We start from the raw sequence: 144,179 nt of genomic DNA, 5'->3' as shown, positions 1-144,179 counted from the left end.
TCTACTCTTATCTGCTCTGCTCTACTTTTATCTGATTTACTCTGCTCTTATCTGCTCTGCTCTACTTTTATCTGCTCTGCTCTACTCTTATCTGCTATACTCTACTCTGCTCTATCTACTCTTATCTGCTCTGCTCTGCTCTACTCTGCTCTGCTCTACTTTTATCTGCTCTGCTCTACTCTACTCTTATCTGCTCTGCTCTACTTTTATCTGCTCTACTCTACTCTTATCTGCTCTGCTCTACTCATATCTGCTCTGCTCTGCTCTACTCTGCTCTGCTCTACTCTTATCTGCGCTGCTCTACTCTTATCTGCTCTACTCTACTCTTATCTGCTCTACTCTGCTCTGCTCTACTCTTATCTGCTCTGCTCTACTCTACTCTTATCTGCTATACTCTACTCTGCTCTATCTACTCTTATCTGCTCTGCTCTACTCTGCTCTACTTTTATCTGCTCTGCTCTACTCTACTCTTATCTGCTCTGCTCTACTTTTATCTGATCTACTCTACTCTTATCTGCTCTGCTCTACTTTTATCTGCTCTGCTCTACTCTGCTCTGCTCTACTCTGCTCTGCTCTGCTCTACTCTGCTCTACTCTTATCTGCTCTACTCTTATCTGCTCTACTCTTATCTGCTCTGCTCTACTCTGCTCTGTTCTACTCTGATCTGCTCTGCTCTACTCTGCTCTGCTCTACTCTTATCTGCTCTGCTCTACTTTTATCTGCTCTGCACTACTCCTATCTGCTCTGCTCTACTCTTATCTGCTCTGCTCTACTCTTATCTGCTCTGCTCTGCTCTACTCTGCTCTGCTCTACTCTTATCTGCTCTGCTCTACTCTGCTCTGCTTTACTTTTATCTGCTCTGCTCTACTTTTATCTGCTCTGTTATACTCTTATCTGCTCTACTCTGCTCTGCTCTACTCTTATCTGCTCTGTTCTACTCTTATCTGCTCTACTCTACTCTGCTCTGCTCTACTTTTATCTGCTCTGCTCTACTCTTATCTGCTCTACTCTACTCTGCTCTGCTCTACTCTTATCTGCTCTGTTCTACTCGTATCTGCTCTGCTCTGCTCTACTCTGCTCTGCTCTACTCTTATCTGCTCTGCTCTGCTCTACTCTGCTCTACTGTTAACTGCTCTGCTCTACTCTACTCCAGGTTTCCCATGCCCTGATGCGTTCCATGCACTCCCTGCTCCCCTCCAACTGTCCTACTAGTCCGGGTAACCCCGGGTCAGACCCACCCCCTGCATCCCCTCTAGTTTGCAGCCCGGAGGAGCCCGACCCGGCCCAGAACACCCCCCTCTCCCCTGGCCCCGACAGCAATGAGAATAGCTTCTCTGTCAGGTAAAAACTCTCTGAAAATATCAACATACAGCGTATACCAGGGTTGGGGTCAATTCCATTAAAATTCAATCAATTCAGGAAGTAAAAGGAAGTTAGTATTCCAGTTTTTCTCAATGCTTCTCTGTGAGAAGAATTTCAAATTGGAATTTCAGTTTACTTCCTAAATGGATGTAATTGAAATGGAATTGACCCTTACCCTGGTATATACAGCATATTCTCTGTTCCAATGATTGATACCAGACAGGCATACACATACTACCTCTCAGGTGATTGGATGAAAAGGTATAAATATACACTGATTTCACAAGAGCTGATAATAGTCTAGTATGTCTATAGACCTACACTGTAGTAGTGCTTGCTATGAAAAAAGTAAGATAGCACTGCTCCCTGGAAGTCAGATACTGTAAAGTAGAGATGGCATTATATATTATCAGATGGAACAGGCATATTTTAGATCAAATCTTTTCTGTATTTTGTCCCTGCTTCACAGGGCTTAATGCAATCGTGGCAGTATCATCTTTAGTAAGAGGAAGTATGAACACAGGAAGTGAACAAATAGGAAGTCACACGTGTTATTCCTGTTCTAAGATGTGACATTATGTCTAAAGTGTTAATCTGACTGAAATCCTCTCAGAGTTTAGTCTGTAACAGATTGACCAACCTAAAACATAACTCTCTATTTAGTTTTCATACAGTGAAATGCATGATTATGAGAGTAGCTACGATGAACCTGTAATACAGAAGGTGTGTCTGTGTGTGTGTTCTGTATGTGACCAGTGTCAGTGCGTGAGTTGAACTCTGTTTGCTTCCCTATTCCTCTCAGCCTCTCTGATCTGAGGCAGTGTACCATTGAGTGGGGGGAGGAGGGAGGGGACCTGGTCTCACGCCCATCTCCGTCAGCATGTGCCCACTCTGTTATCTCAGCCATCCCTCCACAGGAAATACAGACCATGATCCAGGAAGTGAAAGCTCTGGATGAGGAAACACTGAAGGTGAAACTTTCTCATTCTGTCTGTCAGTCTTTCTGTCCGTCTGTCCGGCCTGTCTGTTTCATTGTTTTAAATTTATTTGGAGGTCCATCCACCTCTTCCTCACTAGAAGGGCCTCGCTGACTGTATTAGGGTGTCAAATAATGATGTTCCCCACATCAACACCACATCAACACCACAGTAACACCACATTAACACCACATCAACACCACATTAACACCACATTAACACCACATTAACACCACATCAACACCACATTGACACCACATCAACATCACATTGACACCACATTAACACCACATCAACACCACATTGACACCACATCAACACCACATTGACACCACATTAACACCACATTAACACCACATCAACACCACATTGACACCACATCAACACCACATTGACACCACATTAACACCAGTACAAAAAAATTATAAAATGTGTGAAATGAAATGTATGCATTCACTACTGTAAGTCGCTCTGGATAAGAATGTCTGCTAAATGACTAAAATGTAAAATGTAAATTAACACCACATCAACACCACAGTAACACCACATCAACACCACAGTAACACCACATCAACACCACATCAACACCACATCAACACCACAGTAACACCACAGTAACACCACATCAACACCACATCAACACCACAGTAACACCATCGTAACACCACATCAACACCACATTAACACACCAGTAACACCACATCAACACCACATCAACACCACATCAACACCACAGTAACACCACATTAACACCACAGTAACACAACATCAACACCACATCAACACCACAGTAACACCACATCAACACCACATGAACACCACATGAACACCACATGAACACCACATCAACACCACATCAGCACCACATGAACACCACTTGGACACCACATGAACACCACATGAACACCACTTGAACACCATATGAATACCACATGAATACCACATTAACACCACATCAACACCGAACGTGAACACCACATGAACACTACATTAACATCCAGTCATGACAGATTGTCCACTCTTACTGTTGGGAATCTCTCATCTCTGGTCTACTCTCTAAGTGGTTGAGGTAATCTATACCCCTGAGTCCAAGGCTGCATCCCAAATGACATGCTATTCCCTCTAAAGTGCACTACTTTTGACCAGGGCCCATAAGGCTCTGGATAATAGGGTGCTGTGTGGGAAGCATGGTAAGAGCTGCTCTCTCATGCAGTACTCAACACTGGCTTCTGCAAAACAACAAGCCTGTAGGAATGAGCTCCACTACAGGACTGGAGGGACCATTAAGGATTACGTTAGTGCTCAGCTGCAGGTGTGTGTGTGTGTGTGTGTGTGTGTGTGTGTGTGTGTGTGTGTGTGTGCGTGTGTGTGTGTGTGTGTGTGTGTGTGTGTGTGTGTGTGTGTGTGTGTGTGTGTGTGTGTGTGTGTGTGTGTGTGTGTGTGTGTGTGTGTGTGTGTGTGTGTGTGTGTGTGTGTGTGTGTGAGAGAGAGTCTGTGTGTGTGAGTCTGTCTGTGTTTGTGTGTGTGTATTAAGTGGCTTTCAGGGAGGACAGAGTATCACAGTGTGTATTGAAAGGCTTTCAGGGAGGACAGAATATCACAGTGTGTATTAAGAGGCTTTCAGGGAGGACAGAGTATCACAGTGTGTATTGAAAGGCTTTCAGGGAGGACAGAGTATCACAGTGTGTATTGAAAGGCTTTCAGGGAGGACAGAGTATCACAGTGTGTATTAAGTGGCTTTCAGGGAGGACAGAGTATCACAGTGTGTATTAAGTGGCTTTCAGGGAGGACAGAGTATCACAGTGTGTATTAAGTGGCTTTCAGGGAGGACAGAGTATCACAGTGTGTATTGAAAGGCTTTCAGGGAGGACAGAGTATCACAGTGTGTATTAAGAGGCTTTCAGGAAGGACAGAGTATCACAGTGTGTATTGAAAGGCTTTCAGGGAGGACAGAGTATCACAGTGTGTATTGAAAGGCTTTCAGGGAGGACAGAGTATCACGGTGTGTATTAAGTGGCTTTCAGGGAGGACAGAGTATCACGGTGTGTATTAAGTGGCTTTCATGGAGGGCAGAGTATGACAGTTTGTATTGCGTTTCTGTTCTCTATTTCCATTCTGTGAGCCAATCAAAGCTTTTGTCTACACAGACACACACACACACACACACACACACACACACACACACACACACGCACACACACACACGCACACACACACACACACACACACACACACACACACACACACACACACACACACACACACACACACACACACACACACACACACACACACACACACACACACACACACACACACACACACACCTCTCTTGAAGGACCACTTGGCTCTGTGCTCAGGAGAACATCTGTATGTATTTCCTTTCTCGATATGTCATTACCGCACTCTTACTACAATGTGTGCCTTTGTGGCTGTTTGTGTGTGTGTGTGTGTGTCTGGTGTGTGTGCGTATGTGTGTTTGTCTGTTTGTGTGTGTGTGTCTCGTGTGTGTTTGTGTGTGTCTGGTGTAAAGCCCGGAGGTGAGGGCGAGACACTTGGTCCCCCTCGGCTCTCTCACAGACATAGAATCATCTGGAAACTGTCAACAACAGCTGGGGTTTAATAATCAAACTGAGATATCTCTGTGAATGGCCATGAATCGTCTGACTCACGTCATCAAAGTATTTATCGTCTCAGAGTAACAGGGCTACTGATCTAGGATCAAGTTTGTCTTTTAGATCACATTGAATAAGATTAAATGGACGGGGGGACCTGATCCTAGATCAGCACTCCTACTCTTAATAGATAAGAACAAGAACCAGCAGTAACATTGTAAAGTGAGCGAAAAACATGAAAATATGATTTTGAATGTTAGAATGAAAGAGATTACTTCTTTTCTTCCCTCTTTCTAGCAATTTGAGCACATCCAAGTGGTGATTCTGCACAAGGAGGAAGGAGCAGGTCTGGGTTTCAGCATTGCAGGTGGGATAGACCTGGAGAGCAAGGCCACCACAGTGAGTATACTGAAAGGTCATGCTAGAGCAGATGAAAAGTGATGACATCCTCAGAATTTATGTTAAAGATTGTATTTCTGTGTGATGTGTGCTATCTGGGGGAGTTGAGAATTCGGCAGAAGACACATTTCTGTTGTTCACTGTAACATATTGTATGGACAATAAAGTTGTATTGTACAAAATACAGTGTCTGTATTAGTTAGGAGCGTGATTTTGGACTTAAAAATTAAAGATAGTACAGGGCTATAAAGCCCTGGTACTGTCCTTTCTATCATGGCCAGATAGTAGCAACTCTACAAAATGTCTGTCAGCTGCTCCACCAATCAAGGCGAATTGCTTAGAATGGGAATGTCAATTGTAAATGTTCTGATATTTCTCCCTCCCTCCCCCCAGGTGCATCGTGTTTTCCCCCACGGCCTGGCGGCTCAAGAGGGGACCGTGGAGAAGGGTGACGAAGTGCTCTCCATCAACGGCCAGACACTAAGGGGTGCGACACACGCGGACGCCACCGCCACGCTGCGCCAGGCCCGCACCATGAGACTGGCCGTGGTGGTGGTGAGCAAGGGGAGAGAGGGAGGAGGAGGAGGAGGGAACAAGACTGATAATTCCTCTGTCAGCAGTAGCAGTACAGACCTCAACCCCACAGGTGAGTACAAGGTTGTCAGACAAGTTCACCTAGTAAGACAGCACACACAACACTGTGTGTGTGTGTGTGTGTGTGTGTGTGTGTGTGTGTGTGTGTGTGTGTGTGTGTGTGTGTGTGTGTGTGTGTGTGTGTGTGTGTGTGTGTGTGTGTGTGTGAGCGTACATCAAATCAAATCCCATTTTATTGGTTGCGTACACATTATTTAGCAGATGTTGTTGCAGGTGTAGCGAAATGCTTGCATTTGTGGCTGTGTCATACAGTGTATGTACTGTATGTAAACGTTGGTTGTTCATCTCTCTCTCTCTCTCTCTCGGTCTGTCTGTCTGTCTGTAGTGGAGGATGGGGGAGCCTTGCTGACTGTGGAGCTGGAGACAGGAGGAGGGGGCGTGGGCTTCAGTTTGGATGGAGGGAAAGGCTCTATCCATGGAGACAGGCCACTGGTCATCAACAGGATATTTAAAGGTACAGTAATATCCATGGAGACAGGCCACTGGTCATCAACAGGATATTTAAAGGTACAGTAATATCCATGGAGACAGGCCTCTGGTCATCAACAGGATATTTAAAGGTACAGTAATATCCATGGAGACAGGCCTCTGGTCATCAACAGGATATTTAAAGGTACAGTAATATCCATGGAGACAGGCCTCTGGTCATCAACAGGATATTTAAAGGTACAGTAATATCCATGGAGACAGGCCTCTGGTCATCAACAGGATATTTAAATGTACAGTAATATCCATGGAGACAGGCCACTGGTCATCAACAGGATATTTAAAGGTACAGTAATATCCATGGAGACAGGCCTCTGGTCATCAACAGGATATTTAAAGGTACAGTAATATCCATGGAGACAGGCCTCTGGTCATCAACAGGATATTTAAAGGTACAGTAATATCCATGGAGACAGGCCTCTGGTCATCAACAGGATATTTAAAGGTACAGTAATATCCATGGAGACAGGCCACTGGTCATCAACAGGATATTTAAAGGTACAGTAATATCCATGGAGACAGGCCTCTGGTCATCAACAGGATATTTAAAGGTACAGTAATATCCATGGAGACAGGCCTCTGGTCATCAACAGGATATTTAAAGGTACAGTAATATCCATGGAGACAGGCCTCTGGTCATCAACAGGATATTTAAAGGTACAGTAATATCCATGGAGACAGGCCTCTGGTCATCAACAGGATATTTAAAGGTACAGTAATATCCATGGAGACAGGCCTCTGGTCATCAACAGGATATTTAAAGGTACAGTAATATCCATGGAGACAGGCCTCTGGTCATCAACAGGATATTTAAACGTACAGTAATATCCATGGAGACAGGCCTCTGGTCATCAACAGGATATTTAAAGGTACAGTAATATCCATGGAGACAGGCCTCTGGTCATCAACAGGATATTTAAAGGTACAGTAGCAGCACAGGATTAAAAGGGATAGTTCACAAAAAAGGGAATATTTGGAGACAGTGGCCAAGTAAAGAAAACCAAAGCACGGATTGCTGCCTTACTATGTCCCTAAACTCTAACAGGGTCAGGAAATCAATATATCAGTTTGTCATTTGGGTGAACTTTAGGTGCCATTTAGCAGACACTGTTATCCAAGTGACTTACAGTAAGTAGTGTGTGTATACATTTTTAGTAAGGGTGACCCCAGCAGGAATCAAACCAACGATCTTGACGTTACAAGTGCCATGCTCTACCAGCTGAGCCACACAGGACCTTTTCTTAACACTTTTAACAATGTATTTTATTGTTAGAAGTGTTGTGGTGTCACGGAAAGTAGGAAACCATGCAAACAACGCAGAGAAGCACAGTTTTATAAACTTTAACTTTTATAAGTTGGGGGAGGCGAAAGCTGATCCCAGATCTGCACCTAGGGGAAACTTCACGACAGACCAATGTGTGACAGTGTGTTCTCCTGCACCCCAATAGGTGGTGCTGCGGAGCAGAGCGGGTTGCAGTCTGGCGATGAGCTGCTGCAGGTCCAGAGCACCTCCCTCCAGGAGCTGAGCCGCTTCGAGGCCTGGAACATCGTCAAGGCTCTGCCTGAGGGGCATATCACTCTAGTCATCCGGAGAAGGAAGGAGGATGAGGCAGAAGGGTCTGCCTGAGGGACATCTCACTGTAGTTAACAGGAGGAGGAAGGAGGATGAGGCAGAACGGTCTGCCTGAGGGACATCTCACTGTAGTTAACAGGAGGGGGAAGGAGGATGAGGCAGAAGGGTCTGCCTGAGGGACATCTCACTGTAGTTAACAGGAGGGGGAAGGAGGATGAGGCAGAACGGTCTGCCTGAGGGACATCTCACTGTAGTTAACAGGAGGGGGAAGGAGGAGGAGACTGAGGAGTTACCCCTAGACACTGATTTCAGGTCAGTTTATACTGTTTACACTTAATTGATCTCCAGATACCATAGGTCCCTGACTACCTACGGAGGTAGTCAGAAAGATCTGATCACAATTACACTTCCTTAAAAATGTGGGCACAATCAGAATGTTGACAAGATCAGGACAAATGACTCATGTTAGCACCAGCTATAAACGGGGCTATTGATTCTCAAGATTTGACCACATATTGATTGTGGCCACATTTATAGACAGGTGTCCGCAATTAAAATACCTATTGTGATTACATTGTGATCAGATCTTCCTGATCACCACCGGAGGTAGTCAGGCACACATGTTGTCTGGATATCTTCCAAGTGTAGACGGATGTGGACAGGGAAACCATTTAAATCATCATTATCCCTCTAAAATCATTGACAGGTGGCGCCATCGTCTTATGGCATCTATATGTGTCTTTAAATAAAGAAAATACATATTATTTTGAAATAATATCTGTCGAATAATTTGCATAAAGGGAGGGACCAGTAAATCTTGGTCACAATGCGGACACAGAGGACGGATAAGATACACATTTTAATACAATGTGTAGATGCAATGGCAAAAATGTGGCCGCAATCAGAATGTGGACAACAGCCTTGATTCAATTCGTATCGCTGAAGTTTAGCATTATAGCGTGATTGAAAATTAAAGGTAATTTCCGATTGAGCCGACATGAATTTACTGTGAATGCAGTCTCCACGAACACAGGAACGTTGCCTTTATATTTCAATCACACTGAAATGCAGGTCTTCAGCGCTACTGATTGAATAGAGCCCGAGATCAGAGTTAGCACCAGGTATAAACAGGGCCAACTAGAACACAAATCAACCACAAGCCATCATATAATTTCATATGAGCACTATTAACATACTGTAGTTATGAATATAATATCTATATTCTACATCAAATCATATTGCAATGACAATCAGGGACTGTTACTGTAGAGAGAGGTGAGTTTACAGGTGCTTTGCTCTGACTACCTTCCTACACCCAGAACTTCTAGACCAGGGACCACAGTGAGTTTGAGATTTGCACAGATATACAGTATTTACATGAAGGAAGAGAGAGACATTCCATTGCTTTTGACTGTTAGAAATAGTGTACAATACTGTAATGTAGTCCAAAAGAGTATGATACTGATACAAAATATTTAAAATGGGATCTGCATTTTTCATGGAATTGTGGTATTGTGCTTGATGTTGGAATCATTATTTAGACCAAAGACTATGAGTTGGATTCAATTCATATCGCGGAAGATCAGCATCAAAAGGTAAAGTTAATTTCCGTTTACCATGAATGCAGTCTCCGCGACCGCGGGAACATTGTCTTTAATTGTCAATCGCCCTATAAAGCGGATCTTCAGAGCTACGGATTTAATAGAGCCCTTAGTTCATTTATTAGATGACAATGGGAGAATCTCAATTGCAAACTCCTCGCGTCCTCTCTCCTTTTCAAAACCCATTGGATGAGAAAGCCAGAGGTCCCGCCCCTCTGACCCTTCTCCTCCAATTGGTTTTGAGGAGGCCAGGCGAGAGGACGCGAGGAGTGTCTAATTGAGATTCTCCTTCTGGGTGAAACCAAAGATATAACTAAACCGGAGCACATTTTCACCTTGTTTTCTCTCCTAGTTTGATATTAAGGAAAACACAGGGTGTGAACATTTTGTACTAAAATCTATTAGAATATAGATATTTAAAACTCTGTATATTGGTACTAAAGCTTTATCATAATATACATTATACTAATAAAACAATTTAACCCAATCTGTATGTGTATGTTTCAAAAGTTTATTCACAAGACTGTTGTGCCAATAACCATTCATGTTTTGAAACCTATGTAGTTATTTGACTTACATCTACATTTAAATCATTTAGCAGACGCTCTTATCCAGAGCGACTTACAAATTGGTGCATTCACCTTATGATATCCAGTGGAACAATCACTTTACAATAGTGCATCTAAATCTTTTAAGGGGGGGGGTTAGAAGGATTACTTTATCCTATCTTAGGTATTCCTTAAAGAGGTGGGGTTTCAGGTGTCTCCGGAAGGTGGTGATTGACTCCGCTGTCCTGGCGTCGTGAGGGAGCTTGTTCCACCATTGGGGTGCCAGGGCAGCGAACAGTTTTGACTGGGCTGAGCGGGAACTGTGCTTCCTCAGAGGTAGGGAGGCGAGCAGGCCAGAGGTGGATGAACGCAGTGCCCTTGTTTGGGTGTAGGGCCTGATCAGAGCCTGAAGGTACGGAGGTGCCGTTCCCCTCACAGCTCCGTAGGCAAGCACCATGGTCTTGTAGCGGATGCGAGCTTCAACTGGAAGCCAGTGGAGAGAGCGGAGGAGCGGGGTGACGTGAGAGAACTTGGGAATGTTGAACACCAGACGGGCTGCGGCGTTCTGGATGAGTTGTAGGGGTTTAATGGCACAGGCAGGGAGCCCAGCCAACAGCGAGTTGCAGTAATCCAGACGGGAGATGACATGTGCCTGGATTAGGACCTGCGCCGCTTCCTGTGTGAGGCAGGTCGTACTCTGCGAATGTTGTAGAGCATGCACCTACAAGATCGGGTCACCGCCTTGATGTTAGTGGAGAACGACAGGGTGTTGTCCAGGGTCACGCCAAGGTTCTTAGCACTCTGGGAGGAGGACACAAGGGAGTTGTCAACCATGATGGCGAGATCATGGAACGGGCAGTCCTTCCCCGGGAGGAGGAGCAGCTCCGTCTTGCCGAGGTTCAGCTTGCGGTGGTGATCCGTCATCCACACTGATATGTCTGCCAGACATCCAGAGATGCGATTCGCCACCTGGTTATCAGAAGGGGGAAAGGAGAAGATTAACCTCTCTAGGGTCGGCGGGACGAAATCGTCCCACCTACTCAACAGCCAGTTGAATCCCGTGGCGCGTTATTCAAATACCTTAGAAATGCTATTACTTCAATTTCTCAAACATACGACTATTTTACACAATTTTAAAGACAAGACTCTCGTTAATCTAACCACACTGTCTGATTTCAAAAAGGCTTTACAACGAAAGCAAAACATTAGATTATGTCAGCAGAGTACCCAGCCAGAAATAATCAGACACCAATTTTTCAAGCTAGCATATAATGTCACATAAACCCAAACCACAGCTAAATGCAGCACAAACCTTTGATGATCTTCATCAGATGACAACCCTAGGACATTATGTTATACAATACATGCATGTTTTGTTCAATCAAGTTCATATTTATATCAAAAACCAGCTTTTTACATTAGCATGTGACGTTCAGAACTAGCATACCCCCCGCAAACTTCCGGTGAATTTACTAAATTACTCACGATAAACGTTCACAAAAAACATAACAATTATTTTAAGAATTATAGATACAGAACTCCTCTATCTACTCGCTATGTCCGATTTTAAAATAGCTTTTCGGTGAAAGCACATTTTGCAATATTCTAAGTAGATAGCCCGGCATCACAGGGCTAGCTATTTAGACACCCACCAAGTTTAGCCCTCACCAAAGTCAGATTTACTATAAGAAAAATGTTATTACCTTTGCTGTTCTTCCTCAGAATGCACTCCCAGGACTTCTACTTCAATAACAAATGTTGGTTTGGTTCAAAATAATCCATAGTTATGTTCAAATATCCTTTGTTTTGTTCGTGCGTTCAAGACACTATCCGAATGGTAAAGAAGGGTGACGCGCACGACGCATTTCGTGACAAAAAAATTCTAAATATTCCTTTACCGTACTTCGAAGCATGTCAACCGCTGTTTAAAATCAATTTTTATGCCATTTTTCTCGTAAAAAAGCGATAATATTCCGACCGGGAAAGCGTGTTTAGGTTCAAAGAGAGAGAAAATAAAAACATGGGGTCGACTCGTGCACGCGTCTCTGTCCCATTGTCCTCTGATAGAGCACTTACCAAAAGCGCTAATGTTTTTCAGCCAGTGGCTGGAATTACATCATTCAGCTTTTTCCCGCCTTCTGAGAGCCTATGGGAGCCGTAGGAAGTGTCACGTTACAGCAAAGATCCTCAGTTTTCATTAAAGAGAGCCAAGAAGATCAAGAACTTGTCAGACAGGTCACTTCCTGTAAGGAATCTTCTCAGGTTTTTGCATGCCATATGAGTTCTGTTATACTCACAGACACCATTCAAACAGTTTTAGAAACTTTAGGGTGTTTTCAATCCAAAGCCAATAATTATATGCATATTCTAGTTTCTGGGCAGTAGTAATAACCAGATTAAATCGGGTACGTTTTTTATCCGGCAGTACAAATACTGCCCCCTACCCCCAACAGGTTAATTGTGTGTCGTCTGCACAGCAATGATAGGAGAGACCATGTGAGGATATGACAGAGCCAAGTGACTTGGTGTATAGCGAGAATAGGAGAGGGCCTAGAACAGAGCCCTGGGGGACACCAGTGGTGAGAGCACGTGGTGCGGAGACAGATTCTCGCCACGCCACCTGGTAGGAGCGACCTGTCAGGTAGGACACAATCCAAGCGTGGGCTGCGCCGGAGATGCCCAACTCGGAGAGGGTGGAGAGGAGGATCTGATGGTTCACAGTATCAAAGGCAGCAGATAGGTCTAGAAGGATGAGAGCAGAGGAGAGAGAGTTAGCTTTAGCAGTGCGGAGAGCCTCCGTGACACAGAGAAGAGCAGTCTCAGTTGAATGACCAGTCTTGAAACCTGACTGATTTGGATCAAGAAGGTCATTCTGAGAGAGATAGCAGGAGAGCTGGCCAAGGACGGCACGCTCAAGAGTTTTGGAGAGAAAAGAAAGAAGGGATACTGGTCTGTAGTTGTTGACATCGGAGGGATCGAGTGTAGGTTTTTTGAGAAGGGGTGCAACTCTCGCTCTCTTGAAGACGGAAGGGACGTAGCCAGCGGTCAAGGATGAGTTGATGAGCGAGGTGAGGTAAGGGAGAAGGTCTCCGGAAATGGTCTGGAGAAGAGAGGAGGGGATAGGGTCAAGCGGGCAGGTTGTTGGGCAGGTTGTTGGGCGGCTGGCCGTCACTTCATATGGAACAAACAGATGCATTTACTGCTAGGAAACACTGTTACCACCAATAAATCCACTATAATTGAGAATTTCAATAAGCATTTCTCTACGGCTGGCCATGCTTTCCACCTGGTTACCCCTACCCCGGTCAACTGCCCGGCACCCTCCACAGCAACCCGCCAAAGCCCCCACCATTTCTCCTTCACCCAAATCCAGATAGCTGATGTTCTGAAAGAGCTGCAAAATCTGGACCCATACAAATCAGCCGGGCTAGACAATCTGGACCCTCTCTTTCTAAAATTATCTGCCGAAATTGTTGCAACCCCTATTACCCCTGTTGCAACCCCTATTAGCCTGTTCAACCTCTCTTTCGTATCATCTGAGATTCCCAAAGATTGGAAAGCTGCCACGGTCATCCCCCTCTTCAAAGGGGGTGACACTCTAGACCCAAACTGCTACAGACCTATATCTATCCTACCCTGTCTTTCTAAGGTCTTCGAAAGCCAAGTTAACAAACAGATTACCGACCATTTCGAATCCCACCGTACCTTCTCCGCTATGCAATCTGGTTTCAGAGCTGGTCATGGGTGCACCTCAGCCACGCTCAAGGTCCTAAACGACATCATAACCGCCATCGATAAGAGACAATACTGTAAAACAGCCGTATTCATCGACCTGGCCAAGGCTTTCGACTCTGTCAATCACCACATTCTTATTGGCAGACTCGACAGCCTTGGTTTCCCAAATGATTGCCTCGCCTGGTTTACCAACTACTTCTCTGATAGAGTTCAGTATGTCAAATCGAAGGGCCTGTTGTCCGGACCTCTGGCAGTCTCTATGGGGGTGCCACAGGGTTCAATTCTCGGGCCGACTCTCTTCTCTGTATACATCAATGATGTTGCTCTTGCTGCCGGTGATTCTCTGATCCACAAATATCTGGGTGTCTGGTTAGACTGTAAACTCTCCTTCCAGACTCACATTAAGCATCTCCAATCCAAAATTAAATCTAGAATCGGCTTCCTATATCGCAACAAAGCATCCTTCACTCATGCTGCCAAACACACCCTTGTAAAACTGACCATCCTACCGATCCTCGACTTCGGTGATGTCATCTATAAAATAGCCTCCAACACTCTACTCAACAACTGGATGCAGTCTATCACAGTGCCATCTGTTTTGTCACCAAAGCCCCATACACTACCCACCATTGCGACCTGTACGCTCTCGTTGGTTGGCCCTCGTTTCATACTCGTCGCCAAACCCACTGGCTACAGGTTATCTACAAGTCTCCCGCCTTATCTCAGCTCACTGGTCACCATAGCAGCACCCACTCGTAGCACGCGCTCCAGCAGGTATATCTCACTGGTAACCCCCAAAGCCAATTCCTCCTTTGGTCGTCTTTCCTTCCAGTTCTCTGCTGCCAATGACTGGAACGAACTGCAAAAATCTCGGAAGCTGGAGACTCATATCTCCCTCACTAGTTTTAAGCACCAGCTGTTAGAGCAGCTCACAGATCACTGCACCTGTACATAGCCCATCTGTAAACAGCCCATCTATCTACCTACCTCATCCCCATACTGTATTTATTTATCTTGCTCCTTTGCACCCCAGTATCTCTACTTGTACACATTCATCTTCTGCACATCTACCATTCCAGTGTTTAATTGCTATATTGTAATTACTTTGCCACCATGGCCTATTTATTGCCTTAACTTACCTCATTTGCACTCACTGTAGAGACCTTTTTTGTTCTGCTATATTATTGACTGTATGTTTTGTTTATTCCATGTGTAACTCTGTGTTGTTGTATGTGTCAAATTGCTACGCTCTATCTTGGCCAGGTCGCAGTTGCAAATGAGAACTTGTTCTCAACTAGCCTACCTGGTTAAATAAAGGTGAAATATATATAGATTTTTTAAATGTGCCACTCAGTTAATGAGACTATGCGAGTTGTAGGCAAAACTCCTTTAATTTTCCCCAAAATTCCCAGAAATCCTTGTTGGAGGATTCTCTATTCCCTGCTTATTCCCTTCTGGTTTTGGGAACTTCCAAGAAAGTTGAGTAACCATTATTCATCCATCATCGTAATCCTTAATTTCTCTTCTCTGGTGTTTGAAAAACAGCCGGTGAATTTGTGTAGTGGGTATAGCCCTTTTCCTACCTGTGGTGATGGTAATATAATGCGACAAGAGAGGACGACAACATTGGATGTAACAGTCAGTAGTTTTTAATGCAGATGCTGGTGAAACACAAAACCTGCTGGGTGGAACATACAGTATACAGTACAGTCCTACGGTACAGTAGAGTGCAGGTCAGGATTAGGGTCGCAAAATTGTGGTAACTTTCCCCAATTTCCCAGAAATCCTGGTTGGAGGATATCCAGATTCCCTGCGTATTCCCTACTGATTCCAGGAATCTTCCAACTGGGATTTCAGGAAAATGTGAAATTCTGGTAATTTTTCAAAAATGTTCATAACCCTAATCCTGACCTAAAAAAAACATGTTATTTTCCTGTGTTGCTTTTATTGACAACTGAACTAATAGTATATTTCAATAGCAGCCATTTTCCATAGCAGCTGTGCTTTCCAATCAGGAGCTGAGGACAAACAAACAGCATTCAACACGTACCCTAAAACATACACATCTGTCCCAAAACGCATGATGGAGTACATTTTAAAAACAAGCCACCAATAGACAACGTGTGTACTCTGACATTAAGACAGCAATACACTGTAGGTAGGTATGATCTTCAGGCTCCACGTACAGTACAATAACACACATCAAAACAATGCCTTCATAGTATTACACCAACAAAAGGCAAACAATGATAAAAAAAAGCAAGCATATTGGACTTGGTTGTGGATGAGGTGGAATGCAATGCACTTGTAAAGGTTTGTCAGTTAAGGTTATTATCCACTCGGGATAAGAAAATTACGTTAAGTAGTGTTTTCATTTCAAAAGGAAACTTAACCACAAGGCTTCTAAAAAGATTGATCTAAAACATCATTAATATAATGGCTTATCATCATACATGTAGAGGACTCAGCAGGCATGCAGATGGTTGACTGTACAGCACTGTGAAGACACCTTCTAGGGCTATATCTCAATACTCTGAGGAGGCTTCCTCCACCTAAAAGGGCTGTATCTCAATACTATTGATGCTTGCTCTCATTATTTCCCTTCACCGATGATTTAAAAAAAGCTATGGAGACGCACCCTGGCCTAGACGGATGACCATGCCCTCTTGTGTCATATCAAAGACAGTGGTTTTCTCAACTCTATGCTGGTAATAAGTTTCTTTACGGTGTAAAATGACACTAGTCACAATTGATGCCAGAATATGGCAGTCTGCTGCTGCTGTGCTTTAAAATAGGTTGGAATCCATGGCTGTCCCAAATGGCATCCTACTCCCTTTATAGTGCACTACTTTGGACCAGAGGCTTATGGGACGCATACCATGTTGTACCCCACTGAATAAAACCCAAGATCCTTCAGAAGCTCTCCTACTCCAGCGGATGTCCCTTTGTCCATTCTTCATTAGATGAAGCTGTTCATATTGCCATTTGCCCATACATACTGCAAATAACTTTGCTTAAGAATAATGCAGTGTTCTTACTTTGACATCTACATACTACATAGAGAAAAGTAACTGAGGCAGGAATCCTTGCTTGGAGGTTAGACGTCTATAAATCCGGCAGATGTTAAGGTTAGGAATAGGATAGAGTTGGGGGGGCCGGTATATACACCCTCTAAAGGTTACTGGTTAAAGCTGGAATCCTCAACGGTAAAACAACCATGTCCATAACACTTTCCAGTCACTGAAAACAACAAACACTGTTATTTCCATCTCTGACATCATCGCACGCACAATATGTACTGCATTTTATTACCATGCTGCACGACGCTCCTCAGCTCAGTAACAACAATAACAATGCTGGTGGAGCGGCCAGTGGCACCGTTTCCCCCTACTGCGGATTCCATCTTTAGGTATTGGTTAAAGGGCTGTGGAGACAGGTTAAACCAGAACATTTCAAGTACAGTACTACCGTATACAAAGGACAACAAAAAATGAGGTATGACTCGTCCCAATGGAATCCGATTCCATTCTGGGGTTCCTGTAAGGTCCATGCAACATGCATGTTACTGTAGGTAGGATGCAGCCAGTGTAACAGAATGGACTGTATTCAACAGCAACAGTACAAAAGGGAAGGAGGACATATCCTATGTGTGTTTAGGACACTGAATACAAAATATAGATTTCAAATCTATTCTCATTCTTTTGGGGTGGGAAGTAGGGGGGGGAATGCATCACTAAATAGGAAATGTACAGGAAATATTTATTGTTTTGGAAGTAGAGTTTGGCAAAATTGACCTCTCTAGATCTATTCTTAAAGGTGCGGCCCAGAGTGCTTAAAAGTGCGGTCTGTAAGTTGGATTTCCGGTTCGAGGACTAAGAGGCAGGGTGTTTACTAGTGTACCTGCATGAAGAAAAAAAATAATAATTGAAAAACAGGAACTACATTATGTCCAATAATGTAACGTGTGTTTTTTTGGGTGGGTTCATGATGATTGTTTTTGTACTCTTTCTTGCTACAATAGGGGGAAAAATAACTTACAAATTGCAACTTTAACATCAGGGCTAAGGTCAATTCCATTTCAATCGCTTCAACTCAAGAAAATTGCACAAGAAGCTCTATGAGAAATTCATATTCAATCTTCTTCCAGAGTTGAATGAAATTAGAGCAGACCCTCAACCTTTTTGTAAGACTACACTAGTGGCCACCATACCTGGTCCTAGAAAGGAACAGTACCAGGGGTGCAGGCTTTTTACTCCAGCACTAACACACCATTATTACACAAATGAACCAAGACCTCAACGACCTGAAATCAGCTGTGTTAATGCTGGGACAAACAAGCTGCACTCCTTCCTTCCCTCATATCATCCCCCTTTAAGCTCAGATACAGTTTGCTCCAAGCCAAGGCCAGGTGACCACTCTTTTAAAGAGGCTGTACAGAAGTTGAGTTGCTAATTGTATATCTACATTTTTGGCTTGAGTGTTGCCTGTATGGTTGATATAACAATATTTATTTACTCATGAAACACAATCCTTATTTTTAATCTCGAAAGACACGGCCTGGGGAGGTGTGCCCCATGCTCTCTAATAAGGATTATTAAAATCCATTTACATCAATCAATCCCTTTCAGTTAAAAAGCCCCCTGAGGTGAAAAGTTCCATAAAGCCTCTTTAAAACTAAGCCATTCACATAGCTAATCATTGCTGGTCCCAGATCTGAGTACCACCTGGTGCCAGGAGTTGGTTATGCAGCACAAACAGATCTGGGACCACGGCTAAGGGAAGGTAAAGTATGAGTGTATCAGTGGTCCTTGAGGGACTTGATGGCCTTGGCCAGGTTGCTGTAGAACTCCACCATGCTGGATGGGAAGAAGGAGTCGACCACGGAGCGAGGCAGGAAGCCCCCCAGGTCCGTCTGGAAGAAACTGAACAGCTGTGTTTTGTTTGGCTCCCTTGGAGAGAGAGAGAGAGAGGGGTTGAATTTACACTATACTGTATGAACAATATTAGACAGTGCTTCTTCAGCTACATAGCTATCAAGACAGGTGGTCATGTTAGATAATGTTATTGAGAGAGAGAATGCTCAAACCAAACCTATTGCTGTGCACATTATAGATACCTCAATTAGTATACCTGAGTGCACTGAAGTTTAGCTCTCTACTGCCCTCCTGTGGTGGACCATTGTCTCTACAAAAGCTTCCTTGGTTCTGACAGAACTGAACACAATGTTCAGAATGTTGCAGATGGGTTTGTAAACTAAAGCATGTGTACTGTATGTAAAGTCGCTGTCTGATGAAAACCGTAACTCAATTTTTTGTCATTTATATTTTTGAAAGAAATGTACTCTGAACATTGTACGGCTCTACGACCAATAAAATGTATTCAAAATAGCTTTAGAAGTTCAATAACTTGATTATTAATGGGAAAATATGGACATTTTTTCCATTTCCTGAAAAGTTTGTTTTGGAGATGAGGTTATCAGACAACGCCAATATTATGAAACAGAAGTGTGTGTCAGCACGTGACTCACCCAGAGATGGGGACACAGATGCAGCCACAGGGGTGGTTGAAGCCCCTCACATACCCTGACTGGGGAGGGCAGCTCGGGTGGCTCACGTGGGTGGCTAACGGACAGAACACAGGGAGAGAACTTATGAGGATACAAATATGTGTAGATATAATTCAGTCTATTTTCATTCAATCAATCACATAAAGTTACTTAGTATACTGATAGTGAAGGTAAAACGCAAATCTCATCTTGGGCACACCGTTGCAAAATGTTTTGCAACGGAATACATAACCAAGCCTTTCTTATTGGACAAGAACATATAGGCTAGGCCTAGTACATCACAGTTTGAGTGTTTTCTTCCTTTTCGTGCCTACTGAACACAACCCATATTTTGACATGGATGATTATGCCTAGGCCTCAGTCCCTGCCAGTGGGTAAGACAGTTGTCTGTCCCAGAGATTCCCACCCAGCCAGCCTCTCTGAGGGTTAGGGCTGATGATTAGGCTACATCATCCACACACTAGCACTGCATTAGTGACAAGTGACGATAGTTCCTCTTGTACTCTACTGATTTCAGCCTACTGCCGATGGGGTGGTATGTCTGTGCATCCCAGTGCTTGATTTGTATATCATTGATTATGTTTTTTGCTGTTGTTAGAATACCTATTTATTCCTTTATATTTCTTAATGTCTGTGCTGTTATGTCCTCCGTAAATGCCTCAACGTTCAATAAAAATAGCCTAACATTTAATAAAAAAAACAGGTGTGCGCAGTCGTCCAAGGAGTCCTAGACAGACAAAGAACAAAAAGAGCTACACTCCAATAGAAACGTGAATTGAGTCAGTAGAGAAATTTAGTTAAATTATACATTGTTATAGAAATGTTCCAAGATGTTATTTTAATCATAAAGCTCTAGATCTACCGTTCGCTCTAGATCTACCGTTCGCTCTAGATCTACCGTTTGCTCTAGATCTACCGTTCGCTCTAGATCTACCGTTCGCTCTAGATCTACCGTTCGCTCTAGATCTACCGTTCGCTCTAGATCTACCGTTTGCTCTAGATCTACCGTTTCTTGTTGTTGTTAGAACTCCTATTTATCATAAAGTGAAGAGAGAGAGAAAAGACAAAAGGAGGAGAGATAGAGGCGTTACGCACCATTGGATGTAATGGTGCCGTCTTCGTATTGCTTCACTAGAATAACGTCGACAAAGTCTCTGGGAGCTATGATGCCCATGGCTGCTGACGGAGTGACTGTTCTGCAGACAGTGATGTTCTGTGTGAGGAGGGGAGAGACTAGGCAGGTAAACACTGGGCCTCGCTCAGCAGGACACGGCGTTGTGGAATGTTCATATAGAAATATACAAAGTAGAATTAAACAATCCCCTCTGATAAGCAGAATAAGGCATCACGTCAGTTCTATCCATGACATTTCTATCTGCAACGTTCCACAAGATAGGACAGGACACAACAAAAGTACCCCTCTGATCTGCAGAATAAGGTAGGGCATCAGTTCTATCCAAATCAAATCAAATTTATTTGTCACATACACATGGTTAGCAGGTGTTAATGCAAGTGTAGCGAAATGCTTGTGCTTCTAGTTCCGACCATGCAGTAATATCTAACAAGTAATCTACCAATTCCACAACAACTACCTTGTACACACAAGTGTAAAGGAATGAATACGAATATGTACATAAAAATATATAAATGAGTGATGGCCGAACGGCATAGGCAAGATGTAATAGATGGTATGGAGTACAGTATATACATATGAGATGAGTATTGTAGGGTATGAAAACATATAAAGCAGCATTGTTTAAGCTGGCTAGTGATACATTACATCAGGATGGCAAGATGCAGTATATAGTATAGAGTACAGTATATACATATGAGATGAGTAATGTAGGTTATGAAAACATGATATAAAGTGGCATTGTTTAAAGTGGCTAGTGATACATCTAATTACATCAAGATGGCAAGATGCAGTAGATGGTATGGCGTACAGTATATACATATGAGATGAATAATGTAGGTTATGTAAACATGATCTAATATAAATAATATAAAGTGGCAAGTGATAAATTGATTACATCAATTCTCCCATTATTAAAGTGGCTTGAGTTGAGTCAGTATGTTGGCAGCAGCCACTCAATGTTAGTGATGGCTGTTTAACAGTCTGATGGCCTTGAGATAGAAGCTGTTTTTCAGTCTCTTGGTCCCAGCTTTGATGCACCTGTACTGACCTCGCCTTCTGGATGTTAGTGGGGTGAACAGGCAGTGGGTTGGGTGGTTGTTGTCCTTGATTATCTTTTTGGCCTTCCTGTGACATCGGGTGGTCTAGGTGTCCTGGAGGGCAGGTAGTTTGCACCCGGTGATGCGTTGTGCAGACCTCACTACCCTCTGGAGAGCCTTACGGTTGTGGGCGGAGCAGCTGCCGTACCAGGCGGTGATACAGCACGACAGGATGCTCTCTATTGTCCATCTGTAAAAGTTTGTGAGTGTTTTTGGTGACAAGCTAAATTTCTTCAGCCTCCTGAGGTTGAAGAGGCGCTGTTGCGTCTTCTTCACCACGCTGTCTGTGGGGTGGACCATTTCAGTTTGTCCGTGATGTGTACGCCGAGGAACTTAAAACTCTCCACCCTCTCCACTACTATCCCGTCGATGTAGATAGGGGGCTGCTCCCTCTGCTGTTTCCTGAAGTCCACGATCATCTCCTTTGTTTTGTTGACATTGAGTGCGAGGTTATTTTCCTGACACCACACTCCGAGGGCCCTCACCTCCTCCCTGTAGGCCGTCTCGCCGTTGTTGGTAATCAAGCCTACCACTGTAGTGTCGTCTGCAAACTTGATTGAGTTGGATGCGTGCATGGCCACGCAGTCGTGGGTGAACAGGGAGTACAGAAGAGGGCTGAGAACGCACCCTTGTGGGGACCCAGTGTTGAGGATCAGCGGGGTGGAGATGTTACCTACCCTCACCACCACCATAGCATTTATCTACGTTTTCCTACTGAACATGTTCCTGAACTTGTGTTCGTCCCAAAGCAAATAAATATAAACATGACTAATGGAATAGAGAACAAAGGGTAGGAGTGCTGCATTGGTGCTGTGGGTGTGGTGATCGCTGGCAGGTGCCCTTTAGGAAACATGTATCAAAACCATGAAAAAACTGGATGACACACTTTGGTTGCTTGGATAACTTATTTAACCGTCACGTAACCAGGAAGTCCCATAGAGGTCAGGTACAACTCACTTCAATAAAACCCTAAGGCTTATCAACAAAGTTGGGGGAGTAGGACAGAACTATACAGCAAGAATGGATGACAGAGTATCTATTCAGTTGTGATTTGTTTGTGGGTGTGTGAGTGAGTGAGGAATGATAAAGAATCAATGGAGAAACAAATGAATGATATGATCAGTGACAACTCTCTAAAGCAAACTCAGAACATAGATGATGATGATGATGGGGACAAAACAACTGAATTGTGACTGACTGTGACTACAGTACGGTCCATTGGTTTGAAACTTAGCCTACCTCAGTGACTTGCTCTACCAGCTCAAACTTCTTGACATTGTTGTCCCATTTCACCCGCAGTCCATTTGGCACTGGCTTCAGACACTCCCATACCTTCTCTGGACTTCCCTTCACCACCGACTCCCCCTTATATCTGTCAGACACATCACAAAACATGTAGAGAGAAAGAACAGCACTAACCCTAACTTTTATACAGTGCATTCGTAAAGTATTCAGAACTAAAAATGATTAAATAAAAAAATGGTCTCACCAATCTACACACAATACCCCATAATGACAAAGCAAAAACAGGTTTAGAATTTTTTGCAAGTGTATAAAATAAATGAAAATACCTTATTTACATAAGTATTCAGACCCTTTGAGACTCGAAATTGAGCTCAGGTGCATCCTGTTTCCACAGATCATCCTTGAGATGTTTCTACAACTTGACTGGAGTCCACCTGCGGTAAATTCAATTGATTGGACATTACTTGGAAAGGCACACACCTGTATATATAATTTGACAGTTCATGTCAGAGCAAAAACCAAGCCATGAGGTCGAAAGAATTGTCCGTAGAGCTCCGAGATAGGATTGTGTCGAGGCACAGACCCGGGGAAAGTTAACAAAACATTTCTGCAGCATTGAAGGTCCCCAAGAACACAGTAGCCTCCTCATTCTTAAATGGATGAAGTTTGGAACCACCAAGACTCTTCCTACAGTTGGCCGCCCGGCCAAACTGAGCAATCGAGGGAGAAGGGTCTTGGTCAGGGAGGTGACCAAGAGCCCGATGGTAACTGACAGAGCTCCAAAGTTCCTCTGTGAAGATGGGATAACGTTCCAGAAGGACAACCATCTCTGCAGCACCACCAATCAGGCCTTCATGGGGGACTGGCCAGAATTAAGTCAGTCGTCAGAAAAAGGCACATGACAGCCCGCTTGGAGTTTGCCAAAAGGCACCTAAAGGACTCAGACCATGAGAAACAAGATTCTCTGGTCTGATGAAACCAAGATTGAACTCTTTGGCCTGAATGCCAAGCGTTACATCTGGAGGAAACCAGGCAGAGCTCATCACCTGACCAAAACCATCCCTACGGTGAAGCATGGTGGTGGCAGCATCATGCAGTGGTGATGTTTCTCAGCAGCAGGGACTGGGAGACTAGTCAGGATTGAGAGAAAGATTCACAGAATAAAGTACATAGAGATCCTTGATGAAAACCTGCTCCAGAGCGCTCAGGACCTCAGACTGGGGCAAAGGTTCACCTTCCAACAGGATAACGACCCTAAACACACAGCCAAGACAATGCAAGAGTGTATTCGAGACAAGTCTCTGAATGTCCTTGAGTAGCTAAGCCAGAGCCCAGACTTGAACCCGCTCTAACATCTCTGGAGAGACCTGAAAATAGCTGTGCAGCAACGCTACCCATCCAACCTGACAGAGCTTGAGAGGATCTGCAGAGAAGAATGGGAGAAACTCCCCAAATACAGGTGTGCCAAGCTGGTAGCGTCATACCCAAGACGACTCAAGGCTGTAATCGCTGCCAAAGGTGCTTCAACAAAGTACTGAGTAAAGGGTCTGAATACTTATGTAAATGTGATATTTCAGTTTTTTATATTTTGAATACATTTGCAAGAATTTAAAATCCTGATTTTGCTTTGTCATTATGGGGGATTGTGTGTAGATTGATGAGGAAAAAACTAAACAATTAAATCAATTTTTGAATAAGGCTAATGTAACAAAGTAGAACAAGTGAAGGGGTCTGAATACTCTCTGAATGTACTGTACCTGTCAGACACAACACATGTAGAGATAGACAGAACACTAACCCCTAATACACGTCAAATATAACATGTAGAGATAGACAGAAAACTAACCCCTAATACACGTCAAATATAACATGTAGAGGTAGGTCTACTTGGGGGACGGTTTCCGGGTTTCCCAGAGACCGATTAAGCCCAGTCCTAAACTAAAAAGTGTTGTCAATGGAGATTCTCGATTAAGAATGCTTTTTAGTCCAGGACTAGACTTAATCTGGGTCTGGGAAGCCAGCTTGTTATTGGTGCTTTCTTAATTAAAAGTTGAACATGGCTTCATCTCCATGTTCTCTCCATCTGCACTGAACTGAAAACAGCAACAGTAAAAGCAAGATGGTGGATATTTCTTTCTCAGTTTTTTCATATCAATGCAGCTGAAGGAAACTGGTCGAGGAGGGGAAAGTAGCCCTCTTTAGACCGTTATGATACACAGCTGAAGATGACCTTAGTAAAAACTTAAGTCCAACAGTTTCAGATACCGATGCTGTCAGTTCAGTTGGAGATAGCTAGTTCATGTCAAGGTTACCGCTGTTAAGCAGTAACGTTAAAGACTCTCCTGAGATAAGATTGTGAAATGGACATTTAGCTAGTCTAACTTGCTTCTATAGAAAATGTAGAAATGAATGATTTGGCCTAGATAAGGAGAATAGCTTATACTTACACATTCCCAGGGAACTCAGTCGATGGCCGCCAGGACACGATGACGTCATTCTAAAAATGGAAAGACACATCCATGTCAAAAACAAAACATTGGTTGCTGTTGTCAACCCACTGACTGCATTTACCTAGCTATGTTATTTACAATGACACAGCAAAATGGAGCTGTTAACACGGTGCACGGAAAGGCACGTCACCTGTAATTATAAAATATTCATATTGCTACCTAGAACATTACGTACCGATTTCTTGCAGACTTTCCATCCAGACTCGTCCTTGGTGTAGCTCAAAAGACAGTCCCCAACTGCATTCGCTGTGTTCTGGTAATCCATGCTGGTTGAGTCCGCCTGGCAGATGTGATGATGGAGGACTTGCAACCTGTTCAATAGCTAGCCAGCTGTCAGGCTAACTGACTAGTTAGATAGATAACATTAGCCGTGATTCCAAATGGATGGATTTAGACTGACACACAAGATAACTAGCTGAAGTTAGCGTAGAGTATGAAACGTAAAATATTAACTATGAATATGAGACAGTTACCTTTAGTAACAGTTAGCCATACACGCCAATATAAGACAATTTGCAGTAGCTAGCTAACGTTTGTGTAACGTTAGTTAGCTAATGAAAATATTGAATGAAAGACTTGCATTATCGTTAGCCGCGAGATTCCTGAAGTCAGTAAGACTCAGACTTGCTTAAAATAAATATGGATTGTCATAAACATCTAACACGAATTTGTAGTAAAGATTAAGCTTATTTAGCCAGCAGGCTAGCTAGCCGTTTTCCCATCAACTGATGAAAAAAATTCATGTGAAAAAAGTACGCTTTCTGATTCGTTGGAAGCTTGGAACAGTGTTGAAGTGAATGCTGGGAATTGTAGATGGAAATTGATAGTTACGTGTACACCAGATCATGCCCCAGATAGAAGGGTGAAAACAATTGGTACTTTCAATGTTGTTACTGCAACGACAATCAGTTATCGAAACACATATGTTAATATGTCAAGTTTTTTTTCTCCACGAACAGAGCAGACTCAGGCCACTTTTAGTCTAGAAGTTATCGACATGGCATTCCTTTTGTAAATGTACTTTATACATATCCCAAGGTGCCAGGGGCGGTTCTGGGGGGGGGGGCTGTGACAACAATTTTTGACCCCCTTGTGGCCCCCCTAAATGTGGAGTATGAAATAATTTTTACATAACTAATTTTTGCTATCGTTCTTTTTTTACATCTGTTATTAGACAGTGGCAACACGGAACACTAATGATTATGAACATGGTCTTTTTCCTGCTAATGCCTGCAATGCAGTGAAGAAAACGATATGACAACAATAACGTCTAATGTAACTGGCCCCTCTAACAGTACAACTGGCCCCAGCTTGGCCCCCCCAGTTGAAATGGTCTAGAACCGCCACTGCAAGGTGTTATAAACTCAGCAAAAAAAGAAACGTCCTCTCACTGTCAACTATGTTTATTTTCAGAAAATTTAACATGTGTAAATATTTCTATAAACATAACAAGATTCAACAACTGAGACATAAACTGAACAAGTTCCACAGACATGTGACTAACAGAAATTGAATAATGTGTCCCTGAACAAAGGGGGGGTCAAAAGTAACAGTCAGTATCTGGTGTGGCCACCAGCTGCCTTAAGTACTGATGTGCATCTCCTCCTCATGGACTACACCAGATTTGCCAGTTCTTGCTGTGAGATGTTACACCACTCTTCCACCAAGGCAACTGCAAGTTCCCGGACATTTATGGGGGGAATGGCCCTAGTCCTCACCCTCCGATCCAACAGGTCCCAGACGTGCTCAATGGGATTGAGATCCGGGCGCTTCGCGCTGGCCATGGCAGAACACTGACATTCCTGTCTTGCAGGAAATCACGCACAGAACGAGCAGTATGGCTGGTGTCATTGTCATGCTGGAGGGTCATGTCAGGATGAACCTGCAGGAAGGGTACCACATGAGGGAGGAGGATGTCTTCCCTGTAACGCACAGCGTTGGGATTGCTTGCAATGACAACAAGCTCAGTCTGATGATGCTGTGTCACACTGCCCCGGACCATGATGGACCCTCCATCTCCAAATCTGTCTCGCTCCAGAGTACAGGTCTCGGTGTAACGCTCATTCCTTTGACGATAAACACGAATCTGAACATCACCCCTGGTGAGACAAAACCGCAACTCGTCAGTGAAGAGCACTTTTTGCCAGTCCTGTCTGGTCCAGCGACGGTGGGTTTGTGCCCATAGGCAATGTTGTTGCCGGTGATATCTGGTATCTGGCCACATCTGCAGTCCTCATGCCTCCTTGCAGCATGCCTAAGGCACGTTCACGCAGATGAGCAGGGACCCTGGGCATCTTTCTTTTGGTCTTTTTCAGAGTCAGTAGAAATGCCTCTTTAGTGTCCTAAACTGTGACCTTAATTGCCTACCGTCTGTAAGCTGTTAGTGTCTTAATGACCGTTCCACAGGTGCATGTTAATTAATTGTTTATGGTTCATTGAGCAAGCATGGGAAACAGTGTTTAAACCCTTTACAACGAAGATCTGTGAAGTTATTTGGATTTTCATGAATTATCTTTGAAAGACAGGGTCCTTAAAAAGGGACATTTATTTTTTTGCAGAGTATATTATATATGTTACACATCATACTTTACTACCGTATCATCATTTTACTGAATTGAAGGCCATGTTTGCTTGGTACAATGTACACACACACACAATAGCCAATATAACACCTGTTTGTGACAACCCTAAAACAAACATCAAGGGCCATACACATAACCTTGAGTAGAACAAAATAATCTGATGCTTAGATACACTACTTTGGACCATTGACCATGATATTTATTTGATTGAGAGCAAGCACAGTATCCATGACAATGTGAGCATATAATATATTATGCATATTATGCACATAGAGCTGTTTGTTAACACACACAAAGTATAGCATTGGCCATGAATGGGCTATTCACGTTTTCTGTGGTTTACAATACGACTTTATGTAACCCACTACAAAACAATTAACTCGACAGGTCATTATTGTAAAATACAATTTGCTTTCAATAACCAGTGGTGGAAAAAGTACCTAATTGTCATATTTGAGTAAAAGTAAAGATACCTTAAAAGAAAATGACTCAAGTAAAAGTGAAAGTCACCCAGTAAAATTCTACTTGAGTAAAACTCTAAAAGTATTTGGTTTTAAATATACTTAAGTATCAAAAGCAAATGTGAATTTCTAAAAGATACTTAAGTATAAAAAGTAAAAGTATAAATCATTTCAAATTCCTTATATTAATTTAGGAAAGGGAAAGGGGGATACCAGTCAGTTGTACAACTGAATGCATTCGACTGAAATGTGTCTTCCACATTTAACCACACCCTTCTGAATCAGAGAGGTGCGGTTGGCTGCCTTAATCGATATGCACGTCGTCGGCGCCCGGGGAACAGTCGGTTAACTGCCTTGCTCAGGGGCAGAAGCAACCCAGACGGCCCGATTTTCTTGTTTTTTTAATTTACGGATAGCCAGGGGCACAATTCAACAGTCAGACATAATTTACACGTGAAGAATGTGTTTAGTGAGTCTGCCAGATCAGAGACAGCAGGGATGACCAGGGATGTTCTCTTGATAATTGTGTGAATTAAACAGTTTCTGTCCTGCTAAGCATTCAAAATGTAACAAGTACTTTTGGGTGTCAGGGAAAATGTAAGGAGTAAAAAGCACATTATTTTCTTTAGCCTGTTTAGGATAGGGGGCAGTATTTTCACGGCCGGATAAAAAACGTACCCGATTTAAACTGGTTACTACTCTTGCCCAGAAACGAGAATATGCATATTATTGATAGAAAACACTCTGAAGTTTCTAAAACTGTTTGAATGGTGTCTGTGAGTATAACAGAACTCATATGGCAGGCAAAAACCTGAGAAAATTCCAAGCAGGAAGTGGACTGTCTGAGAATTGTAGTTCTTCTTTTGATTCTCAATCGAAACTACAGTATCTGTGGGGTTACATTGCACTTTCTAAGGCTTCCATTGGCTGTCTAAAGCCTTCAGAAAGTGGATTGAGCCTTCTCCTGTCTCTGGCCAGAGTATAGTAGCTCAGTTTCTCAGTTGGCTGCCTGGGGACAAAGAGATTGGATATGCGCATTCCCGCGAGCTCGCTGTTTTTTCTTTTCCTCCTTGAATGAATACACTATTGTCCGGTTGGAATATTATCGCTATTTTACGAGAAAAATACCATAAAATGTATTTTAAACAGCGTTTGACATGCTTCTAAGTACGGTAATGGAACATTTTGACTTTTGTCTCGAAATGCGCTCGCGCGTTACCCTTTGGATAGTGACCTGAACGCACGAACAAAACGGAGGTATTTGGACATAACTATGGATTATTTGGAACAAAAACAACATTTCTTGTGGAAGTAGCAGTCCTGGGAGTGCATTCTGACGAAGATCAGCAAAGGTAATACAATTTTTCTAATAATAATTCTGAGTTTAGTTTGCCCCGAACTTGGCAGGTGTCAAAATAGCTCACGGTGATGGCTGAGCTATGTAATCAGAGTATTGAAAAAATGTGCTTTCGCCGAAAAGCTATTTTAAAATCTGACAGCGATTGCATAAAGGAGTTCTGTATCTATAATTTTTTTAACAATTGTTATGTATATTGTCAACGTTTATTTTGGCAACGTAATTTAGTAAATTCACCAGAAGTTTTTGGTGGGAATACATGTTCTGAACATCACACGCCAATGTAAAAAGCTGTTTTTGGATATAAATATGAACTTGATTGAACAAAACATACATGTATTGTATAACATAATGTCCTAGGAGTGTCATCTGATGAAGATCAAAGGTTAGTGCTTCATTTAGCTGTGTTTTGGGTTTTATTGACATGTATGCTTGCTTGGAAAATGGCTGTGTGATTATTTTGGTCTATGTACTCTCCTAACATAATCTAATGTTTTGCTTTCGCTGTAAAGCCTTTTTGAAATCGGACAATGTGGTTAGATTAACGAGAGTCTTATCTTTAAAATGGTGTAAAATAGTTGATTGAGAAAATTGAATTGTGGTATTTTAGTAGTTTTTGTATTTCGCGCCATGCGATTCCATTGGCTAGCGGAACGCCTGTCCACAACAGGCTATTAGGAATGTAGTGGAGTAAAAGTAAAGTACAGATACCCCAAAAAACTACTTAAGTAGTACTTTAAAGTATTTTTACTTAAGTACTTTACACTACTGTCAATAACTTACATGGATTAATAAAGGTTAAATAAACCTAGATATATTCACAATACAAATACACCAACTACACGTTGGAGCAGACCAGGTCTTTGGACCCAGACACATTGAGATCTATACTGGCTTTGGACTTCTTCTTAGCCAGCTTGCCTTGCCTTGCCTCAGACTTGAGATACTTCTCCTTGTTGTGAATGACCTGGATGTACTGGTCTGTGCTGCTGTTCTGCTGGTCGCTACTGGAGGCCAGAGAAGCCGAGTCCGACTCAGTCAGGGAAGGCTCCAGCTTGGACCTGGATGTCTTGGGCTTGACCTGGGGCTCCAGGCGTCTTCCAGGGCCCTGGGAGGATGAGTGTACAGGTCTGCTCGGGGAGTGGGGGTGTCTGGCTGGGGACTGTGTGTGCCTGACTGGTGGTGGAAGCTCCGCTCCTCTGATGCTGGTCTGGGAGAGGGAGTGCAAGCACGTCTCCATATCCTCACAGTCCCCTTTTTGGGCTTCACCGCCGTAGCGCCCCCTAGCAGTGTGGCTGTCTTTTGACGCCATAGATAGCTTGGTCTCCAGGCGCTCTCCGATGTAGAAGCGAGCCGGCTGGTGGAGGTCGGAGAGTGAGCGGGGCCGGTGAGTCTGCCCGAACGACCCCCTCCTAGAATCTCTCTTCCCCCCTGCCTCTTCCTCCTCCTCTTCATCACTCAGGTGTGACTGCGGTGGATTCGACCTATGTGGGTGCCCATGCAGATGCGGAGCCCTTGGAGTATACCGCTTGATATTCCGTGGGATCAGCTCCACGATTTCACCCACCGGGTCCTCCGATCGGAAGTGGCGAGGGACGCGTGTGGCTGATCGAAGCAACTTTTTCCTAGCTTCGTGCTCGTTGACGATGACGTAGCGCGTGGTGTAGGGGCGACGGCCCACGTAGCTCTGGGCGGTCACTATCCCAGCTGCCTCTGCGGAGTGCATGGGCCTGATGGTCTTCCTGTAGATTGGGTCGGAGTGGATGTTCTCTGAGGAGTAGCGTGTCGGGGGGTTGTACGCCACATGGTGGTAGGACTTGGACCTGCAGGTACCGCTAGGGCCTCCCAGGTAGGAAGGGTGTCTGTGGTGACAGAGGGAAATACGGATGATAAATGTTACTACTGTATGTGGTCGTAATGAGAAACCACTTCAACTTGAATCATTACAGTAACAAATACTACTGATACTGTGTATCATTGATTCCTTTGGTAGTGACAGTACTCCAGGCCATAGTATGTCCAAACGGGCTTTAGAAGGACTTAAATATTGCACTGCTTATTAGCTACTGTTGTAGAAAACTACACTTTTCCTTTCATGACACCTGATCTGACTTGAGTGAAAGCAGTGAGATGGAATCCCATTCAATTTCTTAGGGGTGAATCCTGACTTCCACTTAAGTGTAATTTTCACTTAGTCATGCATTGATGTTAATGGGAGACTAAGTTTAAACTTTGGGCTAAGTGCTGGAGTCCCCCTTTAGAGGTTTATTTAGGACTAACAACATGGACACCAACCCTTAATCCTCCTGTAGACACACCTGTAGAGGACTGTATAAAAGCATGTGACTGACCAGACAGAATAACACATCATATGTGTGTGTGTGTGACACACCTGTTAGGGATGTTCTCCGGCTTTTGCTTGTGCAGTATGGACACTGTTGGACTTCTAGACGCCCCAGCAGCAAATGTCGCCCTAGCGGTCGCGGCCCTCGATGCCGACTGGGTGATGGTGCGGATGCCGTTGCCGCGACGATCGGGCGACTGGAAGTTTGTGACACTGCCGTTGGATCGTGGCGACGGCGTGCGAATGGACGACTCGCGGCTGGTGATGTCACCATCCTGCTGGTCAGGCTTCCTGTCCCCCCCGGGGACCTCTGGGGCCTGTAGCCTCGCTGTGGGTGGGGGTCAGAGGTCAGGGGTTACAGGTCAGGGATTATAGCTTAGGTGTTCAAAAGTTCAACATTTTATTGGTAAAGGTTAATAGTCAAGTGAGGTGAAGGGTTAAAGGTAAGAGGTTAGGGGATATGTAGATATAGACTACATAGAACCAACCAACCAGGAAGTAGAATGATGAGGTTTACCTGAAGCCAGCTGTAATACCTTCTTCTTGTCTTCTGTTCTCTCCTGACAAATACATTTCTGTTCAGCATACAGTCATGAGACTAAGTGGGCATCCCAAATGGCACCATATTGCCTTCATAGTCCACTACTTTTAACCAGAACCAAAAGTAGTACACTGTCTAAGGAATATTGGGGATGCACTCTAAGTTCATATGTACGTTTGTTTAATGTATAATAGTGACTGACTTCGAGAACTATAACATCTATAACTCACAGTCTGAAGCTGCATCCTCAGCTGGTTATTGGTGAATTTAAGGGATCTGGCAATGGCCTGAAGGTAGTAGATCAACATGCTGAAGGACACAGAGAGAGTTACCCCAAGAGGACTGACACAATGACTGATCAACATGCTGAAGGACAGAGAGAGTTACCCCAAGAGGACTGACACAATGACTTGACCAATCCGAATGCATCAAGCAAGTCAGGCTACATGGAGTGTGTGTGAGTGTGAGTCTGTGTGTGTGTGAGTCTGTGTGTGTGAGAGAGAGAGTCTGCATTCCTGTGTGTGTATATGTGTGTGAGAGTCTGTCTGTGTGTGTGAGTGCACTCACAACAGCAGCAGCAGAGCGGGCAGCGCTACGACAGGGCTGGTGACGTAACTCATCACTTTACTGAACCACAGCGGGAAGTCATTGGCTATCGTCTCTGAGATGATGTCATAAATCTTCTCCTGACCGCTGCAGGGGAACGAGCGCAAACACACACACACACACACAAAATATGACCATTGTATTACAGGAAAGGATGAAGCATAGTGTTACAGCAGAATTAGAGCTACACAGGCTTTTCTTCGTGGCCATATACTGCTTTCAGCAGATTATGATGTGTGATGATAATAAACTAATCATGGATTGATGTTTTATAGCAATTTTCAAGGTTCTCAATAGGAGTTAGCTCGTCCACACACACACACACACACACACACACACACACACACACTCACTTGGGCTACAAACATGCACAGACACAGACACAGACACACACACACAGTATACTGCAACCCTATTGAAAGTGTGGCTTACATTACATTAAATTACAAGGGCTAATATTAAAATGGACACCATGATTCAAGAGCTTCACGGGAACAATCGCTTACCTAAATGGCCCGCAGTGTTGGGAAGGTCTGTATCTCACTATGGCAAAGATGGTGGGCAGCATACACAGAAAAAGCATGAACAACAGCATAGCCAGGTAGAAATTATTTGATCTAGAAACAAATGAGAGAAATAAAATAGTACTTTTATTTCTATGTTGTTTATTTATCTGTGTTATTTCAAGTTATTCTGTCTTTGTAATCCTGATCAAATATGTTTACAAAGACAGATAATCAGAACCCATAATCCATGTTTGGTTAGAGACAATAGGAATGGTGGAATATATTTTTAATATACTATCATACTATTGTTTGGTTATACATTTTCACATTTACATTTTAGTAATTTAACAGACACTCTTATCCAGAGCGACTTACAGTTAGTGCATTCACCTTAAGATAGCTAGGTGGGACAACCACATATCACAGTCATCAAAATAATTTTCCCCCTCAATAACGTAGCTATCAGTAGAACCAGAGCTAGAGGGGGGGGGGGGGACGGACGGACACAACAACAACAAACATACTGGTTTGAAGAGGTAGGGTTTCAGATGTTTTTGGAAGATGGGCAGGGACTGTCCTAGCTTCAGGTAGAAGTTTCTACCATTGGGGTGAGAGGACAGAGAAGAGCTTGGCCTGGGCTGAGCGGGAGCTGTCCTCCCGTAGACGTGGAAGGGCCAAGAGACCTGAGGTGGCAGAATGTAGTGCTCAGGTTGGGGTGTAGGGTTTGAGCATAGCCTGAAGGTATGGAGGGGCAGCTCCTCTTGCTGCTCTGTAGGTAAGCACCATGGTCTTGTAGTGGATGTGAGCTTCAACTGGAAGCCAGTGGAGTGTGCAGAGGAGTGTGGTGACATGAGAGAACTTGGTAAGGTTGAAAACCAGGAGGTTTGATGGCACAAGCGGGGAGCCCAGTCAACAGCGAGTTGCAGTAGTCCAGACGGGAGAGAACAAGTGCGTGGATTAGGACCTGCGTCGCTTCCTGTGTGAGGTATCGTCTTACTCTACTGATGTTGTAAAGCACGAACCTGCAGGAGCGGCAGAGAACGACAGGGTGTCCAGGTTCACGCCAAGGTTTTTAGCACTCTGGGAGGGTGACACTGGAGTTGTGAACTGTGATGGAGAGGTCTTGGTGGAAGATATTTTTCATATGTGACCCGTTTCAGGAAACTAGGCTTATGTCGCAAGTCACGACTTCACAGGAGAGCCATTTTTTGGCAGAAATGCCTTCTGGAACATATATAACAACTTTCATGAGCCTTAATAACAAACTTAAATGCCATCTGTAAATGCAAATAAAATTGTTAAATTATGAGACTTGTTGGCTAAGCCACAGCTACCGTCCCACTAGCCATGACTGGCTGAGATAATGAGTGGGCTGGACATGCCAAGAGAGGAGTTTGGATTGGTCTGCCATATAGAGGGCTTCTGTCTATTTGAGCTTTGTTTACATAGCTAGCTAGATGTCTTAAGCTAAAGTGTACAACACCCGTTGAATATGGGCGGTGTCAGTAAACGTCTGCAAAAAAGCATAATGAAATTGTTGCCAGCAGAGCTGGTTAGGCTGTTTTCATGTTATCCAGAGTTAAACAAATCATCGGCCAGAGTGTCAAGTGTGTGCTCTGAATGCACCAAGAATGAAAGGAGATGGGTGGGGCTGAAGCTTAAGAGGGTGTGAACGGTGCTGAATGGGTGTAGACATAGAAGAGCTCTTCACTAGATATCAAAACATTCAAATGACATTTTCTCAAAAGTAAGTTTCAAAGTTTATCAACTTTCAAATAATTACTTTCCCATTGTTCCTCAAAAATGCAGTGTATGATATACCATTTTGGAAGCTCTCTACTTTTATCCAATGTAAAATACACAATTTCAAATATTGCTACTTAATTAAGACCAAATCCAGGTGGTGAGTCACATATACTATTTATTCATATCATTCTATTTCTTTAATAAACTTATATGCTATTTCTTTATCATGCTGTTTTACATAACCAAGTGAAGTGTATGGTGTGTGTGCGCACGCTTTCATAAGTGTGTATTTTCCTGTACATCTGGGAGTGACTGATAAGGCCTGAAAGAGGCAGCAACAGACTCGTTACATAAATCAGAGTGGGCTGAGTGCCTGCAGGCCGTGTGTGTGTGTCTGTGTGTGTGTGTGTGAGGGAGGGAGGGAGGGAGCAGTGTAGTAGCTCATCACAGAGATGTGCTCATTTTGTTCTCTCTCTCCACAGAGCTGGAAAATAAGATCCGGTGGGAGGGGAGGAGAGGAGTAATGAGACCAGAACCACAGAACCAGAACCACTGAGCCAGAGAATCAGAACCACCGAACCAGGATTATAGGCCCAGAGTGAATCAGACTCACTCACTGTCCAAAAGAGGCAGTGTCGCACTATGCTGTTATGTAATGTTAGTCTTTTGTGGTACTGTTTATTATGGATTCATCAGTACGAGAGAGAGAGAGAGAGAGAGAGAGAGAGAAGTGAATGGTAGAGTGGCTGTGTCTTCTGCACATGCTTGTCCAGTATGATTGTGTGTATATATACAGTGCATTGGGAAAGTATTCAGACCCCTTGACTTTTTCCACATTTTGCTACAGTCGTATTCTAAAATGGATGAAATCGTTTTTTTGTGCTTAGGGTTGTTGTCCTGTTGGAAGGTGAATCTTCGCCCCAGTCTGTGGTCCTGAGCGCTCTGGAGCAGGTTTTCATCAAGGATCTCTGTATAATCTTTTACTGAGGAGTGGCTTCCGTCTGGCCACTCTACCATAAAGACCTGATTGGTGGAGTGCTGCAGAGATGTTTGTCCTTCTGGAAGGTTCTCCCATCTCCACAGAGGAACTCTGGAGTTCTGTCAGAGTGACCATCGGGTTCTTGGTCACCTCCCTAACCAAGGCCCATCTCCTGAGCACCTGAGCACCTGAGCTCAATTTTGAGTCTCAAAGCAAAGGGTCTGAATACTTATGTAAATAAGGTTTATTATTTAAAGTTTATTATTTACATCTATTTATACATTTTTATACATTTGCAAAAATTTCTATAAACCCTTTTTTGCTTTGTCATTATGGGGTATTGTGTGTAGATTGATGAGAATTATTATTTTCTTAATCCATTTTAGAATAAGGCTCTAACGTAACAGAATGTGGAAAAACTCAAGGTCTAAATACTTTCCGAGTACACTATATGTGTGTGTATGTGTGTGTGTGCGTGTGTGTGTGTGTATGTGTGTGTACCTGTGTGTATGTGCATGCCTGTGTGTGCGCCTGTGTGTGTGTGCCTGTGTGTGTGTGTGCCTGTGTATACCTGTATGTGTGTGTGTGTGTGTGTGTGTGTGTGTGTGTGTGTGTGTGTGTGTGTGTGTGAGTGTGTGTGTGTGTGTGTGTGTGTGTGTGCGCTTGCGTGTGTGTGTGTTTGTGTGTGCCAGTGTGTGTGTGTGTGTATGTGCACGCCTGTATGTGTGTGTGCCTGTGGGTGTGTGTGTGCGTGCCTGTGTATGTGTGTGTGTGACTGTGTGTGTGTGTGTGTGCATGCCTGTTTGTGTGCCTGTGTGTGTGTGTGTGCATGCCTGTGTGTGCATGACTGTGTGTGCGCATGCCTCTGCCCCTGACCTGGATGCTCTGAACACCTGTTGGTGAGGGACGTTACAGGTGAGCACAGCCCAACTCCTCAGGTACATCAAGCCTATCAGCTTCAACACGTTGAAGGCAGGCAGACAGGGAGAGAAGAATGAACCCATCCTAGAGAGAGAGAGAGAGAGAGAGAGAGAGAGAGAGAGAGAGAGAGATAGGGGGGGAGAGAGGAGAAGTGGAACTGAATTATCATAATGTATACATGAGCCAACAAGGTTACCTACACAGCAGTTTGTGGGGGGGTTGGAGAAGAATGTCCCCACGCTGTAAAGGAGCCAGAGGACACATAGAGAGGGGTGGGGGTTTGGAGAAGAATGTCCCCACGCTGTAAAGGAGCCAGAGGACACAGAGAGGGACAGATTTACACCCCTGCTAATGGAGCTCCTCCAGTCCCACCCCACACAGGTATGGGCTCACAGCCCATATAAAACACATTACCGGCCGATGGCTCTCGGCTTCGGACCATTGAGTTGATCAGCTCTGAAATGACGGGTGTGAAATGAACAGAGGTACTACTGTCCAGTTAACTGCAGAGGTGTGGAGTGAACAGAGGTAATACTGTCCATTTAACTGCAGAGGTGTGGAATGAACAGAGGTAATACTGTCCATCTAACTGCAGAGGTGTGGAATGAACAGAGGTAATACTGTCCATTTAACTGCAGAGGTGTGGAATGAACAGAGGTAATACTGTCCATCTAACTGCAGAGGTGTGGAATGAACAGAGGTAATACTGTCCATTTAACTGTAGAGGTGTGGAATGAACAGAGGTAATACTGCCCATCTAACTGCAGAGGTGTGGAATGAACAGAGGTACTACTGTCCATCTAACTGCAGAGGTGTGGAATGAACAGAGGTAATACTGTCCATTTAACTGCAGAGGTGTGGAATGAACAGAGGTAATACTGTCCATTTAACTGCAGAGGTGTGGAATGAACAGAGGTAATACTGTCCATTTAACTGCAGAGGTGTGGAATGAACAGAGGTAATACTGTCCATCTAACTGCAGAGGTGTGGAATGAACAGAGGTAATACTGTCCATCTAACTGCAGAGGTGTGGAATGAACAGAGGTAATACTGTCCATTTAACTGCAGAGGTGTGGAATGAACAGAGGTAATACTGTCCATTTAACTGCAGAGGTGTGGAATGAACAGAGGTAATACTGTCCATTTAACTGCAGAGGTGTGGAATGAACAGAGGTAATACTGTCCATTTAACTGCAGAGGTGTGGAATGAACAGAGGTAATACTGTCCATTTAACTGCAGAGGTGTGGAATGAACAGAGGTAATAGTGTCCATCTAACTGCAGAGGTGTGGAATGAACAGAGGTAATACTGTCCATTTAACTGCAGAGGTGTGGAATGAACAGAGGTAATGCTGTCCATCTAACTGCAGAGGTGTGGAATGAACAGAGGTAATACTGTCCATTTAACTGTAGAGGTGTGGAATGAACAGAGGTAATACTGTCCATCTAACTGCAGAGGTGTGGAATGAACAGAGGTAATACTGCCCATCTAACTGCAGAGGTGTGGAATGAACAGAGGTAATACTGTCCATTTAACTGCAGAGGTGTGAAATGAACAGAGGTAATACTGTCCAGTTAACTGCAGAGGTGTGGAATGAACAGAGGTAATACTGTCCATCTAACTGCAGAGGTGTGGAATGGACATATCACACATAGCACAGCATATTACTCTGGGTCAGGGGCTGTCCTGCCCTTAGTAAGGTTGCCTTTTATAGAAGGACTGGGTTATATATTATAGCTAATATGGGCACATTACCTTCTACATTAGAATCAGAATCACCATTAATAGCCAATCACATTTTCACAGTCAGAATGTGACTTGGTGATATGGTGCTGCTAGCAATATACATACTTTATACAGACAGAGGAATTTACACGTTTCCACACATTGTAAACAAATTAGATAAAGTGAACATAGAATTGAAGTGTGTGAGAGAGTGTGTTATATCTCTAACCAGAGTTTTTCCTGGCAATGTGACTTGAGGATGAACTCTGGGCCCTAGTTCCATCTACTGTCTATGTTGTATCTGATGTCTGAAAGCTCAACAGCAAAGACCAATAGCTTATGTCAGAAGAGACAAATACGTTGCGAGCCGTGGTGGAGTGGGTGGGTAACACTCCCAGCAATAAGCACATTTTCCTAGAGTGGCAGGTATCCTAGTGGGTAAGAGTGTTGGGTCAGTAATGTCACGGAGAAGCGGACCAAAGTGCAGCGTATGTGTCATTCCACATTTTATTTACACTGTGAAACTATTCAATACATAAACTAAAGAACAAAACAACAAACCGTGACGCAGAGTTGAAACATACACTACTCAAAAAACAATCTCCCACAAACCCAGGTGGAAAAAAACCCTACTTAAGTATGATCTCCAATTAGAGACAATGAGGACCAGCTGCCTCTAATTGGAGATCATCCCAAACAAAACCCCAACATAGAAATACAAAACTAGACCCTGACAACATAGAAATAGAAAACATAGAGAGAAAAAACCCTGTCACGCCCTGACCTACTCTACCATAGAAAATAACATCTTTCTATGGTCAGGATGTGACAGTACCCCCCCAAAGGTGCGGACTCCAAACGCACCGACAACAAAAGAACCCCCCCAAAAAGGGAGGGTTAGGGAGGGTGCAAATGTCAATGGTGGCTCTGGTGCAGTACTCAGAACCTTCTCATCCCGCAAATCCTCCAGCAGAGGAGGTGGCTCCGGTTCGGGGCGTAACCCCCGCTCTGCCCGCTGATCCCTCTGCTTTTGTGTCACCGGACTGTGGATCATCACCGGAGGTTCTGGACTGCCGACCGCCGCTGGAGGTTCCGGACTGCGGGCCGTCTCAGGAGGTTCCGGACTGCGGGCCGTCTCAGGAGGTTCCATGCCATGGATCATCACTGCAGGCTCCGCACCATGGATCACCACTGGAGGCTTTGTGCCATGGATTATCCCTACAGGCTCCAGGCCATGGATCATCCCTAAAGGCTTCGGGCCATGGATCATCACTGGAGGCTTCGGACCATGGATCATCACTGGAGGCTTCTTACGTGGAGCTGGAACAGGTCTCACCGGATTGGGAAACGTCGCTGGAGGCTCCGGACTGGGGGACGTCGCCGGAAGCTCTGGACTGGGAACTGTTGCCGGAAGCTCTGGACTGGGAACTGTCGCCGGAAGCTCTGGACTGGGAAGCCACACTGGAGGCCTGATGCGTGGGGCTGGCACAGGTGGCGCCAGACTGGTAACACGCACCTCAGGGCGAGTGCGAGGAGCAGGAACAGGACACACCGGACTGGGCAGGCGCACTAGAGACCTGATGCATGTGGCTGGCACAGGTGGCGCCAGACTGGTGACACGCACCTAAAGGGAAAGCACGAGGAGTTGGCTCAGGTCTCCAACCTGACTCTGCCAATCTCCCCGTGTGCCCCCCCACCCAATTTTTGGGGAGGCTGCTTCTCATGCTTCCCTTGTTGCCGTGCTCTCGCTGCCTCCACCTGTTCCCATGGGAGGCACTTTTCTCCTGCCCCTAAATTCTCCAAAGCCCTAGATATTTATTTATTTTTATTTCACCTTTATTTAATTAACCAGGTAGGCAAGTTGAGAACAAGTTCTCATTTACAATTGCGACCTGGCCAAGATAAAGCAAAGCAGTTCGACACATACAACAACACAGAGTTACACATGGAGTAAAACAAACATACAGTCAATAATACAGTCGAAAAATAAGTCTATATACAATGTGAGCAAATGAGGTGAGATAAGGGAGGTAAAGGCAAAAAAGGCCATGGTGGCGAAGTAAATACAATATAGCAAGTAAAACACTGGAATGGTAGATTTGTAGTGGAAGAAAGTGCAAAGTAGAAATAGAAATAATGGGGTGCAAAGGAGCAAAATAAATAAATACAGTAGGGGAAAAGGTAGTGGTTTGGGCTAAATTATAGATGGGCTATGTACAGATGCAGTGATCTGTGAGCTGCTCTGACAGTTGGTGCTTAAAGCTAGTGAGGGAGATAAGTGTTTCCAGTTTCAGAGATTTTTGTAGTTCGTTCCAGTCATTGGCAGCAGAGAACTGGAAGGAGAGACGGCCAAAGGAGGAATTGGCTTTGGGGGTGACCAGAGAGATATACCTGCTGGAGCGCGTGCTACAGGTGGGTGCTGCTACGGTGACCAGTGAGCTGAGATAAGGGGAGACTTTACCTAGCAGGGTCTTGTAGATGACCTGGAGCCAGTGGGTTTGGCGAGTATGAAGCGAGGATATACTCCTCCTTATCTCAATAGTCCACTGGTCCATACCACGCTGCTTGGTCCTTTGGTGGTGGGAGATTCTGTCACGGTTATCGTAAGGAGAAGCGGACCAAAGTGCAGCGTGTGTGTCGTTCCACATTTTATTTACACTGAAACTATGCGATACATAAACTAAAGAACAAAACAACAAACCGTGACGCAGAGTTGAAACATACACTACTCAAAAAACAATCTCCCACAAACCCAGGTGGAAAAAAACCCTACTTAAGTATGATCTCCAATTAGAGACAATGAGGACCAGCTGCCTCTAATTGGAGATCATCCCAAACAAAACCCCAACATAGAAATACAAAACTAGACTCTGACAACATAGAAATAGAAACCATAGAGAGAAAAAACCCTGTCACACCCTGACCTACTCTACCATAGAAAATAACATCTTTCTATGGTCAGGACGTGACAAGTAACTGAAAGGTCAATGGTTCGGATCCCCGAGTCGACTTGGTGAAAAAAACTGTCTGTGTCCCCTTGAGAAGGACACTTGACCCTAATTGCTCCTGTAAGTTGCTCTGGATAAGAGCATCTGATAAATGACAAAAATGTCAATGTAAAATGCACCCCCACTGGAGACCAGGGTTTAAACAATGTGAAAGGTTGATTGGAACTCCACTGTCCTATAAAAATAAAGAATAGATGAAGTGACAAACCCAGTAGAATGTGACATACCAGATCATTCCTTGGTTATATATCAGGTGGAGTACATTCTCAGCTATCTTGAATTCCCCATACTCAGGCTGCCAGGTGAGAAACATAAAGGGTGACATTAATTAAACCTTTAATTACTTCATGAAATATATTGACGACCTAGTCAAATGTCTTAAAATAAAGTTGCCTCCTGATAGATGCAACAGCTTGGGCCTGCCGTGATGGCGTGGACTAAACCAGAACATACAGTTACCAGGAGCAATTAAAAAGCATGTCATCCAACTGTGACTTGCAAACCGTACTGCACTTCAACATAGTTTGCACTTATCGTCTGATTACAATTGACGTCTGGATAACGACACAGTCACAATCACCCTTGGGTTCAAACAGTATTTGTTTTCTTTCAAACCCTTTGAGCTTGCCTGGAGTACCATATGGGCAGTATTTGCACTTTCGGGACTATTCCATTGCACCAAGCAAGCTCAGTTAAGCACAGCTAGACTATTTGAAAGTAAACAAATACTTTTTGAATGGAGGTTGAGTACATACAAACTTGCTCTCCAGGTCCCAGCAGCAGCAGTCACTCAGGTACCTGACCACCAGCCCTCTGATGAAGTCTATCAACAGGATACTGGCCACCGTGAAGATCATATCGATGATAGACAGCTTCAACATCTCCTACAATACAACACATATAAACATATGAGCATAATGAAACGCACTGTTATAGCTACTGTCTGGTAACTATCTGTTATTGGGTCGCCTTTAAGGTCATTCTGGTCATTCTGTAATGACACTAGCTAACACCTACTAGCACTGATGTCACTGTCAGCTTTATTGCGGGGAGTTTTACTTGCAGTGACTGTGGCATGTGGATGTCACATCCTACCTTATTTGAATGTAAGTCGCTCTGGATAAGAGCGCCAGCTAAATGAATAAAATGTATACTTTATGTCTTTCAGAAAAACTCATAACATCTGTCCTAACTGTACATAACTCATGGGAAATGGATCATCAAGCTATACTTATCAGACCTGGGTTCTTGCACTTTTGGGGACTTTACTATTGGTTGAAAGCTCGATCAAGCATTTGAAAATATAAAAACATATAATTTGAACCCAGCTCTGCTAATTATATGATGCCATTTTCTTGTTGAGAATATCCACTCCTGAGACGACGACACACGATATACCCTCCTATTGATCTGCACCAAGAACAAGTCATCCGTTTTGCATCCTTGGCCTAGTGACAGCTTCATTACCTGAATGTCTGCCTGGGTACGTTTCAATCCATACTCAATCTATTGTTTAGGGGGAAACAATCGCCGCAGGACAAGGCATTTTCATTTTTCTTGTCGGGCATAATGCCTTTAAGAGGTATTAAGGATAACTGTCTGAGGGATGAGACTGTTGATTATTAGGTCTGTGTACAGACAGAATGATCTAGAACGGTAATAGTTATTGGTGCTTACCGTACACACAGAGTGCTTAGGCTGACATGGTTGAACTACTCCAGTGTTATGTTTCATAATAGATTACTGTGACAGTAGTAATACACATTTCCTTTGTAGAATAGATAAAGCCTTCCCTGTGGCTCAGTTGGTAGGGCATGGTTTTTGCAACGCCAGCATGGTGTGTGCAACGCCAGGGTTGTGGGTTCAATTCCCACGGGGGGCAAAAAAACAAAACATTTTTTAATTTTTTAAAAGTCCATGAAATGTATGCATTCACTACTGTAAGTCACTCTGGATAAGAGCGTCTGCTAAATGACTAAAATAAATAAAAATAATAAAGATCTATTCTAGGGGACTTTTATTATGAAGACTCCTTGTGAATGTATGTGTTATGGATGTTGTTATAAATTCTACATAAAGGTGTTATGAATGATACCACAGCATTCATAAAGATGTTATCAATGATACCACAGCATTCATAAAGGTGTTATAAATGATACCACAGCGTTGTGAATGATACCACAGCACTCATAAAGGTGTTGTGAATGATACCACAGCACTCATAAAGGTGTTATGAATGATACCACAGCACTCATAAAGGTGTTGTGAATGATACCACAGCACTCATAAAGGTGTTGTGAATGATACCACAGCACTCATAAAGGTGTTGTGAATGATACCACAGCACTCATAAAGGTGTTATGAATGATACCACAGCACTCATAAAGGTGTTGTGAATGATACCACAGCACTCATAAAGGTGTTGTGAATGATACCACAGCACTCATAAAGATGTTATCAATGATACCACAGCATTCATAAAGGTGTTATAAATGATACCACAGCGTTGTGAATGATACCACAGCATTCATAAAGATGTTATCAATGATACCACAGCATTCATAAAGGTGTTATAAATGATACCACAGCGTTGTGAATGATACCACAGCACTCATAAAGGTGTTGTGAATGATACCACAGCACTCATAAAGGTGTTATGAATGATACCACAGCACTCATAAAGGTGTTGTGAATGATACCACAGCACTCATAAAGGTGTTGTGAATGATACCACAGCACTCATAAAGGTGTTGTGAATGATACCACAGCACTCATAAAGGTGTTATGAATGATACCACAGCACTCATAAAGGTGTTGTGAATGATAGCACAGCACTCATAAAGGTGTTGTGAATGATACCACAGCACTCATAAAGGTGTTAGGAATGATACCACAGCACTCATAAAGGTGTTAGGAATGATACCACAGCACTCATAAAGGTGTTAGGAATGATACCCTCATAAAGGTATTAGGAATGATACCACAGCACTCATGAAGGTGTTATGAATGATACCAGAGCACTCATGAAGGTGTTATGAATGATTTCATGAAAATGTTATGAATGCCTTACAGTTAAAGTTGGAAGTTTACATACACCTTAGCCAAATACATTTAAACTCCGTTTTTCACAATTCCTGACATTTAATCCTAGTAAAAATTCCCTGTCTTAAGTCAGTTAGGATCACCACTTTATTTTAAGAATGTGAAATGTCAGAATAATAGTAGAGAGAATGATTTATTTCAGCTTTTATTTCTTTCATCACATTCCCAGTGGGGTCAGAAGTTTACATGCTTGCCTTTAAATTGTTTAACTTGGGTCAAACATTTCGGGTAGCCTTCCACAAGCTTCCCACAATAAATTGGGTGAATTTTGGCCCATTCCTCCTTACAGAGCTGGTGTAACTGAGTCAGGTTTGTTTTCCTCCTTGCTCGCACACACTTTTTCAGTTCTGCCCACAGATTTTCTATAGGATTGAGGTCAGGGCTTTGTGATGCCCACTCCAATACCTTGACTTTGTTGTCCTTAAGCCATTTTGCCACAACTTTGGAAGTATGCTTGGGGTCATTGTCCATTTGGAAGACCCATTTGCGACCAAGCTTTAACTTCCTGACTGATGTCTTGAGATGTTGCTTCAATATATCCACATCATTTTCCTCCCTTATGAAGCCATCTATTTTGTGAAGTGCACCAGTCCCTTCTGGAGCAAAGCACCCCCCACGACATGATGCTGCCACCCCCGTGCTTCACGGTTGGGATGGTGTTCTTCGGCTTTCAAACCTCCCCCTTTTTCCTCCAAACATAACGATGGTCATTATGGCCAAACAGTTCTATTTTTGTTTCATCAGACCAGAGGACATTTCTCCAAAAAGTACGATATTTGTCCCCATGTGCAGTTGCAAACCATAGTCTGGCTTTTTTTATGGCGGTTTTGGAGCAGTGGCTTCTTGCTTGATGAGCGGCCTTTCAGGTTATGTCGATATAGGACTTGTTTTACTGTGTATACAGATACTTTTGTAAAGGTTACCTCCAACATCTCCACAAGGTCGTTTGCTGTTGTTCTGGGATTGATTTGCACTTTTCGCACCAAACAACGTTCATCTCTAGGAGACAGAATGAGTCTCCTTCCTGAGCGGTATGACGGCTGCGTGGTCCCATGGTGTTTATACTTGCGTACTATTGTTTGTACAGATGAACGTGGTACGTTCAGGCGTTTGGAAATTGCTCCCAAGGATGAACCAGACTTGGGAGCAATTTTTCTGGGGTCTTGGCTGATTTCTTTTGATTTTCCCATGATGTCAAGCAAAGAGGCACTAAGTTTGAAGGTAGGCCTTGAAATACATCCACAGGTGCACCGCCAATTGACTCAAATGATGTCAATTAGCCTATCAGAAGCTTCTAAAGCCATGACATAATTTTCTGGAATTTTCCAAGCTGTTTAAAGGCACAGTCAACTTAGTGTATGTAAACGTCTGACCCACGGGAATGGTGATACAGTGAATTATAAGTGAAATAATCTGTCTGTAATCAATTGTTGGAAAAATTAGATGTCCTAACCGACTTGCCAAAACTATAGTTTGTTAACAAGACATTTGTGGAGTGGTTAAAAAACAAGTTCTAATGACTCCAACCTAAGTGAATGTAAACTTCCAACTTCAACTGTATGTATTCATGTAAATTGTCAGGTTGATGATGGAGTGTCCCTGTAACAGTTCTACTCTGGCCTATGCAAAAGGTCTCGACCTTCATGGAACAGTTGTTAGTACACTTGCTCTGTAAAGTGTTGCTCAATTAATGTTAAAAGATGAATGAATGGACAAATGGACAGATTAACAAATTAATTAAGAAATGAATGGACAAATAAATGAAGGAAGAAATGAATGAATTGACAAATTAACAAATGAGCGAATTAACAAATGAACGAATGACAAGGAATTAACTTCTGCACCTGTCCAACGTAGGTCTCCCAGCACTCGTCCGGTTTCTTCTGCTTGTTCTGCTCAAACATCCCAGTGTGGTTGTACATGGTTGCCATGGTGACCTTGCTAGTGCTGATGCTGGTGTTGACATCCAGCACCATGGCAATGGTCGCTATGGTGCTGTTGCGGTTTTCAGAGATGGAGATGTCAGATACGAGGGTGGAGAGGCTCGTCTCCCTCGGCTGGGAGATAGTTGCCATGAATGCCGTGGAGTCAGACAAGTTCCCCGAAACCACAGAGGCCGCCGCCTGGAAATGATCCATCAAAACCATTAATTAATCAATCAACCAATCAACCAGTCAGTCTGTCTATCCATCCATCAGTCAATCAGAGCTTGAAAAATGTATGAACATTTTCATAATTTCATTCCTTTGTTTTCTAAACCTTCCCCACATTGACAGATCAAGATCGCTGTTAACAGTAGCATCCAGGCTGCATCACATCCAGCCGTGATTGGTAGTCCCATAGGGCGCCGTCTGGGGTAGGCCGTCATTGTAAAAAATAATTTGCTCTTAACTGACTTGCCTAGTTAAATAAAGGTTTTAAAAAATCTAATAATAATTTAACTTTTTTTTTTAAAGCATTGACATTAACATCAGCAATAACAGTAACATTTATTTATTGATTGGGGACTGCGGCACAATACGGAAAGAGTTTAGTGACATGGCTTGTATGGTGTCCATATTAGGAAAGCCTCAATCTCAGCAGGACTACTTACAGCTGCAGCAGCTGACGCCATACTCATACTGTTGACCTTGTCCAGAAGGGCAATGATGAGGCTGTACAGGTTACCCAGATACAACACCAGGACTCTGTGGCGAGGAGACATAACATTCACTGCATTACAAAAGAAAGAAAACAAGCTAAAATCAATTTAGTAGCAACATTAACTAACAGTACAGCTACGGTGTAGTTACATGTCAAAATATGAATCCAATTTCTCTGATACTCTACTGTATCTGTGAAACGTAATGTTAAGTGTGGCCAAATGAGATTTGAGGTGCTGTCAGAGTCAGACCTGGCCAGCTGGAAGCGGAGGGAGGTCCTAGGATGGTACATCTCCAGCTGAGCCACCAGCTCAAAGGCAGACGGGGCGATCATGGTGATGAGGGAGACCACCACACTCACCTGGGACAGGAAACAGGATATGACATCAGACACTGGGTATGTTAAGAAATAGACACGTTCATATACGCCTGATGACATCATAAGGAGTCATTGTATCAGGACCTTCTCTTCTCTTTTTCACTAATATATGGAGGCATCGGAGGAGCAAGCAGTTAGGAGCAAGAGGCTGTCCAACTCAGAATTCCAAGTCAGAAACTCTGGCATCTTTCTAGAGCTTTGACTTTCCGACCTGAAGATCACTGACGTCATGATTTGACCAGTTTTTTCTCTCCAGAGTTCCCAGTTGTCTTGAAAACACCATCAGTCCAGGCAGTGACATCAGGGTAGTGGAAACAGTTATCTTATCAAAGCCCTTACAGGCATCCATTATCCTGAACTGAATTAAATGATCAGCTGTCATGCACAGATGGTGATACATGTAGCTGGTGATAGCAGTCTCCCTATTGGTCTCCAGTTTCACATTAACGCCTTTATTACAGCATTCTGAGAGGAAATTATGCGAGAGAAACACAAGGCACGATGTAATTGAAGTCCTGTCACATATGTCTTTGTCATCAGGGAAATCAAGTGCCTAAAATGAGATACAGTAGCTATAATCCATCAACCAAGTTAAACACAATATTGTAAGGTTTCCCGGACTCAGAGTAAGCCTACTTACAAAACATTAAGGACACCTGCTCTTTCCATGACATAGACTGACCTGGTGAATACAGGTTAAAGCTATGATCCCTTACTGATGTCACTTGTAAAATCCACTTAAATCAGTGTAGATGAAGAGGAGGAGACAGATTAAATAAGGATTTTTAAGCACTGAGACAATTGAGACATTGATTGTGTATGTGTGCCATTCAGAGGGTGAATGGGAAAGACAAAACATTTAAGTGCCTTTGAATGGAGTATGGTAGTAGGTGCCAGGTCGCACCGGTTTGTGACAAGAACTGCAACGCCGCTGGGTTTTTCACACTCAACAGTTTCCCATGTGTATCAAGAATGGCCCACCACCCAAAGAACATCCTGTCACAATATCCACAGAAGATGGCGCCCCTCCTCGGTTGGGCGGCGCTCGGCGGTCGTCGTCGCCGGTCTACTAGCTGCCACCGATCTATGTTTCTGTGTTCTTTGTTTTTTGTCTGTCTAGGTCCGCACCTGTTTCTTGTCTGTCATTAGTGGAGGGGGTATTTAGTTTGGTCCTTTGGGTTCGTTTTTTGTGCGGGATTAATTGTATGTCAGCGGGCAGTGCTTGTATACGCTGTTGTTGTGTTTTCCCAACTGTCACGTCCTGACCAGCAGAGGGAGTAATTGTATTAGTTTTGGTCAGGACGTGGCAGAGGGTATTTTGTTTATGTGTTTCGGGGTGATGGTTTATGTAGTAGGGTAGTTGATTTATTATTTCCGGGTTTTGTGGTCACTGCTCTATTTTAGTCTATGTCTATGTTCTTTCTAGTTAGTCTGTGTCTATGTGTAGTTAATTGGGGTGTGGACTCTCAATTGAAGGCAAGGGTTGTGTAGTTGCCTTTGATTGAGAGTCCTATATATTAGGGTGTGTTTGTGTTGGTGATTTGTGGGAGGTTGTCTCTTGTTTAGCTGTTTTTGCCTGACAAGACTGTCGTTCGTCGTTTATCATTGTTATTATTTTTGTATACGTGTTGTTTGGTTTTCCTTCTTTCTCCGATTAAAAGAAGATGAGTATACAACTCACTGCATATTGGTCTGACAGTGATTTCTCCTTATCGTCAGACGACGAGAGTTGTGACACCAGCGGAACACGTTGGATTATTATTACTGCCGGGCTGCGCCCCGTGCGTATTTTTTATTTTGTGGATTACCTGTTTTCCCTTTTAGGTATTGTGCGATCCCTGTGCCTTTTTTGACCACCGAGTGTCAGTGTAAATAAACTTCGGCACTACTGGACATAAGTCTCCTGCGTTTGACTCTGCCCCTTCCTCCTGCCCTTAAGGATCCGTGACAGAATCCCGCACCAAATTTACATGGAGTCAGCAGGAGCAGAAGCACCGTCAGTAGCGGAGCAGGTGTCACAGCACGCCAGCCTCCTCCACCGTCTGGGCTCGGCGATGGACCAGGTGCTGACCCGATTAGAGAGCTGGGAGAGAGGTGCTTCCCCCACCGGACCAGCTCCGGTTCCTCAGCTGGCGCCCCTACCGATACCCCCTGAAGCGGGCTCGAGCGGGATCCGGATTACGCCGCCGAGGGAATTTGATGGGACGGCTGCAGGGTGTAAGGGGTTTTTGCTCCAGATTGAACTGTACCTGGCGACCGTCCGCCCCTCTCCCTCCGACGAAGGAAAAGTGAGCGTCCTCATCTCTTGTCTTATGGGTAGAGCCCTGGAATGGGCCAACGCGGTCTGGGATGGCCCAGACTCGGCTCGGGGCGACTACCCGGAGTTCACCCGTCGCTTCCGGGCGGTATTCGATCATCCCCCGGAGGGCAAGGCGGCGGGTGAGCGGTTGTTTCACTTGAGACAGGGGACGAGGAGCGCTCAGGACTTCGCCCTGGAGTTCCGGACCCTCGCCGTGGGATCGGGGTGGAATGAGCGGGCCCTGATGGATCACTATCGTTGCAGTCTCCGAGAGGATGTCCGCCGGGAGCTGGCTTGTAGGGACCACACCATCACCCTTGACCAGCTGGTGGATTTGTCCATCAGGCTGGACAACCTGCTGGCTACCCGGGGACGTGCTAGTCGGGGCCTGTTCGTTCCACCTCCCAGCCCTCCTGCTCCACTGCCCATGGAGATAGGAGGAGCTGCTTCGAGGAGGACCGGAGGGGAGGGCCTCTCCTGCACCAACTGTGGGCGCAGAGGACACACTGTGGACCAGTGCTGGAGGGGTCCACCCGGGAGTTCGGATGACAGGCAGAGCACTACATCGACCCCCCAGGTGAGTCAGCACCAGCCACACCCAGAGCCCCCTGTCGACCACATGTACACTTCAGTTTGTTTTCCCGATTTTTCCCCTCACTTCCTGTATAAGGCACTAGTCGATTCAGGTGCAGCTGGGAGTTTTATGGACCGTGGGGTCGCTAATAGGTTAGGGATTCCCCTGGTTCAGCTGGACCACCCCTTCCCTGTGCACGCCCTAGATAGTCGACCGCTAGGGTCCGGCCAAGTGGGGGAGGTTACTGTGCCACTGGTTATGGCGACGTGGGGGGGTCATGTGGAATGTATCAGCCTATTCCTCATTGACTCCCCGGATTCCCTGGGAATCCCCTGGCTAGCCACTCACAACCCTCAGATTTCGTGGAGGCAGAGGGCTCTTAAGGGGTGGTCGAGGGAGTGCTCAGGTAGGTGTATAGGAGTTTCCATCGGTGCAACCACGGTGGAGAGCCCAGACCAAGTCTCTACCGTGCACATTCCCTCTGAATATGCTGATTTGGCTATCGCCTTCAGTAAAACGAAGGCGACTCAATTACCACCCCATCGACAGGGGGATTGTGCGATAAACCTCCAGGCTGACGCGGCCCTTCCTAAAAGTCACGTGTATCCTCTGTCTCAGGAGGAGACAGTGGCTATGGAGACATACGTCACTGAGTCCTTGAGACAGGGATACATTCGGCCATCTAAATCACCCGTCTCCTCGAGCTTCTTTTTTGTGAAGAAGAAGGAGGGAGGCCTGCGCCCGTGCATTGACTATAGAGGTCTAAATTCTATCACAGTGGGGTTCAGTTACCCACTACCTCTCATTGCTACGGCAGTGGAGTCATTTCACGGGGCGCGCTTCTTCACCAAACTAGATCTCAGGAGCGCGTATAACCTGGTGCGTATCCGAGATGGAGACGAGTGGAAAACCGCATTTAGTACCACATCTGGCCATTATGAGTACCTCGTCATGCCGTATGGGTTAAAAAATGCTCCCGCTGTCTTCCAATCCTTTGTGGACGAGGTTCTCAGAGACATGCTCGGACAGGGTGTGGTGGTGTACATCGATGACATCCTGATCTACTCTGCCACACGCGCCACGCATGTGGCTCTGGTGCGCAAAATGCTTGGGCGGCTGCTGGAGCATAACCTATACGTCAAGGCTGAGAAATGTGAGTTCTCCAAACGAGCCGTCTCTATTCTGGGATATCGCATTTCCACCACAGGGGTGGTGATGGAATGTGACCGCGTTACGGCTGTGCGTAATTGGCCGTCCCCTACCACGGAGAAGGAGGTGCAGTGGTTCTTGGGGTTCGACAATTATTACCGGAGGTTTATCCGGGGTTTTGGTCAGGTGGCAGCTCCCATTACCTCACTGATGAAGGGGGGTCCGGTGAGACTGCGGTGGTCGGCAGAGGCGGACAGAGCCTTCCGTCGTCTGAAGGTTCTGTTAACCGACGCTCCGGTGCTGGCGCATCCGGATCCCTCTTTGCCATTCATAGTGGAGGTGGACGCATCCGAGGCTGGGGTAGGAGCAGTGCTGTCACAGCGTTCGGGCGCTCCTCCGAAGCTCCGCCCCTGCGCATTCTTTTCCAAGAGGCTGAGCCCGGCGGAGCGCAACTATGATGTGGGGGACAGGGAGTTGTTAGCCGTGGTCAAGGCTTTGACAGTGTGGAGACATTGGCTTGAGGGGGCACGTCACCCTTTTCTCATCTGGACCGACCACCGTAACCTGGAGTACATCCGGACAGCGAGGAGACTTAATCCTCGTCAAGCCAGGTGGGCCATGTTCTTTACAAGGTTCCAATTTACCCTTTCATACATTCCGGGTTCTCGGAACCGGGGGGCCGACGCACTGTCGCGTCTCTACGACCCCGAGGAGCGGACCATCGATCCCACTCCCATACTCCCTGCTTCCTGTCTAGTGGCACCGGTGGTATGGGAGGTGGATGCGGACATCGAGCGGGTGGTTCAGTCAGAACCCACTCCACCTCAATGTCCCGCGGGTCTGAAGTTCGTTCTGCTTGGTGTTCGCGATCGCCTGATCCGATGGGCCCACACTCTACCCTCCTCGGGTCATCCTGGGGTGGAACGGACAGTGCGAGGCCTGAAAGGAAAGTACTGGTGGCCCACCTTGGCTGAGGATGTAAGACACTATGTCTCTTCCTGTTCGGGGTGCGCCCAGTGCAAGGCTCCTAGGCACCTGCCTCGGGGGAAACTACAGCCCCTCCCCGTTCCACAGCGACCTTGGTCTCACCTCTCCGTGGATTTCCTTACGGATCTCCCGCCACCTCAGGGGAACACCACGATCCTGGTCGTTGTGGATCGGTTCTCGAAGTCCTGCCGTCTGTTCCCGTTGCCCGGTCTTCCTACGGCCCTACAGACCGCGGAGGCCCTATTCACCCATATCTTCTGGCACTACGGGGTGCCCGAGGACATCGGATCTGATCGGGGTCCCCAGTTCACTTCCAGGGTGTGGAGGTCGTTTATGGAGAGGCTGGGGGTCTCGGTCAGCCTGACCTCGGGTTTTCACCCCGAGAGTAATGGGCAGGTAGAACGCATTAACCAGGATGTGGGCAGGTTTCTGCGGTCGTATTGCCAGGACCGGCCAGGGGAGTGGGCGAGTTTCGTGCCATGGGCCGAGATGGCCCAGAACTCTCAGCGCCACTCCTCTACTAACCTGTCACCTTTTCAGGTTGTATTAGGTTATCAGCCGGTCCTGGTGTCCTGGCAGACGGAGGCTTCTGCGGTGGAGGAATGGGTACAGCGCTCTCAGGAGACCTGGAGTGCTGTCCAGGAGTGCTTGAAGCGGGCGATAGGTCGTCAGAAGGAGAGCGCTGACCCCCGCCGCAGTGAGGCCCCCGTGTATAATCCGGGGGACAGAGTCTGGCTCTCGACCCGGAACCTGCCCCTCCGCCTGCCCTGCCGGAAGCTGGGTCCGCGATTTGTGGGGCCGTTCAAAGTCCTGAGGAGAATAAACAGGGTGTGTTACAGGTTACAACTCCCTTCATATTACCATATTAACCCCTCGTTTCATGTGTCTCTCCTCAGGCCGGTGGTAGCTGGTCCACTGCAGGACGCTGAGATGCGGGAGGTCCCTCCGCCCCCCCCTGGACATCGGGGGGGCCCCGGCGTACACAGTCCGGGCCATCCTGGACTCCCGACGTCGGGTAGGAGGCCTGCAGTACCTCGTGGACTGGGAGGGGTACGGCCCGGAGGAGAGGTGCTGGGTTCCGGTGGGGGACATTTTGGATCCAGCTATGCTGCAGGAGTTCCATCGTCTCCGTCCGGACCGGCCGGCGCCTCGCCCTCCGGATCGTCCCCGAGGCCGGCGTCGGCGCGCTGCGGGAGCAGCGCGTCAGGGGAGGGGTACTGTCACAATATCCACAGAAGATGGCGCCCCTCCTCGGTCGGGCGGCGCTCGGCGGTCGTCGTCGCGGTCTACTAGCTGCCACCGATCTATGTTTCTGTGTTCTTTGTTTTTTGTCTGTCTAGGTCCGCACCTGTTTCTTGTCTGTCATTAGTGGGGGGGGGGGGGGGGATTTAGTTTGGTCCTTTGGGTTCGTTTTTTGTGCGGGATAAATTGTATGTCTGCGGGCAGTGTTTGTGTACGCTGTTGTTGTGTTTGCCCAGCGGAACACGTTGGATTATTATTGTTGCCGGGCTGCGCCCCGTGCGTATTTTTTCTTTCGTGGATTACCTGTTTTCCCTTTTGGGTATTGTGCTCTCCCTGTGCCTTTTTTGACCACCGAGTGTCAGTGTAAATAAACTTCGGCACTACTGGACATAAGTCTCCTGCGTTTGACTCTGCCCCCTCCTGCCCTTAAGGATCCGTGACACATCCAGCCAACTGTGGGAAGCATTGGAGTCAACATGGGCCAGCATCCCTGTGGAACACTTTCTACACCTTGTAGAGTCCATGCCCAGATGAACTGAGGCTGTACCTTAAAGGGGACACAGGGGAGGTGTTCCTAATGTTTGGTATACTCAGTGTATACTGTAGCTAGCTACCTCATTCTTCTCCCATAGTGTTAGCTCTGGCTTCTCCTGCTCTAGTTTCTGGGAGCGGTCCACCACAAAGTAGATTATATAAATGCTGCCAGCCAGAGAGAGAAGGACCAGGATGTTGGCTAGGATACGCAGACTGATCAGGACTGCTCTGGAAGACAGAGAGAGAAACAGAGAAACAGTAGTTCATGAAATCAAATGTATTTACAGTGCCTTTAGAAAGTATTTATATCTCTTGACTTATTCGACATGTTGTTGCGTTACAGCCTGAATTCAAAATGGTTAAATAAAAACATTCTCTCACCCATCTACACACAATACTCCATAATGACAAAGTGAAAACATGTTTTTAGAAATACAGAGGTATCTCATTTACATAAGAATTCACACCCCTGAGTCAATATTTTGTAGAAACAGTGTCTCAAAGAGTTTTCCACACCTGGATTGTGCAACATTTGCCCATTATTCTTTTCAAAATTATTTGAGCTCAAATTGGTTGTTGATCATTGCTAGACTGTTACGCCTGCTCCCGCTTCCCCTCTCTGGCACTCAAGGGCACCAGGCTGGCCTTCATTACGCACACCTGTCACCATCATTACGCGCATCAGCGCTCAATGGACTCACCTGGACTCCTTCACGTTGTTGATTGCCCCCTCTATATCTGTCTGTTCCTCAGCTTTGTTCCCTGTGTCAGCATTATTGCCGTAATGTCATTTTGTTCCCCCCGTCCAGATGCTGTTCTTGTTTTGTTTGACGTCCATTTTCCATTAAATATTCACTCCATGTACTTATTTCTCGTCTCCAGAGTCGGTCCTTACAGAATGCTGACACCACTATTTGAAACATCAGGGAGTTCTTGTTTTTTGTTTTTGGTGGTGACGTGGGGTTCAGGTGCTGCCGCCGATGGAACTGGGGATGCCTCAGCTGGCTCGACGGGCTACCACGCCTTAGCTGGCTCGAGAGGTTTCCTTGCCTCGGTTGGCTCGGCAGGCGCCCATACCACGTCATGCCTCAGCCGGATCGCCGGGCTCCCACGCCTCAGCCGGATCGCCGGGCTCCCCGCCTCAGCCGGATCGCCGGGCTCCCACGCCTCAGCCGGATCGCCGGGCTCCCACGCCTCAGCCGGATCGCCGGGCTCCCACGCCTCAGCCGGATCGCCGAGCTCCCACGCCTCAGCCGGATCGCCGGGCTCCCACGCCTCAGCCGCTCGTCGGGCTTCCACGCCTCAGCCGGCCCATCAGGCTTGCCCAGGTGGGACGCTGGGTGGCTGCCCTGGGGGGGCGTTACTGTTACGCCTGCTCTCGCTCCCCCTCTCTGGCGCTCAAGGGCACCAGGCTGCCCTTCATTACGCACACCTGTCACCATCATTACGCGCATCAGCACTCATTGGACTCACCTGGACTTCACGTTGTTGATTGCCCCCTCTATAACTGTCTGTTCCTCAGTTTTGCTCCCTGTGTCAGCATTATTGTCGTAATGTCATTTTGTTCCCCTCGTCCAGACGCTGTTCTTGTTTTGTTTGATGTCCATTTTCCATTAAATGTTCACTCCCTGTACTTGCTTCTCGTCTCCAGCGTCAGTCCTTACATAGACAACCATTTTCAGGTCTTGCCATTGATTTTCAAGTAGATTTAACCTGTTGGGGCTAGGGGGCAGTATTGAGAATTTTGAAAAAAATATGTGCCCATTTTTAACTGCCTCCTACACCAACTCAGAAGCTAGGATATGCATATTATTAACAGATTTGGATAGAAAACACTCTGAATTTTCTAAAACTGTTTGAATGGTGTCTGTAAGTATAACAAAACTCATATGGCAGTCAAAACCCTGAGACAATTTCTAACAGGAAGTGGGTATCTGATGTGTTGAATTACTTTTAAGCCTATGCCATTGAAACATACAGGGACTTATTAATCATTGAGCACTTCCTACGCCATCCACTAGATGTCACCAGTCTTTACAAAGTGGTTTGAGTCTTCTACTGTGAAAACTGACCGAACAAGAGACTTGGAACGTTGGTCATAAGCGGATGGCCGATACTAATCTGGCGCACGAGTGCATGTTTGGGTACTCTCGTTCCAATACGTTTTAAAAGAGAATGCAATCGTCCGCCTTGAATATTATTGAAGTTCTGATTGAAAAAGGCCCTAATGATTTATGCTATACAACGTTTGACATGTTTGAACGAACGTAAATATTTTTTTTCCCTCTTTGGTGAAGACAAGTCCGGCGGGCGTCGTTCATGTTTTTGAGTAGCCTACAGGACGCGCTAACAACACGGAGCTTTTTGGACATAAATTATGAGTTTTTTCGAATAAAACTACATTTGTTATGGACCTGGGATTCCTGGAAGTGCCTTCTGCTGAAGATAATCAAAGGTAAGGGAATATTTACATAGTATTTTTGATTTTAGATCTCTCCAACATGGCACCTAGTCTGTATCGCAAAGCCTATTTTTCTGGGCGCAGTACTCAGATTATTGCAAAGTGTGATTTCCCAGTAAAGTTATTTTTAAATCTGGCAATGCGGTTGCGTTCACGAGATGTTAATCTATAATTCTTTGAATGACAATATAATATTTTACCAATGTTTTCGAATAGTAATTATTTAATTTGTTGTGCTGATTGACTGGCGGTATTGGAGGGAAAATATTTCCTCAACATCAACGCCATAGTAAAACGCTGTTTTTGGATATAAATATGAACTTGATAGAACAAAAAATTCATGTATTGTCTAACATAATGTCCTAGGAGTGTCATCTGATGAAGATTATCAAAGGTTAGTGCATAATTTTTGCTGGTTTTCTGCTTTTGGTGATGCCTGTCTTTGCATTGACAAAACATTACACACAGCTATTTTCAATGTACTGTCCTAACATAATCTAACTTTATGCTTTCGCCGTAAAGCCTTTTTGAAATCGGACAACGTGGTTAGATTAAGGAGATGTTTATCTTTCAAAGGGTGTAAGATAGTTGTATGTTTGAGAAATTTGAATTATGACATTTAATTGTTTTCAAATTTGGCGCCCTTGATATTTCACCTGCTGTTGATAGGGTGTACCAGGAGTGGGACGCTTACTTTTACTGAAAATACTTTAACAAAACAACTGACAACAGTTCCGTCAGGTGACATACACTAAACAGAAAACAACTACCCTCAAAAAACCCAGTCAGAAAACCCCTACTTAAATACGATTTCCAATCAGAGGCAACGAGAATCAGCTGCCTCCAATTGGAGATTAACCCAAACAACCCCAACATAGAAATAGAAAAACTAGAACTTAAACATAGAAATAGAAAACATAGAAAACCCAAAACACCCCCTGTCACGCCCTGACATCTTACTAGGGTTAGGACGTGACAGTACGTGACAAAAGTCTATGGCGGCTCAAATGCAGTCCACATAACCTTAACCTCCAGCATAGGAGGCTCCGGTTCTGGGTGTACTCCCCGCTCCACCCGCTGATCCTTCTGCTTTATTACCACCTGACCGTGGATCGTCGTCGAAGGAACCGGACTGTAGATCATTGCTGGAGGTTCTGGACTGCAGGCCGCCGGTGGAGGTTCTTGGCTGCAGGCCGCCGCTGGAGGTTCTGGGCTGCAGACCGCCGTTGAAGACTGTGGGCTGCAGACCGCCGTTGAAGACTCTGGGCTGCAGACCGCCGTTGAAGACTGTGGGCTGCAGACCGCCGTTGACGACTCTGGGCTGCAGACCGCTGTTGAAGACTCTGGACTGGGGAGCATAGCTGGAGGCTCCGGACTGGGGAGCGTAGCTGGAGGCTCCGGCTTGGGGAGCGTAGCTGGAGGCTCCGGACTGGGGAGCGTAGCTGGAGGCTCCGGACTGGGGAGCGTAGCTGGAGGCTCCGGACTGAAGAGCGTTGCTGGAGGCTCTGAACTGAGGAGTGTCACTGGAGGCTCCAGACGGAAAAGCGTCGCCGGAGGCTCCGGACTGGGAGGCGTCATAATAGGTTCCGGACTAGTGACCGTTGCTGCTGGCTCCATGCCATGGAGCATCTCTACAGGTTCCGCGCCAAGGATCATCACTGGAGGCTTCTTACCATGTATTATCTCTACAGGTGCCGGGCCATGGATTATTCCTACAGGCTTCGTGCCATGGTTTATCCCTACAGGCTCCGGACCATTTATAATCCCTCCAGGCTTTTTGCCAAGGATTACTTCTTCAGGTTCCGGGCCATGGATTACCTCTTCAGGCTTCGTGCCATGGAATATCCCTACAGGCTCCGGGCCATGGATCATCACTAGAGGCTTAGTGCCATGGATCATCTCTACAGGCGTCGGACCATCGATTATCACTGGAGGCTTTGTACGAGGAGCAGGAACCGGTCTCACCGGACTGGGGAGACGCACTGAGGACCGAATGCTCAAAGCAGGCACTGGCCGTACTGGGTTATGGATGCGCACTGGAGGGAGAGTGCGAAGAACAGGCACAGGACGTACTGGATTCTGGATGCGCACTGGAGGGAGAGCGTGAGGAGCAGGCACAGGACATACTGTGCTATGGAGGCGCACTGGAGAGAGAGTGTTAGAGGCAGGCACATGCTCACCACAAAAAGCACGGGGAGTTGACTCAGGCCTCACCCCTGGCCCAGCCAAACTACCCGTGTGCCCCCTCCCCCCCAAAAAAACATTTTGGGGGCTGCCTCTCGTTCTTCCCAGGTAGGCTCCGATATCGCTTGATTACCTGGCCCCAAGTCCAGTTTCTCCTCTCAATCCACTCCTGATGTGACCAGGTGTCAATTTCTGCCCGGGCACCCCGCTTGATCCAATCATGGTGGGTAGTTCTGTAACGCGGGTCGTATAAAGGGGACCAAGGCACAGCGTGTATAGTGCTCATATTTACTTTAATGAAAATACTTTAACAAAACAACAAAACGACGGAAACAGTTCCGGCAGGTGATATACACTAAACAGAAAACAACTACCCACAAAAAACCCAGGAAGAAAACCCCTACTTAAATACGATCTCCAATCAGAGGCAACGAGGATCAGCTGCCTCCAATTGGAGATTAGCCCAAACAACCCCAACATAGAAATAGAAAAACTAGAACTTAAACATAGAAATAGAAAACATATAAAACCCAAAACACCCCCTGTCACGCCCTGACCTACTCTACTATAGAAAATGACATCTTACTAGGGTCAGGACGTGACAGTAAGCAACTCCAGTGTATGTTTGAAAGCAGACTGAACCAGTTTTTCCTGTAGGATTTTGGCTGTGCTTAGCTCCATTCAGTTTATTTTTTATCCTGTAAAATTACACAGTCCTTAACGATTACAAGCATACCAATACCCAGGCAACAACACGTCTACCATGCTGATCCTTAACACTAGGGCCCCTCAGGGGTGTGTACTTAGTCCCCTCCTGTATTCCCTGTTCACCCACGACTGCGTGGCCAAACACGACTCCAACACCATCATTAAGTTTGCTGACGACACAACAGTGGTAGGCCTGATCACCGACAACGATGAGACAGACTATAGGGAGGAGGTCAGAGAACTGGCAGTATGGTGCCAGGACAACAACCTCTCCCTCAATGTGAGCAAGACAAAGGAGCTGATCGTGGACTACAGGAAAAGGCGGGCCTAACAGACCCCCATTAACATCGATGGGGTGGGTCGAGAGTTTCAAGTTCCTTGGTGTCCACATCACCAACGATGTGCTATCATGGTCCAAACATACCAAGACAGTCGTGAAGAGGGTATGACAAAACCTTTTCCCCCTCAGGAGACTGAAAAGATTTGGCATGGGTCCCCAGATCCTCAAAAGGATCTACAGCTGCACCATCGACAGCATCCTTACCGGTTGCATGCACCATCGAGAGCATCCTGACCGGTTGCATCACCGCCTGGTATGGCAACTGCTTGGCAGCTGACCGCAAGGCATTACAGAGGGTTGTGCGAACGGCCCAGTACATCACTGGGGCCAAGCTTCCTGCCATCCAGGACCTATATAATAGGCGGTGTCAGAGGAAAGCCCATAAAATTGTCAGACACTCCAGTGACCCAAGTTACAGTGGGGGAAAAAAGTATTTGATCCCCTGCTGATTTTGTACGTTTGCCCACTTACAAAGAAAGGATCAGTCTATAATTTTAATAGTAGGTTTATTTGAACAGTGAGAGACAGAATAACAACAACAAAATTCAGAAAAACGCATGTCAAAAATGTTATAAAATGATTTGCATTTTAATGAGGGAAATAAGTATTTGACCCCTCTGGCAAAACATGACTTAGTACTTGGTGGTAAAACCCTTGTTGGCAATCACAGAGGTCAGACGTTTCTGGTAGTTGGCCACCAGGTTTGCACACATCTCAGGAGGGATTTTGTCCCACTCCTCTTTGCAGATCTTCTCCAAGTCATTAAGGTTTTGAGGCTGACGTTTGGCAACTCGAACCTTGAGCTCCCTCCACAGATTTTCTATGGGATTAAGGTCTGGAGACTGGCTAGGCCACTCCAGGACCTTAAAACCTCTTACATCTAGACGTTCCGCTAGCGGAACACCTGCTCCAATATCCAATGATAGGCGTGGCGCGAATTACAAATTCCTCAAAAATACAAAAACTTCAATTTTTCAAACATATGACCATTTCACAGCATTTTAAAGACAAGACTCTCCTTTATCTAACCACACTGGCCGATTTCAAAAAGGCTTTACAGCGAAAGCAAAACATTAGATTATGTCAGCAGAGTACCAAGCCAGAAATAATCAGACACCCATTTTTCAAGCTAGCATATAATGTCACAAAAACCCAGAAGACAGCTAAATGCAGCACTAACCTTTGATGATCTTCATCAGATGACACACCTAGGACATTATGTTATACAATACATGCATGTTTTGTTCAATCAAGTTCATATTTATATCAAAAAACAGCTTTTTACATTAGCATGTGACGTTCAGAACTAGCATACCCCCGCAAACTTCCGGGGAATTTGATAACAATTTACTAAATTACTCACGATAAACGTTCACAAAAAGCATAACAATTATTTTAAGAATTATAGATACAGAACTCCTCTATGCACTCGATATGTCCGATTTTAAAATAGCTTTTTGGTGAAAGCACATTTTGCAATATTCTAAGTACATAGCCCAGGCATCACGGGCTAGCTATTTAGACACCCGGCAAGTTTAGCACTCACCAATATCAGATTTACTATTATAAAAGTTTGATTACCTTTTGTTGTCTTCGTCAGAATGCACTCCCAGGACTGCTACTTCAATAACAAATGTTGGTTTGGTCCAAAATAATCCATCGTTATATCCGAATAGCGGCGTTTTGTTCGTGCGTCCCAGACACTATCCGAATGGTAAAGAAGGGTCGTGCGCATGGCGCAATTCGTGACCAATTTTTTAAAAATATTCCATTACCGTACTTCGAAGCATGTCAACCGCTGTTTAAAATCCATTTTTATGCCATTTTTCTCGTAAAAAAGCGATAATATTCCGACCGGGAATGTCCATTTAGCTAAACAGAGGAAAGAAAACAAAGCTTTCGGTCGACGCGGGCACGAGCCTGAGTCTCACAGTACTGTAACCAGCCACTACCCAAACGCGCTACTTTGTTTCAGCCAGAGCCTGCAAAGCCACGATTCAGCGTTTTGCTGCCTTCTGAGAACCTATGGCAGCCGTAGGAAGTGTCACGGGACAGCTAAGATCCTCACTCTTCAATAAACAGAGACAAGAAGAACGACACCTTGTCAGACAGGCCACTTCCTGCATGAAATCTTCTCAGGTTTTTGCCTGCCATATGAGTTCTGTTATACTCACAGACACCATTCAAACAGTTTTAGAAACTTTAGGGTGTTTTGTATCCAAAGCCAATAATTATATGCATATTCTAGTTACTGGGCAGGAGTAGTAACCTGATTAAATCGGGTACGTTTTTTATCCAGCCGTGAAAATACTGCCCCCTAGCCATAACAGGTTAATATGCTTCTTCTTGAGCCACTCCTTTGTTGCCTTGGCCGTGTGTTTTGGGTCATTGTCATGCTGGAATACCCATCCACGACCCATTTTCAATGCCCTGGCTGAGGGAAGGAGGTTCTCACCCAAGATTTGACGGTACATGGCCCTGTCCATCGTCCCTTTGATGCGGTGAAGTTGTCCTGTCCCCTTAGCAGAAAAACACCCCCAAAGCGTAATGTTTCCACCTCCATGTTTGACGGTGGAGATGGTGTTCTTGGGGTCATAGGCAGAATTCCTCCTCCTCCAAACACGGCGAGTTGAGTTGATGTCAAAGAGCTCCATTTTGGTCTCATCTGACCACAACACTTTCACCAGTTGTCCTCTGAGTCATTCCGATGTTCAGTGGCAAACTTCAGACGGGCATGTATATGTATTCTTGAGCAGGGGGACCTTGCGGGCACTGCAGGATTTCAGTCCTTCACGGCGTAGTGTGTTACCAATTGTTTTCTTGGTGACTATGGTCCCAGCTGCCTTGAGATCATTGACAAGATCCTCCCATGTAGTTCTGGGCTGATTCCTCACCGTTCTCATGATCATTGCAACTCCACGAGGTGAGATCTTGCATGGAGCCCCAGGCCGAGGGATATTGACAGTTCTTTTGTGTTTCTTCCATTTGTGAATTATCGCACCAAATATTGTCACCTTCTCACCAAGCTGCTTGACGATGGTCTTGTAGCCCATTCCAGCCTTGTGTAGGTCTAAAATCTTGTCCCTGACATCCTTGGAGAGCTCTTTGGTCTTGGCCATGGTGGAGAGTTTGGAATCTGATTGATTGCTTCTGTGGACAGGTGTCTTTTTTACAGGTAACAAGCTGCGGTTAGGAACACTCCCTTTAAGAGTGTGCTCCTAATCTCAGCTCATTACCTGTATAAAAGACACCTGGGAGCCAGAAATCTTTCTGATTTGAGAGAGGGTCAAATACGTATTTCCCTCATTAAAATGCAAATCAATTTATAACATTTTTGACATGTGTTTTTCTGGATATTTTTGTTGTTATTCTGTCTCTCACTGTTCAAATAAACCTACCATTTAAATTATAGTCTAATCCTTTCTTTGTCAGTGGGCAAACGTACAAAATCAGCAGGCGATCAAATACTTTTTTCCCCCACTGTATACGTTTTCTCTGCTACCGCATGGCAAGCGGTACCGGAGCGCCAAGTCTAGGACCAAAAGGCTCCTCAACAGCTTCTACCCCCAAGCCATTAGACTGCTGAACTTTGCATAAAAATCGCCACTGGACAATTTACATTGACCCCCCCCCCTCTTTTGTACACTGCTGCTACTCGCTGTTTGTTTGTTACCTATGCATGGTCAATTCACCCTCAACTACACGTACAGATTACCTCAACTAACCTGTACCCCTGCACACTGACTTCGGAACCGGTGCCCCCTGTATATTGCCTCGTTATTGTTATTCTTATTGTGTTACTTTTTGTTATTACTTTTTATTTTAGCCTACTTGGTAAATATTTTCTTCTTCTTGAACTGCACTGTTGGTTAAGGGCTTGTAAATAAGCATTTCACGGTAAAGTCTACACTTGTTGTATTCGGCGCATGTGGCAAATAAAGTTTGATTTGATTACATGATGCAGCCACCACTATTCTTGAAAATATGGAAAGTGGTACTCAGTAATGTGTTGTATTGGATTTGCCCCAAACATAACACTTTGTATTCAGGACAAAAAGTGAACTGCTTTGCCATTTTTATTATTATTACTTTATTGCCGTGGGATGGATGTTTTGGAATATGTTTATTCTGTACAGGCTTCCTTCTTTTCACTCTGTCAATTAGGTTAGTATTGTGGAATAACTACAGTGTCGTTGATCCATCCTCAGTTTTCTCCTTTCACACCCATTAAACTCTGTAACTGTTTTAAAGTCACTATTGGCCTCATGATGAAATCTCTGAGCGGTCTCCTTCCTCTCCGGCAACTGAGTTAGGAAAGATGCCTGTATCTTTGTAGTGACTGGGTGTATTGATACACCATCCAAAGTGTAATGAATAACTTCACCATGCTCAAAGGGATATTCAATGTCTGCTTTTTCTTTTTTACCCATCTCCTTTGCAAGGCATTGGAAAACCTCCCTGGTCTTTGTGGTTGAATCTGTGTTTGTTATTCACTGCTTGACTATGTGTGGGGTACAGAGAGGAGGTAGTCATTCAAAAATCTTGTTAAACACTATTATTGCACAAAGAGTGAGTCCATACAACTTATTATGTGACTTGTTAATCTTGATGTTCTCCGTCCCGTATGCGGGATCAACATCCATAGTAAAATCATTTCGCCATATTCATAACCGAACAATAGAAAAATTTCATTTTTTTTCTTCAAATATAGGACTATTTTATATCGTTTTATAGATACACCTCTCCTGAATCGAACCACGTTGTCCAATTTCAAAAAGGCTTTAGAGCAAAAGCAAAACATTAGATAATGTTAGAGGAGTATATCGTCAAAGTATTCACATAGCCATTTTCCGACCAACCACATGCATCACAAATAACCAAAAAACAGCTAAATGCAGCACTAACCTTTGACAATCTTCATCAGATGACACTCCTAGGACATCATGTTACACAATACATGCATTCTTTTGTTCGATAAAGTTCATATTTATATATAAAAACAGCATTTTACATCGGCGCGTGACGTTGACAAACTATTTTCCCTCAAATGCATCCGGTGAATCAGCCTACAATTTACTAAATTACTATTCGAAAACATTTTTAAAATGTAATATTGTCATTCAAAGAATTATAGATGAACATCCCGTGAAAGCACCTGCATTGCCAGATTTAAAAATAACTTTACTGGGTAATCACACTTTGCAATAAAAGGAGATGCTATACTCAGAAAAATAGGCTAGCAATACAGGTCTGCGCCATCTTGGAACAATTGAATATCAAATCTACTCTTGTATACTATTGTAAATATTCCCTTACCTTTGATTATCTTCATCAGAAGGCACTTCCAGGTATCCCAGGTCCACAACAAATGTATTTTCGTTCGAAAAAGTTAATCATTTATGTCCCAATAGCTTCTTGTTGTTAGCGCGTTCTGAAGGCTACTCCAAATGTACCGTCGTGCACAGGACTTCTCTTTCACCAAAATGCAAAACAAAAATATTTAAGTTCATTCAAACATGTCAAACGTTGTATAACATAAATCTTTAGGGCCTTTTTCAACCAGAGCTCCAATAATATTCAAGGGGGACGGTTGCATTGTCTTTCAAAACGTTTCGAAAGGGGAGGGTAGCCAGGGGCGCCCGCGTCATAATGGTAATGGCCCTCCCCATGTGACCAAGAACAACAGCCTCTCTTTCAGTCAGTTCGTACTGTAGAAGACTCAAACCACTTTGTAAAGACTGGGGACATCTAGTGGAACCCATAGGAAGTGCTCAATGAATCCTAACTCACGGTGTGATTTATAGGCAAAGTGCTGAAGTTGAGTCCGCAAATCAGATTTCTACATCCTGTTAGAAACTGTCTCGGGGTTTTTATTGCTATATGAGTTCTGTTATACTCACAGACACCATTCAAACAGTTTTAGAAACTTTAGGGTGTTTTCTATCCACATCTATTAATTATATGCATATCCTAGCTTCTGAGTTTGAGTAGGAGGCCGTTTAAAATGGGCACGTATTTTTTTCAAAAATCGCTGTAGCGCCTCCTATCCTAGGCGACCGTCAAGAGGTGCATATGTTTACTCCTGAACTTATTTAGGTTTGCTATAACAAAGGGGTTGAATATTTATTGACACAAGACATTTCCGTTTTAAATGTTTTATTCACTTGTGGGGTATTGTGTGTTGGCCAGTGACAAAAAATATCTAAATTTAATCCATTTTAAATTCAGGCTATAACAGAAAAAAGTCAAGTGGTGACACTGTGTAAAGCCCTTTTACTGTTGTCACAAAGTGCTTTACAGTAAACCTGCTTAGACCCAGGGCAAAGCAAAATCTGAAGCACAGTGGCAAGGAAACAACTCTTTAGAAGGAAGAAACCTAAAGAGGAACCAGATTCAGAGGGGAGGTCCTTCCTCCTCTGGCTGCCTGTATTGTACACTCTTAGTGTTCCTTGGCTGTCCCCATAGGATAACCCTTTTGGGTTCCAGGTAAAAACACTTTTTGTTTCCAGGTGGAACCCTTTTGAGTTCCATGTAAATCCCTCTGTGGAAAGGGTTCCACATGGACCACAAAAGGGTTCTACCTGAAACCAAAATGAGTGTACATTGGACATTCCACAGCCTTCATCAGATCACCACCTAAACCACACAAAAGTGGCAACATGGTAATGTTACTATAATTCAAACTCCAGTGAAAATCTCCCCAAACCAATCAATAGAACGTTAGGTTGAAATCTCCCATTAAAACTACAATTTACATACAGTACAGTGCATGCATCCACCTAGCATTAGCCCCAGTTAGAATAGACATTAACTCAAATGGACTGAAAGAAGTGGCAACATAGTGTGGTGGAGAGGGCCGCGGGCAGTGTAAACGAACGTTCCCTGAGGTATTAATCCCTCTTTAATGTCTACTCAGGTCTGATGATGCTCTGGCAGGGGTGATTTAGAGCCAGTCATCTCTGACAGTAAAAGGCTGTTAGGATGAGTTACGCCACCAGGAAGTGTCGGCCTGTGTGTGGGGTAGCAATGGACTGGGAGCGAGACAGTAAATCAGTCCTTTCTGAGACCATTGGAGAACGTAGGTAGAAAAGGCTCAAAAGCAACCAGGGGATAGCAGGAGATGAACTTCCACTGAACATGTCATAGCAAAACATTGACTTTTATACAGTGTTTCCTCTATATGCAAAATCAAGGCTGCCACTGGGAAAAAAATGTAGATGTGTAGATGTATGCCCCAGGAAGACCCCCCTCCCCACAGGAAGACCCCCCCTTCCTGCAGGAAGACACCAGGAAGACCCCGTCCCCCCCGTCCCCCACTAGACCACATTCCCCCCCCGTGGTACAGTCCTGGATTCTACCAATCAGAATGACACAATATGGGCCTCCCGAGTGGCACAGTGGTCTAAGGCACATTATCACAGTACTAGCTGTGACACTAGAGATTCTGGGTTTGAGTCCAGGCTCTGTCGCAGCCGGCCGCGACCAGGAGAGACCTGGGGGGGCACAATTGGTCCAGTGTCGTTCGGGTTAGGGCAGGGTTTGGCCGGCAGGGATGTCCTTGTCCCATCGTGCGCTGACACGGTCGCAAGGTGTACGGTGTTTTCTCCAACACATTGGTGCGGCTGGCTTCCGGGTTAAGTGGGCATTGTGTCAAGAAGCAGTGCGGCTTGGTTGGGTTGTGTTTCGGAGGACGCACGGCTCTCGACCTTCGCCTCTCCGAGTCCGTAAGGGAGTTGCAGCGATGACAAAAGACTGTATCTACCAATTGGATACCACGAAATTGAGGATAAAAAATGAATGACACAAGATACTTTGCAAAGGATAAAGCCACTGACGCATAAAAGCCAAGGGTCCATTAACGGGTCCAGGGTGTCAGCTACTCTCAGGAAAGCAATATCAATGTTTCATGCTAACTTAGCCACCCTCTACAAGGACAAGAGAATAAACATACTTACAGACTAGTATCCTTCTTTTTCTCCTGCTCCTCAACAATGGCCTCCTAGAGAAAGGAGCAAGGAATTAGCATTTATTAATGTCATCCATCTTGTGTAACTACATATTTGCTGCAATTTTGTCCACCTATCTGTAGAAAAATACATTGTAAATCTCAATGAGACAAAACTGAAAAATAAAGGTTAAATATGGATAAAGAAAGAAAAAAAACGATGTATTGTATCAAGCATCTAAGCATTTCAACTGAGCTTATCGAAACAGAGGAATCTACTTTTACATTTTGCTGACTACAGGGAAACTCAACAAGCAGCTTAAAAGTCTCTCTTGTTTAGACGTAGAATACAGATTATAGATCAGCCCTCAGAAAAATCAGCAGTAATTCATTGGTACATTGACTTCTACTCTACAGAGTGCTGTGTGTGAATGAAAGAAATTGGGATCGTTGGAAATCAAATCCGAGGAGTGGAGTGGTGTAGTGTTTCTCAGTGCAGATGAAGGAGAGGAGACTAGGAAAGGAAAACAGTTAGGATGATTGAGCGTGCACCACAAATGTGTTACATGGCTTCCTCTTTCCATCTCCTCCATTTGTGATGATTTGAAACCACAGGATAAGTGAAAGCAGGAGATGAGCAGAGGAGGGCCATTTAGACTATTGAGGGCGACATTTTTGTGCAAAAATAATTGTGCAAAGTGCAAAAATTACCATACAACTCATTTTATTCTGGCAGCGTGATTACACTTTAAACTTTACTTCAACAATGTGCATCATAAAGAGGCAACTATTTATGTATTTCTCAGTTTACATGTAACGTAGAATTATTTTAAAATTAAATCACTGCAAGATGAGGTTTACAGAAATGTGGCCCTGAGTCTTGCAACGTGTCTCTCTCACCCTGATGTTGTTGACAATAGCGGCTCCCTTGCTCTCTGCAGCCTCAGGGTTCCCTATGAGGTAGTCCCAGGCACAGAACACTCTCCAGCAGAAGGTGAAGTTCTCGTCAGAGGCACTGGCTAGGCTCAGACGGGAGTTCTTAGCCATCCTGAGGGAAAATTGTAATAAATAACACAAAATGGCATCGATTAGCGACAGGTCATTGTGTTCTTAATAAGAGGTTAAACTGGCGATGGAACCGGATTCAAACACCTTTATAGGTAATACAGAAACAGTTAAAATATAATCACTACAATGGTGGTTACAATGTGATAGCCACGGGACCAAAACAGCGGAGAAGTTTGACCTCGTATTTCAATGCTCTTAGTTGTTGCAAAAATGTACCCACTATACTTTTTACTTTGTGTATCTACGTCATATCACTGAGTCCACCTTAAAAAATAGAATATTTGACATTAGTAGTAGCTAGTAGCTAGCCACATCAATGGTCACCTTTGGTAATACATTCATATCAATATCACTTCACTTTCATTTTGATATCAATATCAACCACATAAATGAGCTTTATTAAAGAGACTCCTGTGATTACTTTCTTAACAGAATGATGAAACTGTAGGCAAAAACAGCCATCCCAACCAGAAAATAGGCCAGGGGGAGACGATAGCCGGCCCTGCCGAGCTTCCTCACCGGGCCATAGTACCCATAGAACAACACCGAGTACTGGAGGTAGCCCTGTGGATGAAAACATCACAAAGACAAGAATTTGGAACAAACTGGGAACCAAAACAAGTTGTGGCTTGGGTCTTTAAAACACAGTGAAACTGAATGCATGCAACAAACAAAACCAACACGCTGTTGGGGCACTACTGAGACACTATTGAAACACTATTGAGACACTATTGAGGCGCTATTGAGACGCTATTGAGACGCTATTGAGACACAATTGAGACGCTATTGAGACGCTACTGAGACATTACTGAGGGACTACTGAGGCACTACTGAGGCATTACTGAGGGACTATTGAGGCACTACTGAGGCATTACTGAGGGACTACTGAGGGACTATTGAGGCCCTACTGAGGCACTACTGAGGCATTACTGAGGGACTATTGAGGCACTACTGAGGCACTACTGAGGGACTACTGAGGGACTATTGAGGCATTACTGAGGGACTATTGAGGCACTACTGAGGCACTACTGAGGCATTACTGAGGGACTATTGAGGCACTACTGAGGCATTACTGAGGGACTATTGAGGGACTATTGAGGCACTACTGAGGCATTACTGAGGGACTATTGAGGCACTACTGAGGCACTACTGAGGGACTACTGAGGCACTACTGAGGGACTACTGAGGGACTATTGAGGCATTACTGAAGGACTACTGAGGGACTACTGAGACGCTACTGAGGCATTACTGAGGGACTATTGAGGCACTACTGATACATTACTGAGGCACTACTGAGACATTACTGAGGCACTACTGAGGGACTATTGAGGCACTACTGAGGCATTACTGAGGGACTACTGAGGGACTACTGAGACGCTACTGAGACATTACTGAGGCACTACCGAGACATTACTGAGGCACTACTGAGACATTACTGAGGCACTACTGAGGCACTACTGAGGGACTATTGAGGCACTACTGAGACACTATTGAGACACTACTGGCATATTCAGTGCTGAAAATGTAGTCCTCTCCCTGACCATAGTGGCAATCATGGGACATTAATATCATGTTTAAACAAATCCTGATCCATTTCACACAGTGTAAGGATTATTATGTGATTATTATGAGGTTATTATGTGTTATTATGTGGTTATTATGTGGTTATTGTTGATCCTCAGGGGCCTCAGTACTTAATGTCATGCTGAGAAGAAGGCTGGCAACATAAACATCACTCATAGTACAAGGAGTGGTTGAAATATAGTTTAGATGAATCGGACTACACAACAAAATGCATGTAATTGAACAGTGATATTGAGGGAACATTAAGAGATAAAACTGCCTTGCCCCAAGAGACCAGATGGTGTCCAGATCTTGGGCTGAGGCCAGGTGCTCCTTGGGAATGGTCTTACTCCGGGTTGTTCCGAACGGCTCTCCGGCCAGGAGCTGAGGGGAGAAATCAGATGGATTATTATGCCAGTTCAATCAATGATATGGAGATATAGTACATATCGATTTGAGGGGAGGAGTGGGAGCAAATGGATTAGGAAGGGAAATGTTACCATTGAATTTGCACATACACACACACACACACACACACACACACACACACACACACACACACACACACACACACACACACACACACACACACACACACACACACACACACACACACACACACACACACACACACACAGGTCACAGAACTACAGGTCACACACACACACAGTTTAACTACCCACTCCATGCCTCAAACACAATAATATGTTCCCTAGATCTTTTATTTTCTGTTTTCTTCCGATCATAATCTACAATGATCTCCAACCACCAGTATGGAAAAAAATGTATGAAATGTATGCATTCACTACTGTAAGTCGCTCTGGATAAGAGCGTCTGCTAAATGACTAAAATGTAAAAAATGTAAATAACATTGATCGGTCTATATGTATGAAGTAGCAACGGTAAGTTCTGATAAATAACAGCTGGATAATGGAGTAAGTGTTGGAATATTGACTGAATTGGAATATGTTGGAATATTGACTGAATTATAGTACATAAACCATTCTATAATTAGGTCCAGCTTCACCATGACTTCACCATGACTTCACCGTGACGGTAAAATGTTTTATTGTCAGATACAAGCTAAAAGGTACTTAGTCTACAACCCACGATCGGATTAAATCTCTGAAAACTTCAGTCCACAAAGGAAAAGTCCAATCTGTGAGGTTGGGGTGAATGAAGGAGGGAAAAGGTTGGTTGGAGAATAGATGGAAGGAAGGAGGGATGAAATGGAGGAGATTGGGAGTGAGTGATGTGCCAGCTGATGTCTGGGGAAATTGCCTGTGTCTGCATGTCAGCCGGCTAAATAAATCAGCCCTGCTTTTCCCGACATACCCAGACCAATAACAATGCCCTCTATGCATTATTTGTGACGGCTGGCACCAAAAGTGCTGATTTTTATTGTCATACTTTGCAAGCACATACCGGAATTTACAATATCTGTTAGGTCCTCTCTTGTATCCTCTGCATACAATTCACCATTGTAACATTCAGCTACATTCTACATTTGAAGCAGTCAAATCGTATTAAATAAAGTTGAACTCTATTGCTATTTTTAAGTTTTGTTTAATGGAGAATTCAGTTTATATCCTTTCACTAATATCTTAATTATTTAGTCATGATACACACATCCATGGTACACACATCTATGATACACACATCCATGGTACACACATCTATGGTACACACATCCATGATATACACATCCATGGTACACACATCTATGATACACACATCCATGGTACACACATCCATTATACACACATCCATGGTACACACATCTATGATACACACATCCATGATATACACATCCATGATACACACATCCATGGTACACACATCCATGATACACACATCCATGATATACACATCCATGGTACACACATCTATGATACACACATCCATGGTACACACATCCATTATACACACATCCATGGTACACACATCCATGATACACACATCCATGATAAACACATCCATGATACACACATCCATGGTACACACATCCATGATACATACATCCATGGTACACACATCCATGATACACACATCTATGGTACACACATCCATGGTACACACATCCATGGTACACACATCTATGGTACACACATCCATGATACACACATCTATGGTACACACATCCATGGTACACACATCCATGGTACACACATCTATGGTACACACATCCATGGTACACACATCCATGGTACACACATCTATGGTACACACATCCATGGTACACACATCTATGGTACACACATCCATGGTACACACATCCATGGTACACACATCCATGGTACACACATCCATGATACACACATCTATGGTACACACATCCATGGTACACACATCCATGGTACACACATCTATGGTACACACATCCATGATATACACATCCATGGTACACACATCTATGGTACACACATCCATGGTACACACATCTATGGTACACACATCCATGATACACACATCTATGATACACACATCCATGGTACACACATCTATGATACACACATCCATGATAAACACATCCCTGGTACACACATCTATGGTACACACATCCATGGTACACACATCCATGATACACACATCTATGGTACAAACAGCACCTGTTCTTCTATTGATTGATTGATTTTTCTCTTATTTATCCAGATAAGTCATCGGACCTAACACACACACACACACACACACACACACACACACACACACACACACACACACACACACACACACACACACACACACACACACACACACACACACACACACACACACACACACACACACACAGTTACCTCAGGTATAACTATGAATGCTCCAGTCATGACAGTAAGGACTATGTTGATACCAAACAGCCATCTGAGGAAGATGAAGTAGGAGGCCACCCCTGACCCAAAGTGACCTAAGAGGGAAACAGAGACAGGGGTGTACGGTGAAGCTACCCCAAGACACTGATATTTGGTCAGTTTTGCATTTTCACCACTAATGGTTAAGTTAAGGATTGGGGGAGGGGGAGCTGATCCTAGATCTGTACTTGGGGAAAGGACACAGATACTCACAAATCATCTCAAACCAAACTGAATTTATTTTAAATTTCAGACATTACATTTATTTATTTATTTAAATGCTAATTGTCACATGCTTGGTAAACAACAGGTGTAGACTAACTGAAATGCAAACTTACGTGCCCTTCCCGACAACGCAAAATAAAAAAATATAAATAAAATAACAATAGAAAAAAAACTGTAACACGAGGAGTAAATACACAATGATAACTTGGCTACACACGGGTTACCAGTACAGAGTCTATGTGCAGGGGTACGAGCTAATAACTTGGCTATACACACGGGTTACCAGTACAGAGTCTATGTGCAGGGGTACGAGCTAATAACTTGGCTACACACACGGGTTACCAGTACAGAGTCTATGTGCAGGGGTACGAGGTAATAACTTGGCTATACACACAGGGTACCAGTACAGAGTCTATGTGCAGGGGTACGAGGTAATAACTTGGCTATACACACGGGTTACCAGTACAGAGTCTATGTGCAGGGGTACGAGCTAATAACTTGGCTCTGGACACGGGGTAGCAGTACAGAGTCTATGTGCAGGGGTACAAGGTAATTGAGGTAGATACAGTATGTACATATAGGTAGGGATAAAGACAACAGGATAGATAGTAGACAGTAGCAGCAGCGTCTGTGATGAGTGTGGAAGTGTGTGTGTGGCGACAGTGTGCCTGTGTGTCAATACAATTTTACAGTCAAATATGCATTAAAGTAAAAGGGAAATTAACTAATATTTTACTGTAATATAGTCAATATCTTACATGTTCAAGTAAGTAATAAAATATCTTATTAAAAGTTGTTACTTTCTATTTTCTTGATCCTCATCTCCCAGGGAATAAACAGAACCACGATGTTGTACAGCAACCTGGAGACCTTCTTCAGCAGCTGAAAATATAGGACCATTTTCTATTAGTGTGTGTGTATACATTTATATATATACTGTATATATTTGTGTGCATGGCTTTTTTGATTGATTGATTTACTGTTATTATCGTGTCTTATTTCAGATGCCCAAACTATTGGTCTTAAACTGTCAATTATTTTCAGGGTGTGTGCGCATGTGTGTGTATTTGTGTTTAAGGAGGAAGAGGTTAAACTCTTTGCTTAATTTTCTCAGAGAAGATCTGTTGATTCAGTAGCCTACACATACAAAGCAACACCAGTCAAGTCCCATCACTTACAGTTTTTTCAACTGCTTACACACAAAATCTTTTCATGTCACACAATTTTTGAAACCTCACTCAAAGTGCAAAACTACACACCAATTATCCAAAACCATAAGCTATTTCTCAGCCTTTGACTCAGTTGTCAATTGCATGAAACACTTTTTTTCAGAACACTACACACAATTCTCTACCTAAAACACAAAAATCTAACAGGAAGTGACTTGCTTTCCTTTTCCAAACACAACCAATCAAAATGCTACACTTATTCACCAGGTCACACACACACAATAGGACAGAGGGCAATTACCAATGTCCCTGGACAGCGTGGGGGTAATGTAACTATGTGTGCTGCCATCACTCAAAACGGGGTCCTCCATCACAATGGCACACTGGGTCCGTACAACACCGGCCATATGCTCACTTTTCTGGATGCAATTTACACAATACTTGTCCCTGATCCAGATCAGGAGCCTGCTAGATTTGTGGTTTTATGGGACAATGTTCACCGGGCTGTTCTGGTCCAAAACTGGTTTGACATCCATCCACAATTTGTAGTTTTGTACCTACCCCCATATTCACCTTTTCTAAATCCCATAGAGGAATTCTTCTCAGCCTGGCACTGGAAAGTGTATGATCGCCAACCCTATGCCCGCATGCCGCTTCTCCAGGCAATGGAGGACGCATGTGGGGACATAGAGGTTGCCTCTGTCCAAGGTTGGATACGCCATGCTAGGAGATACTTCCGTCGATGTTTGGCAAGAGAAAACATATCTTGTGATGTGGACGAAGTATTGTGGCCAGACCCCCCCCCTACCAATTCCTGGACTGCCCCCCGGGACCCCCCACACACAATTGTGTTCTTTACTGTATTCTAAAGAATATACTTTTGGTTTACATATGTTTATGGTTTTGTTGTATGCTACTGTATACAACAGTAATGTTTGGCCTAATAAATATTTTCTGTTTCTACATTGCATTGGTGTTTACAGTGTACTTGTTACCCCTCTCAGCAGATTACTTTCACTGTAGAACATTGTATTGAAATGTAGATATAAGCCTATGAAAGACCAAAGAGCTTTAGATTTAGAACAACAGTGTTTACATGGTATATCCAAAAATGTACTATTATGAAAGCAGTGTTTGCCATTTGATGCAAATGCTTCATTCTGACATGTGTTTATGGCATTTTGAATGCAGTGTTACATTTTGAAGGAGATGTGAGGCATTTTGCATTTTGTGTGTGCAGTTTAGGGAATTGTGTGTAGAGTTTTGAAAAAAGGAGACAGTTTTGAAAACGTGTGTAAGCAGTTGGAAAAAACTGTAACATCAAATGAACAGATCCCACTGTACCATAGATAAATATTGTATTTAATTAATTTCATTATATAAAGAGGGGTACTTAATTCAAAAGTCAAGATATGATTATTCATATACACATAAGTCCATTCGTTGAACAAATGGATGTGATTTCTAAATTGTAATTAAGCAGAAGCCAATATATATATATATATATATATATATATATAGATATATATATAATTCATTATTCCTCATCAATCTACTTTCTAAAAGTCAATTAATTTTAATGGTGCTTCGGTAGCCTTGCCCAATGCCTCCTGAACATTTTAATTAAACCAAACCATAACAACAGGCTATAAATTTGCTTGGCTGCGGTTTGCTGAGTCTGTGTGTGTGTGTGTGTGTTGTGTGTGTGTATATGTGTGTGTGTGTGTGTATATGTGTGTGTGTGTGTGTGTGTATATGTGTGTGTGTGTGTGTGTGTGTGTGTGTGTGTGTGTGTGTGTGTGTGTGTGTGTGTGTGTGTGTGTGTGTGTGTGTGTGTGTGTGTGTGTGTGTGTGTGTGTGTGTGTGTGCAGAGAGAAGCCTACAGGCAGAGGGAGCGGTGTCGAGCTCTAACCTCACGGTCTCGTAAACACAGTGAGAACAGAAAGGCAATGTTAAGTGTATAACTCCTACAGAACAGAGGAAATGGACACAGTAGCAATCAGGCTGAAGGCATCAGATAGTTGCACTGCAGTAGAGAAATAGTAAGCTAATTCTCTTAGCTAATTTTCTATTAAATTATATGTGAAAAGTAGCCTGACACATTGATATGCCTAAAAATGTTAACATGTTTATATCTGTGTTGAAATTAGAGTTGCATTCAGTTTGTGAAACTAGCTGCACATTACTGGCACAGCAGAGTTTCTTTCATTGTTTGAAAACAGCAGTACGCTATGAGATGTCAAAATGTAATACTTAACCTGTTGCCTTTGTTTACTAGAACCCCCATATTTTGGACAAAGTAGATCATCCACATGCAATCAAATGTGCTACAGCAAGTGAAACTATGACTATGAAGATTAATTTGAAGTGGTACTGTCATTGTGTTGTATAATATGAGTGTGTTTGTGAACCTTCTTGCAGTATGTGTTGTTTATCAGAACAGAGGTGTGTGTGTGTGTGTGTGTGTGTGTGTGTGTGTGTGTGTGTGTGTGTGTGTGTGTGTGTGTGTGTGTGTGTGTGTGTGTGTGTGTGTGTGCGTGCACGTGTGCGTGAACCCACATCAGCCCCAGCAGCCTGGTACCCTCTGGTCCTTGTTAGCCTCCCCTCGTACTTCAGGACAATCTCTCTGGCCTGCCTGGAACAAACACAGGGAGATATCAATGGCTTTTAAACTCTGATCTACAGTCAGTAGAAACACAAACACATCACACTGGAAGAATGAATATGATTCAATACACTGATCTAGGTTCAGATTTTAAATCAGATATATAGTAAAACATTTTTAAAGACATGTAAATTATGATTCCAGAGATTGATGTAAATTCAGACAAAAATAACTTGCAGCAGGTTAAACCCTTGCATGTTATTTCACAAACTGGTCCCAGTTCAGCTTTACTGTGCGTGGGAGTAGAGTATTCCTGCTTTGGTTCTCAACCCATCACTGGGGTAGTTCAGATGTCTGTGGCACTTGCTCTAATCAACGATGCCTACTCTCAACAGGCTTTTCACAGACTCCTGTGCTCCTCTGAATTATACATCATAAATAAAAATGTTTTAGGGCAGATTCAAAAATATATATTAGAAAGAGAGGAGACTAAATAAAAGGAGCCAAAGCGGGAAGGGTGGAGACGGACGGTAATGGAATTCCGGTTTCCATGGTTTCGTACTTGTGCCTACGTCACCAGACCATTGGGCCTGCACACTCTTTTCATCTCTCAACTTGCTTATGGTACTACTACTAGGATAAAATGTATTGTTGATATCATGTATGTTATGGTACTACTACTAGGATAAAATGTATTGTTGATATCATGTATGTTATGGTACTACTACTAGGATAAAATGTATTGTTGATATCATGTATGTTATGGTACTACTACTAGGATAAAATGTATTGTTGATATCATGTATGTTATGGTACTACTACTAGGATAAAATGTATTGTTGATATCATGTATGTTATGGTACTACTACTAGGATAAACTGTAATGTTGATATCATATATGTTATGGTACTACTACTAGGATAAACTGTATTGTTGATATCATGTATGTTATGGTACTACTACTAGGATAAAATGTATTGTTGATATCATTTATGTTTGTAACGACTGTCTGATTGCTGCATTGGTACAGGTGTCCCTATTAAAAGATATAGCTGTTTAAATACATAGATAAATAAAATGCACTGGAAATATAAAATATAAATATTTAATATAGAAGAAAAGTTGAGTATGCCGTTTCAAAACAAATCAAAGGAACTTCGAGATAAACGGGGACAGCAATTTCACAACAAGCAAAACAGGTGAAAACGGGGGTACGAACCAGTGATTTGCAGTGTAAAATATGAGGTGTTTTTGCAGGGGGTGTAATCAGCAGTATTCACCCAGAGATTACTGAGGACGTAAAATGCAGGCTTGCATCACATCCGTGTGACAGTCATAAAGCCTAGAGCAGTAATAACAAACCACCCATATAAAACCTGCTATGGCTAGAACCTACTCAGCACATCTTAAGAGGTCTCTCTCGCTCGCTCGCTCGCTCTCTCTTGCTCGCTCTCTCGCTCTCCTGAAGTGATGTTCTTTGAGAAAAATACTGTAAATGGCTGTAGTCAAATCACAGCTATGTGTGGTTATAAAAAAGGGCCACTTTAGGCTATTTACTGTATTAAAATATTCATATTGAATTGTGTTTGCCTGATAACGCAAGAAAATATGAACATTTAAAAGAGATGTATCTGCTGCTTGGATAGTTCCATCTTAGCCACTGGCTTAATCCCGCTCTTTAACTTTTATTTTTGGTTGAGTTGGAGACGTGGATCTCACTTGTAGACAATTTAATAGGCTATTTACTGTATTTCAAAAAATCATCCAGAAATCCCAGGCCTGTTGTTCTATTGTCCATTTTTTTTGTTGAATTCTGGGTTGAATCTAAGCAATTGCCGTTGATGACTTTGCAAATGCTATACAGGCTTAAATAGCCTCATTGATGATACGTGAGTGATGCAGTATGGTCATTTTGCTCTGTTAAACCTACCCCTTTGGAATGACTTCCATAGCAACAGTGAATCTAAGTGGAGATCTCAACAATCATTGTCACAATAGCAAATTGGTAATAGTCAGTGACAAACATCATAGCTAACCAGGGCTGGGCTTGGTTAAAACCCTGGAAAGGGGATCAAAGGGTAGCTGTAGATAGATCAACTCTCCAGTAGGAAGTGCTGCCCAGACTATTGTTTATTTTCTGATAGTGGATATAACATTGAAGATCTGACATTGTTTTAAAGGTACAAATTCAACATATTTTCCACAAGGTTTGTTGAAAATTGGTTACCATGATAACATAATCCTATGGTTGAAATTTCACCCTCAAAACAGTTTACATAGATAACGTTTTTCAAATCCAATGTATTTTCCATGTAGATTCCACGTCACAATACAGTACAAGGCAAAAGTTTTAGAACACCTACTCATTCAAAGGTTTTTCTTTATTTTTACTATTTTCTACATTGTACAATAATACTGAAGACATCAAAACGATTAAATAACACATATGGAATCATGTAGTAACCAAAAAAGTGTTAAACAAATCTAAATATATTTTATATTTGAGATTCTTCAAATAGCCACCCTTTGCATTAATGACAGCTTTGCACACTCTTGGCATTCTCTCAACCACCTGGAATGCTTTTCCAGCAGTCTTGAAGGAGTTCCCACAAATGCTGAGCACTTGTTGGCTGCTTTTCCTTCCCTCTGCGGTCCGACTCATCCCAAACTATCTCAATTTGATTTAGTTCGGGGGATTCTGGAGGCCAGGTCATCTGATGCAGCATTCCAACACTCTCCTTCTTGTTAAAATAGCTACATCCTGGAGGTGTGCTGGGTCATTGTCCTGTTGAAAACAAATGAGAGTCCAACTAAGCCCAAACCAGATGGGATGGCATATCGCTGCAGAATGCTGTGGTAGCCATGCTGGTTAAGTGTGACTTGAATTCTAAATAAATCACAGACAGTGTCACCAGCAAAGCACCCCCACACCATAACACCTCCTCCTCCATGCTTTATGGTGGGAAATACACATGCGGAGATAATCCGTTCACCGACACCGCGTTTCACAAAGACACGGCGGTTAGAACCAAAAATCTCAAATTTGGACTCCAGACCAAAGGACAAATTTCCACCGGTCTAATGTCCATGGCTCGTGTTTCTTGGCCCAAACAAGTCTCTTCTTGTTATTGGTGTCCTTTAGTAGTAGTTTCTTTGCAGAAATTCAACCATGAAGGCCTGATTCACACAGTCTCATCTGAACAGTTGATGTTGAGATGTGTCTGTTACTTGAACTCTGAAGCATTTATTTTGTCTGCAATTTCTGAGGCTGGTAACTCTAATGAACTTATCCTCTGCAGCAGAGGTAACTCTGAGTCTTCCATTCCTGTGGCGGTCCTTGTGAAAGCCAGTTTCATCATAGTGCTTGATGGTTTTTGCGACTGCACTTGAAGAAACGTTCAAAGTTCTTGAAATTCTCAGTATTTACTGTTCTGCATGTCTTAAAGTAATGATGGACTGTCGTTTCTCTTTTATTTGAGCTGTTCTTGCCATAATATGGAGTTGTTTTTTTAACAAATAGGGCTGTCTTCTGTATACCACCCCTATCTTGGCACAACACAACTGATTGGCTCAAACGCATTAAGAAGGAAAGAAATTCCACAACTTAACTTTTAACAAGGCACAGCTGTTAATTGAAAGGCATTCCGGGTGACTACCTCATGAAGCTGGTTGAGAGAATGCCAAGAGTGTGTAAAGCTGTCATCAAGGCAAAGGGTGGCTATTTGAAGAATCTCAAATATAAAATATTGTTTGATTTGATTAACACTTTTTTGGTTACTACATGATTCCATATGTGTTATTTCATAGTTTTGATGTCTTCAGTATTATTGTACAATGTAGAGAATAGCAAAAATAAAGAAAAACCCTTGAATGAGTAGGTGTTCTAAAACCTTTGACCGGTAGTGTATATTGACAAATTATGTTGAAACAACGTTGATTCAACCAGTTTGTGTTAAGTGGGACACAACCCATCCCCTTATCCGATTATCAGCTGATATCAAACACATGTGGGTCTACAAATACAATTCACTTCCTCAATAGTGAGAAAGAATACTATATAAAAAGTCTAAATGAGTACGACATCCTGGCATTTAAAGCATACTAAACTTGATCATTTTGACATACTATAAGACTTAAATATTCATATACCTAAAACACCTACTATTTAGGACAGAAGTACAGGTATCTGGACATGGTCCAAATGTCTAATCTGTGTTGTCAGGAGACATCTGGACTCCGATTTGAATTTAATATCATCCTAAACCCCAGAACAGGAGACAAGCACAAATGTATCAGGTGTGTCCCTCTACACCCATGGTGTTTGTATAATCAATGTGTGTGTGGGACTGGAGGTCCTGACCCCAGTAAAAATAGGAACCAGGCGAACTAACAGCTGATGAAATAATTACTCCACTAATTTGGTTTATTTTCTGTGGGAGGAGCCATTAACGTGGCGATGGAGTGAGGAGCCCGGGAGAGGCGGATGTTAATCGTTATTTACTTCGCCTCATGCTTTACACTCCGATGGCTCCTCCGCCCATCAGCGACAGAGAGTTAGCGCTTTTTCGCCATTTATGAGCTCTCAGGTGTTAATGAAGAGCTAGTGTTTACATGTTTCCCCTATCTGACATTTTAGTGGTTTGGATAACCACTGACTGCAGGGGAAAAAACAACAGCAAAGAGGGAACAAAACGTGCACATGACTATGCATAGGGGTTCTTATACTGTGGTCAAATGCATATGCATCTTGTGATAAATCAATTTGTATTCCTGTCCTGTCCATCTTAAGGAATGAAACCTAAGGTGCGTCCCCAATGGCCCCCTCTGCCCTACATAGTGCAGTACTTTTGACCAGAGCCCTATATGCCCTGGTAAAAAGTTGTGCACTAAATATGGAATAGGGTGCAATTTTGGAGTGTTCTAAGATGCTGTACCTAAATCTCTGCCTTGGTTATTTTGAGCTCCAACACCTGTTACCATGAATTAGTATTATAACTATTGGACCTGTTACCTTGAATATGTATTATAACTATTGGACCTGTTACCTTGAATATGTATTATAACTATTGGACCTGTTACCTTGAATATGTATTATACCTATTTGACCTGTTACCATGAATTATTATTATAACTATTGGACCTGTTACTATGAATTAGTATAATAACTATTGGACCTGTTACCTTGAATTAATATTATAACTATTAGACCTGTTACCTTGAATATGTATTGTAACTATTGGACCTGTTACCTTGAATATGTATTATACCTATTTGACCTGTTACCATGAATTATTATTATAACTATTGGACCCGTTACCTTGAATATGTATCATAACTATTGGACCTGTTACCTTGAATATGTATTATAACTATTGGACCTGTTACCATGAATTAGTATTATAACTATTGGACCTGTTACCTTGAATATGTATTATAACTATTGGACCTGTTACCATGAATTAGTATTATAACTATTGGACCTGTTACCTTGAATATGTATTATAACTATTGGACCTGTTACCTTGAATATGTATTATAACTATTGGACCTGTTACCTTGAATATGTATTATAACTATTGGACCTGTTACCTTGAATATGTATTATAACTATTGGACCTGTTACCATGAATATGTATTATAACTATTGGACCTGTTACCATGAATATGTATTATAACTATTGGACCTGTTACCATGAATTAGTATTATAACTATTGGACCTGTTACCATGAATTAGTATTATAACTATTGGACCTGTTACCATGAATTAGTATTATAACTATTGAACCTGTTACCATGAATTTGTATTATAACTATTGGACCTGTTACCATGAATATGTATTATAACTATTGGACCTGTTACCATGAATTAGTATTATAACTATTGGACCTGTTACCATGAATTAGTATTATAACTATTGAACCTGTTACCATGAATTAGTATTATAACTATTGAACCTGTTACCATGAATTAGTATTATAACTATTATATATTTTACCATGAATTAGTTAGTAGTAATTATTGGAAATTTTTCTTGGGTAAGCCCCATTTTCTAATTCAATTAATTATTTTGTTTAATTACAACAACAATGCAATTTAAAAAGCCTACTGTTCCTCTGCGGAGGTGTATAATTTGCAATGTATGAATAGCTGGAATGTTTTTTGTCATCTCCTACTCTCTAGGCTAGAGTACTGTGGTGAAGGACAATACCATAACAGGCTTGAGTACTCCGGTGGTGGATAATACCATAACACAGGCTTGAGTACTCCGGTGGTGGACAATACCATAACACAGGCTTGAGTACTCCGGTGGTGGACAATACCATAACACAGGCTTGAGTACTCCGGTGGTGGACAATACCATAACACAGGCTTGAGTATTCCGGTGGTGGACAATACCATAACACAGGCTTGGGTACTCCGGTGGTGGACAATACCATAACACAGGCTTGAGTATTCCAGTGGTGGACAATACCATAACACAGGCTTGACAATGGTGGTGGACAATACCATAACACCAGCTTGAGTACTCCGGTGGTGGACAATACCATAACACAGGCTTGACAATGGTGGTGGACATAGCACAGTCCATTGACATTCACTACGCCATTTTTTTATGACCACTTTCATTAAGCAATACAGCAGTGTGTGGGCTTTACTGTGTGTGTATTTGTGTGTGTGCATGGTTTACTTCAGAGAGTTGAGTGTGTGTCTCATGGGCTGAGCTCGGGTGTGTATGTTGGTGATGGTGTGTACATGTGTGTCTACTCTATTCAGTATGTATGCATCTATGTGCCTTACTTGAGGGCTTTGAGCTTGCGTCTCATAGGCCAGGCTCGGGTGCGTATGTTGGCAATGATCTCCTTCTGAAACTGGATGTTCTGGAACATCTGCTCTGGGTCGTTGCTGTCTGCATGCTCATCCTCCTTGCCCTCCTCATCTGATTGGCTGCAAGGGGACAGAAGGAGAGGGGTCATCATGTTTTCTTGAGGGACAGTTGCGCTCTGCTGTGTGACTGAAGACAGACTCAAAGAAGCAGGATGTTGATAGTTCCTTTTTTCTCTGTAAAGTCAATTTCCTCACAAGCAAGGCAAATGGTAAGAGTTCATAGCATGACACACACACAAAAACATGCCCACACACACACACACACACACACACACACACACACACACACACACACACACACACACACACACACACACACACACACACACACACACACACACACACACACACACACACAAAGTAAATGTACACAGTCCCTACATTAAAATATCAACGTAATTCACACAATGTTTATTTTTCATTTGAAAATGCAGTGAACCTAAAACAAGATTGAATCACTATTTGTTTAAATCATACACATTAACTTAATTATCAAACTGAAGATACTGAATGACATGAAATTGTATTGGAGGAATGGTTGGCTAGATTATTTGACTCCTACAATATAAATATTCAGCTTAATGAAAATCTTAAAAACTCAAAGTCACAGGATGTGTATGGAAATGACTCCGTCCTCCTGAAGAAAACTCCAGTATCCTATGCTCTCCAGTCAATCATCTGGTCAATCTGTCAATTATAGAAGAGGTGTTCCCTGACGACTGGAAATCTGCTGTCATAACACCAATCTTCAAGGCTGGAGATCCAACTGATGTGGCCAATTATAGGCCCATCTGCATTCTCCCTTATCATATCCAAGGTGGTAGAGGAGGTGGTGGCCAACCAACTAACTGCCAGCCTGAACTCAGGTCACTCTCCTCTCCATCCAATGCAGTTTGGTTTCAGGACGCATCATTCAACCGAAATGGCAAACTGCTTCTTTGTCAAGGAAATAAAGTCCAAATTTGCCAAAGGTTGAGTTGTGGGAGCTGTTTTCCTGGATTTAAAGAAAGCATTCGACACAGTGAACCACAATGTGCTGCTATCCAAACTGTCAACCCACAACCTATCAGCACACGCTAACAGATGGATGGAATCCTATCTGACCAAAAGAAAACAATGCACCAAAATCAAACTTTCAACACCTGCTCACTGCTCTGTCGGGGTCCCTCACGGATCCATTTTGTGCCCACTTTAATTTAATATATACATAAATGCAGATGTATGCAGAAGACACAGTCTTCTACTGTATGTACATGCCAAGACAAAGCAACAGCCTGCTCGTAAAATTACAACAGCAATGGACAAAATAGCTGACTGGTTGGACTATTCATGTCTAACATTGAATGTAACAAAAACTGTCTGCATGTATTTTTCCATCAGGAACAGTGAGACCATCAGCCTGAGGGAATTTCATAAAAATGTAAATTGTAAAACATTTAAAAAGTGATCCTTTTTTGATAAAACTATACAAATTGAATCAGGTCACCAAATAACTATTTTGCTAAGGTCTACAGTATCCTCAACAACACTCTGTAGGGTAGCACGATGGTGTAGCCGGAGGACAGCTAGCTTCCGTCCTCCTCTGTGTACATTCATATCAATACAAAACCTAGGAGGCTCATGCTTCTCACCGCCTTCCATAGACATACACAGAAATGATGACAACTTCCGGAGGACGTCCTCCAGCCTATCAGCCTATTGCAGCATGAACTGACATGTTGTCCACCCAATCATAGAATCAGAGAATGAATCTAGCACTGAACGCATAAGATACAGTTAGCTAGCACTGCAGTGTAGAACATGTGGTGAGTAGTTGTCTCAAAGAGAGAGAAACAAACAGTTTTGAACAACTTCATTTCTTCCAAAATGAAGGAGAAGCAAGAGAGAAATAGAGAGATTGTCATTTTTTTCACTTTCACTTACTTAGTTAGCAAATGCAACTAGTTAGTTTAGCCTACTGAAACACCCTGCTCAAACAGAGGGATGCTATGTTAGATAGCTGGCAATGACTTTCCAACACAACACTAGAACTCTTCCAAGTCAAGATAAGCTTTTGGTATTACAAATGTATTGCCACCAGGCCCGCCGGTGTAACTGCTTACTGACTGTACACTAATGTTACTGCATGATTGTAGGGGGTTTACTAACGCGTTATTTCTATTAGCTAAGCTGACTATGACATTACTTTAGCTAATATGGTGATAACGATGTAGGCTGTTTGTAGAGGTTTGGCTTGGAAAGTTTTTTTCACCTGGTCACATACAGCTGATGTGATGTGCATTGAAGTCCACAAGTGAATGGAAGAGAAGGAATACAACGTGGCTGTTATGAGAGTGAACTTGGTTGACGCATGATCAGGAGTGTATTCATTCCGCCGATTCTGTTGAAAAACGTTTCTTAAATGGAAGCAAACTGAACAAAACGGGAATAAACATACCTGAATTTGTCCAATAGAAACTCTTGTTTGCAACTGTTGCACTAATAATTGCACCCTATATCAGCTAGATGCAGGCAAGAGTGTACAAGGCGGTATTGAATGTCACCGTCTGTCACCTCAAATTTGTCTCTCGACCTGTGTGCACCTACGTTGTAAACTTTCATTCATAGGCTAGGATGTAGCAACCTGTCACGTCCTGACCAGCAGAGGGCGTAATTGTGTTAGTTTTGGTCAGGATGTGGCAGGGGGTTTGTGTGTGTTTAATGTTGTGTGGGTGATTGGACTCCCAATTGAAGGCAGGTGTGTTGAGTTGCCTTTGATTGGGAGTCCTATATAGTAGTGTGTGTTTTTCTTTGGGGTTGTGGGTAGTTGTTCTTGCACTGCGTTTTGTGTGCCTGCAAGACTGTTCCTGTAGTGTGAATTGTTATTGTCCAGTGGATGCTTTACTCCTTTTTTTTAAATTAAAATATGAGTATCCAAATACCTGCTGCGCCTTGGTCCATTTTTTAAGACAGCTGTTACAGAACTACCCACCACCAAAGGACCAAGCAGCGGACGAACGAGGAGGAAGGATGGACCTGGGAGGACAAGTTAAGGGAGCTAAGGGAACCCGAGAGGCAGCCCCAATAATTTTTTTGGGGGGGCACAAGGGCTGTTTGACGGGGCGAGAAGGGAGCCCCAGGCCAGCTCCCCGCACTAGCCCTGAGGTGCGTGTCTCCAGGCTGGCACGTCCAGTACCAGCCCCACGCATCAGGCGTCTAGTGCGTCAGCCCAACCTCGCCAGTCAAGAGTCGCCAGAGCTGCCCGCCAGTCAAGAGTCACCAGAGCTGCCCGCCAGTCAAGAGTCACCAGAGCTGCCCGCCAGTCAAGAGTCGCCAGAGCTGCCCGCCAGTCAAGAGTCGCCAGAGCTGCCCGCCAGTCAAGAGTCGCCAGAGCTGCCCGCCAGTCATGAGTCGCCAGAGCTGCCCGCCAGTCATGAGCCGCCAGAGTGGCCCGACTGCCCGGAGCTGCCAGAGCGGCCCGACTGCCCGGAGCTGCCAGAGCGGCCCGACTGCCCGGAGCTGCCAGAGCGGCCCGACTGCCCGGAGCTGCCAGAGCGGCCCGACTGCCCGGGTCTGCCAGAGCGGCCCGACTGCCCGGGTCTGCCAGACCGGCCCGACTGCCCGGGTCTGCCAGAGCGGCCCGACTGCCCGGGTCTGCCAGAGCGGCCCGACTGCCCGGGTCTGCCAGATTGGCCCAACTGCCTGGGTCTGCCAGAGTGGCCCGACTGCCCGGGTCTGCCAGAGTGGCCCGACTGCCCGGATCTGCCAGGGTGCCCCGCCTGTCCTCCGGTCCGGCCAGAGTGGCCCGACTGCCCGGGTCTGCCAGAGTGGCCCGACTGCCCGGGTCTGCCAGAGTGGCCCGACTGCCCGGGTCTGCCAGAGTGGCCCGACTGCCCGGGTCTGCCAGAGTGGCCGACTGCCCGGAGCTGCCAGAGTGGCCCGACTGCCCGGAGCTGCCAGAGTGGCCCGACTGCCCGGAGCTGCCAGAGTGGCCCGACTGCCCGGAGCGGCCAGAGTGGCCCGACTGCCCGGAGCGGCCAGGGTGCCCCGCCTGTCCTCCGGCCCAGCCCGAGTGGCCCTCCTGTCCTCCGGCCCAGCCCGAGTGGCCCTCCTGTCCTCCGGCCCAGCCCGAGTGGCCCGCCTGTCCTCCGGCCCAGCCCGAGTGGCCCGCCTGCCCTCCGGCCCAGCCCGAGTGGCCCGCCTGTCCTGCACCTGAGCCACCTCCAGGATAGGTGGGTTGGGGAGGGAGGGTGTAGCATAGTGCCGTCGTTGACGGCAGCCACCCTCCCTTCCCTCCCTTATTGTTTAGGGGGATATTTTTTGTTGTTTGGGGGTTTGTTTTCTTTTCGATGCATTCCGGGGTCTGCACCTTGAGGGGGGGTAGTGTCACGTCCTGACCAGCAGAGGGCGTAATTGTGTTAGTTTTGGTCAGGATGTGGCAGGGGGTTTGTGTGTGTTTAATGTTGTGTGGGTGATTGGACTCCCAATTGAAGGCAGGTGTGTTGAGTTGCCTTTGATTGGGAGTCCTATATAGTAGTGTGTGTTTTTCTTTGGGGTTGTGGGTAGTTGTTCTTGCACTGCGTTTTGTGTGCCTGCAAGACTGTTCCTGTCGTGTGAATTGTTTTTGTCCAGTGGATGCTTTACTCCTTTTTTTGAAATTAAAATATGAGTATCCAAATACCTGCTGCGCCTTGGTCCATTTTTGAAGACAGCTGTTACACAACCTCATGATGGGCATAGGGAAAACTTGAGTATCATGTAGTAGCCTAAACCTAACGCTGTTACATTTAACTGGGTGAATGGAATATGAATGAGAGTCATCCAATATGCTGTAAGAGAAATAAGGCCACACTTATGAACAAAAGAAACGGCACTGACCACTGGTCACAACCTGGTCACAAGCTAATATCACATCAATGAAAACACTTCAAAAGCTCTATAAACAAACTCTGAAAGTGCTGGACAAAAACCCCCACCTTTCACCACCTTAATATCATTAAGAAATACAACCTACTGAGCTTTGACAGGTTCTTATGCCTCTGCTGATTAAGATCACTCATGACTTTGCCCCACCTCCTCTTTGTTGCATATTGCAAAGACAATACCAGGAGGACAAGAGGTTCAACCAGAGGAGACTGCTCAACTCAGTTTAGATCCACCAAATTTGTCCAGACAGCTTTCTCAGTCAGAGCTTCTGGATTATGGAAGCCCCTGCCAACCAGTGTGACAGAGTGCAGTACCTCTGCTAGCTTCAAGGCAAACCTGGAAAAGTGGCTAAAGGCAAATCAGCCATGTGGACATTAAAGATATTCCGACTCTTAAGATGTCAGATACTGAAGGAACAAGGGACATTTAAACTCTGTTGTAATATTATAACTATAGTGTCTATTGTTGTATGTATATACAGTACCAGTCAAAACTCATTCTAGGTTGTTTCTTTATTTTTACTATGTTCTACGTTGTAGAATAATAGTGAAGACATCAAAACTATGAAATAACACATATGGAATCATGTGGTAACCAAAAAAGTGTTAAACAAATCAAAATATATTTCATATTTTAGATTCTTCAAAGTAGCCACCCTTTGCCTTGATGACAGCTTTGCACACACTTTAGTCATTCTCTCAACCAGTTTCATGAGGAATGCTTTTCAAAGTCTTGAAGGAGTTCCCACATATGCTGAGCACTTGTTGGCAGCTTTTCCTTCACTCTGAGGTCCAACTAATCCCAAACCATCTCAATTGGTTTGAGATCAGGTGATTGTGGAGGCCAGGTCATCTGATGCAGCACTCCATCACTCTCCTTCTTGGTCAAATAGCCCTTACACAGCCTGGAGGTGTTTTTTGGGTCATTGTCCTGTTGAAAAACAAATGATAGTCCCACTACGCGCAAACCAGATGGGATGGTGTATCGCTGCAGAATGCTGTGGTAGCCATGCAGGTTAAGTGTGACTTGAATTCTAAATAAATCACTGACAGTGTCACCAGCAAAGCACCCCCACACCATCACCCCTCCTCCTCCATCCAATACACATGCAGAGATCATCTGTTCACCTACTCTGCGTCTCACAAAGACACGGCGATTTGAACCAAAAATCTCAAATTTGTACTCTACAGACCAAAGGACAGATTTCCACCGGTCTAATGTCCATTGCGTGTGTTTCTTGGCCAAAGCAAGTCTCCTCTTCTTATTGGTGTCCTTTAGTAGTGGTTTCTTTGCAGCAGTTCAACCATGAAGGCCTGATTAACACAGTCTCATCTTAACAGTTGATGTTGAGATGTGTCTGTAACTTGAACTCTGTGAAGCATTTTTTTGGGCTGCAATCTGAGGTGCAGTTAACTCTAATAAACGTATGCTCTGCATCAGAGGTAACTCTGGGTCTGCCTTCCTGTGGCAGTCCTCATAAGAGCCAGTTTCATCATAGCGCTTGATGTTTTTGCGACTGCACTTGAGGAAACAAAAAATTACAGAAATTTCCCAGATTGACTGACCTTCATGTCTTGAAGTAATGATGGACTGTCGTTTGTCTTTGCTTATTTGAGCTGTTACCAAATAGGGCTATCTTCTTTTATCAAATAGGGCTATCATCTGTATACCACCCCTACCTTGTCACAACACAACTGATTGTCTCAAATGCATTAAGAAGGAAAGAAATTCCACAAATTAACTTTTAACAAGGCACAGCTGTTAATTGTAATGCATTCCAGACTACCTCATGAAGCTGGTTGAGAGAATGTCAAGAGTGTGTAAAGCTGTAATCAAGGCAAAGGGTGGCTACTTTGAAGAATCTCAAATATAAAATATATTTTGATTTGTTTAACACTTTTCTGGTTACTACAGTACATGATTCCATATGTGTTGTTTCATAGTTTTGATGTCTTCACTATTATTACAAATGTAGAAAATAGTAAAAATAAAGAAAAACCCAGGAATGAGTAGGTGTGTCCAAACTTTTGCCTGGTACTGTATATATATTTTAATAGTGTGTTATATTGTAGCATTGTATTGTTGTTGATTGTTTTCTGCCCAGGGACTACAGATGAAAATGAGCTATCTAGCTAAATCTGGTGCAATGGTATGTTGTACATGGTCCCCGACAAATACATGAATACATCAGAAATAATGGGAGGACCAGAATGGCAACAAGCCCTTGGGCTGTATTGGGTTTTATCATCAATATTGTATTATATACGTAATGTTGTCTTCAGCTGGTGCAGCCTTCTACCTTAAATATCAAATACATTCAGTCAATCAATCACTAAACTGTTTGAGAACCTGGATGAGGATACATTTCTACTACAACAGTTGTAAATTACACTTTTGCAAGTCATAAAAAATGATGCTATGGAGTTGAGGTCAAAAACTGAGAAATAATAATGTCTTCCCCGTCTACACAATGCATATTCATTTGTCACATGGAAAGCATCATTTAATATCACCATGAATAGAATAGTACAAAATAGAATAGACTGTACACTCTTAGAAAAAAAGGGTTCCAATAGGGTTTTTCGGCTGTCCCGTAGGAGAACCCTTTTTGGTTCCAGGTAGAACCCTTTTGGTTTCCATGTAGAGCCCTCTGTGGAAAGGCTTCTAAATGGAACCCAAAAGGGTTCTACCTGGAACCAAAAAGGGATCTTCGAAGGGTTGTCCTATGGGGACAGTGGAATAATCCTTTTAGGTTCAAGATAGCACCTTTTTCTAAGATGGTAGAACTCACCCTGGCTGGTTGTCTTGATAAGATGAGTAAATCCGCCTGGAGTTCTTCCTGACACTCTTGTGTCGCTTCATGGTGGTCGAAGGTCTACTGACCACAGCAGTCTCAGACACGCCACTCATACTGACCGTAATTCAGCACTCGTGTGTGTTTCTGAGTATGGGTGTATGTATGCAAGCTTAAACTTTCAGCTCTATCCGTCCATCTGTGTGTGTGTGTGTTAGGGTCAGGCTGAGTATCTGCATGACGAGTGTCCCTGCGTGTGTGTGTTTTCCGTGGTAATTGCTTGTCCGCGTGTGTGTGCAGTTCAGTTGAAACTTTCAGAAAGCACTGACTTGACACATCCCCCTGTGCTCTCCTGAGACTCTCTGCAGACTGATTGAGGAAAAGCTGAATGAAGTCTAGGGGCTGTGTGTGTGTGTGTGTGTGTGTGTGTGTGTGTGTGTGTGTGTGTGTGTGTGTGTGTGTGTGTGTGTGTGTGTGTGTGTGTGTGTGAGCTGAGAGACGGGAGTGGCTGGGGCAACCTGCAGTCGTGGTACCTCATTGGAGCATCAGCCCTCCCTGCCTGACTCTTTCTCGGATCCAATCAGAGACATACTGATCTCTTAAAGGGCTAGGGCATGCAACACACACACCACACACACCACACACACACACCTCCCTGGCTGTCATGGGGGAGTTGTATATTTGTGGCTGACACAACTATGGTTGGTTTGTGTGTTTTTCTCCAATCAAACTCAAATAATGAATCAGTGATAATATCTTCTAACAGTAAAGCCTGTGACTCCATTCAATCAAACCCATAATGCAGTATAGGCCACTGTGAGGGGAGTTTACTTGATGTTTTCTTGACAAAAGCTATTTGCTCATCCATTTGACCCCAGTGAAATGAACACAATCTAAAACCTTTTTCAATTCACTTCATGAACTGACTGAATTGAAAAGTGAATTGAGCTAACCCTGGTAGATAGTGGATACCGATCCTAGTATATGATCATTTAAATAATATAGTGTACATTGTAATTCTTACAATTTCATTCAGTGTCTTTCCTAACGAGGTCTAAAATGAAACCCTAAGCATTAAATAAACCCCTTTGGAACCTTTTGCCAGGAACACACAGAGAATTTTAATCCGGTTCACATACAGAGGTGCTTTCATAAGCCTTGGGGTGTAGTCAAATCAGATCAAATCACACCTCTTAACACAAATACAAGGAAATGTCTCTTCTCTGAGAAGTGACACCATGGCTAGTTAACAATGATATGATAATGGACCATATGTTCAGTTGGCTCGTGGAATCGTTAGTCTATCGTAGCCCAATCGAGGGGGGACGTGTTTTTTTATGCAATTTTTAATTGAGCTCTGTGAGTGGACTCCATGGAGCACATCAGACAGGAACGATTGTCTATGCGGGAGTCGATGGAAAAGTTTTAATTTTAATTGAAAACCTGGAGACTGAATTGTCAGATCGTGGTCTTGCATGCTTAATAAGACATTTGAGGAAAAGTTCAGGGATGCGTCCCAAATGGCACTATATTCCCTACATAGTGCACTACTTTTGACAAGGTACTAGAAGGCTCTGGTCAAAAGTAGTGCACTAGCAAATAGGGTGCATTTGGGACATAATCCAGGCAGTAGTGATGTTATGAAAACATTTAGTTTTAGTTTAAAGATATTTCCAGTTATTTTAGTAAGGTATTGAAGGCTGAATTAAGACAGAGTTTGTGAAAAACCCTGGGCCGACTTCTTTAAATCTATGCTTTAATATGTAATAACAAAAGTGATGTTTTATTATGTACTGGCACTGACTACCCAGGCCTGCAAGCAAAAATGGTTGCAATGACTGTAACGCCCTTTGCAGCTCCATGGGTTTTACACTGGTTATAAAATGATTATCATAAATTATTTTTTTACTTATTTTTGGTGACAGGAAAACAACATCTTTACCTGGTTATCTGACCAGAAAACCATCTTAAAACCAGAAAATGACGTCAATATGATATCCCATGCCAAATAGGGTGGTGTGAATTGGGGTTATGCTATGTATAGACTGCAATCTCTCCAGAAAACAGACAGGCCACACTAGGTCATCTTGCTTTGTAGATTTACTATCTCTTTAAGGTGGCTGGGCTGAATAGGAGAGATGTGCATGCTTGTATCTCGTATTCAGACAGACTAGCTATCAAAGAATAGCACCATCATTATCTACAGTAATTATGCAGTACTGCCTCACTGGGTTCCTCCACTGTACTGTCTCTCCAACTACACATTCTTACAACGAACACACACACCCAAGTAATTCAAGCATCAATGGCTATTGTGACTAGTACAATAGAGCTGTCGGCTATGCTTCAGTGCTTTGAACACAAGTTTCGATAGTTCACGAGACATTAATTTGATGAAAGGTTAATTAGAAGTTTGTGGGAGCGTATATAAAGGCTTTATCAACATTATCTCACTGTGCCAGTCTTTGGAGACATAGGTTCCGGCTGTAGGGGCTTCTATGTTCCTTCCATAATAGGACACCATCACACAAAGTTTTTAAAGAGTTTTACCTCTGGAGTCTACTTTGAGTTTCAGGATGACTTTGGGATGATATTTGATTATGAGTCGTGGATGAAATCGTGTTAAATACCATAAACCTCTAGTCCTCTACAAAACAGCACTGTGATTTATTTCACGCCAAATGACCAAGATCAAAATGGCAGTAATCTAAAAGACCTTGGGGCAGTTTCCCGGACCCAGATTAAACCTAGTCCTGGATTAAAAAGGAGAATCTCCATTGAAGGTGCTTTCTGATTCAGGACTAGGTTTAATCTGTGTCCGGGAAACGGCCCCTCAACGGTCATTACAGATTTCAGATATAGACAATCCTCGCCCATAAAATATCAATACTAAAGCTCTGTTTAATGGGATGAGCGTAGGAACGGATTATAGAAAGCATTGTTCATCTGTGGTGCCAGTGATGTCCTTTATAAAAGGCCTATTTTGGTGTAATACATAAGCAATAGTGTTGGAACATCAACACATTCACATTACAGAAGCCTCGGTATTGAACCTCCTATTCTATTTCACAGATTTCAAATGTTCTATATATTCTGTCACCAAAGATGCCACTGTGCTGCTTTTATGATATCCAATTCACAAGAAAATACATTTATGGAGCCAATTATTTTCCTCAGCCTGATGTAATGTCCCTGGATTACAATGATAAAACAAAATGGATAGATGTAACAAGATTGATCTGTGGGGAAAAAAGCCAAGATCTATTACACACACACACACACACACACACACACACACACACACACACACACACACACACACACACACACACACACACACACACACACACACACACACACACACACACACACACACACACACACACACTTTAGCCTGAATTAAGATGTGTGTGACTGGTTTCTGATAACGATGGGAAAAGAGGGACATTTATTTTTTATATGGCTTTAACACATCATTTAGGGTTAGGGTATAAGGTTATAGGTTAGTATAAGTGTTCTACTGTACACTATAGGCATGGTATAGGGTATAGCCTACCTTAGAGCATAACTGGATTGATTGGGCTACTAAAGTGTGTCCTGTATTATAGGGTATAGGGTTAGTGTAGAAGGTAGAGGGTGTAGGGCCCTCGAACTCAACTCTGGACCTCGAAGCCAGTTCCACTGCGTTTTTTTAGACCTGGGTCAGTGCAATAATAATAATAATAATCAGGTAGAACAGAAAACCAGCAGGCTTCAGACCTCGTAGTTAGTTTATAGCCTACCTTAGAGCAAAACAACTTGTTTTGAAGTTCTCTGATCTCAAAGTGAACAAAAAGTAAATCTCCCTTCAGCGGACCACAGCCCCTTGAAATAAAATAGGCCTAACATTATCTGTCGCAAATGACCCCCTATTCCTTTTATAGTGCACTACTTTTAATCAGAGCCCTATGTGCCCTGGTCAAAATTACTGCACTATAAAGGGAAAAGGGTGCCATGTGGGATGCAAGCCATGAAACCCAAAGCTCCAAATGATCTACAGCCTATAAGGGTTTTCCCATTGAGAGTATAATTACAGGGATAACCTCTAACTCTGACCAAGGTCAGACATGTTAGTCTTCAGCCTCCATTACCGCCAGTTCGTCTAGAGAGCTGCGGCACAAAGCAAAATGTAATCTCCGCCGAGAGATCGCTTTGCTGAGTCGGGACTTGGTCCAGCTCTATAACTCTGTGAGACAATCAAGCAGGGAGAAATTGAATCATGAAGTTGTAATGATAAAGGAAGCAGCAGCGGTAGCCCCTCTGCTGAATGATAGTGTCCCCTTCTGTAAATCCAATACCAGGTTTTATCTACTTTGTAATGAAGCTGATTCGCAATTAAAGGACCCTGGAGACAGAGTGACGTGGAAGGGATGGCGTTGTGAGGTATGTAGAGAACACACTCCGAGAGAGGAGTATGTCTGGACCTAGGCCTGCTGTGTTAGGTTATATTGAGAAAAGGTTGCAGATTGGTTGTCTAAGTAGTCAGTTGAGCATCTCGGACTAATGCTCTTCTTTTTTATTTTATTTTTTACCCGTTTTTATTCATTTTTAGGCCTAATGTTCAATATTACATTAGGTCGAATAGGCTTGGCAACAGGGGGCTCAGACTGATTAGAGGTGGCTTGGCTACAGGAGATTCAGACTGATTAGAGGTGGCTAGGCTACAGGAGGCTCAGACTGATTAGAGGTGGCTAGGCTACATGAAATAGGCAAGGATACACTTGAGATATGAAAATAACATCATTCAGGTTTTAGACTAGTCCCTGTCTACAGTGTTTTCCTAGTCAGGCAGTTCTTTCCTCTCTATTTTAATGACATCGGAAAAACCTTAGTCATGACTTCTTCTCACCGGAATTTCCCGCCAATAGTGCTAAATCTGCCGGCGCGTGATTCACAGTGCGGGAAAGTGATGCCTGAGCGCATGTTTCACTGGAACATCTATGCAACGGAGATGAGGCTGAAAGGTAATGAAGATTTTAATCTCCTACGCCAGCAGAAACATCTACAGGGCCGATACGTTCTCTCTCCTCTGCATGAATAGCCTTGATAGAACAAACCATTTTGCAACTGCACTTCTTGTTTTGAATGACATGCTGAATCCCTGTAGCCTTTGAACAATCAATTGTTAATGAATATGAGACATCCACAGGCCTGATCCACAATAAATTATATGCTGATAAAATAAATCTGTGGTTATTTATAATAGTGCATAAAACTTTGACTCTGCCACTGATGATTGTGCCAACGGAGAAGGGCGACATCTTACGAGTTCCAACCCAACTGTGCTACATAGTTGTCATATCTGTCGGAAGGAGCGGACCAAGGCGCAGCGTGTAGAGTGCTCATCTTCTTTTTATTAAAGTGAACACTTAAACAAAAATAACAAAATGACACACAACAGGTAAGGTAACATTGACTATACGAAAAACAACCACCCACAAACCCAAAGGAAAAAACAGGCTGCCTAAGTATGGCTTCCAATCAGAGACAACGAAAGACATCTGCCTCTGATTGGAAACCACACTCGGCCACACATAGAAAATGAACATAGAAAATGAAAACTAGAACAAATCCCATAGAACCCAAAAAAAAAAACACACACAAAACAACCCCCCCCTGCTACGCCCTGACCATACCACAATGACAAATGACACCTTTTACTTTTACTGGATGTGACAATAGTGAGTGAGTGTGTTTATCTTAACTTTTTTTCATACGGAAAGTTTGTACTATTATTACATAAACTGAGTGTACAAAACATTAGGAACACCTTAATATTGAGTTGCACCCCCTTATCCCCTCAGAACAGCCTCAATTCGTTGGGCATGGACTCTACAAGATGTCGAAAGCGTTCCACAGGGATGCTGGCCCATGTTGACTCCAATGTTGTGTCAAGTTGGCTGGATGTCCTTTGGGTGGTGGACCAATCTTGATACACACAGGAAACTGATAAAGCCAATGCAACGGACAGTTTTACAAATGGTGGGCCTACAACATGGATGGGCATTCAGAAAATTCCATTGTGGCCGACATGGTAGGCTACACCTCAGTAAGCATGTGCCAACGTCTTTTGGACGTCTTGTTTTGGTCCGGTCCAGACCCAACATCTCTTTTTGGTGTTTTCCAAAACGGTAGGCTAAACACAAAGATAGGCATTCATAACATTAAATTTCAGGCAACACTGTAGGCTAGACCTCAGTAAGTACGGACCGACGCCGATGCCTTTTGGATGTCTTTTGGATGTCTTTTGGGTCCAGTCCAGACCGGCCTTGACTTGTACATCCTCGGACATTGGATTTTGGTCCGGTCCGTACAAAACCTGAACCAATCATAGACGTCTACGTCTCCTTGATTTGGCCCAAACACAGACGTCTATAAATTACGCCTTTTCAACTTTCATTCAGAACCGAAAATGAACTTGATTTCAACGCCTGGAAAAGACGTGTTTTCAACGTCCTGGAAAATATGTATTTTAAATGTACGGAAAATACTTATTTTCACCCTTCATTCAGAACCTAAATTTAACCTAACTTCAACGTTTGGAAAATATTTATTTTACATGTCTTTTCAACGTAATTTTGCTTATTGGGACTATTCTAGTTTTGCAGTGGCAGCATTTTTTGGTCTTTCCTAGGGCAGCAGAAGGGCAAGGACCGGGCCTGCTTGTAAACAAGGACAGTTTTTTTCTGATCAATTTGATGTTATTTTAATGGGCAGCAAAATATGCTATTCTTTCAAAAACAAGGACATTTCTAAATGACCCCAAACTTTTGAACGGTAGTGTACCTAGAAAGACTCACAGCTGTATAAACGCTGAAAAAGGTGATTCTAATTGACTCAGGGGTGTGAATGCTTAAATAAATTAGATATTTCTGTATATAATTTTCAATACATTTGTAAAAAATTATAAAAACATGTTTCACTTTGTCTTTATGGGGTATTGTGTGTAGATGGGTGAGAATAAAAAAAACTGTTTCAGCCTAGCTCAGTGCTTTCTGTGATTGTGGGGCAAGCCAGCAGAAAATACGGAGGGTTGCGCCGTGATTGGCTCAGTGTTCTGACACTCATGGGGACACTACGTCACCGCCAAGTCTAAGGCTAGACCTAGACAATTCTAGACCCTTGGGTGCTGCCATAGAGTTACATTAGAAGTGCCCATCCAAGAAGGCTCAAGGTCATTGGCCACAGATAAAATGATGTCAAATCACGTTATATCTACAGTAGCTTTGATTGGACTGATCATGTCAACATCATACTTTCAAAATCTTAGCTAGCAGTCATCATGAATCAAGTCGACAATCTACTGGCAAATACTTTTTAATCCTTTTCATATGAAGAGAAATAATGAAGAGAAATTATAGATAAAACGTATCGGTGCTCATCCGCCATTGGACATAAACATTACACAACAAGTTGGAAATCGCAAATTCAACAATGAGTGGTTTGGAAGGAATCAGTGGCTAACTGCAAGCATTGCAAATCAAACCTTAGCCTGCTATTCAGTAGAGTGGCTGTGGCTGTGTTGTCCCAAGTCTAAGATTAAGGGTCTATTTTCGTAGTTTCAAATGATAAACATTCAACATTGACCATGCTGTCAATGAAGCATGATTTGTGCCCTGCTCAAAACAACTGTCAACTCAGACCTGCAAAATCTGACTTTAGTGAGTTCAAGACAACTCGGAACACTTGAAAAACGAGCTCTGACTGGGAAAATACGTTTTGAACTTTGATCCAACTCGGAATTGTAAACTGGGAACTCTAGCTTCTTTCTAGAGCTACGACCTGAAGATCACTGACATCATCATGATTCAACCTTTTTTTTTGTTGATTTCCCAGTTGTCTTGAAATCACCATAAATCCAGAGAATGCCAGACTTTGATGACAAAGTTTGAAGACAATATTTTCAGACGAAGGCCTGCCGCACCACCATCCTGTTCAAGTGAGCACAGCACAACAAGGTGAGTCCAACAATTTATTGTATGCTGCTGCATAAATTATGTAATATGCCAGGGGATATGTATACTGTAGCTAAGAAAGTAATACTAAGTGTATGTTGTGTAGTAAGCTGTTAGCAGCCCATGTGCCTCACCCTAATAATTTGGTGGTGCACATGTAGCCTCAATAACCTGTTTTTGAGAAATGTAATCATCAAATATTGTAAGAGCTTTCATTGTCTGCTTAGATGCCCCCTTTATTTATCATAACAACGGCCCATGTTCTGAATTCTGTCGCTGTACATTTCAAAGTGCTGAACAAATAGTTATATTGACGACGTCCATCCTGGCTCGCTCTCATCAATGTCTTAATGCTATTACGGATTGCCTCTTATCCGCTTGTCGTACCCTTATGCCATAGTTTGTACATCTCAATTGTCAGTAGAAACCACATTTGTTTAAGCAAGGCAGGCATATCAGTTATGTTTCTTTTTAAAGCAGTAAATGAGGCTGAATGAACTGTTTCGCTGCCAGACAAGGCTCCGCTGATAGCCAGGTGTAACAGTGGTATAGTGCAATTAATGTATTGTTTAGTGTTGTGTTGTGGCTTAGCTGGCATGCATCCCACATTTGCCCCAACAACATTTACATGCTAAAATCACCACTGCTGAAGGCACTTTACATATCTACCACAAATACCTCGTACCTCTGCAAAGATCTGGTACTAGTACTATAGCTCCACTCTTGTGTATTTTATTCAATTCCTCGTTACTATTGTATTATTTTTAAACCCTGCATCGTTGGGAAGGGCTCATCAGTCAGCATTTCACGGTAAAGTCTACACCAGTTCTATTCGGTGCATGTGACAAATAAATGTGATTTTGATTCGATGAGGCTTGTCTGTTTCATCAGATGGAGTCAAGATTGAAATGTCTTTATTGGCCTATGTTAAACCATATCAGATAAACAAACTAGAACAGCTGAATTTTCTGAAGAAAATGGGTGTGCTTGGTTTTTATCTAAGTGGAAGAAGTGTAATTTGTTAGATATAAGCAGGGGCGGAAATCCCGGGGGGGACCCCCCCACCCTGGGAAAAATATGATTTGTCCCCCCCAATATATCACTGAAACATAACTATGTAATTTAAATAATATTAATAATACGCAATGAAAGCAATTGTGCTGATTATAGACACTTAATAGCGCGTTTTTAAGTTTCAAAAGATTGCAACCCCCCCACCCTTTGCCTCACAATGGTTTGAGCCACTGCCAGTTCCTTAGCTTGCTAGGTAACAGAGAGGTCGTATCTACTGTCTGAAAGGCACTCAATGAACGTAACTGACGTGAGGTTAATCCAGTCAATCGCGCACACACACTAGCTGAATATGCAGAGCTAGCGCGCAAATATTAACTATTCAGCTAGCTAGTACCTATTCCATTTATGTGGCGTCGTCAAAGATGGAATCAGCATGCAGATGATGTAAGTTAGTGCTTCAAAGTCCCTGTGATAAGGTTAGCGATAAACTGAAATCCAAACTGAACAGAACTACACTCTCTTCTACCATTGTCTTATATATATTTAATGGTCTCGTTGCAAAAGCTAAATTGTCGCAAGTGAACTTTTATTAATTTATTTTATTTCACCTTTATTTAACCCGGGTAGCAAAAATTATAGCAAACACCACTGAAACTGAATTGGTGCTCGCTAGCTTTGCAAATTCAGCTATTGTTGGAAGCCAGCCAATATGAAACAAACTATTAAAATTACAAAAGGTTGCAGCATATGTTGTGTAAATGGTGAACTCATACAGCTGTCAACTCTTGTCATTTTAATCCGTTTCACATTTGCTAGCTACCTTTTAGATCGAAGCCCTAATAGAATGATTGAAGATGATAGAAGCCCATCTCCTACTGTAAATAACCTACACACTGTGTGTGTAGCCAGCCAGCCAGCCAGGTAGAAAAATGGCAGAAAAATAAAAGACGGACATCAGAGTATTTTTCAAAACACCAAAACGCATAGTAAGAACCCTAGTAGCCTAATATCTCAAAGACTAGTTGATAAAATGTTCATAAGAAAGAAATGAAATTCTAATGGAAATGTTTCACAATGATGTCATTAGGCAGAGCAGGCAACAGATGGCACACAGACAGCAGAGTTGGGGACAGATATGCAGGGACAGACTGGCAGAGGTAAGTTTGTTGAGTCTTTGTTTGGCAACATTATGAAAGGTTCTCAATTTTTTTTACTTGTAAAATAGGAACATAATTGGAAAATGCCATGGATACCCCCACTCTCAACTTAAACTGGTGACTGAACTAAGATTTGTTAAAGGCAATGGTATTGCTGTTGTGATTAGTTGTGTAGTTTTGGGTACTGGTAGTTAGGAGTACGGCAAACACCTTATTTCTTTTGTTCCTCAATATACATTTACCATATTACAATGTAGGCTATGTGTTACAGCACTACTTTTGGTGTCCCCCTCAGGAATTGCTCTTGAGAAAATTTCATGTAATTGTCCCCTCCAAAGTTGATATCAGATTTTCGCCAATGGATATAAGAGGGAAGGAGGCAAATTCTATGAAAAAACATAGTAGTATTGGGAATAAAACTACTCATGCTTAAATCAATTAAATTCCCTCAGTTGGACCCTGAAACAAATGGCACGTGAAAGAACTAGGCCTACAACTAACTATACCAAAAAATACGCCATACAGCAACCACAATGTTATGGTAATTAGCATAAGATTTACTTTAAAAGCCTTAACTATCAAGGGAAACATTTCAAACGATTATTTTAAACACAAGCGTAATTTACAAAAAGTACAATTTATATCTCCCCCTTAATGCATGCCTCAATTTGAATAAACTTGCAGCTGCCGAATGAGCCATATTATCGTTTAATTGAGCAAATGTTTTTGTGAAAACACCACTAGGTCATAAAAGCTAATAAATAAAATGCCTTGGTGATAATTCTGCTATGCCTATGGCTGTCTACGAACGGCACGAATCAATGAAGCATTAAAACTAAACATTACAGCGGCTGTCAGACTATAGCGGCTGTCATTACTACTGGTATCCCATTTAATCTGCTCTGGTAATGGTGCCCTAGCTCAGCAAATCGAGTCTAAACTAATATTACAGACAGCTCACCAGAGCCCTGTTCTATGAATCTGGTTTGAGGAGTTAGCGAAGTAACTTTGGTCAACTCTGAGTTCAAATCGGGATAACTGGTGACACGAAAGTGGCTCACCTTTTAGCCAGGTACATTTCTACGGCAACGAATCGTTCAGAACTAATTTAGGACGAACTCAATTTATACCGAATGAAGCGTCTGAGTCGCGAGTTGAGGAACGATTCATCAGATTCTCTCTCGCAAAAATGGTGTCATCATCCCCTTCATTTGAGAAAGACGAGTGATTAAATATTTGATTAATCTAATGTTTTTTTTGTGTTAAAATATAGTAATAATGAAATACCTATCACATTACATGTTTAGTAATGACAGAATGCCTATAAAACTTAACGCAAAGTAAAACATTAATTACGTCATTAACGATACATAATATAAAGAATAGACCAGTCAGTGACACCAAAGGCTGCTGAATTTACAAGATAAACTTTTATTTCATTTCGATTTCGCCACAAATGTAGCCTGAGTTGGAACGTGAAGCTAACTGAAGCTGTTTAGCTTTAGAATTACTCAGGGTTTTCTATCTTGCATCCTAGTATAGCCCTCTGGAAGCTGTACACGGCCAGTGGCTGGATACGTAAACAGCCTGATGGCACCTCCTAGTGGATTGATATACATTTGCAGTTTGTGAACCTTCCCAGTCGTCAGCGGTAACAGTGCACTGAGAGGCATGAAAACGAAATGCATTCATTCATCATTGGCCGTTTTTTAAAACTCAAGTCAAATGAACGATTTTCACACGAGTAGCATATGCACAAAAACCTGCACATTGTTTTGTCGGACATCATCTCTGTTTGGCATCAGTCGTCAACAGATCCCTTTTATTAAACCATTGGCACATTCTTTCATTTCCAGACACAAAATCCATGTCTGCAGCCTCACCCTTCAAAACAGGATGATATTATGGATGGCCTCTTTTTAGCCCGTTATGTATACTGAACAAAAATACAAACGCAACATGTAAAGTGTTGATCCTAGAAAGGTTCCATATGAACAGAAAGATTATTTCTCTCAGATTTTGTGCACAAATGTGTTTACATCCCTGTTTGTGAGCATTTCTCCTTTGCCAAGATAATCCTTCCACTTGACAGGTGTGGCTGTCAAGTGAAGCTGATTAAACTGCATGATCATTACACAGGTGCACCTTGTGCTGGGGACAATAAAATGTGTCACACAAGTTTTGAGGAAGTCTGCAATTTCTGTACCATAAGCCGCCTCCAATGTCATTGGAGTTTGGCAGTACATCCAACCGGCCTCACAAGGGCAGACCATGTGTAACCACGCTAGCCTAGAATCTCCATATCCGGCTTCTTCACCTGCAGGATCTGAGACCAGCCATCCGGACAGCTGATGAAACTGAGGAGTATTTCTGTCTGTAATAAAGCCCTTTTGTGGGGAAAAACTAATTCTGATTGACTGGGCAGGGGCGCAGCCATGGGTGGGCCTGGGAAGGCATAGGCACACCCACTGGGGAGCCAGGCCCAACCAGAATAGATTAGGGCCTAATTTATTTATTTAAATTGACTGATTTCTTTATATGAATTGTAACTAAGTAAAATCGTTGAAATTGTTGCATGTTGCGTTTATAATTTTGTTCAATATTTTGTTCAGTATAGTAAGATGCATAGGGTGCATGCTGTATATGTCCTTGATGGGTCATAATATAGTGGACTAGTAAAGATGCAGGTACAGTAATGAACATTCCCCTTCAGTTTCAATCAGCATGATGCATCTGCAGGCTCTCCTTCTCTCGCTCTCTCGCTCTCTCGCTCTCACTCTCTCTCTCCCCTCTCTCCCCCCCTCTCTCCCTCTCTCTCCCCCACCCCCTTCCCCAGAGAGGCTCACTAGCGGTATGGTAAACACAGTATTCTAATTGGTTCTACCCCCAGGTGGTCAGGCTCTGTAGCAGCAACAGCTTGGAGAAATGAAGACAAATTGGATGTGAGAGACTTAACCAAACAGAGGAGAAACAGACTTCTTCTCAAGAGGCTGGTCAGAGTTCAGACAGCTCCCTTATCTTTAGATTTTCTGTTCTTTTGAGACAGACGTGTGGACCAAAGGACATCCCAGTCCGCTGTCATTGAAAAAAGAAAACCAAAGATAGAAAAACTAAAATGCTTTCAATCTTTAATGATACTAGCCTACAGTACATCATTTTCTAAACGCTATTGCAATAGCCAACAGTTCAGTAGTATACATTTTGTTGATTGTTTACATATGTTTGTTTTATGGACAGTGACAGTTGAAAGGTAGAGAGGGAGACAGATAGGTCCAGTGGCGATTTTAGCATGTAAATCTTGGTGGGGCAAAAAACTATATTTTGTTATGCCCACAAACTGTTAGTGCCTACATAAAGCTGTCCCAACATCTTACCACTGTTACACCTGGCTATCAGCGGAGCCTTGTCTGGCAGCGAAACAGTTCATTCAGCCTCATTTACTGCCTTTAAAATAACATGCAAAACAGGCAACCCAAAAAGGTGGGGCTGCCCTGAATGACGGTTTGCCATTGGATAAGCCTACAGTAGGTGGGATTCGTGGCCCCGTAGGCAGAGCTACCACTAGACCAAACTTCAAGTAATTCACTGTTTTAACATGAGAACGAACCACCCTTCATTTGATCACAGTGTGCCTTTAACAATCAAATAAATTAAATCAATTGGTATCAGACAGTAGCCGACATGTCAATCAATCAGCACTAGATGGCAGAAGCGAGCCTTGTCTCTATCTTGTTCTGTATATTGGAGTGACTCACTACGTCCCAAATGTCATCCAATGGCCTGTGTTGTGCACTACTTTTGACCAAGCTCTGGCGAAAGGAGTGAACTACATAGGAGATAGGGTGCCATTTGGGACGCATAAAGATCTGATGGATATGAATCAAATTTCAAACAAATGTATTTATAAAGCCCTTATTACATCAGCCAATGTCACAAAGTGCTGTACAGAAACCAGGCCTAAAACCCCAAACAGTAAGCAATGCAGATGTAGAAGCACGGTGACTAGGAAAAACTCCCTAGAAAGGCCAGAACCTAGGAAGAAACCTAGAGAGGAACCAGGCTCTGAAGGGTGGCCAATCCTTTTCTGGCAGTGCCGGGTGTAGATTATAACAGAACATGGCCAAGATGTTCAAACATTCATAGATGACCAGCAGGGTCAGATAATAATAATCACAGTGGTTGTAGAGGGTGCAACAGGTCAGCACCTCAGGAGTAAATGTCAGTTGGCTTTTCATAGCCGATCATTCAGAGTTAGAGACAGCAGGTGCGGCAGAGAGAGAGTCCAAAACAGCAGGTCCGGGACAAGGTAGCACGTCCAGTGAACAGGTCAGGGTTCAATAGCCGCAAGCAGAACAGTTGAAACTGGAGCAGCAGTACGACCAGGTGGACTGGGGACAGCAAGGAGTCATCAAGCATGGTCCTAGGGCTCAGGTCCTCTGAGAAAAGAGAGGGAGAAAGAGAGAGAGAAAAAAGAGAGAAAGAATTAGAGGGAGCATACAGTGCTTATCCCTACTACATGCTCACACAGCTAATTAAAGGCATTCTGTTGCTGCATGCTGTTTGTTTACAGTGGATTGATAATGACCTTTTAAGCTTTCTGCCAATATCAGTTAAGTCTATGTCCTGGGAAATGTTCTTGTTACTTACAACCTCATGCTAATTGCATTAGCCTACATTAGCTCAACTGTCCCATGGGGGACCCACTGATCCTGAAAAAGTTGAGCTCTTTATGAAGCCTACTACTATAAATTGGGTGGCAGCTTCAAACAGACTGCATTTGCTGCTGCTGTTGTAGTCGAGACCGTGAGCCAGCACAGACATGAAAGGCTCACCCTATTGGTGAACTTTGCTAAAGTCGCAACTAGAGCAGGTTATTTTAGAGCATTCTGCAGAGAGAAAGAGAGAGGTGATGTTACTGATTTTTCCAGTTGGGTTGGTTTGAGACCTCTGTGTTAATTTTTAGGTCCACCAGCTCAAGTTCTGCGCTCGTGTGTGGAGCTGATACATGCTCTAACTCTCCTCTCCTCCCCTCTGCTCCCCTCTCCTCTCCTCCCCTCTGCTCCACTCTCCTCTCCTCTCCTGCCAGTCAGCAGAAACCCCAAAACACAGAAACCAAAACTGGTTTCCCCTCCTCCTCAATGTCCCTCCTGCAGATGCATTGTGCAGTCAGTCATCATACAAACTATTCTCTTTATTTCTGTCTCAGGGATCAAACGGTACAACAGACGCTGAAAACACATGGCTGGAGTGTCACACAAATTAGCTGGTGTTATTTCTCACTCTCTCCAACTCTCTTCCTCTTGTTGTCTCTCTCCTCTTTTTCTCTTATGATGCTTATTAGTCTCTTTCTCTCTCTGCCTCTCTCTCTCTCTCTCTCTCGCTCGCTCTCTCTCTACATTGGGGAATCAGATCATGTTGTGGGAGATGTTAGGGACAGAAGACAAGAACATAGGAATGTGTTTCTACATCTGCATTGCTTTCTGTTTGGGGTTTTAGGCTGGGTTTCTGTAGAAGCACCTTGTGACATCTGCTGATGTAAAAACAGGCTTTATAAATACATTTGATTGATTGATAGGAATGTGAGCAGTAGACTCATGCTGATTAAGTTGCTGTAAGTGTCACGATTGTGTGTAGGAACGGACCAAGGCACAGCGTGAATATCGTTCCACATATTTTATTATGATGTGAAACTAATGCAAGACATACAATAAACAAAACAACAAACCGTGACGATAGAGGTGCAACATGCACTAACTCAAAATACTCTCCCACAAACAAAGGTGGGAAAAACAACTACTTAATAAATATGATCCCCAATTAGAGACAACGATGACCAGCTGCCTCTAATTGGGGATCATTCAAAAACCCCAACATAGAAAAACAGAAACTAGAACCAAACAACATAGAAAAATAAAACTAGAATAAACCCCCCCAGTCACGCCCTGACCTACTCTACCATAGAAAATAAGAGCTCTCTATGGTCAGGATGTGACAGTAAGTGTGCGTGCCAGCAACCAAAGCCTTCTGTTCAAACATTAGGGATTAAAGTAAATCCCTGAGCCCAAACGTATCATGCCCTAGCAGAAGGTTTATCTTTTTAGAGGAGTGTCTTAGCAAATTAGGCCCACGGGTAAAGTATCAACTGTCTTTTGACAGATTGGTTAATCGTGTTAATCATGCCTAAAAGAAAACGGTGAATATTATCCATTTTTTGCAGAATTGTTTTGTTTTTTGCAGAGAATGCAATTTTGGAGGAAAGCTCAGATGAAAGAGAATGATCTTCTTTGAACATATTTTTTGTTGTTGAAAGAAACACAGGAGCGTTTTTAGCTGATGTAGCAGCTCTGTTCCTCTCTTACTCCTCTATGTCCCATATAAACACCTTTCATTGGATACAATATTTACTACATTTCTGAACAGGAAAGCTTTGACTCCAACCTCAAGGGGAGACTTTGTTTTTAGTGGAGATGAATTGTTATCTCATGACTGCTACAGTATTCCCTACAGTTGTTTTGAAAGCAGTGTGCTCGGCTGCAACACAACCTCTAAAAGGAATACGTTCACATATACATTTTTGCAAACCGCCAAAGACTTTCAAATTAAGAGTTGTTGAAACGCATGCTCATGCCCCCTAGTCGATTAACTGCAATGTACTGGAAATGCCTTGTAAATAAAACTTGCTGACACATCGTAATCTCCTGATTTGCAAAACAATTTATTTGCATTTAATTATTTTCCTCTCAGGAACAACAAATACACATTTACATTCTCATGTTCTGTCATGTGTTTGAATCCTACTCATTGGAAGCCCCATGACACAGAGAACCTGTGTAGTCCTGACTGGCATGGTCCTTTACACTGTGACAGAGAGAGGAGAGAACATAGGAAGAAGAGAAAGAGGTTTCCCCACACTCCACTTCCCCAGTCACCTCTGACCCCTGTAGAAAACCACCAGGCAAAGCTCCCTCCCTCCCTCCCTTCCTTACTCCCTGCGTCCCTCCCTCACTCTGCCTCCCTACCTGACTCCATTCCTTTCCCATAACCAGGGGAGAGAACGACCTCCCACCTCCCGTCACCTCTCAAAACAGGCATTGGCATTATCTACACCCCCTCCTCACTTCCGCTATGACTGACTCCCCTTTTGTAACCCATCACCCCCTCTCTACCAGCCCTCTGCCCCTGCTCAGACACTTGACCCTTGACCCAGACCATACAATGTCAGACTGTGTGAACCACATCTGAATAATAAAACAGGCTCTTTGTTGTTCTTCTAACCTGTTGTTCTGGACACACACACACACACACACACACACACACACACACACACACACACACACACACACACACACACACACACACACACACACACACACACACACACACACACACACACACACACACACACACACAGTACCCCACCCCAGACTGAGAGTCTAGCAATGGAGTGTGATTGTTGATAGAGGACCAGTTTTGCTATTTGGTTCTTAACTAAAATGATTTATATGGACAGGCGGGAACTGATCCTAGATCACCACTCCTGCTCTAGGGTGCTTTTTGAAAATGGGCCTAGGGCAGCATCTTCACTGCAGGGTTGTCAGTTAATTCCATTTCAACTCAATCAATTCAGGGCCTCGATTGAAAGGGACACAGAAAATAATGGTCAATTTTCAATTTATTGGATTTGAAACGCTCTCCTGAATCGACCAAGTAGAAAGAATTGAACCCAACCATGTGTTTCACTTAGATAACAGTAATGATGATCATCTCCAGGTATTCTATCTATCTGTTTATCAAATATCTCTACCCTGTAACAGGAACAATCAAACACTTCTAACCATAGATAATAGTACATTCATATTTATTTTAAATCCTACTTTGTTTTGTTAGTCTACTTTAATTAAAGTGTGGTGTGACCCTTGACATATAATAACAATAGATGTATCTCTATGGTTCCAACATGTTGTGTTGCTTGCTGCTGTGAACAAAGCAGGACCTTGACTGAACTCATTTCAGAAAGAGGGGATATCCAATTGTAGAGTCAAGCATTCAGAGGTGCTAAGTAATCTCAGCCCCCAAAAGCTATTGTTTAGTCAGAGCCCTAAAATGAACCTCAAATTACAATGATTTCTCTTAGTTTAAAGATAGAGAGAGAGAGACAGGGAGAGAGAGACAGAGAGCGAGCGAGAGAGACAGTTTATTATCTATTTTGCTTTGGCAATGTAAACATATGTTTCCCATGCCAATAAATCCCCTTAAATTGAAATTGAATTGAGAGAGAGAGAGAGAGAGAGAGAGAGAGAGAGCATGGTTTAAATAATAATTGGCTTAACAGAAGTTGCTTTTTTAAGACTCAAGATAATTAATTGCTGACGGTAACAACAAGGAATTGATTTATTTCATTGAATTGATTTCCTGCAGAAAGTGTTTTTGCTCAGGGTTGATTGGAACTCATTATAAATGCCTCGAGCCTTGGGAGCCAAACACTTTCCACTCTTCCAGGTCCACACATACATTCATGGTACACACACAACTGCTGCTACCAGACTCTTATTTACTATTGCTTATACTGCACAATTTAAACACTTGGCCCCAAATCCCCCCTTGCCCAGAACACATGTACATATTGGACTATAATTTGTGCCTTCCTGTATTATATTGATGTTAAATGTTTATTCTATTCTACTGAGACATTTTCTTTATGTTAGTATTCTTATCTTTTATTATTTCTTATTGTTGTTGCATTGTCAAGAAGGAACCTGCAAGTAAGCATTTCGTTGGACGGTGTATACCATGTGTATCCTGTACATACGACTAATAAACTACTTGAAAGGTCAAGTAAGATTATAGTGAGGAATATTTATTCTTCATATCGTCCACACGGCTCTGAAAAACACTGAAAATGGCTTTTGGATATGTGGAATGAATTATATTTATTCATTTTGTAGGCAACAGTCTATTATATTGTATTTATTTCTATTATATGTGTATTTGTTTACACAATGCTGTATTTGATTCTATTCTTTTGAGAGTCTGAGTCAGACAGGACAAAGGAATCCTGTCTGAATGTCTGGAGGGAAGTTAGAACCATCATCTGCTGTCACAGCAACACTGGGATGAAATAGCACACCTGTCTCCGAGAGAAAATGTGTGCTATTACATGTGTGTGTGTGTGTGTGTGTGTGTGTGTGTGTGTGTGTGTGTGTGTGTGTGTGTGTGTGTGTGTGTGTGTGTGTGTGTGTGTGTGTGTGTGTGTGTGTGTGTGTGTGTGTGTGTGTGTGTGTGTGTGTGTGTGTGTATGCATTTCGAGGGTTCATTTTAGAAGGAGTGGGTGGATTTGAAATCATCCCTCTTAGATAACGTGTCAAAATGCATAGCTGACAATGTGAATGATATACAGCCACACTGGAACCCAAACTGTAATGGAGGTGACTCTTTCTGTCTGTGTGTGTGTGTGTGTGTGTGTGTGTGTGTGTGTGTGTGTGTGTGTGTGTGTGTGTGTGTGTGTGTGTGTGTGTGTGTGTGTGTGTGTGTGTGTGTATGTTTGGATTTACTATCCTTGTGGGGACCAGAAGTCCTCACATGAAACATAAAAAATATGGACATGTGGGGACATTTCCCCAGTCCCCACAAGGAAAATGGCTATTTAAGGCTTTGGGGTTAGGTTTAGGTTAGGGTTAAGGTTTTTTTTTTTATGGGAATCAATTGTTTGGTCCCCACAAGGATAGTAAAACAAACATGTGTGTGCGTGCGTTTGTGTGTGTGTGAGAAAGAGAGATACAGCGAGAGAAAGAGAGAGACAGAGGGAGGGAGAGGATAGAGAGAGATAGATACAGAGACAGACAGAGAGAGAGAGATTAGAGAGAGACAGGGAGTGATCCCTTGCAGATGCCTAGAGACAGGGAGAGATAGACGGGAAGAGAGACAGCGAGAGAGACAGTGAGAGAGAGACAGAGAGTGAGAGATGGGGAGTGAGCCATTGCAGATGCCTGGAGCATCATCCCTCAATGTAATTGGGTGAAATTATGTCTGTCATTTTAGAGATAGTGTATGGGATGTCTTCTCTTCCCTCTTAATACCTCTTTCCCCCCCAAATTGAGATTCAGGTCAATCCTCAAACTCTGTCTGGCTGGCATGGGGTGGGCGAGTCATCAGGATTATGTGTGTGTGTGCATGTGTCCGTGCAAGTGTGTGTGTGTGTGTGTGTACAGAGCAGCCAGGTCGCTCAAGATCCAAGGTGAAATTAAACGTCTGTCCAGGTACCCAAGACACCAGGAGATTACTTAAAAATCAGCCACTAGGGGCAACGGTGAGAACTATTACCATCAAGTAGGCTTGCAGTTTGCTAGGGCGTATTGTACGGAGATGTCGGATGGGCATACGCCGCGAGCACCGGCTCCAAGGGTCTCGTGTTCAATCCCAGTGCTACGCACTCATTTTAGTATTAACCCCATCCCAAATCTTAACCATTAACCTAACCATCGAAATTTGATGTTTATGGACTAACATCGGATTCTGCAGCGAGACTGTGAGAGCTTGTTGACACAGTCTCTCATCATGCAGTATGTATGGGTGTTGATATCATTCCTCGTCCCTTGTCTAAATGTTTTGCCATTGATGAATGTGTTATTCAATGGTTTCTATGGGCTATAAAAGTAAAGGCCAAATTCAATATTTTATCAAATATTTTTTAAATATATTTTGTTATACCTAAAGTGGTCCTAAAATTCTAAATCAAATAGCTAAAGGATCCATGGTATGACCATCTGAAAACAATTCCATATGTGGTTCTAATCTATATTGTTGTTGTTGTGTTTCTGTTGACTTTTCTCTGCAGGGAGAAGATGTGTTGAGTGTGGAGACCCTGTGTATCCCTGGGTGCAATGGGGCGATAGAAGAATATGTTCTAAGTATAGGATGTAATTAACTTCAGATTGCTTGGATGAGGGACCTCAGCTGCACACACACACACACACACACACACACACACACACACACACACACACACACACACACACACACACACACACACACACACACACACACACACTCACACTCACACTCACACTCACACACACAGTATAGTAATCCATTGTGCCTGGTGAAGAGGAGAGGTCAATATTTTGACCACTGCTGAATATCCATTTTGATCCCAAGCACATCTGACTTCATGGCACAACATTTCATAAGGCACCATTATTGCTACAGTTATTCATAGCTTTTAGACATGCTGTGTGTCTGTATGAGGGATCTAAACTGCTCTTCTAGAAGAAATATCACGTTAACATTTTTGTAGTGCAAAAACATTTGTGCAAAGTGCAAGAAACGCGGTAAACCTAATTATAATCTCACAGTGTGATTTAATTTGAAACTGTTCTTCAACCATGTTTGTTATAAGAAGGTGATTATGTAACCTTGAGTTTAGTAAACTGAGCAATACATATTGTAATTAGTCACCTCTTTATATCGCACATTGTTGAAGAAAAGTTTCAAAACATGCTGCCAAATTTAAATGATGTTTATGGTAATTTTAGCACTTTGAAAATGTTGCCCTGTGTGTGGAATTGAGATCTATCTAATCCAGTAACATAAGAATAATAAGATTTTGTTCTTACAGAACTGATTTTCCTGATGCATTAGACAAAGGTTAAGTAAATAAATACAAATAAAAGCATAAAATCTTGGCTTGAAAACATGGAAGAAGTTCCTTGTACTTCAAATCAACTTTGAACGTTGAAGCCCAATCACTACTGTAAGAGAACAGAATGCTTGTGATCAGTCGGAGCTTGTTAGTACTACTCTAACACACACACACACACACTGGGTTATCGCTCATTAAACTGAGCTAGATCCTGACCTGCGTCTTACCTTTCCGTCATGAAACAGACTTAGAACATTATTAGGAGCCAAGCTGATTCATCAGCGATCTGCACCCCCTAAAGACCAACAGCATCCCAAATTGCCCCCTGTTCCCTATATTGTGCACTTCTTTTGACTAGGACCCATAGGGCGCATAGGTTCTGGTCAAAAGTAGTGTACTATTTAGGGAACAGGGTGCCATTTGGGATGGAGACTAAGAAGAACTGTAGAGACAGAGGAAGACAAGGCTGAGAAACGAGGTAAAACTGTCAATTTGAGTGTACTTTGGGATTGGAGATTTGATATTCTAGGTAAATCGTTCTGAAAACTTGTAATGACAATGCAGCAGGAAGATCAGATAGACCAAGGCATTGTAATTGGGGAGATAAGAACAGACCAAGGCATTGTAATTGGGGAGATAAGAACAGACCAAGGCATTGTAATTAGGGCGATAAGAATAGACCAAGGCATTGTAATTAGGGCGATAAGAATAGACCAAGGCATTGTAATTAGGGCGATAAGAACAGACCAAGGCATTGTAATTAGGGCGATAAGAACAGACCAAGGCATTGTAATTAGGGCGATAAGAACAGACCAAGGCATTGTAATTAGGGTGATAAGAACAGACCAAGGCATTGTAATTAGAGGTCGACCGATTATGATTTTTCAACACCGATACCGATTATTTGAGGGCCAAAAAACTCGATGCCGATTAATACACCGATTAAAAAAAGAAAAAAATTTGTAATAATGACAATTACAACAATACTGAATGAACACTTAGTTTAACTTAATATAATACATCAATAAAATCAATTTAGCCTCAAGTAAATAATGAAACATGTTCCATTTGGTTTAAATAATGCAAAAACAAAGTGTTGGAGAAGAAAGTAAAAGTGCAATATGTGCCATGTAAAAAAGCTAACGTTTAAGTGCCTTACTCAGAACATGAGAACATATGAAAGCTGGTGGTTCCTTTTAACATGACTCTTCAATATTCCCAGGTAAGAAGTTTTAGGTTGTAGTTATTATAGGAATTATAGGACTATTTCTCTCTATACGATTTATATTTCATATACCTTTGACTATTGGATGTTCTTATATGCACTTTAGTATTGCCAGTGTAACAGTATACCTTCCGTCCCTCTCCTCGCTCATACCTGGGCTCGAACCAGGAACACATCGACAACAGCCACCCTCGAAGCAGCGTTACCCATGCAGAGCAAGGGGAACAACTACTCCAAGTCTCAGAGCGAGTGATGTTTGAAACATTATTAGCGCGCACCCGGCTAACTAGCTAGCCATTTCACATCGGTTACACCAGCCTAATCTTGGGAGTTGACAGGCTTGAAGTCATAAACAGCGCAATGCATTGCGAAGAGCTGCTGGCAAACGCACGAAAGTGCTGTTTGAATGAACGCTTACGAGCCTGCTGCTGCCTACCATCGCTCAGTCAGACTGCTCTATCAAATCATAGACTTAATTATAACATAATAACACACAGAAATACGAGCCCTTAGGCCATTAATATGGTCGAATCTGGAAACTATCATCTCGAAAACAAAATGTTTTTCCTGTCAGTGAAATACGGAACCATTCCGTATTTTATCTAACGGGTGGCATCCCTAAGTCTAAATATTCCTGTTACATTGCACAACCTTCAATCTTATGTCATAATTATGTAAAATTCTGGCAAATTAGATCGCAACGAGCCAGGTGGCCCAAACTGTTGCATATTGTAACGGCTGTCTTCTGTAGAAATGGACCAAGGCGCAGCAGGTATGTGAATACTCATCTTTAATTAAAATAAAGGAGTAGAGCATCCACTTAACAATTCAAACAATATATAAGACAGGAACAGTTTTGCAGGCACACAACACGCAGTGCAAAAACAACTACCCACAAAACCAAGTGACAAACATACTCCTACATATATGACTCCCAATCAGGAACAACGATCCCCAGCTGTTCCTGATCAGGAGTCACAAGACCAACACAGAACAATCACACACACAAGACTGCCACGTCCTGACCCCAAAACTACAACAACAGCTCCATCTGCTGGTCAGGACGTGACAGTACCCCGGCCTCAAGGTGCAGACCCCGGAATGCACCTAACAACGAAAAAAACACCAACAAACAAAATCCCCAACAAAACCCATAAACAATAACCCCTAAACAATAAGGGAGGGAAGGGAGGGTGGCTGCCGTCAACGACGGCACTGTGCTACACCCTCCCTCCCCAACCCACCTATCCTGGAGGTGGCTCCGGTGCAGGACGTGGACCCTGCTCCACCCTCGGCGTCGCCCACTTCGGTGGAGCCGATAGCTGCGCCAGGCAGACGGACCCCTCGAGCCGGGCCGGAGGACAGGAGGGCCCCTCGGGCTGGGCCGGGGACAGGAGGGCCCCTCGGGCTGGGCCGGGGGCAGGAGGGCCCCTCGGGCTGGGCCGGGGGGCAGGAGGGCCCCTCGGGCTGGGCCGGGAGCAGGAGGGCCCCTCGGGCTGGGCCGGGGAGCAGGAGGGCCCCTCGGGCTGGGCCGGAGAGCAGGAGGGCCCCTCGGGCTGGGCCGGAGAGCAGGAGGGCCCCTCGGGCTGGGCCGGAAGGCATGCGGGCCACTCGGGCTGGGCCGGAAGGCATGCGGGCCACTCGGGCTGGGCCGGAAGGCATGCGGGCCACTCGGGCTGGGCCGGAAGGCATGCGGGCCACTCGGGCTGGGCCGGAAGGCATGCGGGCCACTCGGGCTGGGCCGGAGGGCAGGAGGACCACTCGGGCTGGACCGGAGGGCAGGAGGACCACTCGGGCTGGACCGGAGTGCAGGAGGACCACTCGGGCTGGACCGGAGGGCAGGAGGACCACTCGGGCTGATCCTGACAGGCCGGGCACCCTGGCAGATCAGGGCAGGCGGGCACCTCTGGCAGAACCGGGCAGTCTGGCCACTCTGGCAGAACAGGGCAGTCCGGCCACTCTGGCAGTTCAGGGCAGTCCGGCCACTCCGGCAGTTCAGGGCAGTCCGGCCACTCCGGCATTTCAGGGCAGTCCGGCCACTCCGGCAGTTCAGGGCAGTCCGGCCACTCCGGCAGTTCAGGGCAGTCCGGCCACTCCGGCAGTTCAGGGCAGTCCGGCCACTCCGGCAGTTCAGGGCAGTCCGGCCACTCCGGCAGTTCAGCGCAGTCCGGCCACTCCGGCAGTTCAGCGCAGTCCGGCCACTCCGGCAGTTCAGCGCAGTCCGGCCACTCCGGCAGTTCAGCGCAGTCCGGCCACTCCGGCAGTTCAGCGCAGTCCGGCCACTCCGGCGACTGTTGACTGGCGGGCAGCTCCGACGACTGTTGACTGGCGGGCAGCTCCGACGACTGTTGACTGGCGGGCAGCTCCGACGACTGTTGACTGGCGGGCAGCTCCGACGACTGTTGACTGGCGGGCAGCTCCGACGACTGTTGACTGGCGGGCAGCTCCGACGACTGTTGACTGGCGGGCAGCTCTGACGACTGTTGACTGGCGGGCAACTCTGGTGACTGTTGACTGGCGGGCAGCTCTGGTGACTGTTGACTGGCGGGCAGCTCTGGTGACTGTTGACTGGCGGGCAGCTCTGGTGACTGTTGACTGGCGGGCAGCTCTGATGACGACTGTTGACTCCTGATGCGTGGGGCAGGTATTGGACGTACCAGCCTGGAGACACGCACCTCCATGCTAGTGTGTCTAGCGGAAAACACCGGACCGAAAGGGCGCACTGGCGGTCTTGAGTGCAGGGTTGGCATCACCCCTTCCGGCTCGATGCTCCCCTTGCCCTGGCACCTGTGGGGCGCTGGTACTGGGCGAAGTGGGCTGGGCGTCCGTATAGGCGAGATGGTGCGCACCTCAGCGTAACATGACGCCCTCCACCTCGTACGCACCTCCCTGTAGTCACGAGTAGCTGGCTTACGGCTCTTCCCTGGCCTGGCCAAACTACCCGTGTGCCCCCCCCAAAAAAAATCTTGGGGCTGCCTCTCGGGTTCCCTTAGCTCCCTTAACTTGTCCGCCCAGAATTTTCTTTCGTCCTGCCAGGTCCATTCTTCCATTTTCTTCTCCTGTGGCTTCCTCCTCTTCTGCTGCTTGGTCCTTTGGTGGGTAGTTCTGTAACGGCTGTCTTCTGTAGAAATGGACCAAGGCGCAGCAGGTATGTGAATACTCATCTTTAATTAAAATAAAGGAGTAGAGCATCCACTTAACAATTCAAACAATATATAAGACAGGAACAGTTTTGCAGGCACACAACACGCAGTGCAAAAACAACTACCCACAAAACCAAGTGACAAACATACTCCTACATATATGACTCCCAATCAGGAACAACGATCCCCAGCTGTTCCTGATCAGGAGTCACAAGACCAACACAGAACAATCACACACACAAGACTGCCACGTCCTGACCCCAAAACTACAACAACAGCTCCATCTGCTGGTCAGGACGTGACACATATACACTGACTCTGCGTGCAATGAACGCAAAATGACACAATTTCACCTGGTTAATATTGCCTGCTAACCTGGATTCCTTTTAGCTAAATATGCAGGTTTAAAAATATATACTTCTGTGTATTGATTTTAAGAAAGGCATTGATGTTTATGGTTAGGTACAGTCGTGCAACGATTGTGCTTTTTTCGCAAATGCGCTTTTGTTAAATCATCCCCCGTTTGGCGAAGTCGGCTGTCTTTGTTAGGAAGAAATAGTCTTCACAGTTCGCAACGAGCCAGGCGGCCCAAACTGCTGCATATACCCTGACTCTGTTTGCAAGAGAAGTGACACATTTTCCCTAGTTAAAAGAAATTCATGTTAGCAGGCAATATTAACTAAATATGCAGGTTTAAAAATATATACTTGTGTATTGATTTTAAGAAAGGCATTGATGTTTATGGTTGGAGCAACATGTACCTAAGCGATTATATGCAACGCAGGACAGGTTAGATAAACTAGTAATATCATCAACCATGTGTAGTTAACTAGTGATTATGATTGATTGATTGTTTTTTATAAGATAAGTTTAATGCTAGCTAGCAACTTACCTTGGCTTCTTACTGCATTCACGTAACAGGCAGGCTCCTCGTGGAGTGCAATGTAAAGCAGGTGGTTAGAGCGTTGGACTAGTTAACCGTAAGGTTGCAAGATTGAATCCCCGAGCTGACAAGGTAAAAATCTGTCGTTCTGCCCCTGAACAAGGCAGTTAACCCACCGTTCCGAGGCCATCATTGAAAATAAGAATGTGTTCTTAACTGACTTGCCTAGTTGTAATTAGGGCGATAAGAACAAACCAAGGCATTGTAATTAGGGAGATAAGAACAGACCAAGGCATTGTAATTAGGGAGATAAGAACAGACCAAGGCATTGTAATTGGGGAGATAAGAACAGACCAAGGCGTTGTAATCAGGGAGATAAGAATAGACCAAGCCATTATTAATTAGGGAGATAAGAATAGACAATATAGACCACATTTCAGCAAGAGTCCATTCTGACACGAACAAATTGTGCATGTGGATTGTACTGTGTATGAATCAATGTATATACCGGTATGCTGATTTATATACTGATGCATAAATGGAACAGTATTGTACCTTTCTTTTGTTTGTTATTTGTGATCAATTGTATTGATTTACAATAAGAAAAACAGGTAAGAACATAATACACAAAAACTTATAACAAAAATACCTATACATTTTAAATAAATTAATACCCTACGCAGAACGCAATACAAGAATTAGCTATGCAAAATGGCGATCAATTGTAGTTGCGTAGCAAAAACACGTGAGCACTAGACTCAGCCAAGGGCAGATTTTTGTTGGAGCGGATGATTGGGGGGCGTGGAACATAATTATAATACATTTGTACAAATTGACCCCAACTAAGCCCAGAAATAAATTTGATTTGAAAATAACAATCATTCCATACCTTGATTACATTAAGACACAATCACATATATTTCTTTCTTCATTCGTATGAATACTTGGGAACTGATTTTTTTACTAAAAACTTTGGGGGTCAAAAACAATCAGTCTTGGCACGCGGGCCGCCTCTTGACGACCTCTGCCGTAAGGTATAAATTAGGCTTAAAAGAGAAGCCCATTGTATTACAGCAATAAAAATGGTCTATTTAGAGAGTAGAGCCATTAACACAGAGAGAGAAAAGCCAGGCATATGTGCATTGGCCTGACTTACCTGATGTCAAGGTTAGAGAGCACACTACTGCCACTTTAACTTCCTCCACAGGTGGATATAAAAGCTTTAATACCTTTTGCCTTGTCGGAGGCCAAACCTTTGGCTTTATTAATTGAAGCCAGTAGTACCCGTAAAAAAATCATTACAGCCAGATAAAAATACATGTTTCTTTTCACTCAGCCTTGATTTAACAGGAGAACAGAGTTCGCTCGGCTTTTCTCCACGCCTCAGAAACCAGCTGGTTTCACTAAGGCTTCAGGATGGAGTTCTGTCTGAGGAGAAGTGCCGCAGTTTGAACAAGCTCTCCTCTCTTTGTCAATATCTTGCAAATCTGTTACATGTGCAGTGTTACCTAGGGTTCTGGTCAAAAGTAGTGTACTATTTAGGAATAGGGTGCCATTTTAATGGTATCATCAGTGTCTTTCATTGTCTGTTTATCTCTCTATATTACAATGATGAGTGTCTTACATTGGATTTGTACCTTTGAAATGTGGAGCAAAAACAATAATTACACAGCTAATGACAATGGCAGGGATTAGAATTCAAGCTGTGAAGCAGAAGACAGTTGTGTCAGCCATTAAGATGTCTCTGGTCCCTGAGGTCCAGCCCCGTGCAGCTGGCCTGACTGTACGTCTCAGGAAGCACACACACACACACACACACACACACACACACACACACACACACACACACACACACACACACACACACACACACACACACACACACACACACACACACACACACACACACACACACACACACACACACACACACACACACCTTCTACTCCCCAACAGCCTGTTCCAGGCAACATGCACACTGAGCTAAAGGCCAGAGCTGCCGCTTCAAGGAGCGGGACACTAATCCAGATGCAATAAGAACGTCCTCCGACAACACATCAAACAGGCAAAGCATCAATACAGGACTAAGATTGAACCCATCGGCTCTGACACTTGTCGGATGTGGCATGGCTTGCAAACTATCACGGATTACAAAGGGAAACCCAGCTGCGAGCTGCTCAGTGATGCGAGACTACCAGACGAGCTAAATGCCTTCCATGCTCGCTTCGAGGCAAGCAACACTGAACCATGCATGAGAGCACCAGCTGTTCCAGGCGACTGTGTGATCACGCTCTTCGTAGCCGATGTGAGTAAGACCTTTAAACAGGTTAACATTCACAAGGCCGCGTATTCGGGAGGGAGACGAGTGGAAAACCGCATTTAGTACCACATCGGGCCACTATGAGTACCTCGTCATGCCGTATGGGTTAACCTGTTATGGCTAGGGGGCAGTATTTTCACGGCTGGATAAAAAACGTACCCAATTTAATCTGATTATTACTCCTGCCCAGAAACTAGAATATGCATATAATTATTAGCTTTGGATAGAAAACACTCCAAAGTTTCTAAAACTGTTTGAATGGTGTCTGTGAGTATAACAGAACTCATTTGGCAGGCCAAAACCTGAGAAGATTCTGTACAGGAAGTACCCTGTCTGACCATTTCTTGGCCTTCTTTGTCATCTCTATCGATTACAAAGGATCTCTGCTGTTACGTGACACTTCCTACGGCTTCCATGGGCGCTCAGAGCCCGGGAAAAAGCTGAATAACGTAATTCAAAGCCCTGGCTGAAACACACGAGCGCTTTTGCTAAGTGGTCTATCAGAGGACAAAGGGCTTAGGTGCGTGCACTGGCCGCCCCCGTCTTTCTTTTTTTCCCTCAATTTACCGAAACGCAGATTCCCGGTCGGAATATTATCGCTTTTTTACAAGAAAAATGGCATAAAAATTTATTTTAAACAGCGGTTGACATGCTTCGAAGTACGGTAATGAAATATTTAGAAATCTTTTGTCACGAAATGCGCCATGCGCGCGACCCTTATTTACCATTCGGATAGTGTCTAGAACGCACGAACAAAACGCCGCTATTTGGATATAACAATGGATTATTTTGGACCAAACCAACATTTGTTATTGAAGTAGCAGTCCTGGGAGTGCATTCTGACGAAGACAACAAAGGTAATCAAACTTTTGTAATAGTAAATCGGAGTTTGGTCAGGGCTAAACTTGGTCGGTGTCTAAATGGCTAGCCGTGATGGCTGGGCTATCTACTGAGAATATTGCAAAATGTGCTTTCACCGAAAAGCTATTTTAAAATCGGACATATCGAGTGCATAGAGGAGTTCTGTATCTATAATTCTTAAAATAATTGTTATGTTTTTTGTGAACGTTTATCGTGAGTAATTTAGTAAATTCACCGGAGGTTTGCGGGGGGGTATGCTAGTTCTGAACGTCACATGCTAATGTAAAAAAGCTGGTTTTTGGTATAAATATGAACTTGATTGAACAAAACATGCATGCATTGTATAACATAATGTCCTAGGGTTGTCATCTGATGAAGATCATCAAAGGTTAGTGCTGCATTTAGCTGTGGTTTTGTTTTTTGTGACATGATATGCTAGCTTGAAAAATGGCTGTCTGATTATTTCTGGCTGGGTACTCTGCTGACATAATGTAATGTTTTGCTTTCGCTGTAAAGCCTTTTTGAAATCGGACAGTGTGGTTAGATTAACGAGAGTCTTGTCTTTAAAATGGTGTAAAATAGTCATATGTTTGAAAAATGGAAGTTTTCGGATTTTAGAGGAATTTGTTGGAGCAGGTGTTCCGCTAGCGGAACATCTAGATGTAAGAGGTTAAAGAATGCTCCAGCCGTCTTTCAATCCTTTGTAGACGAGATTCTCAGGGACCTGCATGGGCAGGGCGTGATAGTGTATATCGATGACATCCTGATTTACTCCACCACCCGCGCTGAGCATGTGTCCCTGGTGCGCAGGGTGCTTGGGAGGTTGCTGGAGCATGACCTATATGTCAAGGCTGAGAAGTGTGAGTTCTCCAAACGAGCCGTCTCCTTCCTGGGTTATCGCATTTCCACCTCGGGGGTGGTGATAGAGTGTGATCACGTTAAGGCCGTGCGTAATTGGCCGACTCCAGCCACGGTGAAGGAAGTGCAGCGGTTTTTGGGTTTTGCCAATTACTACCGGAGGTTTATCTGGGGTTTTGGCCAGGTAGCGGCTCCCATTACCTCACTGCTGAAGGGGGGACCGGTGCGTTTGCGTTGGTCGACAGAGGCGGACAGGGCTTTCACCCAGTTGAAGGCACTGTTCACTGATGCACCTGTGTTGGCGCACCCGGACCCTTCTTTACCATTCATAGTGGAGGTGGACGCGTCCGAGGCTGGGGTGGGTGACGTGCTATCTCAGCGCTTGGGTACGCCACCGAAACTCCGCCCCTGTGCTTTCTTTTCTAGGAAGCTCAGTCCGGCGGAGCGTAACTATGATGTGGGGGACCGGGAGCTGTTGGCTGTGGTCAAGGCTTTGACCGTGTGGAGACACTGGCTTGAGGGGGCTAGACACCCTTTTCTCATCTGGACTGACCACCGGAACCTGGAGTATATCCGGGAAGCTAGGAGACTGAACCCGCGACAGGCACGGTGGGCCATGTTCTTCACCCGGTTCCAGTTCACTATTTCATATCGACCAGGTTCCATGAACACGAAGGCCGACGCACTGTCCCGTCTTTATGATACTGAGGATCGGCCCATCGATCCTACTCCCATCCTTCCAGCCTCTAAGCTGGTCGCACCGGTGGTATGGGAGGTGGACGCGGACATCGAGCGGGCGCTACAGCTGGAGCCTGCGCCTTCCAACTGTCCAGCAGGGCGTAAGTACGTGCCGCTTGGTGTCCGTGATCAATTGATTCGATGGGCTCATACGTTACCCTCGTCGGGTCATCCTGGGGTGGTGAGGACAGTGCTAGGTCTTAAGGGGAAGTACTGGTGGCCCACCTTGGCTAAGGACGTGAGGTTTTACGTATGTCTCTTCCTGTTCGGTGTGCGCCCAGAGTAAGGCTCCTAGGCACCTCCCTAGAGGGAAGTTACAACCCCTCCCCGTTCCACAGAGGCCGTGGTCCCACCTGTCGGTGGACTTTCTCACCGATCTTCCCCCGTCTCAGGGGAATACCACGGTCTTGGTAGTTGTGGATCGGTTTTCTAAGTCCTGTCGTCTCCTCCCGTTGCCCGGTCTCCCTACGGCCCTACAGACTGCGGAAGCTCTATTCACCCATTTTTTCCGGCACTACGGGGCGCCGGAGGACATCGTTTCTGATCGGGGTCCCCAGTTCACGTCCCGTGTATGGAGGGCATTTATGGAGCGCCTGGGGTCTCGGTCAGCTTGACCTCCGGTTATCACCCCGAGAGCAATGGGCAGGTGGAGAGAGTTAACCAGGAGGTGGGTAGGTTTTGCGGTCGTACTGCCAGGACTGGCCAGGGGAGTGGTCCAGGTACATGCCTTGGGCCGAACTGGCCCAAAACTCACTCCGCCACTCCTCCACTAACATTTCACCATTTCAGTGTGTGTTGGGCTACCAGCCGGTCCTGGCACCGTGGCATCAGAGCCAGACCGAGGCTCCTGCGGTGGAGGATTGGGTGCAGCGCTCCAAGGAGACCTGGAGGGCCGTCCAGGAGGCCCTTAAGGAAGCAGGGGGACGACAGAAGAGGAGCGGTGACCGCCACCGCAGTGAGACCCCCGTATTCCAACCAGGGGACAGGGTCTGGCTCTCGACCCGAAACCTGCCCCTTCGTCTGCCCTGTCGGAAGCTGGGTCCGCAGCGTGTAGGGCCCTTCAAAGTCCTGAGGAGGATAAACGAGGTGTGTTAACCTCTCTGGGCTAGGTGGCACCAAATCGTCCCACCTACGTAACAGCCAGTTGAATCCTGTGGCGCGATTTTCAAATACCTTAGAAATGCAATTACTTCAATTTCTCAAACATAGGACTATTTTACAGCTATTTAAAGACAAGACTCTCGTTAATCTAACCACACTGTCCGATTTCAAAAAGGCTTTACAACGAAAGCAAAACATTAGATTATGTCAGCAGAGTACCCAGCCAGAAATAATCAGACACCCATTTTTCAAGCTAGCATATAATGTCACAAAAACCCAGAAGACAGCTAAATGCAGCACTAACCTTTGATGATCTTCATCAGATGACACACCTAGGATATTATGTTATACAATACATGCATGTTTTGTTCAATCAAGTTCATATTTATATCAAAAACCAGCTTTTTACATTAACATGTGACGTTCAGAACTAGCAAACTTCCGGCGAATTCACTAACAATTTACTAAATTACTCACGATAAACGTTCACAAAAAGCATAACAATTATTTTAAGAATCATAGATACAGAACTCCTCTATGCACTCGATATGTCCGATTTTAAAATAGCTTTTTGGTGAAAGCACATTTTGCAATATTCTAAGTATATAGCCCAGCCATCACGGGCTAGCTATTTAGACACCCAGCAAGTTTAGCCTTCACCAAAATCAGATTTACTATAACAAAAATGTTATTACCTTTGGTGTTCTTCGTCAGAATGCACTCCCAGGACTTCTACTTCAATAACAAATGTTGGTTTGGTCCCAAATAATCCATCGTTATATCCAAACAGCGGCGTTTTGTTCGTGCGTTCTAGACACTATCCGAAATGGTAAATCAGGGTTACGAGCATGGCGCATTTCGTGACAAAAAATTCGAAATATTCCATTACCGTACTTCGAAGCATGTCAACCGCTGTTTAAAATCAATTTTTATGCAATTTATCTTGTAAAAAAACGATAATATTCCGACCGGGAATCTGCGTTTCGGTAAACAGAGGAAAAGAAAGAAAGACGGGGGCGACCAGTGCACGTGCCTAAGCCCACTGTCCCTTGATCGGCCACTTGACAAAGGCGATAATGTTTTTCAGCCTGGGGCTGGAATGACGACATTCAGCTTTTTCCCGGGCTCTGAGAGCCTATGGGAGCCGTGGGAAGTGTCACGTTACCGCAGAGATCCTTTGTTTTGGAAAGAGATGTCAAAGAAAGCCAGTAAATGGTCAGACAGGCCACTTCCTGTAAAGGAATCTCTCAGGTTTTTGCCTGCCATATGAGTTCTGTTATACTCACAGAAACCATTCAAACAGTTTTAGAAACTTTAGGGTGTTTTCTATCCATATCTAATAAGTATATGCATATTCTAGTTACTGGGTAGGAGTAGTAACCAGATTAAATCGGGTACGTTTTTTATCCGGCGGTGTAAATACTGCCCCCTAGCCCTAAGAGGTCAACGATTACAACTTCCTTCGTATTATCGTATTAACCCCTCGTTTCATGTGTCTCTCCTCAGGCCGGTGGTAGCTGGTCCCTTACAAGACGGTGAGGTGCCGGAGGTCCCCCCGCCCCCTCTGGACATCGAGGGGCCCCCGGCGTATTCAGTACGTGCCATCCTGGACTCTAGACGCCGGGTGAGGGGCCTGCAGTACCTCGTGGACTGGGAGGGGTACGGTCCGGAGGAGAGTTGCTGGGTGCCGGTGGGGGACATAATGGACCCAACACTATTGAGGGATTTCCATCGTCTCCACCCGGATCGCCCTGCGCCTCGCCCTCCGGGTCGTCCCTGAGGCCGGTGTCGGCGCGCTGTGGGAGCCGCGCGTTGGGGGGGGGGGTACTGTCACGACTCCTGCCAAGGGTGACTCCTCTCCCTGTTCGGGTGGCGCTCGGCGGTCGTCGTCACCGGCCTACTAGCTGCCACCGATCCCTTTTTCCCTTTTCTGTTGGTTTTGTCTTGATTGTTTGCACCTGTGTATGATTAGTGTTTAGTTGAGTATTTAAGCCCGTTTCCCCACCTGTTCTGTGTGCGGGCTTACTTTCTGTTGTCGACTGTTGTTTATGCAGTGGTACGTGTTATTGGATCATTGTGTTTGTTGGATCACACCCAGTTGTGTTTTCGTGGGTGTACTTTTCTTTTACGGTGCAATTCATTAAAAGCCCGTTAGCAACTACTCCTGTTTCCTGCGCCTGACTTCACACCCACTACTGCAATCGTTACACATAGCTGTGATAATAATAATAACAAGAATAATAAATGGGACTTTAAGCGCCTTTAAAAAAAATAAGGACACTGAACAGCAAAGAGTATAAAACAAAACAAGAATAAGACAACAACATTTATAAAAGTTAATTAGCTTGGCTAGGGCTGAGTAAGGGTGAGCTAAGCTGAGGGGAATGTCAGACTGAACAGGTGGGGTTTGAGAAGTTTTTGAAAGCGGTGATAGAGTCAGAGTTGCGGGTGGCTGGGGGGGAGAGAGTCCCAGAGTTTGGGGGCAGCGCCACTGAATGCTCGGTCCCCCATGGTCTTGTGACCGAAACCTACCAAAACCACAACATTGATCAACAACATTCAGAGCGGGTAAGTCTTCTGTTGTCAGCCTCGTGACAAGGGAAAGTGAGGAGGATCATATTTCTTAACCTTTTCCTCATAGAGGTGACATCTGACTCAGCCATGGCTCTGAGAGCATACATTCTCTCTCTGCTCCACCAGTGTGCCCCTCACCCACTCAGCCCTCCCAGCAACAGGCTTCGTAGTGCCGCACCAACCTGTCCGCTCTAGACCAGGAGGTGCTCCCAGGTGAGGGATGGGACAACCTGACGAGTCATGAACTTTAGCTACTCCCAGTGCCAGACCACGGAGGACGGAGTCTACCTCATCCCAGATGAGGTGTATGTCATCCCCCAGAAGTTCACTGGTGTTGTGACTAGTTCAGAGGTCATCAGTAATTGGTTTGAGCAGCACAGTTCCACATCACAATCCATCAATGTGGGTGTGTCCTTCCTCCCAGGGCTCAATGCTAAGTTCTCCACTGAGAACCAGCGGGTGAAGACCCACCAGGTTCAAGACAGATCTGTCACAAACAGGGCTGTGGCGGTCATGAAGTTTCATCAGCCATGATTGTCAAGTAAATAACTGCCGGGCTCAAGGTAATTGATCGTTAATTAACATAAACACATATAGCATCTCCTGGCTTCCACAAATAGCCTTCAAGCCACTGAGGCAGATGTTTGTAACATCTACATTTTATGAACACACATATAACGGTTCCACCTGAGTCTAATAAATATATGTAATATAGCCTACACCATCACAATAAATCCATAATTTATTTTAGGCTACAAGTGAAGACAGACACATCGGGGGTGCAACTGTGTTTGTCCTTTATCCAATTCTGAGGTGCATATTGAAGATACAGGAAGAACTGTCCACATTTAATTTGTCAGCCAACAAGATGAGTAGACCTAATGAAAAACAAAAGCACGAGTCTATGTCAATCTACTATCCCCCATAGTACAAAAGTTGACCTATTCTGTGCGATAAATAAATATTCCAAACATAGTCTGGGACAGTTGTGGGATGTGATAGATCCAAAATTAATACAACCACTAGCATCCCAAAAACTTTTTAAGCAATGAGGTTGACTCAATAGAGCCGAACATTTAGCTTAAAATGTTAATAAACTATAAGGCTATTTCTTCACATTATAAACGCAGCAATGCGCACATGGTAGTAGGCTATAAGCGCTAATGTTCCATCAGCAGGAAAACACCATTCTCAAAAGTGACTCAAATGCAATTCTGCATGTAATGCTTTTATTATAAAGGTGCATTTTTATGGTGACAATTATCTTCCCCAAACTTGAAACTCACGCACTGCGTATGTCTTTACAGATATTAATAAAACAATATTTGTGTGAAATTCGTTTTGATTTAGAATGGACCATTATATGTAATCTGGATTATATATATGTAATCTATGCACTTAGTGAATGGAGGACGAATGGAGGATGCTTTTCCCGTGGTTCATTTTCATGCCAGCCAGGTAGGCTATACTCCTGTTGTAAATACGAACCCCCAAGTCAAACCAAATACGACATGTCAACACGTTCTGTCAGCCGTCATCCACACCACGCACCAACAGTGCTGTCATTCAAAATTAACTCCTCGAAACTATCACTTTTAGAATGCAAGAACTTTGAGGGTTAAGTTTAGGCAAGTGGTTACGGTTAGGATTAAATAGAACAAAAACAAAAATTGTGCCTAACACTGGGATTGAACAAGAAAAGCTTAGGGCCGTAGCTCATGGTTCAGCTCGTCTTCAAGCCCACCCACCACCAATCCATTGCTCATCACTAGGCTTCTAGATGTTAACAGGCACACGCATTGCCCCTAGTGGAGGAGTAATTTACATGTCTATTGTTCAGTGTCTGTTTTTATGTTGCACCACAGCCTTTTGTCCCAGTGTGTACTTGTACAGTCGTGGCCAAAAGTTTTGAAAATGACACATATATACATTTTCACAAATTTTGCTGTTTCAGTGTCTTTAGATATTTTTGTCAGATGTTACTATGGAATACTGAAGTACAATTACAAGCATTTCATCAGTGTCAAAGGCTTTTATTGACAATTACATGAAGTTGATGCAAAGAGTCAATATTTGCAGTGTTGAAACTTCGTTCTTAAGACCTCTGCAATCCTGGCATACTGTCAATTATCTTCTGGGCCACATCCTGACTGATGGCAGCCCATTCTTGCATAATCAATGCTTGGAGTTTGTCAGAATTTGTGGGGTTTTGTTTGTCAACCCGCCTCTTGAGGATTGACCACAAGTTCTCAAAGGGATTAAGGTCTGGGGAGTTTCCTGGCCATGGACCCAAAATATCGATGTTTTGTTCCCCGAGCCACTTAGTTATCACTTTTGCCTTATGGCAAGGTGCTCCATCATGCTGGAAAAGGCATTGTTCATCACCAAACTGTTCCTGGATGGTTGGGAGAAGTTGCTCTCGGAGGATGTGTTGGTACCATTCTTTATTCATGGCTGTGTTCTTAGGCACAATTGTGAGTGAGCCCACTCCCTTGGCTGAGAAGCAACCCCACACATGAATGGTCTCAGGATGCTTTACTGTTGGCATGACACAGGACTGATGGTAGCACTCTCCTTGTCTTCTCCGGACAAGGTTCTTTCCGGATGCCCCAAACAATCGGAAAGGGGATTCGTCAGAGAAAATGACTTTACCCCAGTCCTCAGTAGTCCAATCCCTGTACTTTTTTGCAGAATTTCAGTCTGTCCCTGATGTTTTTCCTGGAGAGAAGTGGCTTCTTTGCTGCCCTTCTTGACACCAGGCCATCCTCCAAAAGTCTTCGCCTCACTGTGCGTGCAGATGCACTCACACCTGCCTGCTGCCATTCCTGAGAATGGCAGCAGGCAGGTACTGTACTGGTGGTGCCCCAATCCCACAGCTGAATCAACTTTAGGAGATGGTCCTGGCGCTTGCTGGACTTTCTTGGGCACCCTGAAGCCTTTTTCACAACAATTGAACTGCTCTCCTTGAAGTTCTTGATGATCCGATAAATGGTTGATTTAGATGCAATCTTACTGGCAACAATATCCTTGCCTGTGAAGCCCTTTTTGTGCAAAGCAATGATGACGGCACGTGTTTCCTTGCAGGTAACCATGGTTGACAGAGGAAGAACAATGAATCCAAGCACCACCCTCCTTTTGAAGCTTCCAGTCTGTTATTCAAACTCAATCAGCATGACAGAGTGATCTCCAGCCTTGTCCTCGTCAACACTCACACCTGTGTTAACGAGAGAATCATTGACATGATGTCAGCTGGTCCTTTTGTGGCAGGGCCGAAATGCAGTGGAAATGTTTTTTTTTTGGAGTTCAGTTCATTTGCATGCCAAAGAGGGACTTTGCAATTAATTGCAATTCATCTGATCACTCTTCATAACATTCTGGAGTATATGCAAATTGCCATCATACAAACTGAGTCAGCAGACTTTGTGAAAATTAATATTTGTTTCCTTCTCAAAACATTTGGCCATGACTGTACATATCAGGTAGTCTAGCGGCAGGTAGCCCAGCGGTTAAGAGGTTTGTCCAGTAACCGTAATGTTGCTGGTTTGAATCCCTGAGCTGACTATGTGTAAGTTCTGCCAATGTGCCCTTGAGCTAGGCACTTAACCCTAATTGCTCTGGATAAGAGTGTCTGCTAAAATGTACCATACATTCTTTTTGACTTGTACTGCAATATTGAGTGAGCAAGCACACAAGCATTTTGCTTCAACTTTTACTGTGTAGGTGACAAATAAAATGTGGTTTGATTTGACATCATGTCATTTAAAAATTACATAAACCCTAGGGTAGCTCATAATCCACTATAGTTTGGGTTGAAAACTATAATGGTAGACAAATAGGGAAGCCAACACCCAAGCCTGCTGCATAGAGAGCTACTATACACAAACATGAGACTAATGAGGTAATTGAGGTAGATAGGTACATATAACGAGGAATAAAGTGACAGATAATAAACAGTAGCAGCAGCGTATGTGATGAGTCAAAACATTATTGTGCAAAAAGGGTCTTATGGCTTGAGGGTAGAAGCTGTTCAGGGTCCTGTTGGTTCCAGACTTGGTGCATCGGTACCACTTGACATGCAATAGCAGAGAGAACAGTCTATGACTTGGGTGGCTGGAGTCTTTGACAATTTTAGGGCCTTCCTCTGACACTGCCTGCTATAGAGATCCTGGATGGCAGGGAGCTCTGCCCCAGTGATGTACTGGGCCGTACGCACTACCCTCTGTAGCACCTTGCGGTCGGATGCCAAGCAGTTGCCATAATATATATTTCTTAGGGCTAGGCCCCTTTTTTCTCCATTTCCGCCTGAATGACGTGCCCAAAGTAAACTGCCTGTTGCTCAGGCCCTGAAGCCAGGATATGCATATAATTGGTACCATTGGAAAGAAAACATTTTGACGTTTGTAGAAATGTTAAAATAATGTAGGAGAATATAACACAATAGATAAGGTAGGAGAAAATCCAAAGAAAAGGTCATATTGAAAATTAGCTCCCTGGATGCAATTCCTATGGCTTCCACAGGGTTTCAGCAGTCTATGTTCAAGGTTTCAGGCTTGTAACTTCAAAAACGAATAAGAAATATCAGTTTTAGTACAGGGACACAGTCTTGGAAATTCGTGCTTGCTCGTGCCATGAAGACAGGACACACCTGCTACAATCGGTTTCCTATTGAACATACTTCTTTCCGAAAGAAATATTATATTTTGATTACATTTTAGGGTATCTGAGGAGAAAATAGAAATGTATTTTGACTTGTTGAAACAAAGTTTACGGGTAGATTTTCGGATTCCTTTCTCTGCATGTTGAACGAGTGGATTGGACAAATCGATGGCGCCAACTAAACTGACTTTTTGGGATATAAAGAAGGACTTTATCTAACAAAACGACACTACATGTTATAGCTGGGACCCTTTGGATGACTAATCAGAGGAAAATTTTCAAAAAGTAAGTGAATATTTAATCGTTATTTGTGAATGTATGAAACCTGTGCCGGTGGAAAAATATTTTGATTTGGGGCGCCGTCCTCAAACAATCGCATGGCATGTTTTCGCTGTAATAGCTATTGTAAATCGGACAGTGCAGTTAGATTAACAAGAATTTAAGCTTTCAGCTGATATAAGACACTTATATGTACCTAAATGTTTAACCTGTTTAGGATAGGGGGCAGTATTTTCACGGCCGGATAAAAAATGTACCCGATTTAATCTGGTTATTACTCCTGCCCAGAAACTAGTATATGCATATAATTGTTTGATTTGGATAGAAAACACCCTAAAGTTTCTAAAAAGGTTTGAATGGTGTCTGTGAGTATAACAGAACTCATATGGCAGGCCAAAACCTGAGAAGATTCTAAACAGGAAGTGCCCTCTCTGACCATTTCTTGGCCTTCTATAGCCTCTTTATCGAAAACAGAGGATCTCTGCTGTAACGTGACATTTTCTAAGACTCCCATAGGCTCTCAGAAGGCGCCAGAACATTGAATGATGACTCTGCAGTCCCTGGCTGAAAAACAGTAGCGCATTTGGATAGTGGTCGATCTGAGAACAATGAAACGGTTGCGCGCGTGCACGTGAAGAGTCCATTTTACATTTTCAGTCTTTAAACGCCCGGTCGGAATATTATCGCTATTTTACGAGGATTTCAAACAGCGTTTGACATGCTTCGAGGGACGGTAATGGAATATTTTGAAACTTTTTGTCACCATACCCGCCGGCGCGTCACCCTTCGGATAGTGTCTTGAACGCAAGAACAAACGCAGCTATTTGGATATAACTATGGATTATTTGGAACCAAAACAACATTTGTTGTTGAAGTAGAAGTCCTGGGAGTGCATTCTGACGAAGAACAGCAAAGGTAATCCAATTTTTCTTAGAGTAAATCTGAGTTTGGTGAGTGCCAAACTTGGTGGGTGTCAAAATAGCTAGCCATGATGGCCGGGCTATCTACTCAGAATATTGCAAAATGTGCTTTCACTGAAAAGCTATTTTAAAATCGGACATAGCGATTGCATAAAGGAGTTCTGTATCTATAATTCTTAAAATAATTGTTTTGTTTTTTGTGAACGTTTATCGTGAGTAATTTAGTAAATTCACCGGAAGTTTTGGTGGGTATGCTAGTTCTGAACGTCACATGCTAATGTAAAAAGCTGGGTTTTGATATAAATATGAACTTGATTGAATAAAACATGCATGTATTGTATAACATAATGTCCTAGGAGTGTCATCTGATGAAGATCATCAAAGGTTAGTGCTGCATTTAGCTGTGGTTTTGGTTTTTGTGACATGATATGCTAGCTTGAAAAATGGATGTGTGATTATTTCTGGCTGGGTACTCTCCTGACATAATCTAATGTTTTGCTTTCGTTGTAAAGCCTTTTTGAAATCGGACAATGTGGTTAGATATAGGAGAGTCTTGTCTTTAAAATGGTGTAAAATAGTCATATGTTTGAAAAATTGAAGTTTTGGGATTTTTGAGGAGTTTGTAATTCGCGCCACGCCCTATCATTGGATATTGGAGTGGTGTTCCGCTAGCGGAACATCTAGACGTAAGAAGTTAATATTCATTATTTTTATGATTATTTATTTGAACTGCGCACCCTCCAGTTTCACCCTAACCCTAACCCAAACAGGGTGATGCAGCCAGTCAAGATAATCTCAATGGTTCAGTTGTAGAACTTTTTGAGGATCTGAGGACCCATGCCAAATCTTTTCAGCCTCCTGTCGTGCCCTCTTCACGACTGAGTTGGTGTGTTTGGACCATGTTGTTGTCCTGGCACCACACTGCCAGTTCTCTGACCTCCTTACTATAGGCTGAATCATCGTTGGCGGTGCTCAGGTATACCACCGTCGTGTCGTCGGCAAGCTTAATGATGGTGTTGGAGTCGTGGTTGAACAGGAAGTACAGGAGGGCACTAAGTACGCATCCCTGAGGGGCCCGGTGTTAAGGGTTATGGCCTACCCTCACCCCCTGGGGGCATCTTGTCAGGAAGTCAAGGATCCAGTTGCAGAGCTAGGTGTTCAGTCCCAGGGTCCTTAGCTTAGTGATGAGCTTAGAGGGCACTATGGTTTTGAACGCTGAACTGTAGTCAATGAACAGCATTCTCACGTAGGTGTTCCTTATGCCCAAGTGGGAAAGAGCAGTGCGGATTGCAACAGAGATTTCATCATCTGTGGATCTGTTGGGGAGGTATACGAATTGGAGTGGGTCCAGGGTGTCTGGGATGATGGTGTTGATGTGAGCCATGACCAGCCTTTAAAATCATTTCATTGCTACATATGTGAGTGCTATGGAGCGAAAGTCATTTAGATAGGTTACCTTGCCATTCTTGGGCACAGGGACTTTGGTGGTCTGCTTGAAACATGTAGGTATTACACACTGGGTCAGGAAGAGTTTGAAAAAGGACACTCAATAAAGTAAGCCTATATAGTCTGTTTGTGTGTGTATGTGTAAGTGCGTGCGTACATGAGCATGTGCTACAATTGTTTGTGTGTGTGTGTGTGTGTGTGTGTGTGTGTGTGTGTGTGTGTGTGTGTGTGTGTGTGTGTGTGTGTGTGTGTGTGTGTGTGTGTGTGTGTGTGTGTGTGTGTGTGTGTGTGTACACTTGCGTCGAGGTTAGTCTATATTTAACCTGTATATTTTCTCAGCTGTTTCCATGGTACTTCATCACAGCTAATGACTGTTGACTCCTATCACCACCTCACTCCATCACAGCACAAGTACACCAGTGGAGGAAATGTCGGATCTGTTGACGTCAGGTGACAACAACAACATGAATCATTCATTCATTACAAGAGATCATTCTGGGAATATACTTTAGAGGGTGGTGAGTTTCTTTGAAAGCTTTGTAGCGAACATTGTATTCTCATACCTCTATTAAAGGCCCAATCCTTAATTTGAAAGGAAGGAAATCCATAACTTTTTCAGTTTAACTTGCAAGACAATAAACAGATAGTATGTTGGGGCCTATTTATACTCTTCAAAAATCTATGGTATACTATACATAAATGTTCAAATTACCAAAAATGTCTGTAAATATCACGGATTTCATCTTTAAATAATGCCCGAACAAGGGTACCCTTCTGATCTTCTCAGTTGAACCATGCCTTAGCTGGAACTGATTGTGCCCAGTGGCTGGGATAGGGACTACTGCTGCAAATGCTGTTGGGAATGCTGTTGGGAATGGTCGGATGAACTGCAATGACCTGAGGGTCTCAATTCTAGATTGTCTACTTGGACTCATCTCTGAGTAAGAAGAGCAGCAGTGAAGACTATGAAAGAGAAAGGGTGTTTTATGTATTTGATACCATTGCACTATTTCGCACCAGTCATTACTATGAGCCCGTCCTCCCCAATTAAGGTGCCACCAACCTCCTGTGCTGTTAATATTCAAGCCTTCATGAGTAGAAGCAGAGACTGATGTGAACTCTTTCCTGTAAGAATGTTCATTTTGCAAAGCATAATTTTGATCTGACAGTTGCATGCCACATGGTTGAAAAGATGTACGGTTTCTAGCTTATGAGTGTGCATCTCGCATACATGAGGTAAAATAGTGCTGGCGGCTTTGGATAGAGGATGCTGCTTGTTGTTATTGTTGTGGTTGTGTGAAGCAAAGAGAACATCATAATAGTGGATTTATCCTGCTAAGACTGTGTGGGCTAAGCAATGCAGAGCTGATTGGAAAACATTTAAAAAATGATGTCTGCCACATGCCACATCCAGTCTAAGCAGTCTTGTTTTGCAGGATAAATAACAATAACTAGATTATATTTATATGTTTTTAGTTGAAATTTGCGAAACTTGCAGATTCATTTAACAATCTGTAAATGTGACTTTTATGAGAATGTTTCTCCTTGTCATTTCACAGGAACATTTGTGTTAATTGGAAACCTGTAGTTTACAGATGACTGAGACTTGTCATTTCACAGGAACGTTTGCGTTAGTCAGAAACCAGTAGTTTACAGATGACAGAGACTTGACATTTCACAGGAAGGTTTGCGTTATTCAGAAACCTGTAGTTTACAGACGACTGAGATGAAAGAAAATAGGGAATATTGACATACGATGTTCCTAGGGGACCTTGTTAAAATTAGTGCACTAAATAGGAAGTAGGGTGACATTTTGGAGGCAGACTAAGACACCTCCAGTGAGTACAAGAGCCAGCAGGTACAAGATTGCCAGCAAGTCTGTCACTACTCGTGTGCAGGTGAGTTGCTCCTTAAGATTGAGAGTCAGACTTAAAATTTGCATCACATTCAAGCATATGTAGAAATACAGTATCAATTGTTGAATTAGTGCTGTCGGAAAATACATACATTTACATTTATTTTCATCGTCAATTATACACAAGGTCCAACCAAAACTTGACTTCTGCTTTTAACCCAACCCCTCTGAATCAGAGAGGTGCCGGTGGGCTGCTACACTGGGGGCCCGGGGAGAACATAGTGAAATGGGGGATTGACAAGGTGGACTCAGATCACCCAATAGTTGTGTATATTAAAAATATGTTTTAGGTAGATATATAGTTAAACCTATTTAGTTAATATCTACAGTATTTAGAAGCTGCATTATGTAGCTTTGTGTGTAACCTGAATTCAAAAATAAATGTTAGTTGTAGATTTGCCATTCTGATTGAAAGCAAGTGGTAGATCTGTTCTATGCGCACTATTTTTGTTCTACCTGCGCTTCCACTCCTTAAGTTTCCTTTTTGCTTGTTGAAAATATATTTGTAAGTGGTTTACATGGTACAATGATTCTCTACACTATACATTGCTTGTTTTGTACATAAACTGAAATTAGGCTAACATTTCAGAATTTTAGCAACCAAATAAGAGTGGAGCCTGGTAGGCATCGACCAGTAGTGCCACTGCACTACTTCCTCAACCGGTTGACCTTGCCTGATCCTCCTGAACCAACAGTAGGCAAACTGTCACTGTTTGTGAGTGAAGCCATACATCGCCATTATACCATCAACACCCGCCCGGCTGCGTCAACCGAGACTCCACGAACTTCAACTTCCAAGCTAATGTGGAAGACAACTGCTGCAAGGGTCCGGCCACCAACCTCACCTTTTGTGGCGTGTTTCAGCAGTGCGCCAAGCTCACTGACGATGCAGACCCAATCTGCCAGAACCTGGCTCAGATGAACCCCGATACAGGCTCTTACTCATGTCGTGATCCCCACACACACACCCTGTTGCGTGGTGAGGTATTAAATCAGTACAATAACAAGATTGAGTGCTACGACATTTGCAATGAGTGTAACTGTTTTTTTGGGGATGTTTTGCGATAAATGCTGCGACAGAGTGTGTAGATGTCTTCCATGTCCGCTCCGCTCGCATTGACAGCTATTGGTGCTCCACCAATGAGGTGACCCCAGAGCCTCTATAGCCCATCCCTACTGAACCCTCTGACCAAAACCAAGAGCTGTCCCCCGAACTACTGTCCAACGGCCTGATTATCTGCCTGAGCAAAGCACTTTGAGAACATGACTTTAAATAGAACCATGAGTAAAACTGTAGGAAACTTATGCTGAAGTGCTGAAATTCCCACAAAAGAAAGTTGTTTAATGTTCTCTGAACTATTTTACAACATTCCCAATGTCAAACCAGTTGGAGAATGTTTCTAGGATATTACCAAAAACGTAATTAAATGTAACCATGTGTGAACTTTTAGGAAAGGTTATGTTGAAGTAATGAAAAATCAATAAAATATAGATTTTTTTATGTTCCTTAAACGTGCTGAGAATGTTCCAAAGCCAAGCAACTATCATGCACCATTCCCAGAATGTTGTGGGAAGGTAGTATGCAAGATAACCAGAGGACTAAAAACACTCTCAGAACGTTTTATGCTAGCTGGGATTAGAGTAAAACAAGATTATATATTTGGGGTTCTGATGGGGTATGACAGGTGGACTAAGCTCATGAGGCATTTATAAGTTATATTCTTCCAGAATCAAATCGGTACATTTCATTATTTTGTAAGTCCAAAAATGTGCATGTAGCAATTCCAAATGTGTGTTGCAAATGATGAGGAATAACCAATCATGATGATGTATCGCTACAGAATGTGGCTGTACATCAAATACATTTTTTATTGGTCACATACACATATTTAGAAGATGGTATTGTGGGTGTAGTGAAATGCTTGCATCAAATGTTGTAATGGAAAAACGTTTGATATCATTTTTGCATGACACAATCACTTTGCCTAATCATATTTATTGACTAATATGTTGGCATGCATAACCTTTATTTATCACATTTTGTTGGTTGTTAAAAGCTGAATTTTCACAACATTGCTGTTATCAAAACACTTGTCGTCACCCCCGTTTAACAACTCTAAATCACTCTAGCAGAGTAGGCATCAAGTCACTTGCCTATGATGTTGCATACAACACTGCATACAATGTTATGAAAGGTCTATCATTTTCATCAAACACTATCAAAGTTAACAACCACTATAGATGCCTTCCATTGCACAATTTATAGGCATCCCAATTTAGAGATTTTTTAACATTGTGATATTGCGTTCAAAATGGATAATTTGAAATAACATGATGTAGGTAATTAAATAATCTAATGAAAAACATGTTTATTTATTAGCCTAGTGGTTATAAGTATTTAGGCATATCATGCCTTGTGAAATTGTCATAAGTGCAAGAGATACTCATACTGTTACATGTAGGTCTAGATTTTTTATGGTTGATGAAATATCAAAACATTATTTTAACAACTCAAATGCAGTTGCATGTGATGAAGGAACCACTGACTCACTGCATTTTTCTATTATCAAGACACCTGCTGGTAACTCTTAAGTGGTTAGGACAGCTCATGTGGTGTCCTAAATCTGTCGGTTAGGAGTGACTCTTAAGACTAAAGAGTAGGAGTAAAATGTCTCTATTGTCAGCACATACGACCAATGTTCTTCTCTGAAACGTTTTGTGGATACAGGCCCAGGAAGCTAAACCAGCATATGAAATACTGTGTATAAAAGCAAATCTGGACTAATGCCGAATAACTCATGCTCAGATACCTGAACACACATAACTTCTTTAGGGTAGGGGGCAGTATTTTCACAGCCGGATGAAAAACGTACCCAAATTAAACGGCCTACTACTCGGGTCCAGAAACTAGAATATGCATATTGTTAGTAGATTTGGATAGAAAACACTCTGAAGTTTCTAAAACTGTTTGAATGATGTCTGTGAGTATAACAGCACTCATATGGCAGGCAAAAACATGAGAAAAATCTAACCAGGAAGTGGGAAATCTGGTGCTTATAGTCCTTTCAAGTCATTGCCTATCCAACACACAGTGACATAGGGTTCATTTTACACTTCCTAAGGCTTCCACTAGATGTCAACAGTCTTTAGAACCTAGTTTCAGGCTTTTGCAGTGAACAGAGAGCGAACAAGAAGGTGTTTTGTATGCAAAATAACCATAGAACAACCACGCACTCACCAAGCTCTAAGAAACATATGCTCCTCAGAACGTTATGTGCTAGCTGGGTATCCAGAACCCTTCCCAGAACATTGTGGGAGGTTGTATGCAATATAACCATAGGACAACCATGCTCTCACCAAGCGCTAAGAAACATATGGTTCTCAGAACATTATGTGCTTGCTGGGTAACTGAATCACTCACACATTTTGTGTCTGCCCTCATAGCTGCTCCAGCAGTCCTCTTTTCATTGTGAATTGAGCTAAACTGACAAAGTCTTGTCATTGTCCAAAAATAATATTAGAGACTGCATTTACTGGGGAGAGGGGCTGGTCCAACTCAAGGTGCCATCAAAAAAATATGACAGCCTGTTGCAGACAATAATTATATCAAATATATGCACACAAAAAAATCCACCAACAGGTTTCTGTGCCAATGCACCACACAACCAATAAACAAAAGGTACCGACTTCGTGCACTTCAATATCATGGTTGGCATTTTCAACACCACAATAAATAGAGTATGTCAATCTCAACAAACAGAAAACATATCCTTCCCTACCTTGTCTTTAAACGTTTTGGTGTTTTGTAACAGATGTCTCTTTCCATTCATCATATTGCCGTTGTACAGTTTGGATTGATTGATCAATTAATTGATTTTATTTTACAGTAAAAATATATATATTCAGTGCATTCAAAAAGTATTCAGACCCCTTGACTTTTTCCACATTTGTTACTTTACAGCCTTATTCTAAAATGGATTAAATAAATACAAATCTACACACAATACACCATAATGACAAAGCAACATTTTCTTGCAAATTTAAACAAAATTAAAAACAGAAATAACTTATTTACACTGTATATGACTGGGATTGCACAATAAAGTCGGGGACTTATTTTCATTGTGGTCACTATTTTCTGCAGCATATATGCTACAGTAATGTAAGGACTAAATGGCCTCTAATTTACACATCTCCATGTGTCTCTTCTTTAGCTCATCAGTACTCACCTCCAGACTCTTCCTCAGCTGGTAGGTCCCATCTCCACTAGGCAGCACCTCCCCCCTGTCAGCTCCTGTTCTGCCACTGGCTGGCCGTCTCTCAGCAGGGTCAGGTTGATGTGGCGGGGGTAGAAACCAAACGCCAGGCAGCTCACCTGAAACCCTCCAGAAACCTCTTTCTTTATCAACCTGAGTCTGGGAGGAACTTACGCATCACAACGTTCTTCTCTATCTTCAGGAACATTGTCAGTGTTCTGATGCACCTGGGAAGGTGAACATTAATATAAAGTGTTATTTTGTTGCATCATCCCATCCCATCCTAGTAGTAGGGTTATTTTACCCATGTTTATTTATTTATGTACATTGTCACAAAAATTGCCGTGTTGAATTGACCAAACTGCAGCGGGTATGTGGATACTCATTCTTTTAATGAAATACGCAAAGCATCCACAGAAAAAACAAACAATAAACGATACTCACGACACGAACAGTGTGGCAGGCTAAACAAGCAGTGCTCACAAACAATTACCCACAAACACACAGACAAACACATCCTACTAATATAGGACTCCCAATCAAAGGCAACACAACACACCTGCCTTCAATTGGGAGTCCACCCCAATTAACTATACATAGAACAACCCAACCTAGACAGAACATAGACACACATACAAAACACAACTCCCTCTGCCACGCCCTGACCAAAAACTTATACACTTACTCCCTCTGCTGGTCAGGACGTGACATTACCCCCCCCTAAAGATGCAGACCCTGAATGCACCTTCAAAAGAAAAACAGAAAACCTCAAACAAACCGAAAAATCCCCCTAACTACAGGGAGGGAAGGGAGGGTGGCTGCCGTCAACGACGGCACTGTGCTACACCCCCCCTCCCCAACCCACCTATGTTGGAGGCGGCTCAGGTGCCGGACGTGGACCCCGCTCCACCCTCGTCGTCGCCCACTTCGGTAGCGCCCCTGGCTGCTCCGGAAGACTAGTAGGCGCACCTGACATCGCCCGACTGGCGGGCGACTCTTGCCGTGAACGGCTGGCGGGTGTCTCTGACTGCGGCCGGCTGGCGGGTGTCTCTGGCTGCGGCCGTCTGGCGGGTGTCTCTGGCTGCGGCCGGCTGGCGGGTGTCTCTGGCTGATCGTGGCCGGCGGGCCACTCTGGCTGATCCGGGCAGTCGGGCCACTCTGGCTGATCCGGGCAGTCGGGCCACTCTGGCTGATCCGGGCAGTCGGGCCACTCTGGCTGATCCGGGCAGTCGGGCCACTCTGGCTGATCCGGGCAGTCGGGCCACTCTGGCATCTCCGGGCAGTCGGGCCACTCTGGCATCTGGCGACTCCTGACTGACGGGCAGCTCTGGCGACTCCTGACTGACGGGCAGCTCTGGGGACTCCTGACTGACGGGCAGCTCTGGCGACTCCTGACTGGCGGGGCTGGACTGACGCACTAGAAGCCTTGTGCGTGGGGCTGGTACTGGACGTGCCAGCCCGGAGACACGCACCTCAAGGCTAGTGTGTGTAACGGGAAATACTGGACCGTAGAGGCGCACTGGTGGTCTCGAGCGCAGGGTTGGCATCACCCCTGCTGGCTCGATGCCCACTTTCCCCTGGCACATGCGGGGTGCTGGTACTGAGCATACTGGCCTGAAAATACCAGGCCTTACCATAGCACCTACCCCAAAGCACGGGACCTGTCCAGTCTGTTTACCTCTAAAAAGTGTACGGGGAGCTGGCCTGGGTCTCCAGTCTCGCCCTGTCAAACAGCCCTTGTGCCCCCCCCAAAAACAATTATTGGGGCTGCCTCTCGGGCTCCCTTACCAGTCGTGTTCCCCAGTCCTCGCCAGAATTCTTCCGCTGCTTGGTCCTGGTTTGGTGGGTAATTCTGTCACAAAAATTGCCGTGTTGAATTGACCAAACTGCAGCGGGTATGTGGATACTCATTCTTTTAATGAAATACGCAAAGCATCCACAGAAAAAACAAACAATAAACGATACTCACGACACGAACAGTGTGGCAGGCTAAAAAAGCAGTGCTCACAAACAATTACCCACAAACACACAGAGAAACACACCCTACTAATATAGGACTCCCAATCAAAGGCAACACAACACACCTGCCTTCAATTGGGAGTCCACCCCAATGAACTATACATAAAACAACCCAACCTAGACAGAACATAGACACACATACAAAACACAACTCCCTCTGCCACGCCCTGACCAAAAACTTATACACTTACTCCCTCTGCTGGTCAGGACGTGACATACATTGTTTTTTTGGAGTTTGTTTTATATTTATTAAACTACTCCATTTACCCCAAGTTGGTTTCTCCTGCGCCTGACT

The 144,179-nt window shown here is 43.8% G+C and overlaps 3 protein-coding genes across 4 annotated transcripts in view; 1 reads left to right on the top strand and 2 right to left on the bottom strand.

Moving 5' to 3' along the window:
* The window catches only part of LOC106594141 (pro-interleukin-16), a 64,055-nt gene extending 53,901 nt beyond the window's left edge, over positions 1–10,154 (top strand). For both annotated transcript variants that reach the window (XM_045708200.1, XM_045708201.1), the window contains 6 exons: positions 1,154–1,341; positions 2,165–2,333; positions 5,252–5,353; positions 5,747–5,999; positions 6,333–6,461; positions 7,942–10,154. In XM_045708200.1, the coding sequence (XP_045564156.1) occupies positions 1,154–1,341; positions 2,165–2,333; positions 5,252–5,353; positions 5,747–5,999; positions 6,333–6,461; positions 7,942–8,120 (1,020 nt within the window). In that variant the 3' untranslated portion in view covers positions 8,121–10,154. The remainder of the gene's footprint in view (positions 1–1,153; positions 1,342–2,164; positions 2,334–5,251; positions 5,354–5,746; positions 6,000–6,332; positions 6,462–7,941) is intronic.
* A 5,429-nt stretch (positions 10,155–15,583) lies between these two features.
* Positions 15,584–26,218, bottom strand: star5 (StAR-related lipid transfer protein 5). The gene is given in 7 exon segments (NM_001165371.1): positions 15,584–18,899; positions 19,478–19,571; positions 20,612–20,729; positions 22,988–23,120; positions 25,441–25,490; positions 25,679–25,849; positions 25,977–26,218. Coding segments are annotated over 6 exon segments (636 nt in total). The 5' UTR covers positions 25,769–25,849; positions 25,977–26,218; the 3' UTR covers positions 15,584–18,748.
* Positions 26,219–30,603: 4,385 nt separating this feature from the next.
* Positions 30,604–93,285, bottom strand: LOC106587877 (transmembrane channel-like protein 3). Its single transcript, XM_045708975.1, has 22 exons — positions 92,885–93,285; positions 85,102–85,248; positions 78,256–78,331; positions 75,328–75,409; positions 74,252–74,358; positions 71,742–71,840; positions 70,315–70,457; positions 69,726–69,873; positions 68,836–68,879; positions 55,268–55,415; positions 48,275–48,384; positions 47,975–48,068; positions 47,226–47,504; positions 43,035–43,163; positions 42,507–42,574; positions 37,502–37,630; positions 33,901–34,011; positions 33,356–33,481; positions 33,019–33,097; positions 32,765–32,807; positions 32,296–32,575; positions 30,604–31,765 (listed from the first exon to the last, which is right to left on the bottom strand). The coding sequence occupies exons 1-22, from the start codon at positions 93,001–93,003 to the stop codon at positions 30,742–30,744; spliced, it is 3,585 nt and encodes a 1,194-aa protein (XP_045564931.1). The 5' UTR covers positions 93,004–93,285; the 3' UTR covers positions 30,604–30,741.
* Between the last annotated feature and the right edge of the window lie 50,894 nt (positions 93,286–144,179).

This window comes from Salmo salar, chromosome ssa26 (genome assembly GCF_905237065.1).
Source record: "Salmo salar chromosome ssa26, Ssal_v3.1, whole genome shotgun sequence".
Taxonomy (NCBI): Eukaryota; Metazoa; Chordata; class Actinopteri; order Salmoniformes; family Salmonidae; genus Salmo; species Salmo salar.
The sequence above is the reverse complement of the archived record's forward strand: the minus strand, read 5'-3'. Positions and strand labels throughout refer to the sequence as shown.

What these genes read in the sequence shown, in the direction of transcription:
- LOC106587877 (XM_045708975.1), bottom strand. Translation starts at nt 93,003, where the DNA reads ATGAGTGGCGTGTCTGAGACTGCTGTGGTCAGTAGACCTTCGACCACC. An exon ending in CTCCGCTTCCAGCTGGCCAG is followed by an intron (nt 48,069 to 48,274) that starts GTCTGACTCTGA and finishes TCCTCGCCACAG; the next exon opens with AGTCCTGGTGTTGTATCTGG. An exon ending in CCGGAGAACATCCCTAACAG is followed by an intron (nt 31,766 to 32,295) that starts GTGTGTCACACA and finishes CTGTCACCACAG; the next exon opens with ACACCCTTCCTACCTGGGAG.